The 105097-nt window shown below is 43.9% G+C and overlaps 1 protein-coding gene across 2 annotated transcripts; it reads right to left on the minus strand.

The window, feature by feature from the left end:
* Nucleotides 1-34251: 34251 nt before the first annotated feature.
* On the minus strand, nt 34252-94673 carry nsun2 (NOP2/Sun RNA methyltransferase 2). Of its 2 annotated transcripts, none has more exons than XM_068058750.1 (19): nt 94612-94673; nt 90294-90451; nt 84878-84982; nt 84694-84799; nt 79138-79209; nt 76887-76971; nt 74902-75097; nt 73642-73716; nt 70048-70178; nt 69525-69598; nt 68961-69091; nt 68092-68188; nt 57266-57390; nt 56373-56465; nt 51057-51192; nt 50293-50373; nt 41174-41312; nt 39082-39121; nt 34252-35580 (listed from the first exon to the last, which is right to left on the minus strand). In XM_068058750.1, the coding sequence occupies exons 2-19, from the start codon at nt 90347-90349 to the stop codon at nt 35097-35099; spliced, it is 2226 nt and encodes a 741-aa protein (XP_067914851.1). In that variant the 5' UTR covers nt 90350-90451; nt 94612-94673; the 3' UTR covers nt 34252-35096. The 2 variants fall into 2 exon arrangements, with proteins under 2 accessions (XP_067914851.1, XP_067914842.1); XM_068058741.1 differs by lacking the exon at nt 94612-94673 and adding an exon at nt 94219-94456.
* Nucleotides 94674-105097: the final 10424 nt, after the last annotated feature.

A 105097-nucleotide genomic window follows, 5' to 3' on the forward strand; every position in this document is an offset into this window, starting at 1 on the left:
TGCCGGGTTTCCTGAACTCAGGGAAATCGGCAAGGCAGCTGTTAAATTTAAAGTTGCGTTTGCTGACAACGCTACCACTAGGTGGTGCTGCAGTGGCACATGCGCAAATGCAGCATGTGCCACTAAAATGTCACAGTCTGCGACTTCAGGCAGCTGCCAGGACTAAAGATGGCGCTGCTGAAATAATCACAAGAAGGCAACCTAACCTAAACACATGGCAGCACACAATGGCGGGAGGGAGAGAGTGGGCCGGGGAGTGGAGCGGGACTGGGGGGGGGGGGGGGGAGTGGAGCGGGACTGGGGGGGAGGAGCGGAGAGGGCCGGGGATGGGGGAGCAGAATGGGCGAGGTGGGAGCGGAGCGGCCAGAGAGAGCACAGCGGGGAGGCAGTGGCCGGAGAGAGCAGCGAGTGGGGTAGCGGAATGGCCGGAGAGAGCACAGCGGGGGGGCAGTGGCCGGAGAGAGCAGCGAGGGGAGTAGCAGAGCAGCCGGAGAGAGCAGCGAGTGGGGTAGCGGAATGGCCGGAGAGAGCAGCGAGGGGGGAGCGGAACGGCCGGAGAGAGCAGCGAGGAGGGAGCAGAGCGGCCGGAGAGAGAAGCAAGGGGGGAGTGGAGCAGAGCGGCCGGAGAGGGCAGCGAGGGAGGGGGAGAGCAAAGCGGCCGGAGTGAGCAGCGAGGGGTGGGGAGCGGAGCAGATGGAGAGGGCAGCGAGGGGGGGAGTGGAGCAGTCGGAGAGAGCAGCGAGGATTGGGGGGGAGCGGAGCGGCCGGAGAGGGCAGCGAGGAGGGTGGAGCGGAGCAGCCTGAGAGAGCAGCGAGGGGGGAGCGGAACTGCCGGAGAGAGCAGCGAGGGGGGTGGAAGCAAAGCGGCCGGAGAGAGCAGCGATGGGGGAGAGGAGCGGCCGGGGAGAGAAGCGAGGGGGGAGCAGAGCAGTGCGGCCGGAGAGAGCAGCGAGGGGGCAGCGGAGCAGTGCGGCCGGAGAGAGCAGCGAGGGGGGAGCGGAGCAGTGCGGCCGGAGAGAGCAGCGAGGGGGGAGGGGAGCAGTGCGGCCGGAGAGAGCAGCGAGGAGGGGGGAGCGGAGCGGCCGGAGAGAGCAGCGAGGGGGGTGGGAGCAGAGCGGCCGGAGAGAGCAGCGAGGGGGGTGGGAGCGGAACGGCCGGAGAGGGCAGCAAGGGAGGGGGGGAGCAGAGCGGCCGGAGTGAGCAGCGAGGGGTGGGGAGCGGAGCAGATGGAGAGGGCAGCGAGGGGGGTAGTGGAGCAGTCGGAGAGAGCAGCGAGGATTGGGGGGAGCGGAGCGGCTGGAGAGGGCAGCGAGGAGGGGGGAGAGGAGCGGCCGGAGAGAGCAGCGAGGGGGGTGGGAGCGGAACGGCCGGAGAGAGCAGCGAGGGGGGTGGGAGCAGAACGGCCGGAGAAAGCAGCGATGGGGGAGAGGAGCGGCCGGGGAGAGCAGCGAGGGGGGAGCGGAGCAGCGCGGCCGGAGAGAGCAGCAAGGGGGGAGCGGAGCAGTGCGGCCGGAGAGAGCAGCGAGGGGGGAGCGGAACAGTGCGGCCGGAGAGAGCAGCGAGGGGGGAGCGGAGCAGTGCGGCCGGAGAGAGCAGCGAGGGGGGAGCGGAGCAGTGCGGCCGGAGAGAGCATCGAGGGGGGTGCGGAGCAGTGCGGCCGGAGAGAGCAGCGATGGGGGAGAGGAGCAGTGTGGCCGGCGACAGCAGCGAGGGGGGAGGGGAGCAGTGCGGCCGGAGAGAGCAGCGAGGGGGGAGCGGAGAAGTGCGGCCGGAGAGAGCAGCGAGGGGGGAGCCGAACAGTGCGGCCGGAGAGAGCAGCGAGGGGGGAGCGGAATGGCCGGAGAGAGCAGCGAGGGGGGGAGCGGATCAGTGCGGCCGGAGAGAACAGCGAGGGGGGAGCGGATCAGTGCGGCCGGAGAGAGCAGCGAGGGGGGGTGGGAGTAGAGTAGCCGGAGAGAGCAGCGAGGGGGGGAGCGGAGCAGCCGGAGAGAGCAGCGAGGGGGGAGCGGAGCGGCCGGAGAGAGCAGCGAGTGGGGGGGGAAGCGGAGCGGCCGGAGAGAGCAGCGAGGGGGGGCGGGGGGGAAACGGAGCTTGACACATGAGTGAATACCCGTTGGCGTTGAATTGCTGTACGCGTAAAGCGCATGCGCAGAGGCCAACCAGGCTCGTTGCCCGAAGATGCTCACGTCACACAATGACGTCATCAGCGCATGCGCTAACCAGTCTGGGCAAGTCGGAACGCAGCACACTCGCAGAGAGCAGGAGCCCGTCTGCGCATGTGCACACCTTGGCGCAGCCTGATGACGTCAGTGGCCGGCTGCGTTGTCAGGAATCACTTTGTAAATTTAAATCAGGCTTTCACTTACACTGTGGGAGCCGAATTTAAATATGTTAATGAAGTGTTCCACCTCTCATGGGCAGGACACTCAGATGACATGAAATCCACCATGGTTAAAAACGACAACAGACTCATACACAGCGAATTGGGGATTTATTCCCCATTTTAAAATTTTTAACCCTCCCCTGACCCTCTCCCGTCTGCTGTGGGGAGGGTTAATATCAAGGCTGTCTTTCGATATCCAGTATACATCTCATACTATCCTATAAAATATCGAGCAATTTAATTATTAGGAAAACACAGCTACTGTGCAAGTGTTCAATTTTTAAGACATGTTTAGGTTATCCATACCCTATGGGCTAAAATTTGTTGCGGCCCGGTTTTTGGGCATGGGGGTTGCAATTCGTGACTGGGCAAGCAGCTTATAAAGTTGGTGCACTGACTTCATCTGCACGGTTGTAGTGTGAGGCTAAGCAGGTTCCGTGCTGCTTCCATCTTTTTCACGTTGCCGACTGCCTCTGCACTCAGCAGGGGCCGAACAGCGGGCAGATACCATATGGTGCAAACAGCCTGCTTTTTTACAGACTTCTTAAAGGAAAGCTGCACAGAATAAAATTGGTAGAATTTAAATGATGGAGAATTGAGCACCAGGGCAGAGAGAGGATTCCAGGGTGACGCATAGACTGCTGGAGTCACTCGTGGTGGAGTGGAACAGGAGGAGAGATGCCATGATTTTGCGGGAAGGCCTTCAAGGGCCATCCTCAGAAGGGAGTGGGAGAAGGTGTCCATGGAGGTTAATTCCCAACATTTGGACCGGTGGACCTGGCAGCAGTGCCACAAGAAGTGGTCAAGGCCTCACACTACAACCGTGCAGATGAGGTCAGTGCACCAACTTTATAAGCTGCTTGCCCAGTCACGAATTGCAACCCCCATGGCGGCACAGTGGCGCAGTGGTTAGCACTGCAGCCTCACAGCTCCAGCGACCCGGGTTCGATTCTGGGTACTGCCTGTGCGGAGTTTGCAAGTTCTCCCTGTGTCTGCGTGGGTTTCCTCCGGGTGCTCCGGTTTCCTCCCACATGCCAAAGACTTGCAGGTTGATAGGTTAATTGGCCATCATAAATTGCCCCTAGTATAGGTAGGTGGTAGGGAAATATAAAGGGACCGGTGGGGATGTTATTGGAATGTGGGATTCGTGTAGGATTAGTATAAATGGTTGGTTGATGGTCGGCACAGACTCGGTGGGCCGAAGGGCCTGTTTCAGTGCTGTATCTCTAAACTAAAAGGTCAATGAATACATCATCATGGGACATCTCCTACCCATCACACCATCAACCTCTCGTACTGCTCAATGCACCACATTCTCATCACTCACCCAGCAGCACTTTATGGCACTCAGGACTCACCTCTAAAATCCAGATATTCCACCTCACCCTCACACACCTACTAATGCTCCCAGCCTCATACCCACCTGTATCTCAGCATCATGGGGCTGGCTGTCCCAGAGCCAATGACATCTGATGTCACTGAGAACCTTGAAGATGATGGTATGTTCCTGCCTTATGTCCCTTCTCAACCCCCAATATACCCACATCCTGCTTTTTGGTATGATATGCAAACTGCTGATGGTGTGATCTTGGACCTCTTGCTTCCCACCCCACCACCTTCCCTCACCTCAATCTTCCCTTTCTGATTTCTTGCTTTCAGACTCCCAAATCTTGCCACCTGTCCAGCCATGGCAACCCAAGGAGGAAGATAGAGAACAACAGCACAGCACTAATGAAGAGGTCCCGTCACTTAATCTGACACCAACTCAGATACTGGAACTACATGTACCTTGGAGGCAAGTATAGAGTTGAGATCAGCATGTGGTGAGTCAATGGGTATGAGTGAGGTTCAGCCAGGCCAGGGGTAAAGGATGGTTGATTCACCAGCTCACCAGAGGGCAAAGTCACAGAGGCATTCTGCTGCAGAGGACTCAGATAGGACCTCGATGGGGAGACATAAAGAGAATGCTGATGGGCATGCACACCGAGATGACGGGTGCATTGGCTGGTCTGCCGACAGTCTCCTGTCACTGTCAAGAAGCATGGAGGAGTCCAGCTCCAACTTGCAGAGTGGATGGCACAAGATTGCTCTCTCTCTGCAGACTCCACTCCATTTCCCTGTCATGCTGCAGACCCTGAAGCACTGCAGTTGCTGCCCCCATACTTGGTGCAGTCTTTGTATGGGCAGATCACCTGTTCCTCTGCCCTCCGCTGTGAGGATGAAGCAACACGCCCTGCAAAATCTAGGAAACCACCAAACACCTCCAAAAACACGCTAGATTACTTTCAGACAGTTTGCGATTGCAGAAGTTCTGAAAAATTGCCTTACCTGTAATTGGGTGCCAGTCCCTTTAGGGAACACGAGTGCAGGGCTCATTTTGCAGCTTGACACTTGTTTGCTGAGTGATTTGCAATCTCGTTGCCTGGGCCTGTGTGATTTAAATTAGCTATTCTAGCATTACATCATTCAATTGTGCTATGTGATATCAGGATAGCCATGCATTCACAGCCTTCTGGAGCACCTGGGAGATGCCTTCGCATGTACTCTTTTACTGAGAGAATGCCACATGGGCAATGTAGGAAGTGGCCGGTAGCACATTGTGCCCCAGCAAATTGGCGGTAGGCCTCCATAGCCCTGCCTCCAGCACTATGGCAATGATTTTTGTGCCCTATAAATTTTAATCCAAAACATAGTTTAGATACTTCACCAATCAATTAAGTTATTTTGAACTCTGTTTTAAAATAGAGAATTCCTTTGTTTCTATATACACATTATTATGCTATACTCTCTAATTTTTCAAAAATAATCCACAGGGATTGTTAACCAAGTGATTTTAACTAACAAAAATGAAAGCAATAACTTCCAAACATGCCATATTTTACTCTTCATCTCTATTTCTTACATTTATAAATGATGATGCCGACAATAAAATCCATTTGGTTTCAGCTTGCATTTTATTGCCTAATCCAAAATTAGGAGCTTACCTGTAATACAGGCCGGACCATTAGCACTCTCACTTACCTATCATAGTACCAGATAAGATTTCTTCAGTTGTCCAGGATCAAGGATCCAGGATCCAGGATACTAAATAGTGAGCTGAATTTTATCAGTGCGCTGTGCTCCACGGCGGCACTCTGTGAAGCCGGCAGCCTTCAGACACATAAGTGCACCGCAGAGGGGCTCATTTAAATGGAGGGGGCAGAGCAGCTGCCCCTGATGATGTAGAGGGGGGCGGCTGCCGCGTCCCCGGCAACGACATCTGGCGCCACCGCGCAGGCACCGATGCCATTTTTAAAGGGCTTCAAGCCCTTCAGGATATATTCACATATTTAAAGGTGCCGGTGCGATTTAAAAAATTAATAAACGTTTAATTTAACATTGAATCCCCTCTCCCACCAACCCCCTCCCCCAGAAGTCCTCAACACATAAATTGACCTATCCCCTCAAAAGTTTACTTTTTGAAATTCAGAACTTTCCCCCCTCCCACCCCGAACTTCAGTATCTTTGACCCTCAACCTGCTTCCCACCAGCCCCAAAACCAATATGAATAGTTTTCCCCATTCCCGCCCTGATAATTTTATTCCTATCCCCTCCCCACCATTGTCTTACCTCGGAACTCAAATGAGTTCCAATGGCGTGCGAGTTACAGCCAGTTGGCCATAAAATCAGCGTGGGATAGCCGCCGTCGGCAGGTAAGTTAATTTGCATTTCAATTATCTTCATTTTAATATTTTAATGAAGGCCCTGCCGCTTGGCGGCGGAGGAGCCGCAGAGAGGCCTCGCTGCTGCTGCTAATATCCGGCGGGGCCTTCTCAGCGTCGTGGGTCATGGCAGGCCACTCCCACAAGCATTTTACAAGCCTCCTCGCCACAACCCATGGCGTTGAGGGGCTGGTAAAATTCAGCCAAGTATGTGTCTGATGTTATTCAAATTTTGATTAAAGGAGTTTCAGTATTTTCCTCTCTGCTATCGAACCCTCCTAATCTACATTCATGTCCAAGGTTGGGAGGCTGTGATAATACAGCAAGTAAAGTACTCGCATGGATGTATTGATGCTTTGAATGATCCCACTAGAAGCTTCAGCGATAAGGTTAAGACAGATTTCTCTTCCGAGCCCAGATAATATATCCAAGACTGGCAAGCCTATCTTCTATGTAGGAACATGAATAAGAGTGGTATTCAAGATTGGAATTTAAAGTCAGACTCTCCTGCTGAATATGACACTACAGTGCTGTAGCAACCAGCTTCCCTAATATCATTTTATAACTTGAAAAACATTCTGTCACTGAAATATCTTTCATCTTCAAACATCGATAATACTATATTGGCTATCATCTGAAAATACAGCTGTGTATACAGAGTTCAGCCAAATAGGAACACAAAAAAAGGCTTGATTTTATTATTGGAAGAAAGTCTTATGTGCATCAATATTACTGGAGCTTAGCCAGACTGAAGCCAGTCTACAGCTGAAGGTTAGCTGAAGGTCATTGGTCCCATTTTCAATGGAATCATAACAAATATAGAGCAGGTGTAGGTTATGAAGGTGCTCCATTTTTCATGGTTCCAGCGTACAAACTATCCTAGTAGAAAGTATAAAATCAACTGTACCTCATGTCATTTAGGCCCCCACCTGCCGAGAATGAGGCACATTAATTTCACCACAAGGACATTAAATTTCAAATTGTTGCTGGAAAGAAGCGAAGGCCTGTTACAAGGGGTTGCCAGGCCCCTGGCTGGAAAGACATTTTTGCATGTTACCAGACAGTGGTTGGAAGAAAGGAGCCATCCCCTGCTCCAATATAATCCACAGACAGACATGGTCATACCAGTTAGTCACATGACTAACCTGCTTGGCAATCTGAGAGTTGGCAGAAAGCAGAATGCTCCTCGACTGAAGCAGACCTCTTCTCGTGTCTGCCTGCTCCCATCTCTTTCTCACAGAACTCCAAAACCCACTGAAGACATATGAACCCCAAGAGAGAAAAGTCTCCTGCACTGAATAAGGTTTAAGAAGAATACTGGGCCCCAACGAAAAGCAAGATCTACCTACAATCAAGGACTCTACAGCGAGCTGGAAGCACAGTAACAAAACAACCTTCTTCAGATATTGCCCCAAACTTTTCCACTTCATTTTTCCTCTGCTCTTTTCTGTCTCTATTTGCATGTGTGTATCGCATATGCATGCTAGTGTGGGCGTTATGTCTCCATAGGCGTTAACCGAATTTGAGTTTAAGTTTAAGGTTAATAAATTTAAATCTTTCTTCTTTAAAACTGTTTGTGCTGGTTTATTTGCCTTATAATTAGAAAGCGGTGAACAAGGATTCACCAAGGGGGAGCTAAAAACACACTGTGTTTAAAATTTAAACCCTGTTACAGTAAGACCAGGTTAAGGATGAAAAGGAACCCTCGACCTCTTTCTCACCTGGTCGTAACACTCATAATTAATTATCGAAAGTGGTATTTGTTTTCCAAACAATTTGAATTAAAAAAGAAAATTAGACATACATGTAACATTCAACATTGTTGAGCTGGTTAAGAAATGTAAATACTCCTTTTATTCTTATTTTTAAAAATACATTTTGTTTTTACTTGTCAGAATTATTCTGGAAGAGAGTTTAAAACTACCTTCACTTTATTTTCTTTGTACATTAAGCAACATGAGCTTAATTACATCGAATTACATTGAGTCAGCAGCACAAAAACAGATCGTTCAGTCCAACTGGCATTTATGCTTGGCACAAGCCTCCTTCTACCCTTCTTCATCTAACCCTATCAGCATATTGTCATGCAGGCCCCCACCTGCCAAGAATGAGGCATATTAATTTCGCCACATGGACATTAAATTTCAAACTGTTGTTGAAGTGAAGAAAGATCTTGCTTTAAAAAAATTACCAGATCTTGGCTGGAAAGATATTTGCATATTAACAGGCAGTGTTTGGAAGGACAAAGGACCATTCCCTGACACATTCAACCCACAATGGACTTTTGATCACCAGATGTTGAAGGTGGGGGAGCTCGCATTCTAGGCTGACTGCTAAGATGGCCAAATACACGAACGGACATGGTCAAACCAGCTAGTCATATGACTAATCTGCTGGGCAACCTGAGTTTTTTGAATTTGTACGAACAGTTTGGGCAGAAAGCAGAATGCTGCTAGACTGAGAAGATCTCTCCTGGCTGGCTCGTCACTTCCTCTCCTGTCTGCCTGCTCCCATCTCTTTTTCACAAGCCTCTGAATCCACTGAAGACACATGAACCCCAAGAGAGAAAAGTCTCCTACAGCGAACAAGGTTTAAGAAGAATACTGGGCCCCAACAAAAAGTAAGATCCACCTACAAACAAGGACTTTACAGTGAGCTCGAAGACCCGTAACAAAAACTCTTCAGATATTCCCTCAAAGTTTTCCACTTTATTTCTTCTGCTCTTTTCTGTCTCTATTTGCATGTGTGTATCGCGTATGCATGTTTGCGTGGGTGCATCGTGTATCCGTAGGCATCAACCAAATTCGAGCTTAAGTTTAAGTTTAATAAATTTCAACTTTCCTTCTTTAAACCTAAGAAAGACTGTTTGTGCTGGTTCCTTTGCCTTATAATTGGAAAGCGACGAACAAGGATTCACCAAGGGGGAGCTAAATACACGGTGTGTTTAAAATTAAACCCTGTTACAGTAAGACCAGGTGAAGGCTGAGAGGGGCCCCTAGATACCTTTCTCACCTGGTCGAACAATATCCTTCAATTCCTTTCTCCCTCTTGTACTTACTCTTAAAGCATATTTACACCTTTTATATGTGTGATAAATGGTTAAATGCTTTCAATGTCAGTATACTCTTAGGCTGGATTTTACAGCCCCACCGATGTTGGAGGTCGTGTCCGGGGCAGGGGCCGTAAAATACCTCCAACAGAGGCCAAACATGGGCCTCGACGCTGGGATGGCCCAGCCCGATGTTGCCGACGGTGGTGAGGCCTCATGGTGGAACCCCACTCGGCGAGGGACCCAAATTTAAATATGCTAATTTAGTCAAATAAATAAATTAATTACTTACCTGCTCTCACCGCCCATTCCGGTGCCATATTCGTTCCTGTGCCATATTGGTGTCAGTAGTCGGCACTCGCGCCTTCGGATCTCCGTCCAGTGATCTAAGGCGGAACACTGGTGGGAAGGGGGCAGCAGGTAAGTTTCTCAGTGCAGGGTGGGGGGGGGGGGTGCGGGAGTGGGCTAAAACTAATTTCATTAGTCTACAGGGTGGGGAAAGGGGTAAAGTTTAAAATTGATGAACTTTGTTTGGGGGTGGTTGTCGGGAGCACAAGGTAAATGTTTGCGGGGGAGAGGGCAGGTTATTATTTCCATTATTATTGGAGGTATGGGAGGGGGTCAGGATAAATTTATTTCATTTTTTAAAAACACTGTGTCTTTAAACATTTAACTTGTAATGTAGGGCTCGAAGCCCTTTAAAAATGGCGTCATCACCTGCCCAGTGGTGCCTGTCACCGTTGCCGTGGACAGACTGTCCGCCCCCCTCCAAATCACAGAGGTGGGGGGTGGCGGGGGAGCGGTCCGCCCCAGTCATTTAAATGAGCCGCTGCGCTGAATAACGTGGTGTCTCCGCGACGTGCAGTCCGCACAGGCAGAATGCCATTGCGGCGAGCTTATAAATTCCAGCCCTTAGAACCTGTGCATTTAACTGGTTCAAAATCAACTTTTGGGCTCAAGAAATTTCCTTTGGGTTGGATTTTATAAGCGGCTGCAAGCTTCAAAAATGGTGGTCCGCCCATGCGGACCACACGTCACAGAGCCACAGCGATATTGAATGCGACGGCTCATTTAAATGGCTGGGGTGGACCGCCACCCACCCCCCCTTCCCCGATGATATGGAGGGGGCAGGCGGTCCTTCCCCAGCAATGGAGTCAGGCGCGACTGCACAGGCGCTGATGCCATATCTAAAGGGCTTCAAGCACTTCCATTCACTGTGAAATTTAAAGAGATAGTGATGTTAAATTTATTGAGAAAAATTAAATGAATGTTTCTAACCCCTCTCCCACCACCCCCCAATAACCAAACAATTCATTCCTTGCCCTCTCCCCCCACAATACTTACCTTGTGTGCCTGACCTCCCCCCACACCCCACAAAGTTCATAAACTTTTAACCTCACCCCTTCCTACCATCCCCTACACCAATCTGATTAGTTTGACCCCACTCCCCCCACTCCCACACTGAAATACTTACCTGCTCCTCCCTCCCCACCAGTGTCCTGCATCGACAGAGATCCGAAGGCGCGGGAGTGCCAGCCACCGGCACCAATAATGAAGTGGCCGGACAGCGGGAGCGGGTAAGTACTTAATTTGTTAATTTAAATGAATTAAAACATGTAAATTTTGGTCCCGTCGCTGAGCGATGGGGTGGAGGGGTTGGGGTGCTACCACGAGGCCTCGCAGCCAGCGGCAATATTTGCCCGGGCCTTTCCAGCATCAAGGACCATGGCAGGCCTCTCCTGGAGGCATTTTCCGCCCCCCCCCGAGCCACGACCCCCAACATCGGGGTGGGGGGGGGGGGGGGGTGGTGTTGGAGGGGAGCTGTAAAATCCAGTCCTTTGTCTTGGCTTTGAACAATTTTACTAGTAGCAATTTTAAAGAATTTTTTTCACCTGAAACCCCAGCTGAAGATTGAGGAAAAGTAACCTTACAAGTACATTCTCTGAAACAATTTACTATGTGCATAAGCAGCTGGATAGTTTAAACTGTATTTACACACCAACTTTCTTATCACAGCAAAGCAGTTCCCACTTTGCGGTGGTGTGATTTGGCTTGTAAACAAAGACCAATCCAAGCAATCTCAGAGTGGATTTCACAGAGATCACTTGTAATGACGTGAAACCCCAAGCAACTGGGGTTTTCACACCCAAACTGCAGACTCCAATCAAAATGCAAACACAGTCTTCTGTAGTTCAGTTCAAAGAAATGTGCACATTGGAGTGAGGGTATGTCTGGAAATTTGTCAGCAAGACAGATAAGATTTCTCATTAAATTTCCAATGATGGCACTCCAAGGTGTAGTGAGTGAAGTATTTCAGTAAATTTTACAAACTGCCATATGCACATGCACTCTGAGCATCGTGACACCAACATGTATACATTATAACATCATAATGCCAATAGATTTCTGACTGACTTGAAACTGAGTGGGTAATTCTGTCCTGATGGGAAATGGGTGGGTTCAGGTTGGCCAGCAGCTTTACACCTTGTCTAATTTTATTCTCCATTGAAGTCAATGGGGAGTAAAATTAGCTGCTGTGTAAAGCTTCAGTACCATCCAAACCCGTTTGTTTCCCACCCAGTGGTTTGTTCACGTACTTTAGAAAATCCAGTGTAAACCAGCGGTGTAAAGCAGGTTCAGGAGTTATTCACTCCTGGTTTATTTCGTATAAGTGAGTAGCTTTCAGTGCCAGGATGAATGGTTTCTAATTTCAGTCACTGATTTTGAAATTCGCAGATATGCAGCAGCAGACTTGCTTCTCTATGGAAGTAAAAGGGTATTAAAGTAAACTTTGCTACATTTCAGAAAATTTAACTTCTGTCCTATATAAGTAAATTTTGATTAAAAGAACTACGTTAAATGTCAATTCCCACATCATCGGTGTTATTACAGCCTATATTGCCAAATGAGCCAAAATTATCACTCCACATTTTGGTGCCAGCTCACCAGATGGTGAGGCTGCAGACAGGTTCTGCTGCAGGCGACTCAGATGAGGAGCTTGATGGGGCAGCCTACAGAAAATGCTGATAATGATGAAGATTGATTGAGATGCTGGATTCACTGGCTGGCCTGCCAGACAGCCTCCTGTCACTGTCAAGGAGAATGGAGGAGTCTGGTGTCAACTTGGCAGAGGGCATCACACAGTGTTTGCCCTCTCCGCAGCCTTTGCTCCATCTCCCTGTCATGTTGCAGACTCAGAGGTATGGCCACTGCTGCCTCCTACCTGTTACAGATTGCGTGTGGTCATCTAGTGCTCTGCCATCCCTGTGAGGATGCAGCAACACTCTCTGGCAAATCTATCAGCTCACCACAACATCTCCAACAACACTCCACACAACTTACAGAGACTTTGCAAAAGCAGAAGTTCTTCAAAATTACCTTACATGTAACTTGGGTGCCTGGCCCTTTAAATAATGCTAGTGTTGGGCCCCCTCCCTCCCCCTTGTAATTGTATTCATGATCTTTGGCCAGTGATGTGCATATTCGTTGAATGAATCTGCATGGTCCAATTTTGGAAAATGGGCGACACATAAGCCCATCTTGTTATCACCAGTTTGGTTGCTTCCAGCGTTCACAGGGGATGCCCAAGCAAACACCTTTCTCAAGATGGCGTGCTGCGTGGGTCATACCAGAAGTGGCTGGCGGCACAGCGCACCTTCGCCCAGGTGGGCGATCTGCTTCTGTCGCCTCGTCTCCGGTGGCACTACGTATCCAAATTTCGCACCCTTTGTCTCTGCAGTACTTCTTTCAGTACTCTATTGAAGCTCAGTTCACATTCTGAAATGGCGATTGAGCCCACAACCTTCCAACTCAGAGGCAAGACCAAAGAGTTAGGTTTTCTCATACACGAGGGCTCTGTCATCAATGGGAGAGCGGGATCGGGGGGTGGGGGTGGATAATGGCACAGTAATCTTTCAGAGGCAAATAGGGCTGAACAAGGTTGTAGAGGTAGGGTGGAGTAAAAGCATGAAAGAACTTGCAAACAACAGAGAAGGATATTGAAATCATTATTTTAAGAGACAATGAACCATAGAAAGTCGACAAGGGTATGAGCGAAGGGTAGGGTGGAGGTGGCGCAGTCCTGTATGAAATTTGTGTAGAGTGAAGCTGGGAGTTTGGGGGGCTTGAGAAGGTAGGAGGATGAGGGTTTTTGTAGCCTTGTGAGGATGAGGTAGAGATGGAGAGAGCTAATATTTTGGAGTGGAAATTACTTACTTTTACGTTCAGGAGATAGGTGTGTAGACCTATGCCAGTTACATTTTGAAGTAATTTGGTTTTGCAAATTTCCATCTATAGCTTGATTGATCATGCCATTTATATTTAATTTAAATAGTAAATAAAATCACTAGCAGCCACTGTAAAAGTCTTATTACTGATGATACAGATTTTCACAATATTTCCTGGAACCCAATAGTACTGTAGCTTACTCATGACATTTGTACATATGAACATCTTCTAGAAGAAAATATAGATTGTAGGTTTGAGCCCCATTTGTATGAAGTTAATTGATCTCAGCCTGAGCAATTGAGAGGCAGCATTTGACAGAGTATGGCATCAAGGAGCCCTAGCAAAACTGGAGTCAATGGGAATCAGGGGAAAACTCTCCACTGGTTGGAGTCATACCGAGCACAAAGGAAGATGGTTGTCGTTGTTGGAGGTCAATCACCTCAGCTCCAGGACATCACTGCAGGAGTTCCTCAGGGTAGTGTCCTAGGCCCAACCATCTTCAGCTGCTTCATCAATGACCTTCCTTCAATCGTAAGGTCAGAAGCGGGGATGTTCGCTGATGATTGCACAATGTTCAGCACCATTCGTGACTCCTCAGATACTGAAGCAGTCCTTGCAGAAATGCAGCAAGACCTGGACAATATCCAGGCTTGGGCTGATAAGTGGCAAGTAACATTCGTGCCACACAAGTGCTAATGACTATCTCAAACAAGAGAGAATCTAATCATCTCCCCTTGACATTCAATGGCATTACCATCACTGATTCCCCCACTATCAACATCTTTGGGGTTACCATTGAACAGAAACTGAACTGGAGTAGCGATATAAATACCGTGGCTACAAGAGCAGATCAGAGGCTAGGAATCCTGCGGCGAGTAATTCACCTCCTGTCTCCCCAAAGCCTGTCCATCATCTACAAAACACAAGTCACAAGTGATGGAATACTCTCCACTTGCCTGGATGGGTGTAGCTCCAACAACACTCAAGAAGCTCGACGCCATTTAGGACAAAGCAGCCCACTTGATTGGCACCCCATCCACCACCTTCAACATTCACTCCCTCCACTATCGACGCACAGTGGCAGCAGTGTGTACCATATACAAGATGCACTGCAGCAATGCACCAAAGGTCCTTAGACAGCACCTTCCAAACCCGCGACCTCTACCACCTATAAGGACAAGGGCAGCAAATGCATGGGAACACCACCATCTGCTAGTTCCCCTCCAAGCCACACACCATCCTGACTTGGAACTATATCGCCGTTCCTTCACTGTCGCTGGGTCAAAATCCTGGAACTCCTTTCCTAACAGCACTGTGGATGGACTGCAGCAGTTCAAGAAGGCAGCTCACCACCACCTTCTCAAGGGCAATTAGGGATGGGTAATAAATGCTGGCCTAGCCAGCGACGCCCACCTCCCATAAACAAATGTCAAAAAAAGGGGCTACAATCAACTTTTAGCATCTCTGAGATGGAGAGAAAAGAATCAACTGGAGCTCCTGATGGCTATCTGCTGACCCCTGTTGGAGGTATCTCTGTGTGCACATCAACTGAAACACCCCACATAGTTTATTTGTTTCTCATGGCTTCCCTTGGAGAATAGTGTGAAGTAGTAAAAGAATTTTCAGACTGATTAACAGTCACAATATTAGCACCCCTCCAATGACCATAACCATCTTTATACCAGCCAGCAGGATGCCTAGTCCTATACAGCAGATTGATTTTACAGATTCCTGCATCCCACACAAAGTGGGTGGAGTTAGGGTGCCCTTACCACTAAATGCAAGTATCTCACTGGATAGCAACCACAATTGACAGCGAATCTCCATTTGCCAGGGTTGGGTTTGCATATTGCACTGTTTGACTCAGAGGTAGGATTGTTACCGCTAAGTCAAAGGCTCACTCAACCCACAGGATAAAATGGCCTGCTGACACTTATTACTGTGACTGAATTGCATAATGAAATGTGGAATCGTATCCTGGCAGGATGTCAAATTTAATGAGAAAGGAGAAAACAAAGTGACAGTTGTTTATACCTTTTAGTTAGTCCCTTAAATTTTTTAGTATGCTTTTTTATAACTTTATCAAATCAAGTCTACATTTGGATCAGAAGTTCTTTCGTTTTATGAAAATGCTGTCAATCTGTAATTTTTGAGCTAAGCACTTTTAAATCACTCATTATCCAATTGAGCCAAAGTTTGGCTATTACTGATATGGAAAAGAAAATACTAAATCAACAATGTTCAGTCTGCTAAATGAAACATGCACTAATATTTTATACTTGATCAGTTTTACACATTATGGAAATATATGGGTACTTAAGTAATATATTGGAATTGTACCAATTTTTTTAAGTAACCTCCACACCAAAAAATTTGAAGTATTGCAAATGTGCTTTGTCCATGAAAATAAATATCTGAGACCGGGCCCTCAAGGTCCAGAGTTGCTCAAGGATGCCCTGTAAGGCCATCACTGAAAGTCAGCAGCTTTCCACCAGCCATGCTGCATCCACTGGGGTAGGAACACTAGGACAGGCGAAGGCACCCACAAGACAGGCACCAAGAGATTGGACAAGGGTTAATAGTTAATTTCTATTTGTTACTGGATAAAACTGTTTAGATTAGAGATACAGCACTGAAACAGGCCCTTCGAGTCTGTGCCGAACATCAACCACCCATTTATACTAATCCTACACTAATCCCATATTCCTACCAAACATCCCCACCTGTCCCTATATTTCCCTACCACCTACCTATACTAGTGACAATTTATAATGGCCAATTTACCTATCAACCTGCAAGTCTTTTGGCAGGAAACCGGAGCACCCGGAGAAAACCCACGCAGGCACAGGGAGAACTTGCAAACTCCACACAGGCAGTACCCGGAATCGAACCCAGGTCCCTGGAGCTGTGAGGCTGCGGTGCTAACCACTGCGCCACTGTGCCACCTGTTCATGAGAAGGTTTTTGTGGGTGGCTTTTATTGTAGGATGGTGAGCTAGGGGACACTGTGATGGGGCATCTCAACAGATGTGATGGGGTATGGTGGATCCATTGCGGTCAGAGGAAGCAGCTTTATTGAAAACAGAGTCTGAAAATGCACTCTTTGGCAGCTGTCCAGAGCGAAAGGGTCGAGGATGCATTATCCCTGCCGCCTCCTCCATTTCTTCTCCTCTTCCTCCTTCTGTGCTCCACCTCCTACTCCTCCTGAGGTGGCCTCCAGACTCCTGCACCCTCATGATGGTGATATTATGGAGAACGCAGCAGATTACTATGCACTGCAAAACCAGCTCTGGTGTGTACACTGGGGCACCACCCCCCAATCATGGCTGGAGGTTTACGCCTCCCCAGCGAGCCGGATGGTGGCGGGGGTGGCGTAAAATTGAGCAGGAGGCTCCAAAAGGCCTTCCCAGCCCGCTTCCACCTCCGCCCCACATTACGTGGGCTGCGGGGGTGCGAGAAAAGGGCCACCCGCCCTAGGACAATGAAGGCCCTTAAGTAGCCGCTTAACAATCACTAAAGGGCCTTGGCCTGCCTCCATGGGTAAGTGGGCATCTGTTACACGTTAAAGACCGCCCAGTGATACCTGGCGGCCTCTCAGCGCACCGGGAAGGGGGGCTGGCAAGCGGGCACAGGGTGCCCAATTGAGGGCCGCCCCCCCCCCGCTTCCCCAACCACCCCCAAGACCCGAGACACCCCCCTTCCCCCACAAACGACCACCTTTGCCTCGCCGGGTCGTGAACGATTCCCACGGCGAGGCAAACCCCAAATTACCTTCAGTCCGGGCTCAATGTCCTCGGCTGGGCTGCAGTCATAGAGTTTTACAGCACAGAAACAGGCCCTTTGGCCCAACGTGCCTGCGCCGACCATCAAGCACCCATCCAATCTAATCCCATTTTCCCGCACTTGACCCGTAGCCTTGTATGCTATGACATTTCAAGTGTTCATCCAAATACTTCTTAAATGTTGTGAGGGTTCCTGCCTCTACCACCCCTTCAGGGAGTGTGTTCCAGATTCCAACCACCCTCTGGGTGAAAATTGTTTCCTCAACTCCCCTACAAACCTCCTGCTCCTTACCTTAAATCTATGCCCCCGGTATTGCCCCTCCGCGAAGGGAAAAAGTTTCTTCCTGTCTATCCTATCAATGCCCTTCATAACAACCCCAGCCTATCTAGTCTCTCTTCATAACTGATATTCTCCAGCCCAGCAACATCCTGGTGAATGTCCTCTTCACCCTCTCCAGTGTAACCATATCCTTCCTTTAGTGTGGCGACCAGAACTGTACACAGTACTCCAGCTGTGGCCTAACTAGCGTTTTATACAGCTCCTTCATAACCTCCCTGCTCTTATATTCTATGCCTCGGCTAATAAAGGCAAGTATCCCATATGCCTTCCTAACCACCTTATCTACCTGTGCTGCTGCCTTCAGTGATCTATGGACAAGCACACCAAGTTCCCTCTGACCCTCTGTCCTCCCTAGGGTCCTACCATCTATTGTATATTCCCAGCATTGGCCACCACTCCCAGTGGTGCTGCTGAAACTAACAGCTGCCGGCCCAATGATTGACCGGCAGCTCAATGAAGCGGGACTTCCTCCCTCAAATGGGTGGATGTCCTGCCTTGGAATAATTAAAGCCCGGGACGGATCCCCGGGCCGGGCGGAAGCGGGTTCGCCACCGACTTTTATGAGGGTGGCCAGCTCCCATCTGCCCGACATAAAATCCAGCCCCGTTGCTTGAGTAGGCTGATTTGTCCATCCCTCCATGGCTTTGCCCCTCCCTGTCTCTGTAACCTCCTGCAGTATTCCAGATCTCTTTGCTCCTCTAATTCTGGCCTCTTCCAAATGCCTGATTTTAATTGCTCCATCGTTGGTGACTGTGCCTTCAGCTGCCTAGGCCTTAAGCTTTGCAATTCCTTATCTAAACCTCTCTGCTTCTCTATTTCTCTCTCCACTACTTTAAGTTCCTTAAAACCCACCTTTTTGATCAAGCATTTGTTCATCTTTCCTAATTTCTCCACATGTGGCTCATGTCAAAGTTTGCTTCATAACTTTCCTGTGAAGCATCTTAGGATGTTTTATTACATTACATTAAATGCGTTATATAAATGCAAGTTGTTCTTGTTGTTGACAGACCCACCAGAGGTGGTGGCACAATGGTATACCGTCAGGATTGAATGGCCATGGGAGTGATTTACATTGACTCTAGACTCCATGATGTTTCACGGCATCAGGTTAAACACGGACAAGGAAACCACTTGCTGATTACCACCTACTGCCCTCCCTCAGCTGATGAATCAATGCTCCATGTTGAACCAGAATGATTATCTGCAAGGCGTATCTGCCACACTTCTGCACATGTGCACCCATGTGAGGACTGAGCCCAAAAACCATCCTGCATCCCCCCCACCCTCATTTGCAGCTGTGCATGCACATATAGTCTGCCTGCTTGACACCAGATCAAATTACACATTGCAGAGAACATCGAACTACTGTATAGCAAACAGGATCAAATTACACATTCCTGAAAAACTGTTCAGCATGTCATGTCCTCCAAGAGGACCAATCAGAAATTTGGTCCAAACCACTTGTGTTGCAAATAACCACGACCTAGAATCATAGAAACTTACAACACAAAAGGAGGCTATTTGACCCATCACACCTGTGCAGGCTCTTTAAAAGACCTGCCCAATTTATTCCCAAACCCCAGCTTTTCCCCACAACCCTACAAATTAGTCCTCTTCAGCTATATGTCTGATTCCCTTTTGAAAGTTCCTATGGAATCTGATTTCACTACGCTTTCAGGTAATGCTTTCCAGATCTTAACAACTTGCTCTGTGAAGAAATTTCTCCTGATTTCCAATCTAGTTCTTTTACCAATTATGAACTTTGGTTACTGACCCACTTGCGAGAGAAAAAAGTTTCTCCCTACTTGCTCTATCAAACCTCTCAGTTTTGAACACCTCTATTAGTTTAGTTTTAGTTTAGTTTAGTTTAGAGATACAGCACTGAAACAGGCCCTTCGGCCCACCGAGTCTGTGCCGACCATCAACCACCCATTTACACTAATCCTACACTAATTCCATATTCCTACCACATCCCCACCTGTCCCTATATTTCCCTACCACCTACCTATACTAGGGGCAATTGCTAATGGCCAATTTACCTATCAACCTACAGGGCCTTCCCTTAGCCCTCTCTGCTGTAAGGAGAACAATTCAAGCTTCTCCAATCCCTCCACATAACTGAATTCCCTCATCCCTAGTATCATCCTGGTAAACTTCCTCTGTACCTTCTCCAGGGCCTTGACATCCTTCCTAAAGTGTGGTGTCCGGAATTTGGCACAACACTCCAGCTGAGGCCTAACCAGAGATTTGGAAATGTTTAGCTTGACTTCCTTGCTTTTTTATTAAGTGCCCATATTTACATAGCCAAGTATCCCGTATGCTTTCTTAACCACCTTAGCAATTTGCCCTGCCACCTTCCAAAAATTTATGAATAAGCACCCCCCTGTCATCTCCCAAAGTGCATCATTTCACAATTTTTTTTATTAATTCACAGAATGTCGGTGTTGCAGGCAAAGGCAACATTCATTGCACATCTTTAGTTGTCCATGAGGTGGTGGTGGTGAGCCACCTTCTTGAACTGCTGCAATCCGCATGGTGAAGTTACTTCCACAGTGATGTTAAGTAGGGAGTTTCAGGAGTTTGACCCAGTCACAAAGAAGGAATGGTGATATGTGCCCAAGTTGGATGGTGGCACTTGGAGAGGAATTTGGAGATGGTGGTGTAATTATGTGCTTACTGCCTTTGTCCTCCTAGGTGATAAAGGATGCGGGCTTAGGAGATGCTGTTGAGTGTTGTTGGAGCTGCACTCATCCAGCCAAGTGGAGAGTATTCCTTCTCACTTCTGACTGGTGCCTTCTAGGTTAAAAGAGTTTGGGGAGTCACTTACCACAGAATACCCAGCCTCTGACCTACTCTTGTAGCCACAGTATTTGTGTGGCTGGTCCTGTTAAGTTTCTGGTCAATTGTGCCCCTCAGAATGCCAACGGTAGGAGATTTGCTCATAGTAATACCATTGAATGTCAAGGGATTGCATAGACTCTTGCTGGAGATGGTCACTGCTTGGCATTATGTGGCACGAATGTTACTTGTCACTTATCAGCCCAAGCCTGAATGTTGTCCAGGTCTTGCTGCACGCAGACGCAGACTGCTTCATTACCTTAGAAATTGTGAATGGAACTGATCACTGCGTAATCATCAACGAACATCTCCATTTTTGGCCTTACGATGGAGGGAAGGTCATTGATGAAGCTGGTTGGGCCGAGGACATTTTCCTTAAGACCTCCTGTAGTGATGTCCTGGGACCTAACTGTTTGGACTCCAATAACCACAACCATTTTCCTTTGTGCTAGGTGTGACTCTAGCTAGAGTTTCCCCACCTAATTCCAATTGACTTCAATTTAACTAGGGTTCCTTGATGCTACACTTGGTCCAATGCTGCCATAAATACTGTGGCTACAAGAGCAGGTCAAAGGCTGGCCATTTGTGGCGAGTGACTCACCTCCTGACTCCCCAAAGCTTTTCAACCACCTACAGAGTACAAGTCAAGTGTGTGATGGAATACTCTCCGCTTTCCTGGATGAGTGCACCTCCAACAACACACTCAAGAAGCTCGACAGCATCCAGGACAAAGCAGCCCGCTTGGTTGGCATCCCATCCTTCGCCACCTTAAATATATACTCCCGCCATCATTTGCAAGATGCACTGCAGCATCTACCAATGCTTTTTCAACAGCACCTCTCAAACCTGCTATTTCTACCACTTAGAAAGACAAGAGCAACAGGCACACAGAAACACCAGCACAGCCAAATTTCCCTCCAAGTCACAACATATCGCCATTCCTTCTTTGTCGCTGGGTCAAAATCCTGAAACTTCTTTTCTAACAGCACTGTGGAAGTACCTTCAGCACACAGAATGCAGTGGTTTAAGGCGGCGGCTCACTATCACCTTCTTAAGGGCAACTAGGGATGGGTAATAAATGCTGCTGTTGCCTGCATCCCAAGAATTAATAAATAAATCTTAAAAAATAAGAGTGTATTTTGTGTTGGTCCTAACAAAATACATGATATTACATTTATATATTATTTACCAGACTTGACTATTCCAATGTTCTCTTGGCCAGCCTCCCATTTTCCACTTTCAATCAACTTGAGCTCATCCAAAAATCTGTTGCATGTATTCTAACTCACAGCATGTCCCGTTCACCCATCAGCCCTGTGCTCATTGACCTTCATTGGCTCATGGTTCACCAACACCTTGACCTTCCGTTGAAATCCCTCCATGACCTCACTCTTCCTATCTGAATTCAGCAGTGTGAGCACTTTGCATTCTCTGAAATCAGTAGAGCGAGCACTGTTTTCTCGGAACTCGATACTGAGTGTGCTGTGGATTCTCCAAACTTGGTAGCATAAGCACTGTGAGTGCCCTTTTAACATTTAAATCCCGAGTGAACAATTTTGTAGATTAAGATAGAATGAAACAGCATCATCATATTATATAAGGCCGCGGATAGAGTTCAATCTTGTCTTTATTCAATCAGCTAACTGCCTGTGACAGTAGCAATAAATGAGTCATCAGAAGCACAGCAGATGTCAGATGATTCTAAACCTGCTTTCACCTTGACATTACAGCATCGTAACAAAGGAAGTTGCTAAAAGGCTACAATTAGAGAGAATTATGCAATGCTTTTTAAAGGCTTCTGCTTTACTACAATTTCTGTGGTCAATTACAGTAGTTTTAGAATTTTCTCCGTTGCCACATGGAATAAAAATTAATGGAGCACCGCACCAGCAAGCACTTCTCCCTATTAAAGGATAGCAGACTGACAACCTAAAGAAAAAGACTTGAAAGAAATGCATTTATATAGCGCTTTTCACAACCACCGGATGTCTCAAAGTGCTTTAAAGCCAATGAAGTACTTTTTTTGAAGTGTAGTTACTGGTGCAATGTGGGAAACGTGGCAGTCAGTTTGCTCACAGCAAGCTCCCACAAACAGTGCAAATAAACTCAAATGAATTGCTCTTCAAAGCAGTGTTATGTCATTTTAGAAGTGTGGTAGAATACAACTGGAGTATAAATCCACTGGGAGAAACATGGAAACTCCATCCATAAGATATAAGAACATAAGAAATAGGAGCAGGAGTAGGCCATTTGGCACCTTGAGCCTGCCCACCATTCAATAAGATCATGGCTGATCTGATTGTGGCCTTAACTCCACTTTCCTGCCTGCCCCCCATAACCCTTGACATCCTTGTAGATCAAAAATATGTCTAACGCAGCCTTGAATATATTCAATGACCCAGACTCCATGCTCTCTGGGGATGATAATTCCAAAGATTAACGACCCTCTGAGAGAAGAAATTCCTCCTCATCTCCATCTTAAAAGGGAGACCCCTTATTTTCAAACTGTGCCCCCTAGTTCTAGATTCCCCTTGAGGGCAAACATCCTCTCAGCTTCTACCCTATCAAGCCCCCTCAGAATCTCATATGTTTCAATAAGATCACCTCTCATTCTTCTAAACTCCAATGAATATAGGCCTAATTTGCTCAACCTTTCCTCATAAGACAATCCCTTCATCCCAGGAATCAGCCTAGTAAACCTCCCCTGAACTGCTTCCAATGCAAGTATATCCTTTCTTAAGTAAGGAGACCAAAACTGTACATAGTACTCTAGTTGTGGTCTCACCACACAATTATAGCAAGACCTCCCTACTTTTCTACTCTATCCCCCTTGCAATAAATGCCAACATTCCATTTGCCTTCCTAATTACTTGCTGTACCTGCACGCTAACATTTTGTGATTCATGTACAAGGACACCCAGATTAAAGGCCTGCTACCCGACTTGAACCCGATGGGACCAGAAGACTTGTGTCGGGTTCGGGTCGGGTTGGGTCAGGTTGCACTTCCGGATCCGGCATTCGGGCTTGGGTCGGGCTGGGTTAGATATGCTCTGTCACAGGTAAGTGGCTCCACTGTTAATTTAATTATTGGACCAGAAAGATGGCTTTGTTACAGTTATTTTACCCTTGTGCAACAAAGTGAAAAATGGAAGGTAAGTTAACTGATGGTTGGGTCGGGCCAGGCGCGGGAAAAAATGGAAGGACTCGGGCCAGGTCGGGCTCGGGTCAGATGTGGTTCTGTCGGGCTCGGGCCAGGGCTTTTCTTGCAGACCCAAGCAGGCCTTTAACCCAGATCCCTCTCTACCACAGCATTCTGCAGTCCCTCTCCATGTAAACAATATTCTGCTTTTCTATTCTTCCTGCCAAAGTGGACAACCTCACATTTTCCACATTATACTCCATCTGCCAAATGTTTGCCCACTCACTTAACCTATCAATATCTCTTTGCACACACTTTGTGTCCTCCTCACAACTTGCTTTCCTACCTGTCTTTGTATCATCCACAAATGTGGCTACAATACACTTGGTCCCTTCATCTAAGTCATTAATACCATCGTAAATAGTTGAGGCCCCAGCACTGATCCCTGTGGCACTCCACTAGGTACAGTTTGCAAACTTGAAAATGCCCCATTTATCAACGCTTTCTGTTTCCTGTTAGTTAGCCAATTCTCTATCCATGCTGTCATGCAGGCCCCCACCTACCAAGAATGAGGCACATTAATTTCGCTAGAAGGATATTAAATTTCAAATTGTTGCTGGGAAGAGAAGGACTGTAACAAGGAATTGCCAGGCCCCTGGCTGGAAAGACATTTTTGCATATCAGCAGAGAGTGCTGGAACAAAGGAGCTATCCCCTGCTCCCATACGATACACAGAACAGACCTGGTCAAACCAGTCGGTCACGTGACCACCCTGCTGGCCAACTTGGGTGTTTTAAATTGTAGAAACAGTGTTTGAACTGGCAGAAGGCAGCTTTGCTCCTAGACTGAGAACATCTCTCTCCCGTCGGCTCCCATCTCTTTCTCACCAGCTTTGGAATCCATTGAAGACACATGGATCCCAAGAGAGAAAAGTCTCCTCCAGTGAACAAGGTTTAAGAAGAATACTGGGCCCCAACGAAAAGCAAGATCTACAGTGAGCTCAAAGCACAGTAACAAAAAAAAACCCTCTTCAGAGATTGCCTCAAACTTTTCCCCTTTCATTTTTCTTCTGTTCTTTACTGTCTCAATTTGCATGTGTATATCACATATACATACTAGCGTGGGCGCGTTGTGTATCCGTAGGCATCAACCGAATTGGAGTTTAAATCTAATAACATGTCACCTTTCTTCTTTAATCCTAAGAAAGCCTGTTTGTGCTTGTTTCTTTGCCTTATAATTGGAAAGCGGTGACCAAGGATTCACCAAGGGGGAGCTAAAAACAGTGTGTTTAAAAAATAAAACCCTGGTATAGTAAGATCAGGTGAAGGCTGAAAGGGAATTCTCGACCTCTTTCTCACCTGGTCGTAACAATGTTAATATATTACCCCAATACTATGTGCTGTTATCTTGTGTAGTAACCTTTTATGTGGCACCTTATCAAATGCCCTTTGGAAATCAAAATACACTACATCTATTGGTTCCCCTTTATCCATCCTGCTTGTTACATCCTCAAAGAACACTCATAAATTTGTCAAACACGATTTACCTTTCATAAAACCATGTTGACTACCTGATTGCATTATGATTTTCTAAATGTCCTGCTGTTACTTCCTTAATAATAGATTCTAGCATTGTTTCAATGACAGATGTTTGGCTAACTGGCATATAGTTTCCTGCTTTCTGTCTTCCTCCTTTCTTGAATAAATGTATTACATTTGTGGTTTTCCAACCTCTGGGACTTTCCAGACTCACTGGAATTTTGGACGATTATAACCAATGCATCAACCATCTCTGCAGCCGCTTATTTTAAGACCCTCTGATGCAGGACATCAGGTCCAGGGAACTTGTCAGCCTTTAGTTTCATTAGTTTTCCTAGTATTTTTTCTCTACTGTTAGTAATTGTTTTAAGTTCCTCTCTCCCTTTTACCTCTTCACTTTCTTCTTTACTTGGGATGCTTTATGTGTCCTCTACTGTGAAGACAGATGCAAAATACTTGTTCAACGTCTCTGCCATTTCTTTGTTTCCCATTACCAATTCCACAGTCTCATCCCCTCAGGGACCAATGTTTATTTTAGCTACTCTCTTCCTTTTTATATATTTGTAGAAGCTTTGACTGTCTGTTGCTATATTTCTTGCAAGGTTACTTTCATACTCTAATTTCTCTCTTTATTTTTTGCATCATCCTCTGCTTGGTTCTAAAATGTTCCTAATCTTCTGGCATATCATTAATCTTTGCAGCACTGTACACCTTTTCTTTCAATTTGATCCCATTCTTAATTTCCTTAGTTAGGGTCTGCACTAAGTGCTGCTTGAGTACAGAGTATAAAGAAGGGAGCTCGGTAAGTGATGGCATTTTAAGGGTTAATCTCTCTAGTCTAGTTTTTGTTTAAATTTAGCAATTAACTAAAATTACTGTTCAAGTTAGAGGCAAGTTAAGTTTCTTACAATTTTAAACCGTGATATACAAGCTCTCAGAGTAGCTGTAGCTAGTTAAATAGGTAGCTAGCTTAAACTGGTTTCTGAGCTCTAGCAAAGCTGATTCATCATTGTTTTCAGAGAACATAAATTCAGGGGTCTCCAAATGCTGCTTGTCTGCACCGAGTGCTGCTTGAGTGTACAGCGTGCAAAGAAGGGAGTTTGGTAAGTGAGGGAGTTTGGTGAGGAAGGGCACTATAAATTAATTAAGAAAAATCAATTTAATTTAATTCATTGTGTGAGAGCGGGACCAGCAGCACTTCAAAAGAACGGCCATGGGAAGGAGAGAAAGGGGGAGTGAGCGAGACCAGCGAGCAGTGTAAAAGAGCTAGCCAGTGTAGGCCACCAGAGCGGACCAAACTCGTTCTGAGGAGAAATAAAAAGAATCAAAGTGTGACGTCACAGTAAAACAGGTAGTTGATTGGTTGGCGAGTTTTTTTTATCGTTTATCTTTCAAATTTCGGGTAATTTTACTAATTGTAAGATTTTATTTCCTACTACTAGCAAAACATAATAGATTGGCTGGTGAATATTTCCTATTAATTAATTAAGTAAATAGTTAGTTATTTAAAACACAATCAGGACGGCAGGGCAGGTGATGTGTTGCAGCTGCAGAATGTGGGAGCTGGTGGATGCCAATGTGATCCATAGCAAACATGGCTGCAGTAAGTGTCTGCAGCTCCAAGAGCTTAGGCTCTTAGTCAGTGAGCTGGAGGCCGAGCTACAAACATTGTGATGCGTGAGGGAGGGGAAAAGATAGGGTCTTCTGATTTGGTCAGTGGTCAAGGACAGGAAGATGTGACTGCAAGTAAGGCAGGTAAGGGATTGAGAAGGCAGAAATGGAGCAAGCTCAGCCCTTGCAATTGTCCAACAGGTTTGAGGTTCTTTCACATTGTATGAACGAGAGCGAGGGCTGCAGGGTGGATGAGCAAACTGACCTTGGCACTGTGGTACAGGAAGGCATTCAAGCAGGGGGAGTAAATAGGAATATAGTGGTAGTAGGAGACAGTGCAGTCAGGGGAACAGCCACAGTTCTCTGCAGCCAAGAGTGAGAGCCCAGAAGGCTGTGTTGCCTACCCAGTGCCAGGGTTTGGGATATCTGTTCAGGGTTGGAGAGGAACTTGCAGTGGGAGGGGGAGGATCCAGTTGTCATGGTCCACGTGGGTACCAATGGCACAGATAGAACTAGGAAAGAGATTCTACATCGGGAATGTGAGCAGCGAGGGGCTAAATTAAAAAGCAGAGCCTCGAAGGTAATGATCTCAGGATTATTACCTGAGCCATGAACAAATTGGCATTTGTATGGCTCAAAGATTGGTGTGGGAGAAATGGGTTTCGATTCATGGGGCATTGGCATCAGTACTGGGAAAGTAGGAGCTGTACCGTTGGGACGGCCTACACCTGAACCGTGCTGGGACAAGTGTTCCGGCGAGTTGTAATAACTAAGGCAGTAGAGAGGGCTTTAAACTAAATAGTGGAGGTGAGGGATCAAGTGAGAGAAGACGTGATAATTTAAAGAGAGAGGAGACGGCAAGATAGCAAGATAGCAATAAGGATAATGATAATCAGGGTTCGACAGGAAGGTTCAGTACGTACAAACTCAAGAACGAGCTAGCAGATAAGACTAGAGGTTGTGAACTAACAAAGTGGGGGGAGGGTTCAGGAGAGGGGAGATTTAGAAATCCAAAGAGAAAGGCCAAGGCATCAGAACAGTATAACATTGTGGGTAAAGACAAGCAGATTGGGACAGGAAGGGATAGAGAGTTTAACAGAACTTGTACATCAACAAACATGGTCATTGAAGGGAATAGAAGAAAAAAATGAAATTAAAGGTTCTATATCTAAATGTGCGAAGCATCTGCTACAAGATAGATGAACTAGTGGCACAAATAGAGGTACATGATTTAGATCTAATCGCCATTACAGAGACATGGTTACAAGGCGATCAAGGTTGGGAGATAAATTTTCCAGAGTACACAATACTTCAGAAAGACAGAGGGAATAGCAAAGGAGGAGAGGTAGCACTGGTGGTAAAGGATGACATAAGTGCATTAGTGAGGAAGGATCTGGCCTCAGAAGATAATGAAGTAGAATCAGTATGGGTAGCAATAAGGAATAGCAAGAATGAGAAAAAACTGGTGGGCATGTTTAGTTTAGTTTAGAGATACAGCACTGAAACAGGCCCTTCGGCCCACCGAGTCTGTGCCGACCATCAACCACCTATTTATACTAATCCTACACTAATTCCATATTCCTACCACATCCCCATCTGTCCTTATATTTCCCTACCACCTACCTATACTAGGGGCAATTGCGAATAGCCAATTTACCTATCAACCTGCAAGTCTTTGGCATGTGGGAGGAAACCGGAGCACCCGGAGGAAACCCACGCAAACACAGGGAGAACTTGCAAACTCCACACAGCCAGTACCCAGAATTGAACCCGGGTCACTGGAGCTGTGAGGCTGCAGTGCTAACCACTGCGCCGCCCTAGTTTGTAGGCCCCCTAACAGCAGTTATACCATCAGAGCATTAAACAAGTAATTATTGGAGCTTGTAACAAAGGCAATGTAATAATTGTGGGGGACTTTAATCTTCATATAGACTGGGACAATGAAATTGGCAGGAATGGTCTAGAAGATGAGTTTGTAGAATGTTTTCGGGACAATTGCTTGGAGCAATACGTTGTGGAGCCAACGAGAGATAAAGCTATTTTAGATCTAGTATTGTGTAATGAAGCAGGGTTAATAAGCATTGTAAGTATTGTGTACTCTGGAAAATTTATCTCCCAACCTTGATCACCTTGTAACCACGTCTCTGTAATGGCGATTAGATCTAAATCATGTACCTCTATTTGTGCCACTAGTTCATCTATCTTATAGCACATGCTTCGCACATTTAGATATAGATCCTTTAATTTCATTTTTTTCTTCTATTCCCTTCTATGACCATGTTTGTTGATGTCATAAAATTGTCATAGTAAAAGATCCACTGGGAAAGTGATCATAATACCATTGAATTCCATGTTAAGTTTGAAAGCGACATGCTCCAATCACAAACAAGAATCTTAAACTTAAACAAAGCCAATTACGTAGGTATGAGGGGAGAACTGGCTAAGGGAAATTGGGTGAATAGACTAAAAGCTATGGTGGTAAATGAACAGTGGGAAACCTTTAAAGAAACAATTCAAAATGTTCAACAAAAATACATTCCATTGAAACACAAAAACTCAGCAAGAAAGACCCATCCGTGGCCTATTCAGGAAGTTAAGGATTAGATTAAAAGAAAAGGCTTACAAGGTTGCAAAAATAAAAAAGAGTAGCAAGTCTGAGGATTGGGAGTGTTTCAGAAAACAGCAAAGGGCCACCAGAAATTGATTTAAAAAAAAGGAAAAATAGAATGAGTAAACTAGCCAGTAACATAAAAACAGATTGTAAGAACTTTTATAGGTATATCAAAGGAAGAGAGTATCTAAAGTAAACGTTGGTCCCTTGGAAACAGAGATGGTAGAAATTATCATGGGGTTGAGGAAATGGCAGAGGCATTGAACAAATATTGTGTGTCTGTCTTCACAGTAGAAGACACAAGTTCCATCGTAGAAATAGGCAGTAACCTAGCTGCTAAAAAGTGAGGAAATTAAGGAAATTTATATCAGCAGGGAAAAAATATTGGAGAAACTTAAGGGACTAAAATCTGACAAATCTTCAGAACTGATTAACTACATCCGAGGTTTCTAAAAGTGATAGCTGTAGATATAGTGGATGAGCTAGCTCTCATTTTCCAAAATTCCTTAGATTCGGGAATGGTCCCATCAGATTGGAAATTGACAAATGTTCCAAGAAAGGAGTGAGAGAGAAAACAGAGAACTACAGGCGAGTTAGTCTAACATCAGTCGTTGGAAAAATGCTGGAATCTATTAAGGAAGTTTTAACAATGCACTTAGAAAAGCACACGATTAGAACAAGACAACATGGTCTTACTAAAGGGAAATCCTGTTTGACAAATTTATTAGAGTTTTTTGAGGATGTAACTAGTATGATAGTTAAGGGGGAACCAGTAGATGTAATATACCTGGATTTCCAAAAGGCATTTGATAAGGTGCCACACAAAAGGTTCATTGGCAAGATAAGGGCTCACGGAGTTGGGGGTAATACATTAGCATAGATAGAGGATTAGTTAATGGACAGGAAGCAAAGAATGGGCATAAGTGGGACATTTTCAAGTTGGCAGGCAGTAAATAGTGGAGTGCCGCAAAGATCAGTGCTGGGGCCTCAGCTATTTACAATCTATATTAATGACTTAAGATCAAGAGACAGAGAGTAATATATCTAAGTTTGCTGATACAAAAGTAGGTGGAAAGGTAAGCTGTGAGGACACAGAGGCTGCAAAGAGATATAGACAGGTTAAGTGAGTTGGCAACAAGATGGCACATGGAGTATAATGTAGGGAAGTGTGAAGTTATGCACTTTGCTCATAAGAATAGAAAAGCAGAATTTTTTTTAAAAGATGTGCAACTTGTAAGTATCGATGTTCAAAGACACTTGGGTGTGCTTGTACAAGGAACGCAGCGAGTTAACATGCAGGTACTAGCAATTAGGAAGGCAAATGGCATGTTGTCCTTTATTGCAAGGGGATTGGAGTACAGGAATAAGGAAGTATTGCTACAATAGTACAGGGTTTTGGTGAGACTACATCTGGAATACTGTGTGCAGTTTTTGTCTCCACACTTAAGAAAGGATATACTTGCACTGGAGGCAGTGCAGCAAAGGTTCACTAGACAGGTCCCTGGGATGAGGAGGTTGTCCTATGATGAGAGACCAAGTAAATTAGGCCTATATTCTCTGGAGTTTGGAAGAATGAGGTGTGATTTCATTTGAAACATAAAAGATTTTAAAGGGGCTGGTTAGAGTAGACAGATTATTTCCGTTGGTCGGGGAATCTAAAACACGGGAGCAGAGTCTCAGGATAAGGGGACATTCATTTAGGACTGTGATTAGGAGAAATTACTTCACTCAAAAGGGTTGTGAATCATTGGAATTCTCTACCCCAGAGGGTCGTGGATGCTCTACTGTTGAATACATTTATGGCTGGGATAGACCAATTTTTGGTCTCTCAGGGAATCAAGGGGTATGGCGAGTGGGCAGGAAAGTTCAGTTGAATCCCAAGATCAGCCATGATCGTTCTGAATGGTGGAGCATGCTCGTCGGGCCATATGGTCTATTCCTGCTCCTATTTCTTGTGTCAGCCACAGATGATGCATCCTTCTCAGTCTTTCTTCCTCAATGGAATATATCTTTGAGAGTTATGAAATATTTCCTTAAATGTCTACCACTGCTTCTCTACGATCTTTCCTTCTAACTTACTTTCCTAGTCCACTGTGCCAACACTGTCTTCATACCCTTGTAATTGATTTTATTTAATTTTAAGACACCAGTTTCAGACCCAAATTTCTCACCCTCAAACTGAATGTGAAATTCTATCACTGTTGCCTGGAGGACCAATTACTGAGGTAATTTATTGATCCTGTCTCATTACACATTACCAGGTCTAAAATAGCCTGCTCCTGGTTGGTTCCAAAACGTATTGTTCGAAGAAACTATCTCAAATACACTCAGTGAACTCATCCTCCAGGCTACCTTTGCCAATTTGATTTGTCCATTCAATAAGATTAAAAATGCCCATGTTCATTGCAGTACCTTTTCTACAAGCATACATTATACCTGGATTTATTATGATCACTAGGTTCATCATTTGTAGTAATTTTCTAGAGGTAACTTAATTTGGGAATAGAGTTGTTTTCAAATGAAATTAAAACACCTGGTTTGAGAAGCTGGCAAACAAACCTAGGGTGGTTATAAATCAAAGGGTTGCCCGTGTTTATTTAGTAGGCATAATGGGAAGTGTGAAGCCCCTAAACAATGGGAACCTCTCTCAACTTCTTAATGGAGACAGTGTGTCTGCAGCTGCCTCAATCAGTATAATTCATTCATATGATTTCCCAGAACAAAGAGAAGATTTGGAGTTGTAAGTAATTAGTTTAAATTGCTACCCGGGACATCTCATATGTACCACATTGCTATGGATGGATGATGCAGGTGATGCCTGCTGGTGTTTTGATCTGTGTGCCTGCTGACAGACAAGTGGTTGGCTTTTGGAAAGCAGTTGACTTCAGCCAACCTGTTGGTCACAGAGAAGGCAATTAGCTTTGGGAGCAGCTAGGCTCAGGAGCAAAGAGGTCATCGGAACCAGGAGTGTTGCTGTTTTGAGGCAGGCCCCTGATAAAATTGGAAAATCCAGATTCAGGAGTTGATCTCCTACCTCAGATGATAGCTGTGAAACAAAGGAATCAAAGTGAATTCTTAAGAGCTGTGGTACACTTTGGATTGGTCCCAGAATTGAACAAACTGCCAAGATCCCGTAACATATAGGGGAACTCTTGGGGTGGAAGTAACTGTAAAACAGGAGTGTTCTGTTAAGATTTTAAGTTTAAAGTACAAGTATTTCCAACTTGTAGTGTAAAGTTAGTCATGTTTTGCTTTAATTCTTGTAAAGTTTGTTCAAAACGTAAAATCTTGTGGCATAATTCTTTCAGTAATAAATGGGAATTAGGGACTGTTAACTTAAGCAAAAGTCTAACAGAATCATATTATACTCTGTTCCACAAATGTAGCTGTTAGGGGGCCTATAAACTACTCCCACCAGTGACTTCTTTCCTTTGTCATTTCTTACCTCCACCTAAACTGATTCTACATCTTGATCTTCCAAGATTTACCCCGCCTCCTTTTACTTACTTACAAATATCAAATACTTGAATATTTAGTTCCCAGCCTTAGTTACCTTGTAACCATATCTCTGTAATGGCTCTCATATCATAGCCATTTATTTCTATTTGTGCTAGCAATTCATCCATTTTGTTACAAATGTTGTGTGCGTTCAGATAAAGAGCCTTTAATTCTCTCCTTTTACCATTTTTCCCAACTCTGATCTTATCTGCTGGTGCACTCAGCTTTGTATGCGCCATCCCTTCCCGTCACACACTGGTTATCGATAACTGTATCACTACCCTGCACTATTGCCTTGTCCTTTCCCATTAACATTCAAAATTTCCCCTCACCTGAACCCTCTTCCTTACTTTTTAAGTTTAAAGCCCTCTCTACAGCCTTAGTTATACAATTCGCCAGAACACTGGTCCCAGCGGGGTTCAGGTGAAGGCCATCCCAACAGTACAGCTCCTTCTTTCCCCAGTACTGGTGCCAGTGCCCCATGATATCTGCTGGCCTATTTGGCTTAAAAAAAAAACCATAAAAATTATTAAACGTGACAGTTTCAAGGCAGCAATATATTGGTTTCCACCAAATTTGAAAGGAGTAAGAGATGAGGAAAAAGAGTAAAAAGGAGATGCACACGCTACGCTCCTGACATACATTAGTACAATCCACTCGCTACAATGGCCTAGATGTTGTCCTTGTGCTACATTCCTTTTGTTTATTTCAAATTTTTTCAACTGCACCTGCACCCAAGATTTTGGCTCCCTCCTCTTCCCCATGAATATTTAAACCCCTTCCATAAGTGTACTCAGTGTATTTGTAGCCCTCTGCTTCCATGTCCAAACAGCGCATATTAGGCCACCTCCTTCTCCCCAATATGAATAAAAATACTTGGAACAACCCGAAACATTCTTGGACAATGACGGGAAGAAAGCGAGTTCAAGTAACTGAATATCAAGAATCCCTTAAACACCAGTGGAAGTCCCAATAATATTTGCACCATCCAAGTGTCAAGCAATGGCTATCTCCAGCAAGAGTCTAACCACCTCCCATTGGCATTCAATGGTATTACCATTGTCAAATCCCCCAACATCATCTGTGGTTGGGGGGGAAAAGAGTCACCATTAACCAGAACACAAGTTATTTATCAAGACAAACTTAAAAAACTTTGCTCATATACATGGATTCAAAAATTGTTTTTCCTCCCCCATCCCAAACAGAACTCTAAACATCCTGGACTCAAGAACTACTCTTTTCTTCCACTACCTCTACCCAGCCAGCACACTTTCACGTTCAGAGACCGGAGGTAGACAAAGCACATACATGAATCCAACTGTGATGTAAATGACAATTTCCAGCAGTCACTATGCAGACGGGCTTTTATGCACAAAAATTAAGATTTTTTCAAGAGGGAACTTGTGATTGCAGTCTCTTAAGATCATTACTGCTGCACATTGACAAGGTTTCCACTGCAGCAAGATTCAACTGACATACCCATCAGGAACTTTGCACGTACAAAAAAAAGATAGAAAATATCAACACATCAAAACTGAAAGATTCAGTGCCTTTTATTGGGCAAAATATGGTAACTTGACTGAAAAACAACCATTGTCACATTTGCAACCATGTTAAATACAAACGTGGAGCAATTCCCTTTGGTACATCTACAGATTTTGCAAAGTAAATATTTTTTTTGATTTTTAAAGGGATAATTATCACCTTCACTACTTGGGCAGTAAACTGGTAGAAAATTGAGCTGATTGGCTCCACCAGTTTACCATCTAAGTAGTGATGGCAAAAGTTACCATAAAACTTAGCATGATGCTTTAAAATAAAGTTAGCACTTCAGGTTTATAAATTCAACTGTAAAAACTTTAAATCACCTTTGAAAGGGATTCACAAAAGTTTTAAAAAAACACAAACAGAAGCAGTAACAAAAATGGCAAACAATAGAGATGCCCATTTTAAAAGGTTATTTTCTTCGAGAATGGGTTGTCAAACTATTCGCAAAAACACAACTTAATCTTGTGAGTGGCATTTAAATTCATCACTCAAGAATGAAGCCATAATGAAAATGTTACAGCCCTCCTCATCCCCCTCTGAATATACTTGCTTCATTCATTTTCCATGAAGAAATTATCTGGCAAATGGCCAGGATATCTTTACAGAAAAGATGATATTTAAATTAGAAACTGGTTAATTCATGCTTTCTGATAATGTGTGATCAAATCATTTTTCAAGTCTATCTGTCGAGTTAGTAAAGGTCTGAATATTTTCACATGAAATATTGAAGTTTGGATTGCAAGTAAATTATATTATATTTCCTCCTGAAACAGCTTGGCAGTTCTAGATATCCAACACTTAAGTCATAAGAAAACTTATGCTGCAATCTATATCAGTCTACATTTGACACTTTTTTGAAAGGCAAAACCTTAGATTGATTTGTATCAGGACATGCCACTTCAGCACCATCAAAGCTTTCAATGTCTGGACATGAATCAATAGATTCCAGTATTCTTATTGTATTTTTAATTTCCATCTTTGTATGCTGTACATGTTCTTGATGTTGTTCAGGTTCTTCTGTAGCCCCCAGGATCTCATTACATCTTTCTTCAGATTCTTGTAGTATGTCAGAATCTTCTTTCAAATTTTCAGTCTCTCTCTGTACATTCAATACCCCTTCTTCCATTGGTTCCTCATTTTTCTCAGTATTGACAGCCACGCTGTCTGATCCTTCGCCCTTACTCTTGTCTCTGAAAACCTCTACTCCCAGCATTCGTAGGTAATGGAAACGCTCGTTCCTAGCCACAAAGGCACGGATTGAATTCTTTCCTCTCCAGCCACACAGAACAATAGGGCACTTTGGACCTTCAATGTTTCTGTAAACGTAATTGTGGGCAGGAAATGGGAAGGAAAGAACAAAGAATAAATAATCGGAATGAAGTCAGTAAATTAGTTGTCTGTTGGTGGTGGAGGACTGGGGAAATCATCCAGAATTACTTATTTCCAAAGGGGTTTTCCCCAAATAGCTCACCATTTCTAAGCATTGGAAAATTATAACAAAGACCAGAACACAGATTCCCAGTTAGTTAAGGTAACAGCTGAACATATAGTTAAAAATTATCTGATTCAAGACAATCATTCCCACATTTTGAATGGAATTCGTTTATCCCCTACGCAGCTTTGGAGTGCATCATTGGAGTAGCAACAAGTGAGAGAATGGTCAATCACAAAGCAGACAACTACAGGCAATAGTGTTTATGAAAGGAGTTGGAACTGCTCCATACAACCAAGTTGGATAAATGAGCACTGACTCATGAGGCAGCCATAATAATAATCACTATTTTTCTTCCATAATTCATGACTGAAAATTTGTTCTAAATGTTGACAAGGATAGTTCCACAATTAAAAAGAACCAGGTATATCCCCACTCTGAATGAAGAACACAGCATTCCTCATGTAAAGAACATCACAATGTTTTACAGAAAGGTGGACATCAAGAAGGATGGAAAGAAACAGGACTTCAAGGAAGGTGCAAAAGTGTGGTAAAAGAGAGAGGTTTTAAGGAGACAGTTGAATGCAGGGTGGAAAGCGGCTTTAGGGAGAGATTTCCCAAGGACAAGTACTCAATGGTGAAAGGATGACAACTGATGGTGGTAAATTCAGCTGAAAGTAAGCTAGTGTCAGAGGTTATATAAAAAGACAGTCGACAGGAAATCACACAGCAGGATTGGACAAGGCCAGGGAGGGATTTGAACACACAAGAGGATCTTATAAAGTGATCTTTTGGAGTTGCCAGTTGATCATGGCAAGGGTTGGGTGTGAGACACTGTGCAGGTACATACAGAGAACACTGCATTTTGGATAATGTGCAATTTGAGTCATATTTGCAGTGGATTGGTGGGGTGGGGGGTCAGTTGGTGGGTGGGGAGAAACAGAAGCTGCAGACACACAATATTTCAGAGATGGATGAAAGTATTGTTGGTAATGGATAGGATGTTGGAAGAAGTTGGAAAAACAGGAATGGAAGGTGTCACTACTTAATCCAGCAAGAAAATGATTCTCAAAGTAATTAAGATTAAGTATAGTATTTACTTGCAGAGAAAAGATCAATTTTTCGAATAAAAGTTATTGAAAAAAAAAAACTGGTGCTTAACCCTAAAGTACATATCCAATCCATTGTCCCCTGTTAGTCTAATGGATAAAGGCACTATCCGGTATGAGCAATCTAGAGGTTAGCATACTGAAAGAGCAACCCAGAGATTATGAGCCGGATTTTCAAATCCCACTAAATGTAGGAATGGCTGTGAGTGCAATTTGAAGGCTGTATTCTCAGAGGTTGGCACTGAGTCCCGCTGCCTACAGAACGCAATGATATAAACTGCTGCTGGCACAGAGGGAATGATTTGGGCGCACACCTCCAAATAAGAGCCTGTTGGGCTCAATAACAAACTTGTCAGCATCAGTGAGCAATTTCTAAAGGCTGGGAATGGGGAAGACGTCATGGGGGGGGGGGATACAACAGGGTTGTGAAGACTCAACCAGTCTGGAGGGCCATGAGGGCTAGAGGAAGGGCTGATTAAATTAATTCTTAGGCAGCAATTGAAGCTTAGCTGCTTCAGATGTGTCTCAGTGTGGTGACTGGTAAAGCTGGAAGAGTTTAATGCCACAGCGGAGAGTGGCAAGAAAACGGAGAGGGAAGTGAGCCCGCTAAACATCGCTGTGGCAGCTGGGGTTGGCACAGGAAGGCCTAGCGGAGGGAGGTCAGATGGAAACAGGTCACTCTGACATTAGACGGAGCAGCCAGGATGAGATGCAGCAGATGCAACCTGCTGGACAGGAGGCCAGAGAAGCACAGCAGGGGGGCTGCAAGAGGATACATTTGAACACCCACACAGGCCCTCAGAGATCCCTGGTGACTCATTTGTATAGGCAACAGCAAGCCAAGCAACAGCTGCCGCTTGCCTTTAAAAATTGCATTCCGTTCCCGCCTTCATAACGCTTCTAACACCTCTAATTGGGAGCTGGACTCACTCCAGTTGTCAGAGTACTGACCCAGAAATGAAAACTTGGCCCTATAAACTTTGAATTCCACCATTACAGCTTATGAATCTAGTAATGTGAACTAGCACAATCAAATGACAAAAAAAAAGTTGCTGGATTGTTGTCAAAATCCAGTTGGTTCACCAATGTCCTCCAGAAATGTGAACCAGCCATCCCAACCTGGTCTGGATGACATGTAATTCTGTCCCACACTACAAGAATGGCTTAATAGCCTCAGGGAAACTAAAAATGTCTAGTTTTCTTTTTAGAAAAAGAAGCCTTGCAGGCACTAGACCCCATTTTCAATTCCTGATCTAGACTCACCTAACCATTTTCAGTTACAGCAACAACTGAAGCTACAATGCAGCAAGACCTGGAGAATATCTAGGCTTGGGCTGATAAGTGGCAAGTAACATTGGCGCTACACAAGTGCCGGGCAATGACCATCTCCAACAAGAGAGAATCTAAACATCTCCGCTTAACATTCAATGGCATTACCAATGCTGAATCCTACACTATCAACATCCTGAGGGGTACCATTGACCAGGAACTGAACTGGAGTCGCCATATAAATATTATGGCTACAAGAGCAAAACAGAGGCTAGGAATTCTACAGTGAGTAACTCACCTCCTGACTTCCCAAAGCCTGTCCACCATCCACATGGCACAAGTTAGGAGTGTGATGGAATACTCGCCACTTGCCTGGACAGGTTCAGCTCCAACAATACTCAAGAAGCTCGACACCATCAGGACAAAACAGCCCGCTTGATTGGCACTCCATCCACAAACATTCACTCCCTCCACCACCAACACGAAGTGGCAGCATTGTGTACTATCCACAAGATGCACTGCAGCAATGCACCAAGGTTCCTTAGACAGCACCTTCCAAACCCACAAATTCTACCACCTAGAAGGACAAGGGTAGCAGATACATGGGAACCTGCAAGTTCCCCTCCAAGCCACACACCATCCTGACTTGGAACCATATACTTCACCGTTTTTGGGTCAAAATCCTGGAACTCCCTTCCTAACAGCACTATTGGTGTACCTACCCCACATAGACTGCAGCTCACCATGACCTTCTGAAAGGCAATTAGGGATGGGCAATAAATGCTGGCCTAGCCAACGACGCCCACATCCCATGAATGAATAAAAAAATTGACTAAGTGCCTAGGAAAATGTACATGGGTAAACATCAGTTGAAGACAGGATCAGGTTTTGCTGTAATGCCCACCAGAGTGAAAATTGAACAAGTTTTTTTTTTAAAAAGTACATAATCCAACCTTTACACTAAAAGTCCCCATGAAAATAAACAAATTATTTACTCAGAAACTTACGAGGGATCTGGTTCATACTTCAACACAATGCTCCCCATATCTGTTTCAATAAAAAGGGAAATAATTATTTGTGTATTCGTGAACTCCACTGGTGTAATTTTCTACTGAATAATTTATTAGCTGTTAAATATAAAGTCTTTAGCATATTACATCTTAAGTAACAAAAATTCCAGTGCTGTGAAAAGATACGGCTGCTTATTGTATCAAGTTACTTCTGTGGTGTTTCACTTGTACTGAATAGCCAATGACTAATTTGCAAGAGACCAGAATATCAACCACAGAAACCACAAATCCCAAGTTACAGGCCATCCTCAATCCATCCCAGTCAAAATTCATTCTCCCTTCTCAGTTAGAGGTCCCTCTCCCAACATGAATGAATTACAACATTCAGGAAGGTGAAGTGGAAATAGGTGTCAAATTATTATATGCATTGCTGTGCATTATATTCATTGCGTTATATTTTCTTTGCAATTTAATGTTGTTATGGACAGATTGTAAGGGGTGTGGATGGTTCCCTTTGTTCGCCTCCCAAATGACCGCAATTGGTGCTTTGTTTAAAATGATGAGTTAGCCCCTGAATGTTTCACTTGCCAAATAAACAGGCAGCGACAGGTTTTATTGTGGATATAAAACAGAAGATTAACTATTTATCGAATAACATTCATTCTTGTAAATGTTCACAACACCACTCATGCAAGCGTTCACTCTCACAGGCACTCTCAAGAGAAGATAGATAGAAGGTAAAGGGTAAGAGTTCAAAGCGCGTTGTTAAGTGTTCGTGGTTTTGCAGTAAACTGTTGAATCTAAGTAGGACAATCTATTTTAAAGGTGCAGGCCTGGGTGTTTGTAGTCTTGAACTTGTTGAGGTGTTGTAGATTTCTGGGGTTACGTTTTCAGAATGGAGGTGGTTTTAACTTTCAGTTCTCTGCTGCACCAAGTTGAAGCACAGAATTAGCAGCAAGGCTGCTGCTTCTTGTTTAGGCTGGATCCTTCCACAGCCTGTGGCTGGACTGTCGTTTTTGTGATGTTGCTGTGATCTTTCCCTTTCTCTCCAGAGGCATACCTTTTAAAGGTCACAGTTCATATTAGCATTTCTGGTACCTGACATATGGTCTTCTCCCCTGGTGTCACCACACAATGGACCAGAATGTGGAATCCATGACTATCCATTAATGTCTGCATGAGTATCATTCTACTTCACACCTTCTTTGTTTCAGAAGAAAACCCTATTCAATTCAAGAGTATCTCTTGATGGTTTCAGGATGGGTGTAGTTAGTCTGGAATGCATCTTTTTGTCCTTTCGAGACAGTAAGACTGTTTCAATACAGAGGCCAGGTCCTCTGGTCTTCATCGGCCATCTTTTGCAGCAAAGTATCCACTTTTCTTTTTTTACATAAAGGTAAAGCCAATTTCAGAGAGCTTACATTAAATAAAGTTTGTATCTTAAAAGTAGGAATATGACTTTACTGGGCATGACAATGTCCATAGACATTATGTGCTGGTTTGGACTGCTACAACATATTAAATAGCTCCAGTATTTCTCATGTGAATAATGTCAAATAAAATCCAATATACTGAGTGAGAGATCTGGGAAGGTCAAATAAGCAGTATCAGCAAATGCATGAAATAGCCATCAGCAGTTTTTGCATAAAATGCAAATCCTTTGCCAATTTGCTGGCTTCACCTATTTATTGTTTGCTGCTGAGTTTTTTAAAAAAGCAACTTTAAAAGGGAATGCTGATTGTACATACAAATTTTAATCTTATTCTGCACAGTAAATCACCACAGCAGACTTGAATTCGAGATGCAACCATACTGGGAATTGTATGATGGGAGTGAGTGAGCTCATGATCAAACACCTGGCATTTTTCCCCCCTAAACTTCTAAATTTTATTTTTAATATTGCAAGCTGGAACTCATTTTATGTTCAATAGGCAATTAGACCAACATGCCATATCTGTGAGCAATGTAAAAAGTAATATGCAAAAGCATGCTATGCTTATACTTTTTTTTTAAACAAAAGGAAAAATAGTTAATTCCAATAGTTAAGAGTTCTCCTCTCATTTAAAAAGATGCCAACATAGCAACTTACTCAGCTTCTTGGCTTGTTTCTGTGGTTCACTTGTAAGTTTGCCAATGAATGGATTTTCTTGCGTTAACAGCACCATAACATCCTCAATAGAAATCTTAATGATTCTTCCATTAATGTATGGATTTATAGTATAAATACCCTGAAAAAACATAAAAGTACACTTTTATATGCTTAAATTTGACATTGAACAGCAGGCATCTGATTTCTAATACATAATATGCCCACACACTGGTCATACCTGCCTAATGTAATTGAAGAAATTCACACTCCACATAACAGAATATTCCTTTTGATATTGTAATCACAGGTTTGCCGACAGTAGGGATGTTCCCCTGGTGGCTTAGTAGATCACAATGCATACACTAGAATCACAGAGCTGCACAAAAAAATTTTAAACCCATGCTCCCATTAAATTAAACATCAGACTTCTGATAACAGATTTTGGTGATTTAGGATGTATCCATAATGAGGCAACAGTATTACAAATAGTCCTTTCCAAATGTCCATACCCAAAAAATTCAAACAGGATGAAATATGCAGCTTGAGCACAAAGAGAACTGAGCTATTTGGGCTTCGTGAGCCACAGTGCCAGGACTTGGCAGTTTTATGTAGGGCACAATTTGGTCATTTTTTGCTCCACATCTCAACATCTGCTTAGCTCACGCAGTACTAGCTTACACAACTCCCACAGCACATGTCTTGATGGATTTATTAAAATTAAATACAATTACCATAAGTAGCAGCAGTTCCAGTGAATTTTGTATATCCCCCAGAAATACTCAGCTCACAGACACCAATGCCAAAAATTATTAGTGTCATTTTAGCATAGGATCCACATTTTTAATAGCTTTAAACACTTAATTTCTGCTTATCCAGTCTTATTTCCTGAGCTTCCAAGGTTCCAACACATATTCTTGATGGCACTTAAATTACCTGAAATTTATCTCTTAGTTATAAATTTCAAACAATGTCATGTTGCCACTGCCAATTGAAGCTGCAGCCAAGATTGACCTGGTTACATCATAGACATGTCAACTTTTAATTTCTTTTGAAAAGCAATAATGCGCAAGCCAGAGCCACTTAACAAGTTAACTCTTCAGCAGCAGTCCAACATTGCAATCACACCCAAACAATGCAACACATCAGCACCAATCTTATGCATTAAACTCAAAAGGTGGTAACTGCTAAGGCTGGATAAATCCTGTCTTAGATGAGTATCTTCAAAATGCTGACTACACAGTTTCCTCAGGCATTATAGTGATTGATGATTCTCTAGCACAGTTTCTGTGTACCTTTGAGGATGGGTTCAAATCTTCCTTACATTGAAAGTCTCCTTTCTTTGCAAGTGAAAGAAGTTTACAATTACAACCCAGGACCTATTATGTTCAAGTCCACAATGCAATACAGTAAACAGATGCTAAATTATGGACAGAAAATATAAATACTTCAGAATTAAATCACAAACACCAAAGAAAGCTAGCTGGTAGAGTTTCTGCTTTGGGCACAAATTGTACTAGTTGGGATGTGCTTTTTCCTCTCAAGTTGCCGCTCACTTGTTTGCATAGTGCAGAGCGCAAAATCTACCCTGATCTAGTGCAATCAGGCTGCATTTTATAATGTAATTTTTATTGAAGCAACTTTTGTTTTAAAAAATATTCCAATATATTTAAGAGTGGTAACTCAGTGCAAGCTGACACTGAACTAATCACAAAAAAAGCCTATTTATTCAGGGTCTACCACTTGTGAGTAGCCCAATTTTAAATAACTGAAAATTACTTTTAAAAACTAAACAGAATCATATACTAGTAATAATTGATGTAGTTGTTTGAGTAATTTGAAAAGAAAATATATTCAAGTATACCTAGTAATGTTCTTGCGCTCAAACTGATTAATTTTAAGAGCCTCTTCAAAGGCTGGACATAATTTGTACTTGAAATTCTGTGATCTTTGTGCTATTTTGGCCAGTTTTGGGTGAATTCTGCTGGAAACAGAATGTGCAAACTAGCAGAAACTCCAGGCCCCAATGTCCTATGGCATTCCACACAGATAATTAAAGATTGCATTATTTTATAACAATAGAGGTGTTTATGTCATATAGGGGATAAACATCAGGGTCACTGTGACTGTCAAACTCCTTTTTTATTAAAATGTTATCTATATGTATTTCTTTACTTATGTATTTCATTTTTATCTCCCACCATTAAGCCAAGAATACGCAGCAAGACTGCATGCAAGATGCATCAACTGCAGGTAGACATCCATCCAGCATTTAGCAGTAGTGAAGAGGGAGAAAATGATAATCAGAGACACTTGACTGCCCTTCAGGAACACCGGATGATAGTCCTGTGCAGAATGGGGTTGGAGCTGGAGGATCCAGGGGAGTGGTTAGGTGGGGGGGTGGGGGGAGAAGCATTGTGGCCCTTGCCCAAGAACATAATTACCACTAGACAGAAAAAAAAACAAGGTCCACCTAATTTGCCTTCAAGCATCCTGAAAGTTGCATAATACAAATGATTCTGGAGTTGTTGACTAATCATAGCAATCAACCTCTATCAATTAGCCTTCAAGAGACCCAGAAATGATATGAGGAAAACCCCAGTGTTGGCGAAGTTTGGAAACCATAGATCCAAAAATCACCCCCTTCCTCCCAAGCATACTACATTTACCAGATGTTGCATCTCAAATCGCTCACCTGTATCCCAAAATGTTATTTTCTCATAGAAATATTTCTAATTCACAGTTGAATGAATTAAAACTAACCGCTTCAACTGTCTCCCGAGGAAGCCTGTTCCACAGGTTGACCAGTCGTTCATGGGATTAGGGGTCAGGGTGTAGGGCAGGGAAACCTCAGAGTTCCTGAAGATTTTATTATTAAACAGGGCAAATTGTCACAAACATACGAATTAGAAGCAGAAGTAAGCCATTCGGCCCCTCGAACCTGATCTGCCATTTGATAAGATCATAGCTGATCCGAATGTGGCCTCAACTCCAATTTCCTGTCTGCCCCACATAGCACTGAACTTCCTTGAATATCAATGAAGTAACTCAGTCTTGAATGTATTCAATGACCCAGCCTCTATTGCCCTCTGGAATAGGAGGAAACAATTCTACCTCCCAGCCCACAAGCAGTGCTGTAAGGGCACTTACCTTATGTATCCAGCCCATTTTGCTGACTTTTCAAAGGGCTGGGAAGCCCATCCAACAGTAATTGAAAAAAAAACTTGTTAAAATGGAGGAACTCAGCCTCCTTAAAAAAGTTTCAATGATTGTCCTGCCTCCCAACGGATTGGTCAACCCTCTCCCCACCACCGTGCTCATGACTCCTAGCTCCAGATCATTCATAAAGATATTTATCTGGCATCACGGCACAAGGGCAAATCCAAGGATTGATAGAACTATAGAAGGCAAACCTGCTGTTTGGGGGAAGCAGCAGCGTAGTATGAATGGCACTGGACGAGTAATCCAGAAGCCCTGGCAAATGCTCTGGGGGCAGCGTTCGAATCCCACCATGGCAGATGGTGAAATTTGAATTCAATTAATAAATCTGGAATTAAAAAGCTAGTCTAATGGTGACCACGAAACCATTGTTGATTGTTATAAAAACCTATCTGGTTTACTAATGCCCTTTAGGGAAGGAAATCTGCCATCCTTACCTGGTCTGGCCTACAAGTGACACCAGATCGACAGCAATGTGGTTGACTCTTAATGCCCTAGCAAGCCACTCAGTTGTATCAAAGCACTACAAAATCAATAAGGAATAAAACCGACTGACCACCGGCATTGACCTAGGCACTAGCCTTCACTCTGTTGCTGGATCAAAATCCTGGAACTCCCTTCCTAACAGCACTGTTGGTGTACCTACACCCTAAGGACCGCAGCAGTTCAAGTAGGCAGCCACCACCTTCTCAAGGGCAATTAGGGATGGGCAATAAATGCTGGCCAAGCCAGTAACACCCACATCCCAAGAATGAATAATAAAAAAGTTTGGTACAACTGTGGTTAAAATGTAAGGTTTGATTCACTGTTGGATTTCTGGACTGTCAGCTAACATTGAAACATAGAAAATAGGAGGAGTAGGCCCTTCGAGCCTGCTCCGCCATTCATTATGATCATGGTTGATCATCCAACTCAGTAACCTGTTCCCGCTTTCGCCCCATATCCTTTGATCCCTTTAAACCCAAGAGCTATATCTAACTCCTTCGTGAAAACATACAATGTTCTGGTCTCAACTGCTTTCTGTGGTTGCAAATTCCACAGGCTCACCACTCTCTGGGTGAAGAGATTTCTCCTCATCTCAGTCCTGAATGGTTTATTACCCTGTATCCTTAGACTATGACCCCTGGTTCTGGACTCCCCCACCATCGGGAACATCCTTCCTGCATCTACCCTGTCAAGTCCTGTTAGAATTTTATAGGTTTCTATGAGATCCTCCCTCACTCTTCTGAACTCCAGCGAATATAATCCTAACCGACTCAATTTCTCCTCATATGCCAGTCCCACCATCCCAGAAATCAGTCTGGTAAACCTTTGCTGCACTCCCTCGATAGCAAGAATATCCTTCCTCAGATAAGGAGACCAAAATTGCACACAATATTCCAGGTGCGGCCTCACCAAGGCCCTGCATTATTGCAGCAAGACATCCCTGCTCCTGTACTCAAATCCTCTCGCTATGAAGGCAAACATACCATTTGCCTTTTTTACTGCCTGTTGCACCTGTATGCTTACCTTCAGCGACCAGTGTACGAGAACACCCATGTCTCGTTGCATATTCCCCTCTCTCAGTTTGTAGCCAGATAATAATCTGCCTTCCTGTCTTTGCTACCAAAGTGGATAACCTCACACTTATCCACATTATACTGCATCTGCCATGCATTTGCCCACTCACTCAACTTGTCCAAATCACCCTGAAGCCTCTCTACATCCTCCTCACAACTCACCCTCCTACCCAGTTTTGTGTCATCTGCAATTTGGAGATATCACATTTAGTTCGCTCATCTAAATCATTCATGTATATTGTGAAGAGCAGGGTCCTAGCACCGATCCCTGCGGTACCCCACTGGTCACTGCCTGCCATTTGGAAAAAGACCCATTCATCCCTACTCTTTGTTTCCTGTCTGCCAACCAATTTTCTATCCATCGCAATACACTACCCCCAATCCCATGCGCTTTAATTTTACACGCTAACCTCTTATGTGGGACTGTCGAAAGCCTTCTGTAAGTCCAAATAAACCACATCCACTGGCTCCCCCTCATCAACTCTACTCGTTACATCCTCGAAGAATTCTAGTAGATTTATCAAGCATGATTTCCCTTTCGTAAATCCATGCTGACTCTGCCCGATTCTACGACTGTTCTCCAAGTGCTCTGCTATAAAATCTTTGATAATGGACTCTAGAATTTTCCCCACTACCGACGTCAGGCTGACTGGTCTATAATTCCCTGCTTTCTCTCTACCTCCCTTTTTAATTAGTGGGGTTACATTAGCTACCCTCCAATCTGTAGGTACTGTTCCAGAGTCTATAGAATCTTGGAAGATGACCACCAATGCATCCACTATTTCTAGGGCCACTTCCTTAAGTGGTCTGGGATGCTGACCATCAGGCTCTGGGGATTTATCGGCCTTCAATCCCAATTTCCCCAACACCATTTCTCTACTAATACTGATTTCCTTCAGTTCTTCTCTCTCGCTAAACCCTGTGTTCCCCAACATTTCTGGTATGATATTTGTGTCTTCCTTTGTGAAGACAGAACCAAAGTATGCATTTAGTTGGTCAGCCATTTCTTTATTCCCCATAATAAATTCCCCTGATTCTGACTGCAAGGGACCTACATTTGTCTTCACTAATCTTTTTCTCTTCACAGACCAAAAGAAACATTTACAGTCAGTTTTTATGTTCCCCGCAAGCTTGCTCTCGTAATCTATTTTCCCCTTCTTAATCAAACCCTTGGTCCTCCTTTGCTGAATTCTAAACTGCTCCCAATCCTCAGGTCTGTTGTTTTTTCTGGTGAATTTATATGCCATGGTTTTGCTACCTTTCCCATTTTACTATTGCGCTAAGGGCAAAGGGGAAGGCAAGGACTTGGATAATATTGGGTGCAGGTCCCAAGTCTGGCAGAGCCGGTTTGGTGATCTTTAAAGGGCATTTTCGAAACAACAAGTTTTATGTTGGATTCCTGGACATGTATCTCTTTATATGTTTCGCTTCCTCTTTCTCAGCTGTAAAAGTCTAAACGTTCTAATTTCCAACTTTCTATCAGCAAAACCCTATCAGGAGTATTGCGTTCAGTTTTGGACACCAAACCTCAGGAAATATACTCTGGCCTTGGAGAAGATACAGCACAGATTCACCAAAGTGATAGCAGAATTTTAAGCGTTAAATTATGATGATGGCTTGGTTTGTATCCTCTGGAATTTAGCAGGTTGTAGAACAACGTAACCAAGGTCTTGAAAATACGATTAGATACACCAGTTACAGAGAATTTATTTCCCCTGGTTGGGAATGCAGAACAAGAGAAGATTATCTGAAGTTACTGCTAGGCCATTTAGGAGCACTTTTTCAAACAATGAGTAGCAGAAATCTGGAGCTCTTTTCCCCAAAAGGCTAGGGAAATTCACAAGATGGAAATTGATAAAATGTTATTAGTTAAGGACATCAAGGGAAATGAACCAAAGGTGGGTAAACGGAGCTGAGGTACCGATCAGCCATTATATGATCAAATGGAAGAACAGGCTTGAGATGATTAGCTATTTTTCCTATGGCTGATAATTAGAGCTATCAAAATGCAACTGAATTTGTTGTTTTCCTATAGGAACTTAGAATTTTAAATTGTCTATCACTATAACAGGTGATAATCAGGAGCTAATTAAAGGTTGCTTCTCTTAATTCATTCTGATTGGCAGGTGTCAATTACACTAACATTTTCTAACTGTGAACATGAATATTAATAGTGGTAATTAGAGGCGCTATGCTTCAAAATTCAACTAACTTATTGTTTGAAAAATGAACACAACTAAAGATGAGGGAAGGCTCTGGGCTGAATTTTATAAGCCCGCCACTGATATTGGTGGCAGACTGCCCGTGCAGGTTGCACGCCAGAGAGCTGCCGCAATTCCAAGCGCAGCAGCTCATTTAAATAGCCGGACCCCAATCATGTGGAGGGGGCGGGCTGTCCATCCCCTGCAATGGGACCAGCTGCCTGTGTGCAGGCACTGATGCCATTTTTAAAGGGCTGTCAACCCTACTAGGACATTTAAATAATTAAAGTGACAGTGAATTAAAATAAATAAATACATTTCTTTTTCCCTTCTCTCCCCGCCCCCGCCACCCCATATCAATTAAATTATTTGGCTCTCCCAAAACACTTACCTTCACAATCTGACCTTCACTGCCTTTCCCACCATCCCCCTACACCCATGACGTTCATTTGACCCCGTTTCCTCCACCACCACCCCGCGAGAAACTAACCTCCTCCCCCCTCCCCACCAGTGTTGCACCTCATTTCCCTGGACGGGGATTCGAAGGCGCGGCAGTGCCAGCCGCCACCATGAAGACCATGGCGGGACTTCAGGAGGAGTCGGGAGACTCACTTATTCAGCTAAGTTAATTTATTTAAATATTTAAATAGCAGTGCCATTGCCGAGCGGCTGGGGGGGGAAGAGGGCACCATGTGGCCTCGCCACCAGCAATATCGGGGCCAGGCCCTGCCGGCATCGAGGTCGATGGCGGGCCACGTCCAGGACAATCTTCATGCCCCCACTCCGTCTGGCCATGGATCCAGACCTCCAGGGCCCTATAAAATCCAGCCCTATGTGTCTATCTTAGCTTAATGCACTCCCTGAAGCTTATAGCACACAAAATGGCTAAAGCACTGTCTTTTTTTTACCCGTGCACATATAACAGAATCTGAAAAAAATTTAAATTTGTATTTCAGATTTTCAAATAATTTTGCAAAGTAACTGAGAAGCAAGAAGAAAAATATTGCAACAGTTTATTTTATTTTTTTATTTAGAGATACAGCACTGAAACAGGCCCTTCGGCCCACCGAGTCTGTGCCGACCAACAGCCACCCATTTATACTAACCCTACAGGAATCTCATTCCCTACCACCTACCTACACTAGGGGCAATTTACAATGGCCAATTTACCTATCACCTGCAAGTCTTTGGCTGTGGGAGGAAACCGGAGCACCCGGCAAAAACCCACACTGACACAGGGAGAACTTGCAAACTCCGCACAGGCAGTACCCAGAATCGAACCCGGGTCCCTGGAGCTGTGAGGCTGCAGTGCTAACCACCGCGCCACTGTGCCGCCCCACCGTTGTGGTTACTGATGTATCTTCCGTAGTATGTGGAATCTAGGCATGTGCAGTGTACAATCTAAATTCAGTCAACAGTACAATTCAGGGGAAAAACATCTAGTCTGAGTCCAGGTTTTGGAAGTGGACATAAAAGATTTTTAAAAAAAGACAATTCAATGGATAAATATCATACTGCGAAATATGAAATTTTAAGAAAGTGACCATTTTTTCAGAAAGTATATTGAATGATTATTTTTGGGGAAACATAGATGAGGAACAGACAAAAACTTCACTGAAACAACTGGTGTTACGTTATGGACCAGACCAAAGTCCAATCACAGCGCCACTTACAGACATTACAGATAATTGCAAAATGAGAGATTTCACACAAGAGCTGGCTACATACATATCGAGCTACAAGACTGTATATCTGAATATGATTAGGACAAAATGCTCTGGAGCATGGCTACCCGACCCAAACCGAACCCAACGGGACCCGACGATGCGTCGGGTCGGACACAGTGACAGCCAGGACATCAAGGCGGGAAACACTCCGCACTAGTCTGTGTGAGTTGTTCCATCCAAGGTAGAGTACGACCTACCGGTGGTCGGGTTGGGCGCGGGAAAAAACAAAAACACTCGGGCCGGGTCGGGTTTCATCTGCAAACCCGAGCAGGCCTTTAAAATGCTCATTATTTAAAATTATCTCAAACTTAAAAATCAAAATGCAACAAAAAGTCTAAATATTAAAAAGACAGTTATTTACATTAAAACTAGCAGTATTACCAAAGATTGTCTTCAAATAACAAAGCTAATATTACCTCTTGCGCTAATCTGAAGGCACAGCCAAATTCTTCCCCATCATTATTGCGACTTAAAACTTTAATTCCTGTGTTGATTACCTAGGAGAATAAACCAGATTTATCACAGCACCCTCCAAATATTAGAATTAAAAATGTTCAATTCTTTAAAAAAAAAATCTGGACATAATTTGTAGGAATTATATAGCATCTTTAGTGTGAAGAAATACTTGACAAATAGAAACCTCGAGAGAGATTAGGAGACAGTAAGTGATGGGTTGAACGGATGGATTTTAATTTTTTTCAAAAAAAAGGAGATGGAGGAGTGAGGTTTAGGGAGCTAATACTGGAGAGCAGACTCAGTTTAAGACAATGCCATCAACGATACGGGTGAGGGAAAAAGAGAAAGAAGCTCAAAATCAGAGAAGTGGAAAATTTGGGATGGACTAGTGGGTTGGAGAAGGTTGAAGGGATAGGATATACCAAGGCCATGGAGGGATTAAGAGGGTAGAGATTTGTAATGTAACACATGGTGCGGGGCAGGGGGCATGAATGTCTGAATTCCAACAATTCAACACCTTCTTGAAAAATCATTAATGAAGACACGGTTTATGGCTGTGAAAGTTTCTTTGTTTACAAAGTACAAAATAAAAATAATTTACACTATCAAATTTCATTTCAGTGGTATTTGATCACGACCAGTTACTTGAGTTTTCAGTCAAAGGCTCCGAAAGCCTACGAATACAAGCTAGAATTTTTTAAAAATAGGAAACTTTGTTAACAACCTTCATTCGTTCACTGTTATGGAGAAGAACATTTCTTAGTTCCTTTGAAACCATGTAGAGGTGACGCTTCTTTCCCTCATGCGTTCTAGTGAGGACATTCGACTTTGGGAAAGATGGATCCAATTGATAAAATTTCCTATTAAAAATTGTTTCAGTATTTTGATAAAATGTCTGTTATATATTTCTCATACAGCAGATAATTTAACAGGACACTGGATAACAACAACACAGACAAGCAGATATGGCCCACCAGAAAACTATATCCTGCAAAATGTATATAGTTTAGCCTTAGTTTTAAATGAATAGACATGTTCTTAGCACAAGTTCAGTATGTATATGTTTCAATTATTCTTCAGTTTGATTAGTTACATTCTGTGTAGCATAAAGCTTTCATTAGCTTAATCAGAAAGCTGGACATTCTGCAATTCAAAAGCTGTTCCAATAAGGAATCTAGACGCCAAACTCCGGACAAAAGATACATCACCACCATGACTGCCATATATCTGCACAGAAGGATTAGCAAAACTGCATCTCTATGACTACTACTCTGCATTGCACAAAGACACAATTAGTTCAACAAAGCAAGAACCAGATTAGCCTCAACAACTAAAGGATTATAGATGGCTTGCTATTACAAGACAATTCAGTTTTGCAGCAGTAAGATGAAATGTGAGAATGAAGTACAAGTTTTTCTGAACAGAACCATAGATTAAATTACTGCATTTAAATTTGGCTGCATTTGTCACAACGCAACCACTTGGTGGCACAAGCGCAAATGCAACCTCATTGACAGAAACATCACTGCCTGCAACGTCACAGGCAGCTGCCAGTAATAAAAATGGCACTGTTCAATTTGACACAGAAAAGTGGATTGAACCCAAAGCCCCTCACCCCACAATGGCCACGGTCGTTGCCTCCACACCCCTCCCCAAACAGTTCCCCGCTCCCTCCTGCGATCTCTGCCTCAATTGCCGCATTTAGTTTCCTGCTCCCTCCCGCACCTGCCTTCTCACTGCACCCTCCTGCCACTTTATCTGTTAACCACTCCTGACTACTCGCCGTTCCCTCCCATTGCTCACTCCCCGCCACCCAGAGAAGCAGCAAGGGGGTGGGGGAGGCAAGCGGGGTGCTAGCGGCAAGGCAGGAGGCGAGCTGCGGGATGGAGGGCGAGCAGGTGGGAGCAGTCTCAAGCAGTTGATTAGAATCCAGGACCAGCATGTTCCTGTGAGGAAGGATAAGTTTGGCAAGTTTCGGGAACCTTGGATAATGCGGGATATTGTGAGCCTCGTCAAAAAGAAAAAGGAAGCATTCGTAAGGGCTGGAAGGCTAGGAACAGACGAATCCCTTGAGGAATATAAAGACAGTAGGCAGGAACTTAAGCAAGGAGTCAGGAGGGCTAAAAGGGGTTATGAGAAGTCATTAGCAAACAGGATTAAGGAAAATCCCAAGGCTTTTTATAGATATATAAAGAGCAAGAGGGTAACCAGGGAAAGGGTTGGCCTACTCAAGGAGAGAAGGGAATCTATGTGTGGAGCCAGAGGAAATGGGCGAGGTGCTAAATGAGTACTTTGCATCAGTATTCACCAAGGAGAAGGACTTGGTGCATGATGAGCCTAGGGAAGGGAGTGCAGATAGTCTCAGTCATCTCATTATCAAAAAGGAGGTGGTGTTGGGTGTCTTGCAAAGCATTAAGGTAGATAAGTCCCCAGAGCCTGATGGGATCTACCCCAGAATACTGAGGGAGGCAAGGGAAGAAATTGCTGGGGCCTTGACAGAAATCTTTGCATCCTCATTGGCTACAGGTGAGGTCCCAGAGGACTGGAGAATAGCCAATGTTGTTCCTTTGTTAAAGAAGGGTAGCAAGGATAATCCAGGAAATTATAGGCCGGTGAGCCTTACATCAGTGGTAGGGAAATTATTAGAGAGGATTCTTCGGGACAGGATTTACTCCCATTTGGAAACAAATGGACTTATTAGCGAGAGGCATCATGGTTTTGTGAAGTGGAGATCGTGTCTCACTAATTTGATTGAGTTTTTTGAGGAAGTGACGAAGATGATTGATGAAGGAAGGGTAGTGGATGTTATCTATATGGATTTCAGTAAAGCCTTTGACAAGGTCCCTCATGGCAGACTGATACAAAAGCTGAAGTCACATGGGATCAGAGGGGAGCTGGCAAGATGGATACAGAACTGGCTCGGTCATAGAAGACAGAGGGCAGCAGTGGAAGGGTGCTTTTCTGAATGGAGGGACATGACTAGTGGTGTTCCGCAGGGATCAGTGCTGGGACCTTTGCTGTTTGTAGTATATATAAATGATTTGGAGGAAAATGTAGCTGGTCTGAATAGCAAGTTTGCGGACGACACAAAGGTTGGTGGAGTTGCGGACAGTGATCAGGATTGTCAGAGGATACAGCAGGATATAGATCGGTTGGAGACTTGGGCGGAGAAATGGCAGATGGAGTTTAATTCGGACAAATGTGAGGTAATGCATTTTGGAAGGTCTAATGCAGGTGGGAAATATATAGTAAATGGCAGAACCCTTAGGAGTATTGACAGGCAGAGAGATCTGGGCGTACAGGTCCACAGGTCACTGAAAGTGGCAACGCAGGTGGATAAGGTAGTCAAGAAGGCATACGGCATGCTTGCCTTCATCGGTCGGGGCATAGAGTATAAAAATTGGCAAGTCATGCTGCAGCTGTACAGAACTTTAGCTAGGCCACACTTAGAATATTGTGTGCAATTCTGGTCGCCAGACTACCAGAAGGACGTGGAGGCTTTGGAGAGGGTACAGAAGAGCTTTACCAAGATGTTGCCTGGTCTGGAGGGCATTAGCTATGAGGAGAGGTTGGATAAACTCGGATTGTTTCCACTGGAACGACAGAGGTGGAGGGGCGACATGATAGAGGCTTACAAAGTTATAAGCGGCATGGACAGAGTGGATAGTCAGAAGCTTTTTCCCAGGGTGGAAGAGTCAGTTACTAGGGGACATAGGTTTAAGGTGAAAGGGGCAAAGTTTAGAGGGGATGTGCAAGGCAAGTTCTTTACACAGAGGGTGGTGAGTGCCTGGAACTTATTGCCGGGGGAGGTGGTGGAAGCAGGTACCATAGAGATGTTTAAGAGGCATCTTGACAAATACATGAATAGGATGGGAATAGAAGGATACGGACCCCGGAAGTGCAGAAGGTTTTAGTTTAGGCAGGCATCAAGATCGGCGCAGGCTTGGAGGGCAGAATGGCCTGTTCCTGTGCTGTACTGTTCTTTGTTCTTTGAAAGCAGCAATTGAGGCATGAATTGCGGGAGAGAGCAGGGTATGGCTGGAGGGAATGGGGGTGAAGCAACACTCAGAGGTCATTACGCGATGATGTTGACGGATGCATGCATATGCGCACCCATACTGGCAAGCCGGCAAATGTTTGGATGCACCAATGACATCCACAATGGCTCTGCGTATGCTCTGCATTGTCAAAAAACACACCATTTAAATTTACACATGCAAAATTACACACAGATTAAAAGTCCTCCCACTGCACACACTTCCTTTCTATCTCCTAATTTTGGGATGGCTTGTGACATTTAGCAATACCTCATTCTATTACTTTTAATAGGCAATACTAGTGCCTGTTTAGGGAAACAGGATGATGGGAATAGGCAGGCCATTCAGGCCCTCAAATCTGTTCTGCCATTTAGTTAGACCATGGCTGATTTGTATTTGAATTCCATTTACCTGCCTTTGCTCCACTGCGCTTGAGACTCTTGTTCAACAAAAAATAAAATTTCAACTGCAGATTTCCACTATCCTTTTTGTGAATAAGGGCTTCCTGATTTCATTCCTGAATAGCCTAGCTAAAATTTTATTATGCCCCATATATTTATTATTCTGTCTTCTGTATATCACACTGTTTCATCTCCAACTCCAAATCTCAGCTCTATCCACAAGCAAGTGTCCTGCCATTAAATATGAAAATGTACTTTTAAATCATTTTGTGCTTTATAAAAATTTAATGAAACTTTTGGGTACATTTTCAAATTAAACAGATGTGATTGGCCTTCATGAGAGCCAGGCAGCTACAAATTAAGGCTTTGGATTATCTGGTTGCGCAGCAATTAATTAAGCAAATAGATAGAGCCTCAGTCCTGGAATCCAGATTCTGGGTCTGCAGTCTCATCCCTTCATCTGCTTCCATGAACTGCAGCCCCCTCCACCCCACCCCACAATAACCACAACCTTATTGTTGGCCACAGCCACCCCAAATACTGACCACTACCCATTTCCAAACCATCCACTTCCCTCTACCAACCAATACTCATACCAATTACACCTACCATCTGAGCTTCTCATCCCACCCTCAGATTTCTATTCCCCTCCCCCACCGCCCCCAACCTCAACTACTCACCACCCTCCTACATGTAGGCAGCACTTTCAGAGTAGAATATGACTCATTATACAATGACTAGAGTCACCTGTGGACTCATCAGATCTGAAAGCTACACTGCTTATGAATTAATTAGTTTATGCCACTCACCATGTATGCGTAAAACATATTGATAATTTTTTTTATTCTTGGACTTACCAAATTGTGACATTTATTGACTTTACATTAATTTTAAGCAACTGCTAGTTGTCACAACACTTCATGATGAGTTTCACAAAATTTAAGCACATGATAATAATGCAACACTGGCAAGGTGGCTATGTTTTAAAATAGGATTTAGGACTTCACTGTGCTCTTCGCATTTCAGAAGTATGAAAATAATCTTAATAGGGTAGAACGACTTACACATAAAAGGCTGGAAAGAGTATATCCTACCTGAGATTTACCTTTGCATCTTACTGTCCTTAAACAGACTCAAGAACAAGAGACCACTATCTTAAAAATTAGAGCTCAGCCATTCGGGAGTGAAATCAGGAAGCAGTTTTCCACACAGTATAGTAGAAATTTGGAATACTCTCTCCAAAAGGACGTGGATGTGAATTTAAGTTTTCAAGTCAAAGATCAACAGATTTTTGTTAGGTAAGGGTATTAAGGAATATGTAGCAAAGGTAAGGAAATGGAGTTGAGGTGATGAGCTATGGTATAATGGAATGGTAAGCAGGCTCAAGGAGCTGAATGGCCTGCTCTTGTTCCCAATATTCCTATGCATTGAAGTTCAACAAGTCAGTTAGTATTAATACATACAACTATAAAAAGTGACCAAGATATACACAAAAAACGCAGCCTGACTCAAAACAGTAAAATCAAATTACTGACCACTGCTAAATCTTTTCATTCCCATTCAGACAGAAAAACCGGAGCAGCAAGTCCAAAGAACACTTACTGAATCGGTAGAAATACTGGATCTTCTTCGCTCAGGAACACAAACGGATCTTCTTTGAATCCAAATAGTTTCATTTTCTTTGATGGCGGTGGACTAAAGAAGAAAAGATTATTTAAAAAAGTTGAACTTTCACAAGAATTCTTTTGATGCAATATTTACAAGAAATTGCAGAGGATACTCACTCATCCCTTTTCACCCTTCTATGGTAGCAATTAAAAATTGCTTGTATGCTGAAACAACATCAGCATTTAAAAACATTTGATGAACCAGAAGTTCTTTTTAATTTGACAATGAACCATTTAAATCCAGACACTGCGAGGAAGAGCAACAAATTGTATAAGAATGATTTCGTAAATAGTAAACATTAAATAAGCTTGACTGCTTTTTCAAACTCTATTTTATGGTCAATGTCAGCCAGGGAAGTGAAAACCCAACAGATGATTAGGTTTTAGTGAGAAGGGCATGGGAAAGTTTTTTTTAAAAAGTTCCAATCTTCCAGTTTCTTGGATGTCCTTGAATCACAACTCAAATTATACTTAGAAGGTGGTCAACTTGAAACATTGTCTAGACCAACAACGCTCTGAAACCAGCCACAAAGAGTTGCAGTAAAACACCCCAAAAGCAATTCACCCCAGATTTTCCTTTTCAGACATTTTCAGAAACTCCTACCCTCAGCCTCCCCCCAGCTACATGACTAACCATAAGTAGCTCACCACAGAGGATCAAGAGCACTATCAAGAGTAACTATGTTACTCCACAACACAGTCTGCTGTGGCCCTTGAAAGACTAAGACACCGTGCCACGTTTGCATCAAACAGTTGTAAAATATACAAGAGGCAAGTGGCATTGAAACAAAATGCTTGGTGAGCTCCATATATTGTGGTGTAACCTACCAACAAATACCATCTTTACTGGCTGATGATTCTTCACCATCGTTTGTTTTAGTTTCATCCATTAATGCAAGTTTCACATCAGCATCTTCAACTGGGGCATCAGCTGCTGCTGTTTTATGTCTCAGCTGCCAAAAATGCACATTAAAATGGTTACAACTTATAAAAGATTGGTTCTCTACATGCATTTCTGAAGAGTCTCTCCAGCTTCTTCCAGCAATCTTTTATCTTCAGAGTGGGAAACCAAAGAATGGATTTCAGCTATTCTGAGGACTTCATATTGTGGGGACAGACCAAAAGTAAGCTAATCAGCTAACAAACTAACTGTGGAGCCAATTTATAAAAAATAACAAGCAGAAGCTAACAGGACAGCTGCAGATAGCTTAATAGTAGCCTATTGTTTAATAATCAGTCTAACAGTTCAAGGAGGGGGGGGGATGTGAAACTAATAAAATGCAAAAATAAAATGCTGGGACGAATGAACCAATCATGCACTGATAACAGAAGTCTGCAAACCACTCAGAAACAAAGGGGGGGGGCGTTGGCAGCTTTGTTTGAATAACTAAGAAATGCTTGCTTTAGTGAGCACATGTTCTTTTGTTTTGATTTTTGTTCTTTTGTAACTGTGGAATGTAACAACCATATACTGCAATAAAGTTTCTAAAAGTTACGGTTGGACTTAGTCTCTCTTTGTAACTGATGGGATCCAACAACTTGGCGTAGTCGGCAGGATCGCTGGAGGATAAAGACCGAAGCCCTGGACATCGGACCTATATCGGCCCCCGGAGGTAAGGACTCCTCTTTACTTTAAAAAGTCCTCGGCCATTGTCTAGTTTCGGTACTCCACAACGTGATCCCGAACTCTTCCGAGGCTCGAAACCCCCTTTATAGACGTCTAAATCGGCAGTGTTCGATGGTAATACACCAGCCCGGCAGAAAAGCTCCGCGGCTTCTGTATAAGAAGCCCCATAGCTCGAGACCCCCTCCCCCACACAAAATTGATACAATGACTGACGAAGGAAACCGACAGTTGCCAACAACCGTAAAAGGCGGGCGGGCCCCGCCAGACGTTTCCGAAGACGAGATTGTTCGACAGTGAAAAGGATATATAGAGCAACAGTTTAATTTGGCTAAAACCTGTACTGAAATTGAACAGAAATACAGTGCCTCCAAGGGACAGTGGTCCCTGGAAGATATAAAGAGAGCGCTTGGGGAAAAACGACCCCTTTAAAGGATAAAGAACGGACCCAATGGTCCTTAGTCGTAATGGGCCAGATCCGACAACGTAATGAAATTATCCAACAAGCTCAACTGTCTCAACGTGACAGCGACCTGACTAATGCGAAGGACCAATTGAAGGCTGTCTGCGAACAACTGAGAAAGGAAAAGCTTAAGTTAGAAAAACTAGAAAATGAAAAAGGTTGGAAACCGAAAATAAAGAACTTAAAAAAAACAATTACAAGATGGACAGGCGACCCAACCGAAGGGACCGGGACCGCCCTGCGGACCCCGCCAACCACAACCGTCTCGCCTGTACCCGAATCTGGAGTAGTTACTAAAAAAACTACGAAAAACGCAATGGCGTGAAGCCGGTATAGAGGAAGCTGAGTCCTCCAGCAAAGAAAGTAATACTGATGATGAGTTTCCTTTTGCGCGGCTCGCCCCCTTTAAACAGAAACGCGTTAAGGTCAAACAGGAAAAGACTATAGACGGTAACGAGGTGATCACGTCTGAGCACAACACTTATTGGATGCATGTCCCGGCGGATCCTGAGAAAATTGATAAATGGTCCAAAGAATTGCCTGACCCGAAAAATGGGGGGTCAGAAGACGTGGGAACAGTTGGAACGTCTGAAGGGAATTTACCACCTCCACCCGTGGGATGGGGTATAGATTTTGACTGTGATGGGGCCCGGGCGAGCAGGGCAAAGACTGAACAGAGAGGTCCAAACTGCTTTGGGCGAGGATGAGCAACAACTAGATGCCGGATGGGCTGCGATTAGTCAGTGGCTGCGAGCGTTCTGTCCCACGAAGACGGATTGGAATAAAATTACAGCCTGTCAGCAAAAAGGTACCGACGTGGTGCGGGAGCATGAAGAAAGGTTTAGATCTGCTTGGCTGGAATACTCGGGGATAATGGACATTGCTCCAGAGGATCTGGACGATACCCATTTTGTGCCCTGGAAGTCTGCCTTTGTTGCGGGGCTAAAACCAGAATTATCCAAGAGGCTGAAGGTAGCCTTCCCAGAGTGGGAAGGCACAGGAGTAACCTACGTGCAGTTGATTGATCGATGCAGTCAGCTGGACAGGGACATGGCAGCAAAGCTCCGAGCTCTGCAGACGGATTGGACGCCCAAAGGCCCAGATAAGGCGCAAGATAGGCAACCCAGGGCATGCCACTACTGCGGGAAGGAAGGCCATTGGGCTAAGATGTGTAAAAAGAACAAAGAAAATTACAGCACAGGAACAGGCCCTTCGGCCCTCCAAGCCTGCGCCGATCCAGATCCTCTATCTAAACATGTCGCCTATTTTCTAAGGGTCTGTATCGCTTTTCTTCCTGCCCATTCATGTATCTGTCTAGATACATCTTAAAAGACGCCATCGTGCCCGCATCTACCACCTCCGCTGGCAACGCGTTCCAGGCACCCACCACCCTCTGCGTAAAGAACTTTCCACGCATATCCCCCCTAAACTTTTCCCCTTTCACTTTGAACTCGTGTCCTCTAGTAATTGAAACCCCCACTCTGGGAAAAAGCCTCTTGCTATCCACCCTGTCTATACCTCTCATGATTTTGTGCACCTCAATCAGGTCCCCCCTCAACCTCCGTCTTTCTAATGAAAATAATCCTAATCTACTCAACCTCTCTTCATAGCTAGCGCCCTCCATACCAGGCAACATCCTGGTGAACCTCCTCTGCACCCTCTCCAAAGCATCCACATCCTTTTGGTAATGTGGCGACCAGAACTGCACGCAGTATTCCAAATGTGGCCGAACCAAAGTCCTATACAACTGTAACATGACCTGCCAACCCTTGTACTCAATACCCCGTCCGATGAAGAAAAGCATGCCGTATGCCTTCTTGACCACTCTATTTACCTGCGTTGCCACCTTCAGGGAACAGTGGAACTGAACACCCAAATCTCTCTGGACATCAATTTTCCCCAGGACTTTTCCATTTACTGTATAGTTCACTCTTGAATTGGATCTTCCAAAATGCATCACCTCGCATTTGCCCTGATTGAACTCCATCTGCCATTTCTCTGCCCAACTCTCCAATCTATCTATATTCTGCTGTATTCTCTGACAGTCCCCTTCACTATCTGCTACTCCACCAATCTTAGTGTCGTCTGCAAACTTGCTAATCAGTCCACCTATACTTTCCTCCAAATCATTAATGTATATCACAAACAACAGTGGTCCCAGCACAGATCCCTGTGGAACACCACTGGTCACACGTCTCCATTTTGAGAAACTCCCTTCTACTGCTACTCTCTGTCTCCTGTTGCCCAGCCAGTTCTTTATCCATCTAGCTAGTACACCTTGGACCCCATGCGCCTTCACTTTCTCCATCAGCCTGCCATGGGGAACCTTATCAAACGCCTTACTGAAGTCCATGTATATGACATCGACAGCCCTTCCCTCATCAATCAACTTTGTCACTTCCTCAAAGAATTCTATTCAGTTGGTAAGACATGACCTTCCCTGCACAAAACCATGTTGCCTATCACTGATAAGCCCATTTTCTTCCAAATGGGAATAGATCCTATCCCTCAGTATCTTCTCCAGCAGCTTCCCTACCACTGACGTCAGGCTCACCGGTCTATAATTACCTGGATTATCCCTGCTACCCTTCTTAAACAAGGGGACAACATTAGCAATTCTCCAGTCCTCCGGGACCTCACCCGTGTTTAAGGATGCTACAAAGATATCTGTTAAGGCCCCAGCTATTTCCTCTCTCGCTTCCCTCAGTAACCTGGGATAGATCCCATCCGGACCTGGGGACCTGTCCACCTTAATGCCCTTTAGAATACCCAACACTTCCTCCCTCCTTATGCCGACTTGACCTAGAGTAATCAAACATCTGTTCCTAACCTCAACATCCGTCATGTCCCTCTCCTCGGTGGGAGAGCGAAGGGTCGGGGAAGAGGACAGCAAGGATACAATCCGGCACCAAGACCAGGTCCCTCCCCTGAAGACAATGACCCGGAAAAATTCAAACAGTTGTCACCCCAGCAACGGAAGGAGATACTGGCGTTATCTGGTGCGGCAAAAAACTAGCAGAGCCCTCCCTCGCCCTTTCGGTGCCCCTCCTGGCACTAATAGAACAATGAAGAGATGGATTGTATATAACCATGAGGGTGGGCGATCAAGATATAGACTGCCTGCTGGATACTGGGGCCGAATTAACGTGTCTACCTCAACGATACAGGAACTCTATACCGATGGACGGTAAAGTTAAGACCACCCAAGGGGCTGGTGGCCATGGGGTGGTGATCAGGAAAACTCATCCCATACGCATTGGTCTTGGTCCACACGAATTGATAACACCAGTCTGGATAGGTCCAGTGGACCAGGCCCTTCTGGGTATGGACGTTCTTACTCAGCTGAACTCCTTGTTGCATTTTGAAGGCGGCCAGGTAACATGGTCTATCAGAAGTCTGAAGGAGGAGCTGAGGGAGCACCCAATATGGGCTCGGGATAAGAACGATCGTGGGCTACTTCAAATGAAACCGGCAACGTTTACAGGATCCGCTCCACCCTGTAATAAACAATACCCCATTAGTCCAACATCTATTGCAGGAATCTTACCCATAATTAGACAATTAGAGGAGCGAGACGTACTGGTTAAAACACACAGTACCTCCAACAGCCCTGTGTGGCCAGTATGGAAACCAAATGGGAACGGCTTACTGTTGACTACAGAAGAGCTAACCAGTGTATTGATCAAAAGGCTCCTCTGGTAGCTGACTCCCTCACGATATTCAATGCCCTGAGGCCGGAACATGAATGGTTCTCTGTTATAGACACGGCCAATGGATTTTGGTCGGTGCCACTGGCACCCAAGGTCCAACCATGGTTCGCCTTTACCGTTCAACAACGACAGTACACCTGGACATGGCTGCCACAGGGTTTCCACAACAGCCCTACAGTATTTCATATGGCCCTACAAAACCATTTGAGGGAGTTACCTCCCATGCACTCCACGGTCATCCAGTACGTGGACGACATCCTGTTAGCCTCTGAAATTGAAGAACACAAACAAGATCTGCGTACCCTGCTGGACCAACTTCATCAGAGAGGACACAAGGCCAGTATTAACAAAGCGCAAATAGCCCAAGAAGAGGTCGTGTACCTCGGACAAAAGGTTTCGAAAGGAAAGAGGGGACTTACCCAGGACAGGACCACAGCCATCCGGGCTGCCAAACAGTCCACCACTATCCAGGAGATTAGGTCCTTTTTGGGTTTGTGTAACTTCAACAGAAATTGGATCGACTCCTACACACAACTGGCTCAACCATTAAATGATCCCTTGAAAGGAGAGCGGGCCTCGAAGGAGGCAGTCACCCTCACGAAAGACCAACAAGAGGCCTTCGAGAATTTAAAGAAGGCCTTGTACCGGCCCTGGGAATCCCCGACAATGGGAAACCGTTTACCCTGTTTGTACGTGAAAAAGAGGGATACATGACCGTCATATTGACACAGGAGCATGGGGACCAACAGAGACCTATTGGATACTATTTGAGAAAACTGGACACCGTGGCCCTAGGATGGGGCAATCGCCTAAGGGCCATGGAAACCACATGCCAAGCTGCGATGGCTACTGCAGGTCTGGTATTGGACCAAAAGCTAACAGTCAAGTGTCAGCACACCGGCCACACACTGCTATCCATGAATAGAGTATCCCAAATGACAGCAGCCAGATGGACCCGATGGACAACGGTCCTAGAGGCCCCCAACCTCCATATAGTCCGAGCCAGCCCGGTAAATCCAGTAACTATGCTCCCATTGCCTGGGGAGCAAGAGGGGGAAGAGCATGACTGCGTGGAGGCTATGAGAGAGACAGAGGAAGTAACCTTAGCGGCGGAAGAGGCATTGCACAATCCAGATTCAATCCTTTTTACAGACGGCTCCTCCTTTGTTGACAATGGTACCCGGAAAGCTGGATGGGCGGTGACAAGCCTACACGAAGTTGTGGCGACGGGATGTCTGCCCTCGGGGACGTCAGCCCAACAGGCCGAATTACAGGCCCTGTCGGAGGAATGTCGGATAGCAGAGGGAAAGACGGCTAATATTTATACGGACTCACGATACGCCTTTGGAGTTGCTCACGACTTTGGTCAGCTGTGGCGCAAAAGAGGATTTCTCACCACTGCTGGTACACCTATCCGAAACGGGAAAGAGGTCCGACACTTGCTGGAGGCCATGCAATTACCACAAGAGGTGTCCATTCTGAAATGTAAAGCCCATACGAAGGACAATACCACAGAGGCGCAGGGGAACGCCCTAGCCGACCAGGCAGCCAAGGGAGCCGCCTTGCAGGGTGACTCCCCGGACGCAAATATGTAAACTGAATGTACCCAGTTTGGCACAAGACCTACAAGTGATGCAGAGAGAGTACCCCAAAGACGAAAAATGCACCTGGATAGAAGCAGGGATCAAGCTATGTGAAGACGGTATCTGGGGGCAAAGGGACACCGAGAGACCAGTCGCGCCACAGGCGCTGATGCCCTTTTTAGCCCAACAGATTCACTCCTGGGGGCACCTGGCCCCACAACAGATGACGGCTCGAGTCCAGAAAAGCTGGTGGGGTCGGGGGTTCAAAAAACACGACCAGTTGGTGGCTAACCACTGTGTGTTCGGTCAGAAAAACAATCCAGGACACCACGATGATGCCTCAACTCAGAGCTCCTGCTCCAGCCAGCCCATTCCAGTGCTTGCAAGTCAACTATATCACTCTCCCACCTTGCCAGGGATACACCAGCATTCTCGTCATTGTCGACAGATTTTCCAGATGGGTAGAGGCTGACCCAGCCAGAAGAGCCACGGCCAATCACACCGCTAAAGGTCTTGTGTAAGGACTACATCCCCAGATGGGGAGTACTGGTCAGCATTGATTCTGACCAAGGGACTCATTTTACAGGCCCGGTCTGTCAGGAAGTCTGTCGTCTACTGTACATTACGTGGGATTTACAGTGTCCTCACCACCCACAGTCCTCAGGCCAAGTGGAGCAAATGAACCAGACCCTATAACAAAAACTATCTAAGTATCACCACCAGGAAGGAATACCATAGCCCCAGGCGTTGCCGATAGTTCTGTGCAGTATTAGGGCGACTCTGAACAGAACTACGGGCCTGAGTCCATTTGAAATAATAACAGGGAGACCCATGTCTCTGCCGGGAGCAATTGATTTGCGAGAAGCTGATTGTCACCTGATGAGTGACGCTCTACTAGAATATTGTCAGAACCTAACAAATGCCATCAGTTCTGCTTCCTCGCAGGTATCGGCAGCATGGGGTGACCCACCAGAAGGAGGGCACGACATCGTCCCAGGAGTCTGGGTCTACATGAAGAAAATACATGAAGAACCACTGGGCGCCAAGTGGGAGGGACCTTTCCAGGTGCTACTGACCACCCAGGCAGCAGTAAAGGTGGAAGGGAAGAAAGCCTGGATACACGCCTCTCACGTCAAACGAGCGACCCGTGACTAAACACCGACCTATCAGGACAATTACCATTTGCCAATACGTTCAGAATTTTAATTATCCTCTTTGCATGCATTTTAAGTATCTGCTTACTTTTGGCTAACCAAACCTTTCCACTTTGGGGAACTAATCGAGTGTCCAGGGAAATGCACGTTAACACTTTCCTTTACATGTTTTATACCTACGCCAAGGCAGCTAACATCTCTAGCTGTTGGGTATGTGCACACGTGCCTATCCATTCCAGAGGAGGCGTTCCGTTACGGCCCCTACCTCTTAATACATCCCAGATGGGATGGTGGATAACAACCCATACGTTGGAACGGGGGTTTGCGACCCCACTTCGTATAGGTTTGGGATTCGTCAAAACCTGATATCATCCAGCTATAACGATAGCATGTGGGGCTCGTATACACCTTCCTTTAATGGCTCGAGTACAGCTCCTTATCTTGCATTGACCAATACCTCAGGAGTGGGATGGCCAATGGGAACAGTGTGCATGTCCCGTAATTTGACTGATGGCTACCCCGTCGGTAATAGCATTTGCAAATATACAGTGTTCATAGACCCCCCCCCCGCCCCCCGGTGACAATGTCTCCATTTCCCTTTTTAATCACACAGGTCAAAGCCATTGGAATCTCACGTTTCTGCCCAAGGCACTAAATGCGTCCAAATTCACCTCCTATAATGGCACTTACCTTCTTTGCGGCCACAAGGCCTATCCCTGGTTACCGAAACTTTGGACGGGATCATGTTATTTGGGTTATGTTACACCTTATATCCGTCACTTGACCTCCCTGCCTGTGCCACCTCACTGGCAAAGGATGAGGCGAGCTATCAGGGAGACGGAGAGATTCTTTGCGATCTTGTTTCCCTGGTATGGGACAGCTAAGTTGGCCAGGTAGTCTATTAACATGGCCTCTGTCCTAGAGAAGGTGGCCAATGACACCTCCGAAGCCCTGGTTAAGATAAATGCCGAAATGGTAGCCACTCGAACGCTGGCCCTTCAGAACCGAATGGCCCTAGATTTTATCCTTGCAGAAATGTGGGGGTACATGATAGGGCCCAGATGCTGCACCTACATTCCGGATAGCTCCAAAGAGATCTCTAATCTGGCGGAGCACATCCAAAAGGAGATAGAAAAACTCAAACAATCCCCAACTCCCACCTTATGGAGTTGGGCGACTGGGTGGTTGGGCTCAATAGGGACCTCAATGGTACAGGTTTGATCTTTTTTGTTATAATCATAATTTTGTATTTTATGTTTTTGCTTATTAAGTGCTGTTGTAAACAAGTAACTGAAGCCCCTGCCAAGCTTATGCCCTTACAGAGCTCCCACCGTCCCCTCTTGTGGCACAAGTGGGCAACGTATTAAGCGCAACCCCTCCGGTTGTTGAAGGCTGTTTCTAGACAAGTAGAGACCATTAAAGGCACCTAGGTGGGATTGATGGAATGATTCTTAAAGAAGTTTGAAGAATCAAAGAGGGGACTGTGGGGACAGATCAAAAGTAAGCTGATCAGCTAACAAACTAACTGTGGAGCCGCGGAGCCAATTTATAAAAAAACAAGCAGAAGCTAACAGGACAGCTGCAGATAGCTTAATAGTAGCCTATTGTTTAATAATCAGCCTAACAGTTCAAGGAGGGGAGGGGGGGATGTGAAACTACTGAAATAAAATGCAAAAATAAAATGTTGGGACGAATAAACCAATCATGCACTGTTAACAGAAGTCTGCAAACCACTCATAAACAAGGGGGGGGGGGGCGTTACTAGTTTTGTTTGAATAACTATAAGAATAACTGTAGTGAGCACATGTTCTTTTGTTTTGTTCGTTTGCATGTTCTTTTGTTTTGCTTTTTGTTCTTTTGTAACCTTGGAATGTAACAACCATATACTGCAATAAAGTTTCTAAACGTTACGGTTGGACTTCGTCTCTCTTTGTAACTGATGGGATCCAACAATATCTTCATCTTTATATGCATATCCTTCCATTGTTTCCAAGAAATTAGTGTCTAGATTGTTAAGATTATTACATAAGGCATATGGGGACTGTGGAAGGGGGTGATGGGGATGCGAATGCAGATGAAAGGCTGTCGGACCCATCAACCCAGTCCTTCAAAGAGACTCTATAGAGCCAGTCGTTTAGGTGACTGGAAAATGTGAAATTTCCATTTTTAATTGAAGGTTCTACAGTTTTTGCCAGTAACCTGGGGATTGAAATCAATTTTGTCCAATCATTTCCAAAAAAAAAAACTAATCTTTCATCATGCATAAGTACAACTTCAATTAGAGTCCATCAGGTGCTCAGTTTGGTATAGTACTGGACACAGATTGACCAATGACCAGGACTTCATCCATTACCGGCTATGGAGCTGGTAAGAAAATGGTTTAAAGCAAGCTTAAATCAAGAATCCCGATTCACATAGCATCCAGGCATTTAGCAAGATGATGGTGCTGGTGGGGGCAATGTTCTTATCTCTGTTTTAGAAAAACATCTTGCAGAGCAGAGATAAGGAACATGATTACTATGGAATCAACAGACCACAAAGATTCAATGCACAGATGCTAGTTACAACAATTAATTCTAGTTATAAAGTGGGAATAGATTGCTAATAGGCACAGCATAGTTGAAATGATCATAGATCATTCTCTTTAACCTCTCTCACCAACCCCAACACACAAAAAAACATACTTCTGCAAAGCATAACCTTGAAGGATAAACTGAAAGTTACCACACAGGCAGCTTAACAAAAAGGACACCACTAATTTTAGGACAGCTTAGTGACACATGTAATAGCACAGATTGTCGAAATGATCACAGTCGGGCAAGGCAGAGACGCCTTACAGGAAGCGGGAAAGTAGTAGCGGGAAAAAGAAAACTTTAGCCCAAACAGCTCTTGCACAACTCCTTGCAATTCATTCTACCCAATAGGCAACAATGAACAGGGCACCTAACCACTTTTTCAGTAAAGGGCATAATGCAGAAGTCTGAATGCTGCCCCCAACAGCACCACTGTCTTGTTAAAAGCTTGGAACAATGAAAACTGGGAATAAAAAAAGCAAAGAATCTAGAAACATTTCAGCATAAAAAATTTCTTCAAATATTACAAACAGGCAAAACACCTTACCTTTGGTCCTCGCTTGTTCCAAGGCATTGGAGCCTTTTTCTCCAGAACAGCTACAAAGAATCCTCCAGTATTTTGATGATGAGGAAGTATCCTAATACTGTAAAAAAAAAAGGTAGTTATAGAAGATAGAAGATGTGAAATCTGAACATGGCTGTACCTTTTTCATGTGAGCCAGTGACTATAAAACATGAAATTAGTCTTCTCAAATATTTATAAGCTTACAGAAAAACTACTTGCAATTTCTTTTAAAAAAACAATCAAAATGCCAATAAAGAGGGAAAGGAACCAGAGGTTTTGAATTTTTGACACATGCCGAAGGGTATGTTATCCCCTTCTCAATTATCAGTTTCTTTCCATTTGGCAATCCTGACCAAAGTACATTTGCCAAGATATTACCGTTATGTTCTAGTTTGCATAAACTATGATAATTTTACAAACTAAGTTACATGCATAAAAATTTACACAAAAAACGTTTTGCCACTTTGGTGAATGATTTAAAAATATTAACAAAAGTTGAGCCAATGTGGTCTTATGTTTCAGAGTAATTTTACATTTTTATACAGTACCATTTTATTATCACTATATTCTACTACAGTAGTTTAAAATAAGCAAGATATAGCACCAAAAGTTAACAAGCCATAGTGGGAGAAAACCCCTTGCAAATTTTGTAATGATGGGTTGAGGCTTTTGTCAATCATGGACAGAGTAAGATTAGTCTAAAGCTCAATTAAATAAAAAAACTCAAAACATGAACCAGAACTAGTTTTCCTATTCAGGAGATTCCACAATTTAAATTAGTTATAATTTTACCATCAAGTTTAAATATTGTGTACATATTAGTAATATCACAAGAACAAACCACAACTAACCATCGCTCCAGATTCATTATTTTGAGCTTTTCAGTGTCTTTGGTTGGGAACATTGTAGGACGGATCTGGGCTTGTTTGCTCTCTGGTACCTCTGACCACTCTGCAAACCAATGACCTTCTTTCGTCATTACCTGACAAAAAAAAAGTTTTATAATCAAAGAAAAAAAGCAACTAATTCAATGCGTGCACCAATGCAATTATAAAAAGGTGCCATTTAAAAAAAACTGCAGTCTTAGCTTCACACCTCATCTTCTCACCCCCATCCACCTCACTGCTAGCAAAGATCAGCAAACTCAGTGTTGCATGAGGGGAAAGAGACAGTAAGAAGACAGAGCATGGAGAGAAGTCCACCAAGGCTGAAATTCATATCCAAGGCCTTTCTTTCGTTAAGCTACAAGATGCCACATTTCTAGTTCTGACTGAACTTAGCTTAAATTGCATGTTAAAAGATACAAATTGATACTTTCACAGTGTTCCTACAGCAAAGAACAAAAATATATTTGAGAGAATCTTGGATAGGGGAAAGAAGGATAAAAGGAAGGAGTATCAGCTCAAAAGAATTACCTTCCACGAAGTTAAGCCAGGCATCCGCTTCAAACCTGGCAGCTCAGATGACACATCAATTAACTCAAGAGTTCCTACAACAAATTAGCATTTTGTCAACTAATCCAGAGCTTTAAATCAACATCTTCAAACATCTACGTCCAATAAATTTAACTGATGAAAATTTGAGTACAAGTTTTATATTCTTGCCCTCACTACCCTCCCCCAGAAGCAATAAATTAGTTTAACCCAAGGCTCACAAAAGTCTTCATCCAAACCGACAACGAAAAGTGTCAACTTTTATAAGAATTTGAAATTTGTAACTCAAATCAAAAGTGAAATTCAAATTCAATTATATCTTCAATACGTTAGAGTAATAGAACATTTTTACATGTAGATATTCACTTAAAGCATTCCACTTTGATTACAGTAATTTTAAAGTCTAGCTCCAAAGCAAATATTAAGTTACATGTATATTAAAAAAGACCAATTATTCAAAATGTTTTTTTAAAATGCACTAAATGTAAATATTAAACATGCGCACCTTCACTCTTCTCAAGAATAGCTGCTATTACAGCTTCATTTTCAATGGGATTCAGAGAACAGGTCGAGTAAACCATTCTGCCACCAACGATCAACTGCTCCACACCACGGATTGCAATTCTCTGCTGTAAGCTTGGATATGGAATTTAAAATGAGACACAAATTTTGCTTTACAAAGCAAGTCAGAACTAAATAAAAGGGCAAAAGGGAGTGTTGCTAGTTTTGATAAGATCAACTTCACAATGCAAGCCAGATGGCCCAGGAAAAGAAGCCAAACATGGCCAAACCACAAAATGGCTGGCTGAGCACAAGGGCCGGAATTTTATGTCCCATCTGCACCCCGCCCCAGGGGCGGGCTGGAGGTGGGGAAGTAAATTGATTGGGATGCGGTGGTGGGGGTGGGGGGTGTGGTGGTGGTGCCGCCGTCCCTGTCACCTTCCCGCCCCTGCTGCAATTTTACGAGCAGCGGGGGCCATGACAAATGGCCCATCTACCCAAGGCCAATTAAGGCTTTTGAGTGGCCAATTAATTGGCACTTAAGGACCTCCTCCCACTGTTGGCAGACGGGCACTTCGCCAGCGGAGGAGGCCGCCCAGTTAAACCTGGCAGCCTCCTTGTGGGCTCGTGGGTGTGGGGGGGGGGGGGGGGGGGGCGGGATAGTCCCTCCTGATTGTGGGGCACCTTGTGCTCCACAGAGGGCCCACCACCCCTGCCTCAGAGGGGCAGAAGTCCCACCTGGGGCCACAGAAAATCATGGCATGGCTTACAGGCCCGGTGGAGGTGGGCTCGTCCCTGACTTTAGGCCTGTGGGCGAGGGCCTCTGCCCCAACATAAAATTCCAGCCAAGGCAGTTTTTCCTGAAGTACAGGCATTCACAATAATTTCAACGATTATAAAAATAATGGACGTGCACTTCCTAATTGCCATACACAAACCGATTTTGATTGTATTAGAAGTGTATCTACACGCCAAGTACTGGGTCTTTTATAAAACCTGTTACAATAAAGTGAACAGGAACTATTGGTCAATGCTGTGTTCCTAATTGTAGGCTAAACCACGTTCTAGGCAGGCACTCCACTGCAGTATTGAGGAAGGCCCTGTCTACCCACTCTTGTGCATGCAAAAGATCATATGGCACTATTTGAAGAGCAGAGGAGGTCTCCTCGTTAACATTTATTCCACAATCAACACCTCTAAAAACAGATTAACTGGACGTTTGTCCGGGACCTTGCTGGGTACACATTGGCTGCTGTGCTTATCGACAAAACATCTATGACTACACTTCAAAAGTAAATTATTGGTTGCAAAGCACTTTGGAATATCCTGAGGACATGAAAAGTGCTTTACAAGTTATTTTGCCTTCAATGTTTATGAAATGTCCATTACAGATTAATTATATCAAAGTAATTTGCCTACACATAGGGCTGGATTTTACCTTTGGCGGACATGAATTCACCATCGACTTAGCCCGGGGATCCAGCCCGCATTTTACGGGTCCCCGGACTTTAATTGTCCCAAGGTGGGACTTCCACCCGCTTGAGGGAGGAAGTCCTGCCTCAATGAGCTGCCGGCCAATCAGCGGGCCGGCAGCTCTTAGTCCCAGCAGCACCACTGAGAGTGGTGGCCACTGCTGGAACTGCAGCCCAGCCGACGCCATGGAGCGGTGGCCACTGCTGGGACTGCAGCCCAGCTGATGCCATGGAGCGGTGGCCACTGCTGGGACTGCAGCCCAGCTGATGCCATGGAGCCTGGTGATGAGGTCAGTTGGGCTTGCCTCACCAGGGAGATCGGTCCTTCCCTAGGTGAGGCTGGAGTGGTTGTTTGGGGGCGGGGGTGTCTGGGGTCCCGGGGGTGGGTTGGGAGGCGGGGGCGACCCTCAATCGGGCACTTTGTGCCCTGACATGGCTCCCCGACCCCACCCCAGGGCAGGAAAGGCCGGCAGCTATCGCTGGGCGGCCTTTCACGCCCCCAACATGCCCACTTGCCATGGGTAAAATACCCGTGGAGGCGGGTGCAGGCCCTTAAGTGGCCACTTAAGGGCCTTGATTGGCCTCGGGCAGGTGGGCCGTTCCCCCCGTCCGTCCGCCGTAAAGTCGACCGGAGGCAGGAGCCGTTGGGCGGCTTAAAATTCAGCCCATAGACTTAGGGAAAAGGATACAGAAGTCTACCTCTCTGTTTTACACAGAAGGTAAATTATTTCAGCAGGCAGCAAAGGAAAGTTGCTTGCACTTTTGAAGATCTGAATCAGCTTTAGTTTAGGTACAGAATTGAGCCTTCATTTAGAGATTATAAATTCTCATTTTACAACTGATGTGTAGGAAAATTGGTTTGTCACTGTGAAAACTATATATTGTTTGTTCATATATTGCATATAAAAGGGAACTAGCTATTGGTTTGAAGCTAATGCGGTTTTTATGGAGCTCCATTGTTACGACTGAGGCAGGAGTAATGCACTGTTAATTCAGTCCCACTACTCCACAGGTCACAGCATTAGTAAGGTTTCCCACCTGCCAGAAAGATAGCCAAATTAATCACTTTCTTTATCGCCAGAATAAAGCATGCCGAACTAGGTTTCTTTAAACAACAAAATTAACTATCTATTAATAAACCAAGTTTTAAATGATGAGCTGAATCTATATGAAAAGATTTTATAACTCCTTAATCTTCCACAGAGGATAGCAGCTCCTCTTTTTCTGGGTCTTTTCCTCTCTCTTCAGGCAGGTCAAAACCTCACCTTAAATGTAGCACTTTTCCCCTTGAAATGTAGAGCTTATTTTCAGAGACAATAGGCTTTTATCTCTGCTCTATCAGCAACTCACAGCTCCAGCCACTGCTGTTTGTCTGTCTCAGTTGCAATTGGGCAGTGAAACAGAACGAACAGTTTTTTTTTCCACAGGAGTCATAAGATTGTCGTAAAAGCTTCTGATTGCTTGGATAAAAGTTGCAGCCTGTACTCTTCACACACCAAATGTCAACATTCAATGCACAGGTTTTTTGTTCTCCCCAGTCTTCAAGGCACACAGACCTTTTAGTTAAAAAAAAAACCAAAAACACTTATGACACTATACAGTCCACCATATAAGGGCACCTGCTGATATAAAGGACAATGGTTCTCTCTCATTTAACTACCTGTAGACACTGGTAAATTGGGGATGCAACATTTGTTGATGGAGAGACCAGTTTTGCTGAACAGGTCAGTACCTAATAATTACTATCTATCCCATTGGCCAACTTGCAAATATCAGTCAATTACTTGGGGCAATATCAAATGCCTTTCTGAAATTCTGATAATCTTTATTGCCTCACCCTTAGCCACCAGATCAGCAATCTCCTCAAAAGAACTCCACTAAAATGGACAGACACAACCTGCCCCCTTCTGTACCCATGTTAGTTCTCTATAACTATAACTCTATATAACTCTATAACTAGACTCGGATTTATAGCAACTAAAACTCAAATTAATTAATCAGTTCTTATTTGCCACTGTACAGAAAACAACAATGCATTAGATTGATAAACAGACCAATTCCTTCAAAAATAAATGTAGAAGACACAAGATGCTCTTTTCATAACAGAAGATAATTAATAATCTTACCCATGCAAATGTAGGCTGTTGCTGGTTGTCCAATTTCGCCACACATCAATATTCTTTCTCAAGGTTGCATCACCACTACAAATCATCAAGAAGGACATTCTCAAAATTCAGAAAGACAAGTTGACAGAAAGACTTATGTGCAAGTAGTCCAAATTCAAAACCTAGATTTGCAAGTTATAGGATTTCCACTCACAGAACAAGCTTATGCGACGGTACACTACTAATTTGAGAACTTCAATGGACTGGGGTGCTGCAGCTCAATGCGGAACATAAACTCAGAACAAGTCCAGCACTACAGGAAAGCAGTGTCTAGCAGCAAACCGCATGACAAAAATCCATGATTCAGGCATCTCTACCCTCCTGGACAGTGGTAGTATTGTGAGTTTAACATGGGGTTAGCATGGAGTACAAGTACCAAATGCAGTACTTTCAGCAGCCAATTTTCAGTGGATAGCTTTTCCTAAAATAACTCCAGGGTCAGCAATATAATGGCACAGCTTGTTGGATGATTAATGGACCACTACAATGGCAAAATATGGGTTGAGAATTCCTCTTTTACTGCAATATATCAGGTGGAAGCACCAAGCAGAGGTCAAGAACTATTAACCATAGTGAAGGAGAAAGCAAAATAAAAAAAAAATGAACTACTCACACACCCTAGCAGCAATGTTCAGAGTATGTAACTGACAGAGACATCTATATATATCTATATGAGAGAGAGACAGGCGCACAAACTTTTAACCTTTCCTACAAAATGCTTATTGGATGAGATTTTGCTTTTGTTTGCTTCCCTTCCAATATACTGAAATTACACAAAAACAAGCTCTTGAAGTAGTCAATGTTCTGCAGAAGCTAATTATTTCTCAACACCATTACTTCAGTCACATTAACATACTCCAAATGCTCATAAAATTCTAAATGCTGGGAGCCTGTATTTCACTATTTAAATGTTACCACCAAAGAAAGCAGTGGTTTATGATGGTTTTAATGCACAATAATGAAACATCATAAAAAGGGTAAGCTACACTACACAAAGTACAGAGAATTACATTACGTTTGTAAGGAGGGAAGTGCTATATGTAGAGATGAAAATTTCTAAATGGATAAATATCAAATTATCATGAATCAGAATGCAAAACTGCATTTGTGAATGACATGCAACCAGATGTTGCAGATTTAGCTGTAATGAAGGAACTGCTTTCAGCTACAACACAGGTAATACATTAATGACACTTGCACCATGCAAAAGACCTACTATACCTGCATGGTACATCACACAAAATCCTGTCATAGAAGAGAATGTTCCTTTGGCCATCAGCCTCCACCATCTGTAATCTTGGTATGTTCGATGCATCATGATTTACTACCATAATGCAAGGGCTGTGCAAGCGCTTTGACTGATGAACCAATAGATAACACCGCTTGTTGTCAACGTCATTAGCAATAACAAAACCCTCTTACAAAACAAAGAAAACAAAATATTAGTATAAAATTCCAATGCTGAGATGTGATGAAACACTGAAAAAAATGAAGTTCGCAAAAATGAAAATACAAGTTATTCCGAGTACACCAATCACAGGATTGAAAGGTCATTCAGAAACTGCTTAAGTTTCACTCTTCTTTGCAGTTTGCATCCCTGGACTTTTGCAGCTTTCAAACGTTCCTAGTAATATTATTCGAGCGGTCAAAAGGAAACGGACTTCAGCTTCCACCACTTTCAAGTCCAATATAAAATAACAGAATGAGACAGGTTATGCAATATAAAGTAAACTAAAAAAAAGCTTGACTTTTTACATTTTATAACTCCTTTACTATAATTCCTCCAGAGTAGATGCCCCTATATGAAGAATTATGGGAGTAATCACTAGCAGATTTAGGGACTGTCCATAAAACAGGTATGCCAAAATTGTAACTTATGGATCCCTCCCAATTGTTTACATTTCCAACCACTCCAAAGTTGACCTGCAACCTCCCAGAAAAAGAATTCAGGTATCAAATCCAATTTACTTTAATTCAGAAACAGATTTAAATTATCCTGTGATCTGTGTTCACATAATCTGACACTGTGATCAGTAAATAATTGCAAATAGTGTACATGCTGCAGCAGTCGTCCCTCTTGTATGCATTTTCAACTCCCCGCTCCCCCCTACTCACCACCTCCCTCAATGAGGCGAAATAAAAGCTGTGATAGCATTAAGTTGAAAGTAAAAAGATTATTAGTTTTAGTAATAGCATCAAGCTGGAACATACTTCAGGCAACATGCAAAGAGCAAGCTAACCCTTCCACCAGCCATCAACAAAAACCGCTGCACATAAATAATTTACATTCTACACTTGTTTGTAAAAATAATGAGCAATGATGATTGAAAACATACCATCTTGCTATAAACAGGGGAGGAGAGCAAATTAATAATTTTAATTAAACAGAGCTCCATCAGGAAGAGAATTCAACTAAGACTGCTCAGATTAATACCACCAGTTTGCTTCTAGTTTTGGGCAGCTGCACGAGTAGCAAAATTTAAGTGCATAAATAACGTATAAAACCGTAGGAAAAAACCTTAAACAAATTTAAAAATACACATTGTCCTGGTTGTGTACAACTGTGAACAACATCTTATATAGTTCCTTTAACATAATAAAACATCCCAAGGTGCTTTACAGGAGCATTATAAAAAAATGTATGACACTAAGCCACAGAAGGAGATATCAGATCAGATGACTTGGTCAAAGAGGTCGGTTTTAAGGAGTGTCTTAAAAAAGGAGGAAAGCGAGGTGGACAGGTTTAGGGAGGGTATTCCAGAGCTTGGGGCCTCGGCAACTTTCAAAAGAAATGGCCAGAAGCCTTAACTCAGTCAAATGCATTTTACATCTGGTTGTCTTTTTTTTGCCCCATTTCTTTATCCTTCAAACATTTTAAGATGTCAATTTCAGAGGAAATTTTGTGAAAGGAAACCAATCTGCAACATAACCTGCAATGCGCAATTATTAGACAAATTGCAATCCAAATCAAATTTGTAATACAAGGATTCACTTGAAAGAAACTTGGCATTTATGTTAAGCTAGGATTAGCAGATATTTCCCTTTTAATTTGACAGTTCACTGAATTGACATGAGAAATTGATAGTTACAGGTATTAGTGGAGTAGCAGCCCTCAGAAGGTCTATTCTTTAATAATACAAATACGAAAGTGAAGTCTTTGACACTGAAATGTTTGAATGCCCTCACATCAGAAAAAGGATAATTACCTGGGAAAGCAACATTCATGTCAGAATGCAGCATCTCAATCAGCTGAGCAGTCTTCGATCCGGGTGCTGCACACATATCGAGAATCTAACAAGTAACAAAAAAAGCATTTCACAATGACATGTACAATCAAATTTTACATAATTCAAGTATGAGGATGCCAACACAAATACCACGCAGCAATAAAATCCAACAATTTAAATTTTGAAGGGCAAGACTTTTGTGGGGGGGAGAATAAATATTAGTGACAGCATTCCAATTTCTTTACCTGGGAGAGGATTACTGTAATTATTTTGAAAATCAAATTAAGGCTCAAAGAATCAGAACCGATTTAAACAGAAAAGGCCAGGGTCCAGAATGCAGGGTTCAGGAACCACATTTTACCCAAGGGTTACAGTTTGCACGTCATGGGGTGACATAATTTTCAGGACCAGTGATTAAAGGTGACCAAGTCAAAATGTTGCTTTAGAGCAATGAATTTCGAGGACGGAATTATACATTCAGAATCATAGAAAGTTTACGGCACAGAAAGAGGCCACTTGGCCCATTGTGTCTGCGCCGGCCGAAAAACGAGCCACCCAGCCTAATCCCACTTTCCATCATTTGCTCCATAGCCCTGCAGGTTACGGCACTTGAGGTGCATATCCAGACTTCTTTTGAATGAATTGAGGGTTTCTGCCTCTACTACCCCCACAGGCAGTGAGTTCCAGACCCCTACCACCCTTTGGGTGAAAAAACTTTTCCTCATCTCCCCTTTAATTTTTCTACCAATCACTTTAAATCTATGCCCCCTCATCACTAAGTTAAGTAGGCCTTTCCCATCCACTCTATCCAGGCTCCTCAAAATTTTGTACATCTCAATCAAATCTCCCCTCAGCCTCCTCTGTTTCAAGGAGACCACCACCAGCCTATCCAATCTTTCCTCATTGCTGCATTTTTCCAGTCCTGGCAACATCCTTGTAAGTCTACTCTGTACTCTGTCTAGTGCAATTACATCCTTTCTGTAATTTCTGCCAGTTTTCATGAAAACCATTATCAATGGCTCAGAACCATTTTCTTTCTAAGGGAATGGCTAAATCACTACATCCTGATCGCCATGCCCTTACATGAACAATTAAAATTTCATCGTGACAAACAGGAAGAACGGATTTTATACATCTCCCAAGACTAAACAACAGCTACCACCTCTTACTTTTGTCAGCTCTAGCCTCAGTCTTCCACATTCTTGGTCATTATCGAATCTAATCTCGATAGAATTTTGCATATCTCCTTTATTGCTAAAGCTTCCTCCATGAAGCTTGGTTTCCTCTTTCATGCCAAATACTTTTCACCTCAATTCCTCCCAATTTCTATAAAGCCCAAGTCCACTCTAAACTTAAGTGTCGTTTTCACGTCTGGGAAGGTTGCTCCAACACTCACCTCACACTCATCAACAAGATACAAAAGCACAACACTTCTGATGGGCAAGCATCCAATCTCCCCACTTAGATGCTACTTTGGTCAATGTTCCTCTGAATTTTTCTTCCAGATTCCTTCTAGCCTTTAATTATGGATATTCTAGTGTAGAACTATGATAGTTGACTTGAACCCAGAGATTGTGTGCTCAAATTCCACCATGGCAAGTTGTGAAACTGAAAACAATTTACAGGCTAGCACCAGACAACAAAAAGGTGAAGCTGAAAACTACTGAACTGTTGTAAGAAGCCAACTAGATTACACCTAATGTTCCACAGGGATAGGAAGCTATTTGACCTAGTTTCAATGTTACTCCACAAACACCACACAGTTATCTCTTGACGTCCTCTGAAATGGCCTCACAAGCCTTTAGTAGAATAAAACCAACTGCTTTTCAGAAACGACTTCCCAGAAGGCTGAGCCCTCTTTCACAGAGCAGTAATGGTTTATTCAAAGTGTAAATTGGTCTGCATCTTTAGCTTGCGCTAACAGAAAGTAAGATAGGTTAATAGGCTACTCTGTGCAAACTCAAACTAATAGGCACAACCTCCTGGAAGGAGTCATACACCTCAGGGCTTCAGTGCTGAGTTATGCTGCCATTTTTACATTGGAAAGTAGTTTTGGTTCGATGTCAATGGCTCAAAAGCAGTATAACTGCACCCTCTAGTGATTTTCATATACAGCTGAGCTCCAGTGATTTATTTTGGAACACCGATTACAAAGCAGAAAACAATTTTTTTTAAATTATTACTCTGTCAGAACTGTCGTTCCTATATAGGGGAAAAAAATCTACTTTACCTTATGATGAGCCTTAATATCAAGCAGCAAAGGAGGGATCATACTGACAGCTTCTTGGCGACTGATATTTCCCTAGAAAAAGGAGAGAAAAATTACCAACTGAAAGCATGTTACAGACTAATACAATTTGAAGTAAAAGGACATGGGTCCATAACTCAGTCAGTGGGAGCCTACCAAAATGACAAAGCACTTGTGAGGAATAATTTGGGCATGACAAGAACATTTTTAATTATAATCCATACACAATTAAATCTTGCAATTTTATACAAATTATATAATCGTACAGCACAGAAGGAAGTCATTGGGCTTGTGTGTGACGACTCTGTGAAAGAGCTGTCCAATTTAGTCTAAAACCCCAATCCTGCAAATTAGTCCTCTTCAATTACATATCCAAAGACCTTTTAAAAGTTCCTCTAGAATCTGATTAACTACGATTTCAGGGAGCGTGTTCCAGATCTCAACTCTGACGAAATTTTTCCAGCAGTCCCTAGTTCTTTTGCCAATTATTTTAAATCTATGACCTCTGGTTACTGACCTACTTTGCAGAGGAAACAGATTCTTCCCGACATGAAATCCCTCATAATTTGGAATACTTCTATTAGGATTCCTCTTAACCTACTCTGCTCAAAAAACAACTTGTGTGTACATACTGCCTTTAAAATGCAGTACAGCATACCAAGGTGGTTCACAAGAGCATTAAAACCTAAAACTTGACACCGAGCCGCATAAGGACATATTAGGGCAGATGACTGAAAGCTTGGTCAGAGGTAGGTTTTAAGGAGCATTTTAAAAGTAAGAGAAGTGGAGAGGTTTAAGGAGGGAATTCCAGATTTTAGGACCTTGGCAATTGAAGTCATGGCCACCAATGGTGGAGCAACTGAAACTGGGGATGCTCAAGAGCCAGGATTAGAGAAGCAGAGATATCTGAGGGTTGGGAGGCTGAAGGAGATTAAAGATGGGGCTAGGCCATGGAGGGATCTGAAAATATGAAAATTCTAAAATTGAGGGAATGCTTAACCGGGAGCCAATGCACGTCAGCAGGGAAAGGGGTAATGGGTGAATGGGACTTAGTGCAGCAGAGTTTTGAATGACCTCAAGTTTACAGAAGGTAGAACATGGGAGGCTGGCCAGCAATGCGTTGGAATAGTCAAATCTAGAGGTTGCAGGGCGTGGATGAAATAGAACAAGCCCAGCTTCTCAAATCTCTTCATATAACTGAAGTTCCTCATCCTCAGTGTCATCCTGGTAAACGTCCTCTGTACCATCTCCAGTGTCTTGGCATCCTTCCTGAAGGGTGGTGACCAGTGCACACAATACTCCAGCTGAGGCCCAACTAGAGATTTGTGAAGATTTAGCACAACATCCTTATTTTTGTATTCAGTGCCCCTATTTACAAAGCAAAATATCCCATTGAATTTAACCACCTTCTCTACCTGCCCTGCTACCTTCAAAGGTTTATGAATATGCACTCCCAGTCCCTCTGATCTTGTATACCCTTATCCTTAAAGTACCACTAGTTAGATTAATTTCCTCTCCATGTTTCTCCTCATAAGTGCATCACCTCACACTTATCCTCCACATTTAACAGCAGATGACATGTGCCTTCCCATCTCACCAGGCTATGTCCTCCCACGGTCTGCTACCAAATGCTCACTATTTACAGCACTGCTAAATTTTGTATTGTCAGCAAACATTGCTACTGCACCTTCTCTACCCAGGTTCAGGTCATTTATACATAACAAGAAAAGCAATGATCCCAATACGAATCCCTGAGGGACCCCACTGCATACTTCTCTCCATTCATAAAAACCTCCATTCACCACTGCACTCTGCCTCTTATACCTTAACCAATTTTGTCCCCCAAGTTACCATCGTCCTTTTAATACAATGTGCTTTTATTTTCTGAATCAGTCTGTTATGGGGCACTTTACCAAATGTATTTTGAAAGCCCACAGATACATCTGCTGCACTACCTTCATTAACCTGTTCCTTTTAAAAATCAAAGAATAGCAAACAAATGGTGAATAAAACAACAGAATAATTTGCAACACATTGAATTTGAAATGGGCTGCTTTCGGTTCAAGATCTTTTGGACCGCAGAGCTTTAAGTGAAAATTTGCCACATAGACTCTCAGGGCTGGATTTTAGTTCTGGGATTGTGATCCTGACATCGAGCGCATTTACGGGTTCTGACCCCATATCATATCGGCGCCTGATGTGATTTTTTTTTTACAAGCTGGCCAATTAGTGGTCAGGGAGCGTGCTCGCCATCCAACTAGTGCAGGTGCCCTCTGAAGACTTTGGAAAAGATTAGAATAAAACTGACCACAGCTGCCAGAGGGGGACACTTCCACATGGTGGCCTGCAGCCACAGATGTGGCCATCTTGGTATGTTGGCTGCAGGGTGAGCGAGGGGTTTAAAACACTGCTGGCACTCGGGTCCCCCCCGGTCTGCCGCCAGGATGCTGCCTCCGTGCATCAGCCTCAGAACATTGGCCTTAATTGGCCCTTGAATTGACTTACTAGGTCACCCATCATATATGGGCGGGAAGCAGTCACACTCCTGAACCTGCCTCTACCAAAATGGGCACTCCGCTCTCAGATGCCACTTTTACAGCCCTCCCGCCTCCGATAACAGCCGACAGGAATCGAAAATTCTGCCCATAGAGGCATCACCGCAAAGGAGGTCATTTGGCCCATCTAGTCCATGCCAGCTCTCTGTAGAGCAATCCAGTCAACCCCATTGCCTTACTCTATCCCTGAGCCCTGCAAGTTTATTTCCCTAAAATGTCTATCCAACTTCCTTTTGAAATCATTGATAGTCACCACTACCACCACTCTCATTGGAAACGATTTCCAAGTTATTGCCATTCGCTGCATGAAGAAGTTCTTCCTCACGTCCACCACCCCACCCTCCGCCGTAATTCTTGCCCAAAACCTTTAATCTGTGGTCCCTAGAACTCATACCATCAGCTATTGAAACAGCTTTTCTTTGTCCATCTTATCTAAACTGGTTATAATCTTGTACACCTCTATCAAATCTCCCCACAATTTATTTTGCTGCAAGTAGAACAAACTCAGCTTCTCCAACCTATGCTTGAGGCTAAATTCCCTCACTTCTGCACCGTCTCAAGAACCTTCACATTCTTATGGAACTCTAGTTGTGGCCTAACCAGAGATTTATAAAGGTTCAGCCTAACTTCCCTCCTTTTGTACTCAGTACCTCTACTTATGAAGCCCAAGATCCCATATGCTTTGCTAACTACTCTCTCAATATGTTCAAGATCTGTATACATGAACCCCAGGTCCCCCTGTTACTGCAGACTCTTTAGAACTGTGCCATTAAGACATTTTGCATATCCCTTCTGCCAAAATGCATCACCTCACACTTCCCCATATTAAATTCCATCTGCCACCTGTCTGCCCATTCTATTAGCCTATGTCCGAATGCAATCAATTGGTACCATCCTCACTGCTACACCTCCAATTTTGGGATCATTGGCAAATTTTGAAATTTTACTCGATATTCCAATATACAAGTCACTTATGTATATCCAAAAAAGCAGTGGTCCTAGCACTGAACCTTGGGCAACACCACTGTCTACCAACCCCCAGTCTGAAAAACAACCATTTACCATTATTTGCTGTTTTCTGTCCTTAAGCCAATTTTTTTATTCAAGCTGACATTGACCGTCCAATTCCATGAGCCTCAATTTTGTTAATCAACCTTTTATGTGATACTTTGTCAAAAGGCTTTCTTGAAATCCCTATAGACAATATCCATTGCATTCCCTTCATCAATCTTCAATTATATTTGTCAAGCATGATCTGCCTTTTACAAATCCATGCTGACTCTCCATAATTAACTCAAACTTCTCCAAGTGCCTGTTAATTATTTTCCCTTGATTATTGTTTTTAAAACCTTACCCACCACTGAAGTTAAACTGACTGGCATGTAGTTGCTAGGACTGTCCTCACACCCTTGCTTGAACAAGGCTGTCACATTTACCACTTTCCAAACCTCTGGCACCTCCCCATATCTAGGGAAAATAGGAAAATTATGGTAAGTCCTTCCACTATCTCCATTCCCATTTTCTTTAGCAACCTGGGATGCAAGCCAACCAGACCAGGCGACCTATTCACTCCAAGCATAGCCAACCTTTCCAGTGCATCCTACCTATCAATTTTTGCCCCGCTCTTTAACTCTACCATCTCCGCTTCTACCAATATTTTGTCAGCATCCTCTTAGTAAACACCATTACAAAGTACTCATTAAGCATTCTAGCCTTGCCTTAGACCTCTATGCATTCATCACCCTCTTTGTCCCTAACAGGCCTCTCCTGCCTCTTACTACCCACTTACTATTTAAATGCCAGATGACGATTTTTGGATTCTCTTTTATGTTAGCTGCCATTCTATTCTCACATTCTCTCTGTCAGTCATATTTTCCTCTTCACTTTCCCTCTCAACATATTTTATTTGGTCTGGTTCTCATTTGAAGAATTCACCCGACATGCACCAAAAAACCTTTTTTGTTTCAACATATTTCTATCTCCCTCATCATCCAAGTCCTAGCATTGGTTTCCCCCACCTTCCCTCTTGTTGGAAAATACCTAGCCTGTAGCTTAAAACAGCTCTTCCTGAAAGATCACCCATTGTTTCTTTACAGTTTTTCCTGTTCCATTTCCATATTACACTAGCTAGTCCCCCATCCATCCCATTGGAGCTAGGCCTCTTATACTTCAGATGTTGGATTTAAAGACTGTTCCTTACTCTTCTCCATTCCTAATCTAAACCTTATGATACGATGATTACTCTTACCCAAGTGTTCTCCCACAGACACTTAGTTCACTTGCCCTATTTCACTCCCCAGCACCAGATTTAGCAATGCCTCCTTCCTAGTTGGACTGAGAACATACTGGTCAAGGAGGTTCTCCCAAACACATTTCAGAAATTCCTTCCCTCTCCTTTCCTTTTACTCAGGCATACGAGGTGGGTGGCATGGAGGACAGGGGAAATGCATGGGAGGTGTGGAATGAGGATTGGGATGGAAATGAGAGAGATGGATGAAAGGGATGGGTATGGCATGAGAAGGATGGCAGTGAAGAATGGAATGTCTTGGAATAGGGATTTAAAGGAGTACTGTTGCAGTAAAGATACTAATTGCATCACAAATAATTTGCAGGTCTCTGCCAGTACCTGAATATCTGTACATTAAAAATTGTTTGCATTGTCAATAAAATTTCCATTTTCTCTGTAAATTTTAGATTTGAAGAAAATGACGTATCTTTGCATCATGCAACAAACTACACCGTAAAAAAGGTTGCAACTAAAATAAATATCAGGTAGAAACATCCATCACATATATATTCTGAGTTCCGAGTTATGATATTAAATTATACAATATCTTTAAGATAGAAATCCATTTGAAACCAAGAGAAACATTTACGGAGTACATTACTGAACTTACTTCTCTTGCAACTCTATTTGTGAAAGCTTTCCTCATCATTTTACTGGACTGTTTTTGTTTGAAATAAGGCATTCCTGAAAACTTACCGACTCAGTTTCACTAACAAGGAACTGATGGAACTTCTCCAAAACTGGTGACTTTCGCAGCATCTTCCTGCTAATATTAATCTGCCAAGCTAATTCACTTGGATACCTGCAAGAGAAATCCTCATTTTAACACAATTGTTGAAGAGAACAACATCAATACCACCAATTTGTGTACATTTCTTACCAAGTCAAAGGTTGTGGGGCCTCAATCTTTTGCCTGTCCACCTCTAGATCTTGTAGTTCTTGGAAGTATTTGGTTTTTAGACAATGCAAAATCTCTTCTGCATGACTTTACAAAACAAGCACGAGAGGGAAGAAAACAAAAAGAAAAATCAAACAATTTCTGAACAAAGAAAATTATGTGACCAGTACATTATGTTTTTGTGCAAGAAAATTAAGTTTCCCACAAAGGAGAAATCCTACTCTGTTCTCTCTTTCCAAGAACATTTCTAAGACACACAAGCGGGCTAAATTTTATTCAAGCGCGCACTCTGCGACTGCGACCATTAATCTCAGCACAGTGCCCGCATTCAGCGGCCATCGAGGAGCCCCCGCGATATTTCTTGCAGGGGCTCATTTAAATAGAGGGGGTGGAGCGGTCGCCCCTGATGACACAAGGGGGCCACCGCCGCATCCCCAGCAATGGCGCCGGTGGCACTGCGCACACACCGGCGCCATTTTTAAAGGGCTTCAAGCCCTCCAGTAACATAACAAAATTTTAAAGGTCCCTATCTCCAGGAAATGAAAATAAATTTAAATTTCAACCCTAAATCACATCTCCCACCCCACAATGGGTAATTTATATATTACTTTCCCTCTCCTTCCCCCCCACCACATTATAAACTTTTATTAGTATCCAGAGCTTTCCTCCCAAAATTAGTTCCCTTTGACCCTCAACCTCTTCCCACCATCCCCACATTCAATGAAAATTGATTTCCCCGCTCCTCCGCCCCTCCCACCTTGAAAATTCTATTGCTCCCCCCTGCCTACCAGGTTCTCGCCCAAATTCCGTGTGGTTATGAAGGCGCGCGGAGCACGAACAGTGACTGTGATATCGGAGTGGGACGGCTGCCACCTACAGGTAGGTTAATTTGAATTTCATTAGGCCTCACTTTATTATGTTAGGGGATGAAGGGACCGCCACCTGGCGGCAGGGTGGGTCGGGGCTGCACCGAGGTCCCACCACCGCTGGCAATATGTGGCGGGCCCGTCTCGACGTTGCAGGTCGAGGCAGGCCTCTCCCCGCAGCATTTTACCAGCCCTCGCGCGCGGCCCGCGGCGTCAAGGGGCTGGTAGAATTCAGCCCATATACAGAAGATGCATGCCAAATATAAAAGTTTTGTTCGATAAACTCTTCCACCTAAATACATTTAAAAAAATAATTAACACAAGTTGAAATATGGAAGATGTTCTTTATTTTATCAAAAAATGGATGATTAGAGTTAGTTCTGCTAAGAGAATAAGATTCTTTTTAATCAAGAACTAATGATGATAAAGATATTTTGATCCGGAAATGAATGGAAACAGCCTAATTGAGTCAGCAATACTTCAGCAGCTGAGAACTTCACTGCAATTTATACCGCATTTCAGTAAGGTTCCATCTAAACTACTGAAAGTCTATTTTAATCGTGGGTAAATAGGAGCTGTACTGTCAAAGAGCAAAAATGCAATATCACTATAAATTTTCAATTCAAATAAACATGATAGGCAATTTTCATTTCAAAGGGGAGAAAAACCTTTAAAGCAAAACGTCATTGTTTCTGCAATGTTCTCTCTCAATCTGAGCATACCCCAAGGAAGAAACTCGTAATAGAGGCATAATGCTAGACTATTTTCATAAGAGGCTTCATGAAAATTAATCACACAGTTGACATAAACCTCAAATGAATTGTTTGTCAAAATACCACAGGAATAAATAATTGAAAGCCTTGCATTTATATAGCACCTTTCAGGAACAGCAGAAACCTCAAAGCGCTTAACAGCCACTAAAGTACTTTTAAAGTGTAGCCACTGTTGTAACGCAAAAAAGTGGCAGCCATTTTGTGCACAGCATGATCCCACAAACAGCAAAGTGATAATGACCAGATAACCCATTTTTGTGATGTTGATTGAGGGATAAATATTGGCCTGGACACTGGGGATGACTGCCCTGTTCTTCACTGAAACAGTGCTTGAGAGGTATTTTTTTTAACATCCACCTGAGGGGGCAGACGAGGCCTTGGTTTAGCGTCTCATCTGTAAGATGGCACCTCCAACAGTGCAGCACTCCCTCAGTACTGCACTGGAGCATCAGCCTAGATTTTGTGCACAAGTCCTGGAGCAGGACTAAAATCCGGAACCTTCTGACTCAGAGGCAAGAGTGCTCCCACAGCCATGGCTGACACACGAGCCATTTGTACGAAAAATAATCACACTCATTGTTGCTTTAACTGTCTCAGTATAACTGATACATAAAAATACTAAATTGTGGTACATTATCTGCACCTGCAAGCCAAGTAAAAATGAATTTGGCTCTTTGTTTTAGCATGCACAAAGCTGATCTGTCATAGGTTTGTCAAATTAGGGGTGATGGTGTTGTCGTGGTAATGTCACTGACCTTGTAATCCAGAGACTCAGGCTAATGCCCTGGGGACAACGGGTTCAAATCCCACCATGGCAGAATTTAAATTCAATTAATTAATAAATTCAATTAATAAAATATTTGGAATTGAAACCTAGTCTCAGTAATGGTGACATGAAACTATCATAGATAGAGCCCTTTCCTATCCTGAGTGGTGTGAAACAGGGCTGTGTTCTCGCACCCACACTTTTTGGGATTTTCTTCTCCCTGCTGCTTTCACATGCGTTCAAATCCTCTGAAGAAGGAATTTTCCTCCACACAAGATCAGGGGGCAGGTTGTTCAACCTTGCCCGTCTAAGAGCGAAGTCCAAAGTACGGAAAGTCCTCATCAGAGAACTCCTCTTTGCTGACGATGCTGCTTTAACATCTCACACTGAAGAGTGCCTGCAGAGTCTCATCGACAGGTTTGCGGCTGCCTGCAATGAATTTGGCCTAACCATCAGCCTCAAGAAAACGAACATCATGGGGCAGGACGTCAGAAATGCTCCATCCATTAATATTGGCGACCACGCTCTGGAAGTGGTTTAAGAGTTCACCTACCTAGGCTCAACTATCACCAGTAACCTGTCTCTAGATGCAGAAATCAACAAGCGCATGGGTAAGGCTTCCACTGCTATGTCCAGACTGGCCAAGAGAGTGTGGGAAAATGGCGCACTGACACGGAACACAAAAGTCCGAGTGTATCAGGCCTGTGTCCTCAGTACCTTGCTCTACGGCAGCGAGGCCTGGACAACGTATGCCAGCCAAGAGCGACGTCTCAATTCATTCCATCTTCGCTGCCTTCGGAGAATACTTGGCATCAGGTGGCAGGACTATATCTCCAACACAGAAGTCCTTGAAGCGGCCAACACCCCCAGCTTATACACACTACTGACTCAGCGGCGCTTGAGATGGCTTGGCCATGTGAGCCGCATGGAAGATGGCAGGATCCCCAAAGACACATTGTGCAGCGAGCTCGCCACTGGTATCAGACCCACCGGCCGTCCATGTCTCCTCTATAAAGACGTCTGCAAACGCAACATGAAATCGTGTGACATTGACCACAAGTCGTGGGAGTCAGTTGCCAGCATTCGCCAGAGCTGGCGGGCAGCCATAAAGACAGGGCTAAATTGTGGCGAGTCGAAGAGACTTAGTAGTTGGCAGGAAAAAAGACAGAGGCGCAAGGGGAGAGCCAACTGTGCAACAGCCCCGACAAACAAATTTCTCTGCAGCACCTGTGGAAGAGCCTGTCACTCCAGAATTGGCCTTTATAGCCACTCCAGGCGCTGCTTCACAAACTACTGACCACCTCCAGGCGCGTATCCATTGTCTCTCGAGATAAGGAGGCCCAAAAGAAAGAAAGAAAGAAAGAAAGAAAGAAAAAGAAGATTGTCGGAAAAACCCATTTGGTTCATATGTCGTTTAGGGAAAGAAATCTGCCACCCGTACCTCATTGGACCTACAGGTGACTCCAAACCCACAGAAATGTGGCTGACTCTGCCCTCTGAAATGACCTAGTAAGCCACTCCGTTGTTGTCAAGGGCAATTAGGGACGGACAACAAATGCTGGCCTTGCCAGCGACACCCACATGCCATGAAAGAATTTTTTTAAATTGGCAAGACAATGACAACGTGCAAATTCCAAAGTACAATGTTACTTCAGCATAGGGCAATTAATAGCAGTGGACTGTTAATCCAAAACACATGTTCTTGGCTTTTGAGGAGTGCAGTCTGCTTGAAGTGGGGTGGGGAGGTGTGGGTGGCGGTTGGTATTTGGTACAGTTGTAGCAGCAAAACAGATCAGCAGTGCTATTTGTGGGATCTTGTTGTGTATTAATTGGCTGGCGTGTCTGTCTATGCTAAAACTGCGATTATGCTTCAAAAGTCATTCACTGGCGTATTGGGAGGACATGGGAGTCACTATAAAAATGCAATGTTTTTCTTTTCCTTACCACTGGTACATTTGCCTAGATTTTCCTTCAGCTGTTCATTAAACTTACACTCATCCACAAACTTTCTGTGAGCATTTGCACTTTGGCTCGAGGTAATCAGAAATCCAAAACAGCATGGTGCCCGCCACAGGGAATCTGGGACCTGCGTGTACGGGGCAAGCAGCTGCATATCTGCTTAACCAATCAGACTGAAGAATATTTACCAAGACACACGGAGTCTAAACTAGGAAGTGCAAGTTCGTATAATTAATTCAATGACAAAATCGTGTAAAGAAAGGGAAATGAAGAAGGAAAGAAAGATGGGATTGAGAGAAAGAAAAAATATTTTTTCAAATGAGATTCCACAATGTTTAAAGCAAATTTTCAGTGCTTCAGATTGTTTGGCAGTTATCAAGGCTTACCATACAATTTAAACATTCACTTAAACTCGAGCGAAGAAGCCGTCACATTTTCTGGCATTTAGAGGCTATCCAATGGATAAGTACTCTAACTTCACATCCTTCATGTTTTATTTTATTTAATTTAATTTAGAGATACAGCACTGAAACAGGCCCTTTGGCCCACCGAGTCTGTGCCGACCAAGAACCACCCATTTATACTAACCCTACAGTAATTCCATATTCCCTACCACCGACCAATACTCAGGGCAATTTACAATGGCCAATTTACCTATCACCTGCAAGTCTTTGGCTGTGGGAGGAAACCGGAGCACCCAGCGAAAACCCACGTGGTCACAGGGAGAACTTGCAAACTCCGTACAGGCAGTACCCAGAATTGAATCCGGGTCCCTGGAGCTGTGAGGCTGTGGTGCGCCGCCACTGTGTTTGAATGTCGAGTCTATCAACAAGATACTATTAGAGTGAAGCTCTGGCGGGGCAGGGCAACTCTAAGAGCAACTCAGCAACTTCCTGATTTCCATGTCTAATTGTACATCTGCGGAGGCTGGAAGTTGCCATCTAATTTGCACTTTAATAATGGTGATCACTGATAGCCTAATTGTTAGTTCTACCATAAAATTCAGGCCACTCATCCAGTTCTCACTTAGTTACCTCTTGTATCCAGTTATCCGAATAGTAGCTGGTAATGGCTCTCTCATGCTTGCCATGAACTGGTCCCATTCTCCCTCAGGAACAATCTTTTGTCTTTGGTAATATTCCTCATACAGTTTATTTTCTTTAATAATCTCTTGGTAACCAGCTCCCCAACCCTGTAAGGCAGAAAATACATATTCAACTGTTAAACAAGTGCTACAACTTTTACCATAGTATGGTGTAACTAAACTCATCGGCATGGTACCATATACTACAAAGTGAAACATACACATCTTGTAAAAAAGTTTGTCCTTTGTGCCATCCTTTTGTACATGAACATGCATCATTTACAATAGGGCTGTACAAACTACAGCCTCCAAGACCTGGCAATCTGGTCCATAAAGTCCAGGCACTTCAGTCCTGTTTTGCAGATACTTATTGGACTACTTGCTGATCGGCCCTGGAGATTCGCAAAGGGCTATTGCCTTATTGCAGGAATCAGAATTAACAATATGGGTGTAATCCAAAATGGGCCTAAGAAAAAAACATATTAAACAACCAGTTGAAGTTGAGGAGTACAGTAGCATAGTGCTTTGTGTTACTGCACTAGTAATGCAGAGGCCTGAACTAATGATCTGGACACGGGTTCAAATCCCACCACTACTGAGGAGCAGCTGAGGAATTTAAATAGAGTTAATTATTTTAGTAAATCTGGAATAAAGAGCCAATATTAGTAATAATGACAATGAAACTACCGGATTGACTTTAAAACCTATCTGGTTCACTGATCTCCTTCAGCAAAGGAAATCTGCTGTCGTTGCCCAGTCTGGCCTACATGTGACTCCACAGTAATGCAGTTAACCCTAAACTGCCCTCCAAAATGGCCTAGCTAGCCAGATCAGTTGTATCAAAACCGTTACGAAAAGCAACGATAATAAAAACGACAGACCACCCGACGTCAACCTAGGCACAGGATTCAGACACAATAAAGGCACACCCAGCCCAGATTTCTCTGCAAAGTTCTCCATCACTAACATCTGGGGGTGTGTGTCAAATTTGAAATTGAGTTCCACACACTAGTCAAGCAACAGCCCAGTCATACCTCTCAGCAACATCCCAAACTCCTCAATCACCATCCCTGCATACATCCTGTCCCACCAGCAGGGCAGGCCTATGAGAGGTGACAGTACAGTGTTTTAAAGTCAGGAGGAGTGTCCCTGGGAGTTCTCAACATTGACTCTGGATCTCCAAGTCTCATGGCCAATATCAGGTCAAACATGGGCAAGGAAACTTCCTGCTGATTACCACATATCACCCTCCCTCAGCTAATAAATTAGTATTTTTCCATGTTGATGCCCACTTGGAAGAAGCACAGACGGTAGCAAGAGCAATACCCTACATTGCGTTGTGTGGCACCATCACTATGCTAAATGGGATAGATTCAGAACAGATCTAGCAGCTCAAAACTGGGCATCCATGAGGTGCTGTGGGTCATCAACAGCAGCACAACTGTACTCCACCATGAAGTGTGGTGAGAGTGATTGTCAAATATTACTTTGATATCAAGAGCAAAGTATGGCATCAAGGAGCCCTAGCCAAACTGAAGTTATTGGGAATCGGGGGAAAATTCTCCGCTGGTTGGAGTTATACCTAACACAAAGGAAGATGGTTGTAGTTGTTGGAGGCCAATCATCTCAGCCCTTGGACATTTCTGCAGGAGTTCCTCAGGGTAGTATCCTAGGCCCAACCATCTTCAGCTGCTTCACCAATGACCTTCCCTCCATCATATGGGGATGTTCGCTTATGGTTATGTGGTGTTCAGTTCCATTCGCGACTCCTCAGATACTGACGCAGTCCATATCCATATGCAGCAAGATCTGGACAACATCGAAGCTTGGGCTGATAAATGGCAAGTAACATTCAAGCCACACAAGTGCCAGGCAATGACCAACTCCAATAAAAGAGAATCTAACCATCTCCCCTTGACATTCAAAGGCATTACTATCGCTGAATTCCCCACTATCAACATCCTGGGGGTTACCATTGACCAGAAACTGAACTGGAGTAGCCACAACGATACTGTGGCTACAAGAGCAGGTCAGAGGCTAGGAACTTTGTGGTGAGTAACCCACCTCCTGACTTCCCAAAGCCTGTCCACCATTTACAAGGCACAAGTCAGGAGTGTGATGGAATAGTCTCCACTTTCCTGGATGAGTGCAGCTCAAACAACACTCAGGAAGCTCGACTGTATCCAGGCCAAAGCAGTCTGTTTTATCGGCACCCCATCCATCACCAAAGCACAGTGGCAGCAATGTGTACCACATACAAGATGCACTGCAGAAACTCGCCAAACCTCCTTTGGCAACACCTTCCAAACCCACGACCTCTTCCACCTAGAAGGGCAAGGACAGCAGACACATGGGAATACCATCTGCAAGTTCCCCTCCAAGCCACACAACATCTTGACTTAGAAATATATGGTCGCTCCTTCACTGTAGCTGGATCAAAATCCTGGAACTCCTTCCCTAACCGCACTGTGAATGTATCCGCACCAGATGGACTGCTGCGGTTCAAGACCGCCTTCTCAAGGGAAATTTGGGACCGGCAATGAATGCTGATCTTGCCACTGATGCCCAGATCCCATGAAACGAATAATAAAAAAAACTGTAACCTCATGCCACATCCCTCACTCTCCCAGCATCATAAAGCCAGGGGACCAACCCTGTTTCAATGAAGTGTATAGAAGGGCATGCCAGGAGCAGCACCATGTGTACCTACAAAACTTGAAAATTGAGACTTGAAATTGCACTTTATTCTTTTGCTATGAGTAATATGTTGATCCTTGCAATATGTAATATGCAGCCCACTTGATCAATACACATTCACCATCTTAAACATTCACTCCCTCCACATCAGCACACAGTGGCTAAATTGCGTACCATTTACAAGATATATTTCAGAAACTCATCAAGGCTGCATCAACAGCAACTCCCAAATCTGTGACCTCTACTACCTAGAATTCTATTCTCCGCAAACTTGAGGTCATCCAGAACTCTGCAGCCCGTGTCTTAACTCACACCAAGTCCCATTCCCTTATCACCCCTGTGCTCACTGACTTACACTGACTCCCAGTCAAGCAACTTTTTGATTTTAAGTTTCTCATCCTTGTTCTCAAATCCTTTCATGACCTCACCTCTCCCTATTTCTGTAATTTCCTCCAGCCCCACAATCCTCCAAGCTATCTGTGCTCCTCTAATTCAAACCTCTTGTGCATCCTTGATTTTAATCACTCCAACACTGGTGGCATAACCTTCACATGCCTAGGCCCCAAACTCTCGAATACCCTCCCTACACCTCTCCATCTCGCTTTCCTGCTTTAAGACACTCATTAAACCCTACTACCTACCTCTTTGACCGAGCTTTTGGTCAGCTGACCTAATATCTCCTTTTGTGGCTCAGTGTCATATTTTGTTTTATAATACTCCTGGGGCATTTTATTACATTAAAAGCACTATAGAAGTTGTTGTAGAAGGACAAGGGCAGCAGGCTTTAAAAACATACCACTGGCAAGTTCCCCTTCCAAGTCACACCATCCTAATTTGGATATATATCACTGTTCCTACACTATCACTGGGTTAAAATTCCTTCCCTAACAGCACTGTGGGTATACCTACAGCGGTTGAAGAAGGCAGCTCAGCACATTACCTTCTTCTGAGGGCCAATACAACCCTGCCCACATCCTGCGAATGAGTAAAAAAGTTAAAGCAAAAAACCTTGGTCACGTTACCTTTCTGACCGACGATGTCGGAAACTGTACAAAAGGGTAGAAAATACAGACTTTGTGGTCGAACAGAAGCTCGACTTTAGGTGCTTTAAAAAAACAAATATACCGATAAATTAAAGGGACAGGCCCCCCCCCCCCCGAGTCCAATTCAATACCTACAGGGTTGTTGCCAGTGTTTTCATTCCTGTCGCGATTTCTGAGTCTGTTCTTTCGTTTCCCCATGGTGCAGAGAACGGAGAAGAACCGAGAAAGCCTGATGCTCGGAACTGGACGTGGATGTAAGTTAAAGGAGAGCAGGCCCGAAGCGTGCACGCCACCGGGAAAGGAAAGCCTGAAGCTGGAGTACAAAGCACACGGCTGGGTGAGAGCCAGGGCTGGAACTGCCGCTGCTCTGGGGACCTTCCTTACTCAGCTCCAATCACACACACTCTTTGCTGTATGTGCAGTGCACGCGCCACGACAACAAAATGTGGCAAAATAAAAGATAACTGTCGCAGCCACTACTTAATATCCCGCGCTGTTACCATTCACAACGCATCCGCCAAACTTAACTCTTAACACGCGGTGCACATTCCTACTGGCAAATAGCTTGGGCAACCCACATTGCCATTCCGCGTTACACAAGCCGCCTCCGCGTGTACAGCCCTAAACATTGTGCTGTTACTATGTGTGCATTGGTAGTCAGTGACAAATTACCATTAGTCATTTTACACTAGATGGGAGAATATTTACTTGTAATTTTTAATATGCTAAATTAATCTGCAATGCTGCACTGTAGGGGCTGGGAGGAAAATGTGTCCCCTTTCAAAATGATGGCATTTCTGGGAGATTCGAAATTGGCTTCTGTAGGATTGCCACCTCTGGTTGAACATATTCCTGGGGTTTTGATCACGCTGCATTTGCCTACTGATTGCAAATATTATTGAATTTACATTTTTTCTTTTAAACTAGATGCATAATTTGGACAGAAATGTTTTGGAATCAGGTTATATGGATATTTGTTACCTGTGCCAGGATCTGTGTGACCAAGGACAAAATCTGTGATAACCTGTCGGTTTACATCAAGATCTTTGCACAGATTAGAGAGCTACTGTGTTGTGGATTCCTGGTTTACAATTACGTCATATGCTATTAACTAATCTAGTCTTAAAAATGTGAGAGAAAGGGCCTTTTGAGGCAGATCTCTGGCACCTTAATTCGGGCTCACTAAATTAATATATGGCCCATATCTCTGTAATCTCCTCTATCCTTCTAACTCTTTTGAGAACTTTGTGTTTCTCCAAATTCTGGCCTCTTGTGCATCCCCAATTTCTTTTGCCCCACCATTGGCAGCCCCAACCTTTGGAATTCCCTCTCTAAACCTCACCACCTCTCCCATCTCCTGTAGCATGCTCCTTAAAAACCTACCTCTTTGACCCTGCTTTTGGTCACTTGTTCTAATATCTGCTTATGTGGCTCGGTGTCAAATTTTGTCTGATTATGTTCCTGTGAAACACCTTGGTACATTTTACTATGTTAAGGGTGCTATATAAATAGAAATTGTTGTTGTTATTTTGGCTGATTGAGACTAGCTGTGCCTTTTGTAATGTGTCCAGTTAGGGCAACATCATGGAGGCAACTTTTGTTTGTCTCACAACCAGTTTCTTTTTTGATACTGAGCATAGAAAAAACACAATGTTAGGTGGGCAATTAACAGTGATTCTGAATTGCAGCCGGCACCTAACAGATTGCACAAGAATGTTTACTAGACACAGTGACCAGTTTAGAGTAGGGGCTTTTGGCATCAAAACATCAAGAGTCAGATCAGATTCCATAAAATGCCCTTTTTCTCATGTTTTTGCATTCCGCACTTGGTCAGACAGTTGAAATTCTTTCAAGTATAGTCCTGGAATTTCCTCATGGCCAATCCCGCTCTATCCATCGCTGTAATTTTGCCAACCGTGTGCCTGTCCAACAAAGTTATGGTGGCAGAACATGGCCAGATATGAGGAAACACCAGACTGTTTCTTGAAATGGAAGACAGGAAATGACTGGAACGACGGAGGTGGAGGGGCGACATGATAGAGGTTTACAAAGTTATGAGCGGCGTGGACAGAGTGGATAGTATGAAGCTTTTTCCCAGGGTGGAAGAATCAGTTACTAGGGGACATAGGTTTAAGGTACGAGGGGCAAAGTTTAGAGGGGATGTGCGAGGCAAGTTTTTTACACAGAGGGTGGTGAGTGCCTGGAACTTGCTGCCAGGGGAGGTGGTGGAAGCAGGTACGATAGCGACGTTTAAGAGACATCTTGACAAATACATGAATAGGAAGGGAATAGAGGGATATGGGCCCCGGAAGTGCAGAAAGTGTTATTTTAGGCAGGCATCAAGATCGGCGCAGACTTGGAGGGCCGAATGGCCTGTTCCCGTGCTGTACTGTTCTTTGTTCTTTCAACAGAAAACAGGCAGGCTGTAACTGCGGAACCTCAAGTCAGAGAGATGGGTACGATGTTGGGGGGTGAGATTCAGGAAAGGTTTCAGGCAAGCAGGTGTCAGATCAGAAGTAATAGTATACAAGCACAAATTGCAAATACATAGGCCTGGACTTTGTGGTATTAATAATTCTGAGGCTATCAGCAGCAGAAATTGGATAGCAACCTCCAGAGTCTGCACATGCTCAGTTAAATACAGAAATCAGGAAGTTGTTGTCTGACTTGCCATGCTCCATCACGAGCTTCACTACACCGGTACCTCACTGATAGATTCAGCACTAAAATGCATATGAGGGAGTGAGTTGTAGTACCCAGTAGTTACAGATGACACACACCAGAAAAAGTTAGGGCTGGTGCATTAAAGAATAAGTGAATTTTTACTGACGTGATTCGACATAAATACTGCCAAAACCACTTTGGTGCTAAGAATTTAACTTTACAACGGTGGAGTTTTATTTCTTCAGAATTTAATTATTGTTGTTGACTTAATTTTTAAAAACTTTTCTTTGTTTCTTATCTTTCCCTCTTAATACCATCTTTCTTTCCCTCTATTTTGCTGTCTGTACAAGATTTTACATTGAATTAAATATTCTAATTTATACCTCCTGTTTTAGACTGCATGGATTTTTCAATCTGATTTGTTGGAAGAGAACATGCTGGCTGGAACTTAATTAGCATGGCGGGGGCCCCGATGACAGACCCGAAAGCTGGGGCAAACCCCCCTCAGCTGTTTATGGGACCCCGGCTGCATAATTAGTTGTCGTCGGGGCTCCCGTCCCTTTAAAGGACAGGCACCCACCCCCAGGAGCTACCGGCCAATCAGAGGGCTGGCAGCTCAGCAGTCTCAACAACTCCACTAGGAGCAGTGGTCACTGCAGGGACTGCTTCTGGAAGAGAGGATGCCATGGAAGCAGGTCACAGTCCCAATGAGGTAAATGGGGTCTGGGGGTGCAGGGCCATTCAGGCAGGCCCCCAGGCCCCCGGTGAGGGGTGGCAGGGGATAGTGAGATCAGGGATGTGGGGGTTTATTTATTTATTTATACAGCACTGAAACAGGCCCTTCGGCTCACCAAGTCTGTGCCGACCAACAACCACCCATTTATACTAATCCTACACTAATCCCACATTCCTACCACATCCCCCTACCTATACTAGGGGCAATTTATAATGGCCAATTTACCTATCAGCCTGCAAGTCTTTGGCTGTGGGAGGAAACCGGAGCACCCGGTGAAAACCCATGCAGTCACAAGGAGAACTTGCAAACTCCACACAGGCAGTACCCAGAATTGAACCCGGGTCGCTGGAGCTGTGAGGCTGCGGTGCTAACCACTGCGCCACTGTGCCGCAGGGACAGCTATTGCCATCGGGGGGACACTCCATGGGCTACAGAGTGAATAGGAAGGACCCCCCCCCCTCCCCAAGCTCACTGGGAGGCCGCCAGGGTTTACGATGCAGTCTCCCCACACAGCAGAGGGCCCACCTACTGCTGGTAAAATGCCAGCAGCAGCAGAAAGAGGCCCATTGGCCATTTAAATGGCTCAATTGACCTCTGGGCAGGAAGGGTTGTCCTCCACCTTCCCCGCTGCTGGTAAAATGGCAGGGCAGTGGGACGACGATGGGCACTGCACTTCCCACCTTCCCTCACCATTTTACGGGCCTCCCTGCCTGTCCCCAGAGGGCTGGTAAAATTCAACCCGCTATTTCTTGTCCTGTAGCTCACCTGTGTTTGTTCAATGTTTGAGATGCAGTCCTGCCACTGGATCTTGAGGATGCTGCAGAGGCAGCACTGATGGAAGCGCTCTAGAAGGCATACATGACGGCAGTATAGGACCCATGACTCGGCGCCATACAGAAAGGTGGTGAAGACTATGGCTTTGTACACTTTGAGTTTGAAAACATTGAAGACTGGAAACAGCAAACATCACCAGCATCGAGGCCATCCTCCTGCAAAGCCAACTGTGTTGGACAGGTCACGTTGCCCAGATGGACGACAGTCACCTGCCCAAGATCATGTTGTTAGGAGAGCTGACCACTGGTAAAAGGAACAGAGGGGCTCCACGCAAGTGTTTCAAGGACTCCCTGAAGAAGTCTCTCTCCGTGTGCCACATCGACCATCGCCAGTGGGAAGCGCAGGCCATTGATCGTGATGCCTGGAGATGCTACTTCAGGAGGGCTACAGACACCTTTGTGACTGAGCAAAGAACCAGCCTGAAAGAGAAAAGGAGGAGAAGAATAGATCCAATTTCCCCCAGCAGCGACAACACCTTCACTTGTACCCACTGTGGGAGAATCTGCAGGTCACGGATAGGCCTGACTAGCCACCATCGGACCTGCAACTGATGACTACAACCTTCCCAAAATCTTTGTCCGTAAAGAAATGCCCAGGTCACCTGTAGAGGGCGCTGCACTGAAAAAGATCTCTAAATACCCTAAATTGCCCCTTATAGGCTCGCTAAGAGTCTGTGGGAAACTGTAAACCTGACGAACTGCAAGCACTGTCTTTTCGCCACTGATCACTAAATCCAGGCCAAAGTATTTTCTCCTATGTTGCTAAAAACAGTGGCTGGGAGGTCAATCTTGCATTCCTGGAGACTCTTGGATAATCTGGGAGGATTGACAATCCTGCTTCTATACAAAACAGTAAATGCTACAATTGTCTAATGGTTGTGTATTCAAATATTGTTGATTTTGTAAGAAACAATATGTACAATTATTACAGACATGTACTGAATGCTGACAAATTTTACAAAAAGCAAATCAGGTAAACTTGCATGGTGCGTGAGGATGAAGTTTGATACTGCCTTCTATTTCAATTGTAGAGAATTAACCACGCAATTAATAAGTAACAATGTGTGTCTTTATCGTAATCTTTCCACATATCAACATCTTTAAATTGTTTTGCAATAATCTTACGATGGTGAAATAGCCATTATGACTCTCGTATTCTCAAGGTCATTCCACACAGTTGTTACCTGCCTTCATACTTAAAACTTACACAGAATGAGCTTTCAAATTTATTGCTGTTACCAAAATTGTATGTAGTTTTAATTCGCAGACCCACTAGGAACTGTGCCACAACTGTTTTTAAATTTTACTCAGCACCCTTTTAGCTGAACTATCAACATACAAAATATCCTAGGTGTGAGAATTTCAGTCACAATTGCACACCCGAGATGTTCATTCATATACAAAAATGCAAACATTGCTATTATCAGTAAGCTACGGTTGTCTCGTGGACTGCAAGGGACAGCCAAGTCCAATCAATGATTTCTTCTATTTTCATTTTTCTCTTCTTTTCTCCTTTTTCCTATCTTTGTACATTTCTTCACTGCCTGTCTGGCATTTATTGTAACTGTTTTCCATGAAAGCAAGGGACAGATGTTGAATCTAAAAAGCCTTCTTAATGCTACAAAGACCTGTGGTTTTAGTAAAATACTTTCACAAAGTGCCAGATCTGCCTTGCTTCCAAAGAATTCTTTTTCTTTTCAATATTTTCCAATGAAAGTAATTACCAGACAGTAGATAAGCTCACAAAATGATTGGAGGGATGGTTTAGGTAGGTGGTTTAGATTTAGGTAGGCAGAAAATATGGATACATCCTTATTACTCATCCAAATTTTTATTCAGGAATCACTGGCAAGTACTTAGTTTTTCAGATCCATCTAAGACATCAAACTGCATTATCCACAAGAATTTCTAACTTTCAAACCAGAAATGACATGTGGACAAATAGAAGATATACATATGGTTGCTGTAATTTTTTAATGAATTTGTACATTTTCCAAATTGTGAATTTAATGTCATGGTTATTTTTTTTTAAAACCTTTTTAGACTTTAGCCACATGTCTTTCCCCTAACTTTTTGGTCACTGTGCGCATGCAGTAATTTGAAATACAAAAAGTAGAAATTTGTGATGCAGGTGCCTCTGTAACAGCATTCAAACAGCTGGAGTGGACCAGATGTTACACAGTGATACTATTTTGGGTTTAGCTCAAACTTCTGGAAATTGAGGCCACACTTGTCACTGTGCCTACATAACAGCTCAGTTAGAAATCTAACATCTCACCCACGCCCATGCTCTAACTCAGCTCAGTTTGAAACTATCAAGAATATCACATGCTGTTTGTCCCTGCTTTAAAATATTTTCTGCATCTGTGCATCCCCACATGTATGCAGAGAATGAAGCTTTCCTAAAGTGCAAAATAGTTATTATAACAAATATAGCCATTATGTTAATTGCTGTTCATTGTGGAAAATATTTGGCCAGAAATCGCAACCTTCACCCAAAACATCAACTTGCCTTTATGCAGTGGCTTTAATGTAATAAAACGTCCCAAGACAATGTGAGATCATGCTTAAGACTGTAAAAAGCATCGTTTCAGCAATTAGAAAGGAGATTTGTGACCCCTTTCTGAGCTATATTTACATCTACATTCAAGAAATGAAAGGGCACTTCACATTAATGCCTCACCATATATAAATCTGTAGGGCGTGAGAGTCCCCTGCAGAGTCTCACTTAGGTTCAGAGCCATACACTGGACGTAACAAGAATGAGGGACGCAACACCAAATTGTGTACATGTTCTCATTGCTCCTGTTTCAGCTAAACAAAGTAAGTGACAGCCATTCACTGGTTCATTCCTCAGGGCAATGCCTTGACCGGTTAGAGTCAAGCTGCCTGGTTAAATTTCAAACAAAGCTTGGCAGTTAACTGTCAGTCACCATAAACTGGTGCATTCTCCATGGCAACACCTCTACCAGAGTCCACTTGCCACCCAATCAGCACTCCCTTCTCATACAGTATAAATGTGTTGCTTTCCCTTACATTGGTATTCTTGCAAATTGTCCTGATGAGTGCAAGATGGAAAGCTTCGACAAAATGTGTCTGTTTTTATCAATACTCAAGTTCTATACTACCAAAGGACTAATCATAACAGTATCAAACATAATCTGCATCAAAGTTCCCAGGTTACTAATAAAGATGTCAGTGAGATTAAAGGGCAAGGTGAACCAAAACTTGAGTCACAATTTTAAATAATTTTTATACTTTGGATATGATTTTATCATTGAATTTTATAATCTTTTGCCATTTACTAAAGTAAATTATACATAAAAGTTGAAGTGTAAAATTTGCAAATCTGTAAGGTTTCGGATACTTAATTTCAACAGTGTGAAAATGCCTATGAAAAAGACTGGCTAAAATCGAATGTTGGCACAGCTATAACAGTTCCACACTTCCATCAAATATCCAGTTGTTTTTTTTTAAACTTGCTAGACTAGTGCTAGAAATCAATTCAAGGTTCTGTCATCAGATTTCTACCTCTGAATGACCAGACTCCCAGACTCACTGTCATTAATATAGTGTGGAGCACTTCTTACTTTTTTTGAAGGTTCTTTTTGTTTAATAATAAAACAATTGCTAATTTACATTCAATCCCAGAGCTACTTTTATCAATATTTCAAAAACATTAAAGATTTGAATGACGTGTCATACCACTGGTCTAAACTTTGTGATTTAGGATTTTAAATAAAAAGTATTTTAAAATCAGCAGCTCAGGAGGGAATAGAAGCAGGGAGTGGGATTTTTTCCTGCTAGCACAAAGCCACTTACCAACAAATGAGCAGATTGCTTGCTTACAAACTCTGGCAAAGGCACTTCAATAACAGCTGTTGCAAAGTGTATTTTTAAAAAAAGTAGACCCACACTTTATAGAATGTGAGTATAACTATTATATATCCGTCAGCTTCTTTTTCTGACTGCAAAGTCTTCTTAAACCTCTCTGCCCAACTCCTCTACCCTCACCTACAACAAGTCTGAAGGAGCTCCTGGACTTCTTTGTCACTAGGATTGAGACCATCCAAACAGTTGCCTCTGTCATTTCCCTCCTTCCCCGAGTCCATTGCACCAAACTTCCTCTAAGATTCCCCCTGAGCCTATCCCTGAACCTGCACCTTTCTCCAGTTTCTCTCCTATCTCCCCTCATGCCCTCTCCGAGCTCATCTTGTCCATCAGACTCAGCTCCTGTTCCCTTGACCTATATCAACTAAACTGCTGTCCACCCAATTTCACTTCCTGGCTCCCATTATGAACAATATTGTTCATGCTTCTCTTTCCTCGGGTACTGTTCCCCTCTCCTTCAAACCTGCCCTCATCATCCATCTCCTTCAAAATCAACCCTTGACCCCTCCAGCCCTGCAAACTACCACCCATCTTCAAACTCCCTTTCCTCTCCAAAGTCCTGAATGTGTTGTCACCTCTAAATTCCATGCCCATCTTTCCCAGAACTCCATATTTGAATCTCTTCAATCAGTTTCTGCCCTGTTACAAGACCGAAACGGTTCTTCTCAAAGTCACAAATGACATCTTATGTGACAGTGAAAACAGTAAACTATCCCTCCTTGTCCTTCTCAACCTGTCTTTGGCACGGTTCATCACACCACTCTCCTCCAAAGCCTCTTAGCATCATCTGGATGGGTGGGACTACACGCACCTGCTTCCATTTTTATCTATCTAATCGTAGCCAGAGAATCACCTCCAATGACTCTTCGCCCTACTCCTGTTCTGTTATCCTGCAGTGTCCCCCAAGGATCTATCCTTGGCCCCTTCCTATTTCTCCTATACATGCTACCCCCTCAGTGATATCATCTGAAAACACAGTATCAGTTTCCACATGTACGCTACCTCACCACCACCTCTCTCAGCCCCTCCACTGTCTCTAAATTGTCAGACTGCTTGTCTGACATTCAATAATGAGTGAGCAGAAATTTTCTCCAAGTAAATATTGGGAAGACCAAAACCATTATCTTTGGCCCCCAACATAAACTCAGTTCTCTAGCCGTCAACTCCATCCTTTTCCCTGGCAACTGTCTGAAACAAAACCAGACTGTTTGTAACCTTGGTGTTATATTTGATCCCAGATGAGCTTCTAACCACACATGCATGCCATCACTAAGACCAGCTACTTCCACCTCCGTAACCCGACTCCACTCCTGCCTCAGCTAATCTGCAGCTGAAACCTTTATCTGTGCCTTTGTTACCTCCAGACTTGATTATTCCAATGCACTCCTGGATGACTTTCCATGCTCTACTCTTCGTAAACTTGAGGTCATCCAAAACTACTGTTCGCAACCTAACCCGTAGCAGATCCCTTTCACCCATTACCCCGTGTTCACTGGCCTACACTTGCTCCTGATTAAGCAATGCCTCTTTTAAAATTACCATCCTTGTTTTCAAATCCCTCCATTGCCTCACCCTCCCTATCTTTGTAATCTCCTTAAGGCCCAAAACCCTCCAAGATATTGGCGCTCCTCCAATTCTGGTCTCTTGAGCATCCCTGATATTATTTGCTCCAACATTGATTTTTTTTTTTATTTCCAAAATATACTTTATTCATAAAAATCTGTAAAAATTACATTGCCAAACAGTTTCCAAACAGCACCAAAAAATACAAACATTGCAAGGGAGATCAGTTTCCTTCAATACTGTCATGAGTTTCTTCCCAACCCTTCTGTTTCACAATTGTCATGTCAATTACAGTTTTACATTTACAGCAATTGAGAATATTAACGATACAGTTCGAGGGGTTTCCCATTGATCCAGCCCCTCAGTCCAGCTTGGTGGGGGGACCTTACACTGTGGTCTTTCCCCATTGAGCCTTTGCTGCGGCTGCCCCAAGCTTTAGTGCGTCCCTCAGCACGTAGTCCTGGACCTTGGAATGTGCCAGTCTGCAACATTCGGTGGTGGACAACTCTTTGCGCTGGAAGACCAGCAAGTTTCGGGCAGACCAAAGGGCGTCTTTCACCGAATTGATAGTCCTCCAGCAGCAGTTGATGTTTGTTTCGGTGTGCGTCCCTGGGAACAGCCCGTAGAGCACAGACTCCTGTGTTACAGAGCTGCTTGGGATGAACCTTGACAAAAACCACTGCATCTCTTTCCACACCTGCTTTGCAAAGGCACATTCCAGGAGGAGGTGTGCGACCGTCTCTTCCCCACCACAGCCAACGCGGGGGCACTGTGCGGAGGGGGCGAGACTTCGGGTGTGCATGAAGGATCTGACGGGGAGGGCCCTTCTCACCACCAGCCAAGCTACGTCTTGGTGCTTGTTTGAAAGTTCTGGTGATGAGGCATTCCGCCAAATGACTTTGACGGTCTGCTCGGGGAACCATCCGACAGGATCCACCGTTTCCTTTAACCGTAGGGCCTTGAGGACATTCCGTGCAGACCACTGCCTGATGGACCGGTGGTCGAAGGTGTTTTCCCGCAGAAACTGCTCCACGAAGGATAGGTGGTACGGCGCCGCCCAACTGCATGGTGCGTTCCGCGGCAATGTGACCAGGCCCATCCTTCGCAACACCGGGGACAGATAGAACCTCAGCACGTAGTGACACTTGGAGTTTGCGTTCTGGGGATCGGACCTTCAGCTGTCAAAGTACTAAGTTCTGGAATTCCCTCCCTAAACCTGTCCTCCCCTCTACCTCACTTTCCACCTTTTGGACACTCCTTAAAACCTGCCTCTTCGACTAAGCTTTTGGCCATCTGCCCTAATATCTCCTTGTGTGGCTCGGCATCA

Source organism: Heterodontus francisci, chromosome 2, assembly GCF_036365525.1.
Source record: "Heterodontus francisci isolate sHetFra1 chromosome 2, sHetFra1.hap1, whole genome shotgun sequence".
Classification (NCBI taxonomy): Eukaryota; Metazoa; Chordata; class Chondrichthyes; order Heterodontiformes; family Heterodontidae; genus Heterodontus; species Heterodontus francisci.

Excerpts from the sequence above, each read along its gene's own strand:
- nsun2 (XM_068058741.1), bottom strand. The coding sequence starts at position 94,281 with ATGGGGAAACGAAAGAACAGACTCAGAAATCGCGACAGGAATGAAAAC. Across the intron at positions 70,179-73,641 it reads AACAGCCTACATTTGCATGG|CTTACAGCAGAGAATTGCAA; the intron begins GTAAGATTATTA and ends TCCATATCCAAG. Across the intron at positions 69,599-70,047 it reads TATTCTTGAGAAGAGTGAAG|GAACTCTTGAGTTAATTGAT; the intron begins GTGCGCATGTTT and ends AATTTGTTGTAG.